The sequence below is a fragment of the Myotis nattereri genome (assembly GCF_964212035.1).
Source record: "Myotis nattereri genome assembly, chromosome: 18".
Lineage (NCBI taxonomy): Eukaryota > Metazoa > Chordata > Mammalia > Chiroptera > Vespertilionidae > Myotis > Myotis nattereri.
This window is the reverse complement of record NC_138093.1, coordinates 3,037,071-3,181,249: the sequence shown is the minus strand read 5'-3', so window position 1 is coordinate 3,181,249 and position 144,179 is coordinate 3,037,071. Positions and strand designations below refer to the sequence as shown.

The following is a 144,179-nucleotide window of genomic DNA, read 5'->3' as shown; positions in this document are numbered from 1 at the left end:
TGCTCAGAATTCCGTTCCGTAAAGGAGTCGTGGAGGTCGTGGCTGAACGAGTGGGATGTGGTGAGTAACAGCTCTGAGGCCTGGCGGGATCTTCCACGTGGACTCCATTATTTTCCTAATGTCCGTGTCCTTCTCATCTAGAAATCAGGGCAGTGTTAACGCTCGGTGACGTCATGCTTCTTCCACCCCGGGGGAGCCCGAGGCCTGTCCGTGCCAGGCGGGAGGGGTGGAAGCAGTGGGCTCTGAGCATCACTGATAGCCTCCCATGGTGTGAAAGGTTAGATTTGAATTGGAGTCAGAAAAGGGACCCTAAGGCACACATCTCTGCAATCCCCGTGTCACTGATCAACGGGGCCCATTTCTAGAAGAAATAAGAAAGTGTAATGTTCAGTCCATGCACAGAAAGCAGCCTGGAAGAATGTATCCCCGTTCTGGCTCGTACCTGGGTAGCTGACTGTCCCTAGAACACGCCTCCCTTTTCAGGAGCAGATGAAAGTCGGGGGCAAGTGGGAGCCCCATCTCTAAGCACAGCGTCTCTCTCTCTGGCGGCCTGAGTGACTACACGCTCAGAAAACACGTTGGAAGCCCAAGAGGGAAACAAGGAAAAGAGCCTATGATTTCATCCTGGGACAAGGGTCATGGACTTGATCAGGATAGAAGATTGTCAAAAAGAAATCTAAGCCTATGGGGCACAGAAGGGAGGCAGGAACCAGAAGACATTCCAGAAGAACCTCCCTGTAGGGCAGCGGTTCTCAACCTTCCTAACGCCGCGACCCTTGAATACAGTTCCTCATATTGTGGTGACCCCCAACCATAAAATTATTTTCGTGGCTACTTCATAACTGTCATGTTGCTACTGTTATGGATCGTCATGTAAATATCTGCTATGCAGGATGTATTTTCATTGTTACACATTGAACATAATTAAAGCATCGTGATTCATCACAAAAACAATATGTAATTATATATGTGTTTTCCGATGGTCTTAGGCGACCCCTGTGAAAGGGTCGTTCGACCCCCAAAGGGGTCGCGACCCACAGGTTGAGAACCGCTGCTGTAGGGTCTTAGGAGAGAGTGAGACCTTGCTTTCCCGGGACTCGTCCATGGAGAGTTCCTGGTGTCTCCCAAATGCAGGTTTAGATCTACTACGTTCTAAGCGGGTCCAGGCACAGCCAGAAAAGAAATGGGCGACTTTACTAGTAGATGTGGCGACTCAGGACAAGAAGTTACCGAACTCCTCTGTTAGCTGGTGATCTCTCCTGCCTTTCCCCTACCCAGAGTTAGCTCTTGAATGTCTGAATCTGTGTGTCTCCCCCAGAGCCCTGTGTTGAAATCTTAATGCCCAATGTGAGGGATAGACAATTGGTGGTGGGGGTGGGGGGGGGAAGTGATCGAGCAAAACAGAAAAAAATAAGAGCACTCACGGACATGGACAACAGTGTGGTTGTGGAGGGGAGGGGCAGAGGTAGAAGAGGGCAGAGAGGGGATAAATGGTGACGGGAAAAAAGATAATGAGTTAAAAAATAAATAAATAAATAAATAAATAAATAAATAAATAAATAAAAGAGCAAAGTATAAAGAAAGAAATAGAATGGGCCTGAGAGAGCTCCTTTTCCTCTCCCGCAGGTGAGACACAGGACATCGGGGACCTGGGAGAGGCCTCGTCTGACCACCAGGCACTCTGCCCGCAGCCTTCGAGCCTGCAGAACTGTAACGATTTCATGAGCCACCCACGCTCTGACACTGTGTCAGGACAGCCTGAAGGGACGAAGATGGCTCCTATGGACAGCAGCTCTGCCGTTAAGCCCAGTCCCCTTGGCAACCCCGCGGATGGCCAGCCAGGCGCTTTCTGATCTCGGGGCGTTCACTCTCGCTCCCTGTACCTCGAGTCCCAGCTGCCCTTGTGATCACTGAAAAGGTCATCTCAAACCCTGAAGCTGTTTTTTACCCGCATCTGACCTGCTGGAGAGGACCATGGTGGTCATTACTAGCCCCTTGCCCAGCGCCAGGTGTCTGTGATCAGCCAACATGCACCTGGACTTGCTCTGCCCGCATGGGTATCTCCCCTGGAAGCCTCTGCCGTCCCTCAGGCACCCGCAGCTACTTAATGATTTACAGCCTCTCCTACCATGGAGGCTGCGCTGTCTTGTCTGGGCTCCCTCCCAGGTAACAGTGGGAGTGTTCTCCTAACACTGAGACGCACATACATGCTTATTTTCATTTAGCAAGTCTTTTACATGTCACGTGCCTGGGATGTTTCCAGGCGCAGAGCAGGGGGGAGGTCCCTCACTCCCTGCAGGTTACCTGGTCAATCTCAGTGCTCGTTGATCTGAGTGGGCATCCGTTTCTTGTCAAACAGAAAATCTCAGGATGGGCAAAAGCTGCTGTCCGAGGGCTCCTAGAACGTATTGGATGCCCTGGGGTCCTCCTCAGAGTGAAAGGACGGGGGACAAATGGGAACCTCACAGGATGCCCAGGACCCCAGGCAGAAACCAGGGAAAGGCGTTTACAATCAGTCTAGCCATGAGGTGCCTGGTACCAGAGCCAGGGATGCATTCTGACACACCTTTAATTCATTGCTGCTTTAAATGACGATAAGACGTGAGGCGACTTGCTAGGCCCTGAGACTACATGGAGATTAAGGAAGACATAATGTTGGCCTTCATGAACCTTGTAATCTAATAGTGAAAACAACTGAATAATTACGAGTATAAGGAGGGCTGCAAAACCAATGGAGAAATCTGACGGGGGCATATAACTACAGACCTCGCCTGGCTTTGGAGATGAGAAAGAGAAACTTGGGAAATGGACACCACAAAGCTGAACCCTGAAAAGTGAGTAGGATGTGGCCAGGGAGCAGGTAGGAAAAATGTAGAGAAAGAGGAGGAAAAAGTGTGGAAAACTACCAAGACGGCCTTAGCATGACCCCGGCTTGCCTAACTCCTGACGGGCTCCTTCCCAAGGCCACGCCCCCATCAAGGGTCCCTGTCACGAAAACCTGTATTAAATAAGCGTGTGTGCCTCTCTCCTGTCAGTGTGTTTGTCCATTTAATGCTCAGGCCCAACCAAAGAGAAAAAAACACATCGGAGAAGGTGAAGTAAAAATTCGCCTCCACTATAAAACGTTCTTCCCCTTTCTGTCCTTGAGTGTCAATGTCATGACACCAATGGTGTGTTGGTCAGAGGCAACATTTACTTTTCCAAATGTTAGACCTTTTGCACTTAAGCAGAATGGCAGAATCTATCAAAAGGAATTAATTTTTCCCCAAGATACTGGCAATTTAATTGTAAGCAGAACCTGAAGATGAAAGGTATGTGAACAACTACCATTTGAAGAAACTAAGGGAAGAATCTGACAATTACTGTTTTATGTTATTAACCTCTTTCTTCCCTGTCTACATTCATTCATGGCACCGACTAGGTGCCGATCATTGTTCTAGGTATCAGGGGAACCAGAGTGAAAGGAAACTCCGGGTGTTATGATACAAAAACCAAGTAAAATACAAATGTCACATAATGCAATACTTGGACTAAGGGAAATGCACAGAAAGGTCGCCGTCCTGACTCTGTGCAAAAGACTATTGGGGAAGTGAGAGAGGGTTTTGCCCGAGAAATCTTCCTAGAGGAGGAATTTTGATAAGATGATTCTGGCAAATTGATTTTGGGTTGATGAATAATATTTCACCGCACTCGAAGGCACATCACTAAGAGGCATGCTGTAAGAGGAGGAGCATATGTGAAAGTTTAAAGGAATCAGCGAAGCAAGAAGTGAACGCAGTTCTTGATGGCTGGACCCAACACTGCAGGAAGGGAGGAAGGTGGAGATGAAGGCAGGGGGAGCCTTGGTCACCTACATGCCACCAGCTTGCCATGCTAGGGTGCCTTAGACCCACTGGACATCCTTAGTCTACTCAGGGGGACCCCAAGGATATTAGGAGAGACAGTGAGATGATCAGGTTTAGATTTTCAGATGCTAGCAGCAATAAAGAGGAACACTTGGAGGGTCACACAGAGTGGACCAGAAGTCAAAGAGGATGGAAGATATATAACAAGAGTCTGCAGCCAGAGGACCAAGGAGGAAGATGAAAGAGATGTTAAGGAAACAGAATCAAAGATCTTAGTGAACAACAGGATGGACCAATGATGGGGGAAGAATGAGTTAGTGATGTTGCCCCTGGTTCTGGTTGGGCAATAGGTGGAATGATATCAACTGGGAGGGGGAATTGTAAAAAAAAAAAAAAAAAAAAAGATCTGTAAAAGTGGTGGGAAAAGTTCAATTTTGAACTGGTTAAAGCTGAGTACAAGATATCTGTTATAATGAACAGGCATTTAATATTTTTATTTAATACTCAAGAGAATGATTTAGGTGAATGTATTTAATATGCATCAACTCACCATCAGTACATCTTATATAGTTAGAATCAAGAAAAATTGTGTTCAGAATAATTTAAAAACTAGGAGGAGGGCTACCTCAGTAGGCTATTGCCACAATGCCGCTGCGCATAAATACTTTAGTGGGACGCAACGATCCGCATTCATTCTGGCTCTTGCATCTATGGGTAAGCTGGGTTTCAGCTGATATAGGCTGTGCCCTGCTGGGATTGGCTCCAACCTGCCCAATGGGTCCGGGTTTGCTAATATAATGTGATAATTAGAATAGGGGAGGTCATCACAAGATGAGTGGCTAACTGAGGCAGGTGTGCCTCCCTGCGAAAGGAACTCAGGGGTAGGACCAAACACGCGAGCACGTTTCAAGCCTGTGCTCTGATCAAATCTCTAAGCATCACGATGGCCACAGCAAGTCCTATGGCCAAGCTGGACATCAGGGACAAGACAAGGAGGCACACTGTGAACTCCGGGTGCTTATAGCGCGGAAGGCCCAGGTGATTCATCGCACGCAATCTCTACATTCTGAGTCACTTCCGGGGGTGTAAGAAGTGAGGTAGTTGAATGGGTTTCAAAAGAGCGGTAAAGCCTGAAGAAGAAAAACATTGTTTTTCAAGAGAAGAGCTTTCAGAAGGATTTCCAGAAAAGTTGGGGGAACAGGAGACAGGTGGGAAAATGAGAATTTATTGTAGCACTGAAGGCAAACATGACATGGATCCTCGAATCCTTCCCTGAACTCAGCAAATATTTATAACTTTAAATTCTTATCATTGCTGGTGTTTCCTTAACTGCTATTCTTCTAGCACTTTGCAGAGACTAATTTGTATTATTTGTGGTTTTATGTCAATATTCTCCCGTTCCAACCATATTATAGGCCTCTTGATAGTTGAGACCGAGTTTTATAGCTGCTTGTAAACCCATCAGTAACTTAAGTCTTTATTCTTAATGATGCTCAGTAGCATGGCATTAAAATATAATGTGATAATGTAAACAAAGTGCTCAGCACAATGCCTGGCCCCAAACAACTGTCCAATCCTTCTTACTTTTACCCCGTAGTGTGCCTATACATATTCATTCAAAGACTAAATGGAGGAGAGCACAGTGCACAATCAAACCGATGCCAATTTGGTTTTCCTATAAATGAAGAGATTTGGTGGCTACGGATGCTATTGCAGCTAGAATCCTTCACTGAACACTAAATCCAGAGCAATCCAGTTACATAAAAAATTGGTCTGATTTTTGTTTCATTCACTCCCGAACTTTTGTCTGGTTGTTGTTATTTAGCAACTGGACTCTCCCACCCTCTCCTGCATCCACTCTGAGGCTCCTCACCAATTGCACCTGCTGGGGCGATCTGCCCAGTGTTTCCCCAGGGTTTCCCTGATGGGGGTTTTCAAATGTGTGACACTTGCTACCGATAAACACCCGTGCGGGTCCAGTACCTGACAGCCCAGCAGCCTTACTACAGACATCGCTAAAGAAATCATGGTGCATCGTCTAGGTGATTTAAGTAAATCTACAACTGCTGCTTCATCATTTACTTCAGTTATTTTTTTTAATATATTTTATTGATTTTCTACAGAGAGGAAGTGAGAGAGACAGAGAGCCAGAAACATCGATGAGAGAGAAACATCAATCAGCCGCCCCCTGCACATCTCCCACTGGAGATGTGCCCGCAACCCAGGTACATGCCCTTGACCGGAACCGAACCCGGGACCCCTCAGTCCGCAGGCCGACGCTCCATCCACTGAGCCAAACCGGCTTCGGCTTACTTCAGTTATTTGAGAGACACTCCACATGCCCAGGTCTAATGTAGACATCCAGTCAATTCCTGTTGGATGGCGCATGGAGAGCTGATTAGTATAACCTGTGTGACTTGAAACAACTAGTTTCTATAGCCCATTTCCTGACATTCTGTGTTTAAAGAATTCTGAGAAAATACTGTCAGGATGAATCAAAGAAACCATTTGGTGATGAAGCCAATTTGGGGTAAAACTGTTCTACATTATCAGTTAGTCGGATTGGTCAGCAATACCAATCAGATCAGCCACAATACTTACCGATGATGAACATCAACCTGAATCTGTGTACTGATGACCTCACACATGTATTCCTGTTAATACTCACACCCCCACGTAGGCATGCACGTATGTGTTCCTGTAAACCTTGAAATATGGAGCAGCAGGACATGGTCTCTGGGTATTGAGTTAATACACTTTCTTTTCGTTACCTTAATGATATTTTTTAACAACCTACTAAGCATTGCTATATTAACTAAAACTGAAACAAAGAAGATACCTACAATTTTTAAACACTAACACGTGATTATTAAAGAAAGATATGGTGCAAACTACTGTACTTATTAAATAAAAAATGTATATACCAACATGTAAGTAATTGATTTGAAACTTTAAGAGAAAAAAAGTATGAGGCTGAAATGAAACACAAAGAACATAATCTTCTATATTCTTTGATCATTTCATTCTTTAGTCATATCTAGAATATTTGCAAGAAAGGAACTAATTTTACCTGATTTAAAAAACCCTGGAGAGGTTCCAAAATGTGTTTGTGTTTTTAGGAAGATGAAGAACAGGCAATGACTAACAATCCCGCGATTTTGCTCATTAGGCATACGTTGCGGGAGCTCCCCAGGGCAGCGGGAAACTGCGGGAAATTCACCGTCCTCCTCCTCCCTGGCCCGAGGCCCTGCAGGGAGTGTGTACAGCCAGGCTCGCAGCAATTAGCAGGAAGATATTTGAAAGGAGGACCAGCCCAGGGCCTATGTTCTAATTTTCTGGGACTTGAAGAGAAGAGGCTACAAGAAAATATATTTGACTTTATAGTTGAGAAGACAGGAACCCAGGAGGGAAAGATGGTGGGTTTTTGTTGTGTTTTTTACTGTAGAAAGAAGAAAACAGGACGTTACATCTCTATGACAAATGAGACTTATGGAGAAAACGTCCTGAGTGGGAGAAACGGACACTTTTTTGGGAAAAGAACAACTGCCCTCCTTATCGTCACTCTACCACCCACGCCAAATGTTCCACCATTGAAATGAGACCTACCGGGCGCTACCAGGCAACTCCCGCCTCCTGTCTCTGTTATCAGAGGCCACCCGGTGGCCTGGCTGGTGGCCTGCCTGGTTTCCTCACACAGTAAAGTCCCTAGTGGCATTGGCCTTAGTAGGGCATTCACTCCTCCATCCCACACCATTAAAGAGGTCAGACACGTGTCATGGATAGGGCTGAATTTGCACTCGCCTCCATCTCCTTTACACACATTTCTCTAAAAGCAGATTCTTGATTTTTTTTTTTAAAAAAAAATTGTCAGATGGCAAATTAAGCAAAGTTGAGAATACTTTTCCTCAGATATTTCTAAAAACAGTGAAAAGTGAAAGCCCACCCCAAAATCCCCTTATTCACCTATCATGTCTTTGATTTGTTTAATCAAATGCAAATATATTTAAAAACTCTCAATATGAGTCATAATTTTTTTTTACCATGACCATAAAAATAACCATAAGATCTCCAGTTAAATAATTCATAAAATTCAAGAGGTATAACTGATGATGTGGTGGGCTCCTCTGGCTCACCTATCAATAGTATTAAATGCAACTAAATGATATTAAAAATTATTCTGTTTGATTGGCATCGTCTTTCTTTGTGAATGTACAGTGACTCCTCACCTACGCTCTTGTTCCCTAGGCGCTGTCACCAGCCTGGATTTTTGTCAAAGGTTCACCGCACACTCTTGGTTTCCAGTTTGTGATTTTGTCGCATCTTCATACGAGGAGAGGCACTGACTCATTTACCGGCATCTCCAGTCTCGCGACAACTGTCTGATTTTTTCTCAGACATGAGCACGGTGGCCCCATAGTGACATGGAAAGCTCCACCCTCGCTGGGGTATGCGATTCATCTGTGTTTGACTATAAACTACTTGTAAATGACTATGCTTCCCCCCACTCTTTATCACTAAATTAAGCATTAATCATCTCTGCTTGAAATGAACCCTTTATTCTGTTGCTTAGGAACAGAAAAAAAAAACTATCTAAAGGACCATCCTAAATTCTCTGAGAGAAAAGTGTGGAGCCTAGAGCCAGAGGTCCGTGCCTCAAATCTTATTTCTGCCACAGTCAGCTGTGTAACCTGGGACCAGTTACCTAGGTGCTCTATGCCTTAGGCCTCTCCTTTATAAAAAGGAGAGTAGTGATATGGCACATCTCCAAGTGTTGAGAGAATATAAGGATGTGATAAAATGCTTCATATACATCATTCTTACCATTTTATATCAACACGAGAGGCCCGGTGCATGAAATTCATGCACTGGGGGTAGGGGGAGTCCCTCAGCCCAGCCTGCACCCTCTCCAATCTGGGCCCCCTCGGGGAATGTCCAACTGCTGGTTTAGGCCTAAACCGGCAATCGAACATCCTTCTCACAATCTGGGACTGCTGGCTCCCAATTGCTCGCATGCCTGCCTGCCTGCCTGCCTGATTGCCCCTAACCGCTTCTGACTACCAGCCTGATCACCCCCTCACCACTCCCCTGCCAGCCTGATTGACGCCTAACTGCTCCCCTGCCAGCCTGATCACCCCCAACTGACCTCCCATGCCAGCATGGTCACCCCCAACTGCCCTCCTTTGCTGGCCCGGTCACCCCTAACTGCCCTCCCCTGCAGGTCCGGTTGCCCACAACTGCTCTACCCTGCCATCTTGTGGCAGCCTGCTTGTGACCGCATGGGGGTGGCCCTCTTGTGTGAGGGCATGATGGTCGATTTGCATATTACCGTTTTATTATATAGGATTATAGACTTTACCCCCAAGCTGTTTTCCTATTTCAATTTTAATCAAGCATAGTTTTAATACCCCTTTTATATATTTAGTATTTACATATAATAAAACTAGTTAGCCTTTGTGTTGTGTATTGACTTACCTCACAAATAGTAGGCATTATTATAAGCTATTTGAAACAATTCTATCAGGGATTGTCTCACACTCCCTGGCGTGTTTTTTGGACATGTGCCTTAACATTGACCTGCTTAGAGAGCTAACCAAAATTTCCCTTTTTAGTCATCATCAATGTTAATTATGGTTTGCATAATCAGAATTGCATCTTATAATATTGCTTCTCAGATTCAGTGCAATAATTCTATGCAGAGCCCACTAACCTCTCAATAACAATCTAAATAAAACCTATGGCTTGGCATGAGTAAGCAGATTTTTTTCAGCGTAAGTGAATTCATCTATTTCCCTTACATTGCTCTTTATTAGGATTAGAGCTTCAGGTATAATCTATTCATCACTTAAACTAATTGCATTGTATATGTTTTTATAAGTCAAGCTGTTACAAATGCAATGCTTAACTACTTTTAAAGAATTTTTGTTTTTTCTCTCCATTAACCAAATTCCTCAAAATATCATAAAATATAAGAAAGTATAATAAATGAAAATAATTTAGTGACATCATAATAGCAAGAAAGGATGGCTTTAGGAAATTGATGGAGGCACAAATTCAGAGAATTCTAGAACTTAAGATACACATAAACAAAATACATATAAAAAATTGCCACAAAGGTAACAGCAGTTTCAGAAATTATTCAGATTCAGGAAGGCTGAGTGCAAGGGGCTCAAGAGGCTGTTAGTATAAGGAGGCCAAGAACTATGAGAATGATGCCAAATGGCTTCCAAGAGGGTCGCCCCCTTGCCTTTCCCCTCCCCATTGCTAACAGCACCGCAAATAATACCTTTTTTAAAGACGGTTTATTATTAATAACTGTAGAGAGAGATAAAGGGACATGGAGAGAGACACTGATGTGAAAGAAAACATCCACTGTCAGCCTCCTGCACGCCCAGGGACAGAGCCTGCAACCCAGGCATGTGCCCTGACCAGGAATTGAACCAGTAACCCTTTAGTGAGCGCATGGGACGCTACCCAACCAACTGAGCCACACCAGCCAGGGCACAAATCATATCTTTAAAGAGTGAAAGACCCGATGGAAATAGCATCTTGGGGGCATGCAAGGGTTGGAGAGGACAGCAGACAAGTTCTCCCGAGAAGCCACAAGACGTCTATAAACGAAACTCACAGGCAACGGGCTGACTTGTTTCCTGTCTGAGGTTCTGAGGGCTGTTTTCCGAGAGGGAGAAACTTGAAGAGTTTTTCCAAAGGCACCCTCTTCTTTCAATCCAGACTGTATCCCTTTCAATGTCACCCATCACCTCTGCATCACCCCATCTGATATTCAATTATTCATCTGCTCAGCCCCATTTGAATAAATTAATCATAATCACTGCCTCCTGCTGGAGACATTCCCTTCACTTGACTTCTGAGGTACTCAGCGTCCCTGCTTTTCTTACCCTATGGTGACCCTTCCTGGAGCCTTTCCCCTTCTCTGACTACTGTCATTTGCTGGGTGAATCAGTCCATCTCCTGACTTTAAATGCCAATAAAATGATAATGACCTCCAGGTCTATGTCCACCTGAGACTCTCACTCTCAATTCCAGACTTGGATACCTCACGTATCCAAGAGCTACACGTGGATGTCTAGTAGGCATCACATTTACGACCCGCAAAGCCAAGATATGAATTGTCCCCCATAAACCTATTCCTACCTGAGTGTGTTTCTAATGTTGGTCAGGAATCCCAACTTCAACACAAACTGCTTCAGCAGAGAACTTGGGATCATACTAGTGGACTCCTCTTCCTCTTTCACACTCCCATCTAACCAACTAGGAAGTCCTGCTCTCTCCATCCAAATGTGATTACCCAAGTATCTCACAATTCCGCTGTCACTATTTCACTAAAGGAGCAGATGCCCATCATTAACAAGTATCGCTAGATATTGAAGAGCAAATAATATTCTGAGACTCAGTGGCCTCATCTGTGAAATGGGAAAGATGAAGGTGGTTGTGATGATTAAATGCGCACCTTGCCTTATTTAACTCACTTTATGGTTTTATAAATCACTCCCATTCATCCTCTGGTCCCAGCATATGAATGTGTAACCACTGAAAGCATTTCATGATGGGGATATCCAGGGCCTATTTCTTTCCTCTGCTCTGGAGGGGAAGAAATCTGAGAAATCTTTAAGAAACATCATTTGATCAGAACTTGGAAGAATACAGAAGCTTTCCCCACAGAAACACTAGAGGAAAAGTAACCAGGCTCCCAAAAGGCATTTTCCTTCACTTGGGGAATTCAACATCCACAGTTTTTGCTCTTGCACAACTAGCTTATCTTTAATCTTTTTGACTGAAAATGTTAATTTAAGGTTATTTTCAAATTTCTGGTTCATTGAAGGTTACAAGGGGTTAGAACAGGGGTGGGCAAACTGTTTGACTCGAGGGCCACAATGGGTTCTTAAACTGGACCGGAGGGCCGGGACAAAAGCATGGATGGAGTGTGTGTGTGAACTAACATAAATTCTAAGTAAACATCATTACATAAAAGGGTACGGTCTTTTTTTTTTTTAGTTTTATTCATTTCAAAGGGGCCGGATCCGGCCCGCGGGCCGTAGTTTGCCCACGGCTGGGCTAGAACAACAATTGCAGGGGCCGTATTTTCTTCCAGACACACCCCTCGGTAAACTTTTTGAAAAAGCCTCGGCCTATTCATGGCTTTGCTTTGTGAAAACTGAGTTTGAACGCAACAGTCAAGCGAGGCTCCGATGATGAGGCTTCTGTCGCTTTCAGTCTGGGCGGAAGCTGTTTCTTATTCTTTGGAAGAATAAAAAAGAATGCTATTTCAAAAATACTTCTGCATGTGGTGTTACTGTAAACATTACTTTCCTTGTGCGTTTTCAGACTGATGTTCTAAAATCATGTTTTCTTTTTTTTCATTATATTTTATTATTGACATGATTACAAATGTCCCTATTCAACACCCCCCTCCTTTGCCCACCTCCACCCAGACCTCACCCCCCCACCCCCCCGCCCCTGCCATCACATTACTATTGTCTGTGTCTATGGGTTATTATGCATAAGTCACAGCTTTTCTACAGTACAAATGTTCCCCCTTAGAATACAGCAGTATTTTAAGCTAAAAAAATTGATAACGTTAGGAATCACAAATCAACCATAATCATTTGTAAACTTATTCATTTTAATGTGTCATGCAATGTATTTTTAAAATTCTTGCTGTGGAATTATTAAGGTACATCACCATCATTCTGCGTACCAAAAAGATAATCTGCCATATATACTGAGATTTAGTTCATGTTCAAATAATTTTAAATACAATGAATTACCTCCGTGAATTGTTTTGGATTCTGTATGCTCTTTTCCTAGAGATGTCCCCTGTTATAAATACATTAATGCTTACCGAATTAATTCTGAGACCATAAACACCCTTTCATGGGAAAAGATTTAAAATATAAAAAACTTGTAGCATTTTAGTTGAAATCTCTTGAATTAAACATTTACTTTTTTTGTTTCAATTTGTTGTTTTTTCTTTCTTTGTCAAGCGAGCCGCATGGCTTTAGTCTTGATTTGGAAGATGGTGCTTCATGAGATTTTAGTGGGCACATCAATATTCTTATTCAGAATATTCCCTACTTGATAACAAAATGCCTTCACTTTTCCATTTTCCTATTAGTCTCTTAGATTTGAAATAATTTGTTAATGAGTGAAGGAAACAAGAAGATATTATGGTTCAAAGGCAGGGTGTTCACGGCCACATGAAAGGGAATTAAGATTGACGAGTTACATATAAAGCTATTTAATGTAGAACAGGCCATAAGCTCCTGGGATGATCTGTAACACTGCACAGACACTATTTGCATCTATACTGGATAAATATCTACACATTAACAAATAACTCCCTGGACCTGGCACTTCTGATTAATAGTAACAAAGGAATTTAGTCCTTTCCCCAACAGTCCTTGTAGTCTGTCCTCTTATGCTATTGAAGGCACGCTGCCCACCTTTTTGTGTCTCATTTTCAAGATGCGGATCATTTTTCTACACTGATAATTCTTTTAGTGCCTAAGACAGTTGCAAAACTTCGAGTTTTGCTGACACATGGAGGGCATTTTCATATTTTTCTTTCCTATACTGTTATTACTCTTTCATTTTCTCAAAGACCAGGGAGTGCTCTGAACAATGAACAAATCCCAACTGCCCTTTTCTTCTTAATTTCAGGACTTATTATTTTCATGTATCTTTTAAAAATTGAATTTTTTGGGGTGACATTAACAAAATCACAAAGGTTACAGGTGGACAATTCTGTAACGTATCATCTCTCTGTTGCACTCAGCGTTCACCACCCCAGGTCACGTCTCCTTCCCTCACCATTTATGCCCCCTCTCCCTCTTCTATCTCACTCTGCTCCCCCTTCCCTCTCGTAGTTTTCTACTTTACGAACCCGAATCCTTTATTGTACTGTCTTACTCTAACATTTTTCTGTGGTAATTTCATTGCAGCAAGAATTGTCTTATTGATCACAAAGGCATCAAGCCAAGAGTTTTGTGTTTGTTTGGCCGGTTTGGGTTAATGTTTTGCCTTTTAACCAGAGAGTATAACATCCCAATTAAAATTAGAGATTGTATCTTATTCCTTCTCTCTGAAGCTGAACTTCTATCAGAATTCTTTAAGACGTTTCTGCTTGGGTTGAACCCAATGGAATCGCATTGGCCGTCATTAGCAGAGAACCCTCATGTGGAACCTTGTTAGAAATGGGAGGTTGTGCTTCTAATGGAAGAGATTAGTCCAGTCTTTCTTCCTACTTCCTTTCAATTGACGAAAGCGGTCTCTGCAATATCTCCTACCTATGTACTTTCTCAGGTCTGCCCATTTAGCAAATATCAGAAACGTTTCTCATTTCATAAAGAAAAAAGAAGAGACTCGTGGTAATATGATGACTTAATTAAAAACAACTGAATGCGCTGGAGTCACGGGGTGTTGAAAGGAGCCTGGAGGAGTTACCTGGCAAGCAATCAAGGTGCTTTGTCTCGGAAGACAATAGTCGCATAAAAATAGCTCATCAATCTGCAAGGCCCACTGCGTTAGCAGCGCTGGGAAAATTTTACAAAAGAAAATTACATGAAGGAGAAAGGGATTTCTAATGCGACTGAAATGCAGCATTCCCGAGCTTTTCCTCCTAGGTATCCCTGTGTGGCTCCCATGAATGTTTGTCGCCGGTGTTTAAAGAGTCAAGAAGAACCCTCCTCGGGGCATCTCCGGAGTATTTTAAAAACTAAAGAACTTCAGTAAAGTGACAAACCATAAATACCCAAATAGCTTTAGGCATTTTTGCAGTGGCATGCCTTTAATACACATAACAGGGTTGTGTGTTAACTCTTATTCACCATGGGGATAGAAATTAATTGAGTCTCGACAGCCATGGCAAATGATGTGGCTTTAGGAGTCCCTGGCAGTCTTCGGAAGCACCAGGAGGACTCACGTAGTAGCCAGATTGATGTTGACTTTCTTCATATAATCAATGAACCAGTTTAACTGAAGAGCATGCATTCAATAAACATCCGAAATGTGACCTATTTTAGTCCGACGGCCTGAGCAGACCACTCTAGGGTATGCTGCACTCCTCTGAAGATGGGGATATACTTTTCCTTTGAACTAAAAATTATAAAACTTCACACAATAAGAAATATGCCAGGTGGACACTTTTGAGGGCCATTAGTGCCCTCAGTCAATGGAACCAGGTCTTTTATGACACTGTGTGGTCCTAAGAAATGATGAGTCGTGTAATGGTGTGCATAAACAAAGATTCCCCCCTCTCCCAAATAGAACTAATGGGCTTGATGCTAGTGGAATCAAAGGAGATTCTTTCCCCAAACTTGTGTCCACATGACCTAAATCTATCAATCTATCTATCATCTATCTATCTATCCATCTACCTATCATCTGTCTATCATCTACTATCTATCTTTCCATCCATCCATCCACCTAACATCTACATATCCATCCAAATAATAAAGCTGAAAATAGTTCCATAATTGTTAACATTTGTCTTGTATCACCTGATTTCAGAACTAATCTATGACATTTTTACAGAAATAATGCAGTAGAATATCATTTGCTATCTTGCCAGAGATAATGATACCTCAGGCACATTAAGTTATATATCAATTTATGACACAGAAATGAAAGGGCAGCATGGACTTGCAAATCAATTCCCAAATTCAGTAACCCAGAAATGTCTCTTAATAATAGTGTGAGAAAGTACGATGTAAGTCCTTTCCGACAATTTTGTGGGAAAACAAGACAAATCCTTGTCATATAATTGCTGGACTATTTTAACGAAGTAACTTCCGAAAATAATGAATAAAAGTAAATACTATTGTCAGGATTTATTGCGTGACAGGAAAGGGGTGGGTGTAGGGCTAGGCCAAGTCATAGGTTGTAGTCCCCGCATTGACCAATGGAGGCTAAAACGTTACAGGGACCCTTTCTAAGGTTGATGCCATGAGGAGGGAAAAATCAATACATATTCCCATGAAGAACATGTTGGATTTACATAATAACCTATTCATGTAAAACAGAATGCTTTTCTGTAGAAAAAAAAATGGCCCTTCAGTGAGGTTGTAGGAAAATATGTCGGTGGAGAAATGCCTTTAAGACCTTGCTCTCTGCACCTACCTCCATGCCGAGCACAGGTGAGGCGTGCGGGAAGGGCACTGGAGAAAGAATGAAGCTTCCGCGGCAAAGGTAAGGCCACTCCCGGTCTAAAGGAAGCACTGGCAATGGCCGGCTCCTGTGGGGCCACCTCTCCAGCCCTTCTGCACGGAGGACGCTGGCCTGAGTGTGTTCCTTCAACCCCTTCAGTCTCCTTCATCTCCTTCTATGTAGGTGACCACGGAAGCTAGTGACTCCCCATCGTGTTGACATGCTCCAAGGGCAAATCACTAGGACAAATACATGTTTACTGATATAGCAAAATGGGTCAAGAGTATTTATCTTTTCGATTGCCCGGTTTGCATTCTGTTGTGTGTCCCCCCCCCTCCCTATATTATCCTGATTTTAATTTTCTTTGCTCTTAATTTATCCCACACAGCTAATCTACTTAATTACAGTTCCGAGAGAGGCTTCCTTTTAATGATTTTTCTTTGTGTATTTCACTTGCTTCAATTACAGTTGCCTAAGGAATTTTACTGGGATAGGAGCGATGATAGCCCTTAGTGGAGACCGTGTTCAATTTCAAGGGTGGCAGAAATGCGCAGAGTTCTCTTCTTGTTTTTAAGCTGATAGTGTTTTGAGAGCAAAAGAAATATTAGTCGAGACAAGCAATAAAAATTTTATATGATTTAAGAGCGCAACGCCTCCTCTACAGAATTACTGTGGTCTGCAGCAAATTCCACATCAACTCTGAAATATAAGAGAGACCTATTACCATGTACCGTTATACTCACATTGCTTCCAAATAGAACAGATATTAATTCAGACACCTGACACAGCTTGACACCAGCACGCCATGACCTCCCTTCTGAGTCCCTTGCTTCTGTTTCTTTTAACCAAAATAGAGACGCGTTTTCTGTACATCCTCAGATGCTGATAACAGCAACCGTGAGAGGCAATTAACCTCTTGGAAAAGAGTCTCTTTATCACACCCGAGAAAGGATAGCGGGCCCAGGTACTGTGTGTAACCCTTTAATCATAATGTTTGAAAGATAAAACGTGGCTTTCTGTGGCCAGTGTGTTGCCATTGTACCTACAGAGTGCCTATTTGTTCAAGGAGAATATTTTTAGATTGTAAGAAATTCAAGGAAATACGCAGTAAGCTTGTGTTTGATACAAAAATAAGGGTCTTTCAACATCATTATTTTATTTGCGTCACCCAGAAATTCTCTCCATGCAGGTTCGATACCTGCCCATGCCTATGGACACTTGAAGCGCTCCATAAAAATTCATTGTTCGAAAATGCCTTCCAACCATTCAAGGCGTTGGAAAAATTGTAGACATATATCTTCCCGCCTGTAGTAAAATGAGCACTTCTAATAAAACTGAGCCTAGAATTTATGTAAGTGTAGAAAAGAGTTAAAAGTCAGTCGTTCACAAACCTTATTTCTTGCCATAATATTCTTAGGTGTAAAGCATGAAGCAAGTGTAAAGGTCTATTCTATTTCCAAGATCAGAGGGCAAATTATATTTTAAAGGAAGGGAACCTTGACAAATAATCCACATTTTTCCCCCCAAATGATAATATGGCAACATTCAACTACATCTGAATAACAAACAGGGTTGCTCTCATTAACATATGCACATGCAAATCACTGTCCTCCCACGGGTCATCTTATGCAATTTTTTTAGAAGGCTCATGTCACTTGGATTTCTAGCAGGAGTGGCAGGTTTGGCTCCAGGCTGGTCACTCATAGTTCAGGGAGAGCAAGGACTCACTAGGATGGGCACTTGCAACCATAATTTATTGAGGTCTGTGTTGATCAGACAGGAGATCTTGAAAAAGGACTGACATTTAATTAGTACACGGTGACAGGACACAGATTGTTTTCTGCGGGATGGGTGTCGCCGTTCGGAATCTGCCAGAGCAGACCTGCGCCCATGGTCCGTGATCATCAGAAAACCTGTCAGCGAGCGAGTTTTGAAAACAGCCATCAGGACACGTTTCTGAAATGCTCCCCTGCAAGGCTGATTTCTGTTCCCAAACCAAGGTTTTATAGATGCCCCCGCCTGGCGTCCCAGCCCCGGCCTTTGTCACTGCTTCCTAATTCCTCAGAAATTGTATGTTAAAATACTGGGTTTCTATTACGTAAATAAAGCACCTGAAGGACAATAAATCAGAGTGCTTTGAAATGATTAAAATACACTCTCTCTGTATCATTGAGTGAATAATTTGCTTAACTTTAGAGGGGAAAAAAAGGGGAAAGTAGCCTTATTAGTCTGGGTGGGAGATGTTAGCATAAAGTATAGGAGTAGAGACAGTCTCCCTAACCATTTCCTCCTCTTGCTCACAGGTAAGATGGGCTCTGAATGTGGATGACAAAGCGATCGCCTGATGGGCCACCACGCCAGTGGTCTTCTTGTCAGTGAGTCAGGTCATCCGAGTGACATGTGGGCAAATCGTAAGTGGCTTCTTTGACCTAATTGACTGTTTTCTCTTTTTTTCAGAATTGATTGGGTTCTATCACTTCAGCCACCCACTGAATGATCTTCCCCGTCTCGCGCTGTCCACTGAGCGGTGTCTACTCGGACCTATGAAGTATTCTTTCCCCTGTGCTGCGGTGACCACCTTAGCTGGCACTTCCCACAGATTTCACACACAATGTAAGAATAGCCCCTGATTGGACCTTCGGATGATCATAAATTGGGCCAAATGTGTGATATGAGAGGAGATCCAGCTTAACAGGGCATAGAAAAATTCCAATGTTCACCTGTGATGAGCTGCATGACAATTTTAATATGTATTGGTGTAAGTCTCATAAACACAAAAAGGTATTCAATCACTGCATGTAGTGAGTGAGGAGGTGACCGTGGGAGTCTTAGGCTGGCCAAAAACTCCAGACAGAACAACTACCAAGCAGAACATAACTATAAAGTCTGAACAAAATATTTATTTAAAAAATCAAAAACCACAATAGCTACCTGAATGCACCAGAGGGTGAGCAGGTATAGGCAGAACTGCAGAGCAGCTGAGACTTGTGAAGAGGACAGAGCTTGGGAATTTCATGTTTTTACCACATTTAGCCAAACGATAGGCCCCCCCCAGTGGGCACCACGTGGGTGGGCTAAGCCTCTGGTGGGAAGTAGAGGTCACCCTGGCTGGCAGAATGAGAGGGCAGTGCTAGGCGCCACAGCCACTAGAGAGGGAAGCTGGGAGTCCTTGAAAAGAAGACACGATGAAAGGGAAGGTCAAATGACGGGGTTGGCCAGAGATCTGACGGACCTTTGAACCACACACGCACAGGGTAGACTCCAAGCAGACCATAGGTCAGAGACTGTACTTCTGTTTATGAAAGTTAAATGCTGCTTTATAAATTATTCTTTGGCAGAACCTAACTTAATTCAAATTTGCTACAATGCAGAATTAATTCACATTGTCCACGATGACTTTTGATATTACATATCATAGGGAGAAACAAGAAAGCATGACCCATTCTTCAGATAAAAAACCCCAATGCATTAGAGACCAACACCAGAGGTAGCCAATAATAAAATGACACAGAAAGAATTTAAGACATAATTATAACTGCTTGAGGAAGACAGAAAATGGCAAGATGGATAGATATACCAAAAACAGATTGTGTTAAAAAATGTTAACTGTAAAATCAAGATTATGTTCAGTTAAAATTTCTTTCAATGTTTATGGATGTTTAAAAGGTTTTCATAATTAAAATATGAAAAATAAATACTTTACAAGAAGGAAAAGTATTAGAACCCTGAAGAGAAATAGTATTTGTCTATGCTACTGAAATAAAATATATTTTACTAAATTAACCATGTGCATATAAACAGCTTTGCTCAATCGTCCTCGTCAATGCTATTTGCTAATGGAGAGAAGGATGTATAACTAAATTCATGTTTATATGCAAACAATTGCCTATTATCAGGATAAAGAAAAGCTATGCATAGAGTGAATGTGTACAAGCTTTGAACGTTAAAAAATAGTTGTCTCTTCCCAACTGACACTGTTAAGGCAATTTTCTCTGAGTGTCCATTTCTTTAATTGATAAATGTAATGGTACACATCCGCTATAATCTTTGTAATAATTATTGCCTCTATTTCCCAACTATCAGAGTCACCCCAGGACACAATGCTTTACTTCCGTTTTCCTTCATCCCAATGCATCATATGGGAGAGCTATGGGGATTGCAAAGCTAGGGTGCATCCCAGGGGTTTTCAACACCCCACTTAACAGTAGCACGTTTCTTACTGTCACATGAACGATTAGTCATCCACCCACAAAATTTTTGCTTCCTGGGCAACACAGGTGCCACTGTCAACCTGAGTTTCCCAACAAAACAAAGCCTAAAATGGAAGTCTGAGTACAAGTAATCCATTGGGGAGTGTAATCCAGGAGGTACAAATGAGGAGGAGGAGGGGGTGGGGGAAGCAAAACAGGTGAGCACATTGGAGATGGCGCACAACAGTGGTTGACGGCAGAAAAGGGTGAACAATAAACAAAACACAATACCCAGTTTGGTAGGTAGACTGTGATAAGTGCTATGGAGCAGAAATGAGACAAGAAAGAGGACAGACATAGGAAAGGGTGAGTGGATTTTACAGAGTATGAACAGGGAGGTAAAACATGACCGGATCAGGGAGGGCTGTGAGAGACATTTAAAGAAATCTGGCTCAAGTGAGACGGGAAGGAAGCTTTGGGGAGATTTTGAGAGATGTGGAATGCCCTGACTTAGGTTTTTTAAAAACAGCTTTGCCTGTCGTTTAATAGACCAGCTATGGGGAGAGAGCAGAAGCAGGGAATACCCTGAGGTCATCCCAGTGAACCTGGGGAGAGAAGGAAAGTCTTGGACCAGATGGCAGTGGTGGCGACAGCCAGAAGCCATCCAATGATGGACAGATGTGAAAGGCAGACCGACATGACTTCCTGACAGGTTTTAGGTGGGGTCTAAGACCATGGACTTGAACAACGCTAAGGATTGAAATGGGAAGGAAAAGATATTGTATGACTAGAGGCCCAGTGCACGAATTTGTGTACGGGTGGGGTCCCTCAGCCTGGCCGGCAATTGGGATCAATCAGGGCCGATTGGGACTGATTGGGATGGCCAACTGGGGAAAGGGACGGCAGGAGGTTGGATGGCCACGGGAGGTTGGCTGTGGGAGTGCACTGACCACCAGGGGGCAGCTCCTGCATTGAGTGTCTGCCCCCTGGTGGTCAGTGCATGTCATAGCTACCAGCTGGTCATCCGGTCGTCTGGTTCTAATAGTCACTTAGGCTTTTAAATATATATATATATATATACATATATATATATATATATATATAATGTTTCACTGACTCCCTGCACCATTGGTATCGCTACCACCATCATGGGGATGATGAAACAGGTTGGAGAGAAGTTGAGGGGAAAGTTCAAGGCACCCGGAAAGAGGTCCACTCGCCTCCAAGGCAATGCCTTTCTCCCTGACATGATACTTCCTTCTCAAAGGTCATTCCTGGGAATGGGACACAGTGGCTGGCTATTTTGGATCTTACAACATTGAATTAGAGACCCTTCTACTCTGCTTGCTTAACCACAGGATTTGGGAAAAGAAGAACTGCTGAGTATGGATGAAGTGACCTCAGTTGTGCTGGGGGTGGAGAAGCCTTACACTTATTTTGACGTTATGAGACATGAAGCCTGAAACTCTCAGAACTGTCAATCAAATCACCATCTTCACACCCCAAATTGTTCAAACCAATGAGTAGCTCTGCAGCTATGGGAGCCTTGGAGAAGCTAGAGAGCTGTCAAGTCCTCATCCCCACCAAGGGAAGAAAAGGACGCCTCTTCCTCCCTGCTTTAAGCGGCAAGTGTATCCTCCAATGGAAGAGGACCCTCCATGCACAACCATCTTGAAGGAAAGGGGACGACCCTGGGAGGGCCAACACTCGACTTCTTGGTTTGGCAGGAGGATAGGAAGGAATCCATCCGTGTCTGAAAAATAGACCTGGGCGGATGCGTCGTCTGCCTTTCCTCAGGAAGTCCGTCTAGCTGCAGCGCCCGCTAACCTCCGGAGGAACCCTCAGCCTTCGCTCGGCACCCCTAGGAATGCAGATCACAGGGAGAGCTGCCTGGCTCCGCCGCACTGAGACCGCCTGGTGATGGGAAATGGGAAATGCCTTGACGTGGGGTTCTTCATTCTCCATCACCATAAGAATGCCACAGCCCGAATGGGTACAAAGAAGGTGAATATGAAAATAAAATAAAGACTGATACCAAATTTGATGAAATAATGCCACTTGACACTGAACTCTGTTAGGTGCCTTTTAAATAGAAAGTTTTTATCTTAGTAATTAGTCACTGATTTGTGGATTGAACTCCACTGAGTCATTAAAACACAACCAAAGGTCTAAAGTCTATTACAATATGTCCTGTGCTGTTAGATATTTGTTAAGGTGAGAACTTAATTCCAACTGCATTAGAAAGTCTCCATCTTTGATTGTATTTTGAGTTTAAATCTACAATATTGTTACTTAGCCTCATCTAGACTTCTGAAGAAGGGAATCACTAATTATATTAAAATAGGGCAAAATACATAGACTGTTGTAACTGGGTAAATTTTTGAAGTTTCCAAATCTGTGAGTTTAATAAACACTTATTACATATGCTGTACATAGACAATTTGTAAGACTCAACACTGAGCTATAAAATAATTTATACAATATAAGAGCTATACAGTAAAAAGTTTTTATTTAGTGTAATGTGCATAATGTAGTAACATAGTACTATGTAAATACACATATAAAAAACAAAAGGATCTTTTCCCTCAGTATCTGATAGTTTAAATGAAGACGGGTACATAAATAATTAAGATTCTAGGATTAAGCTGACATGGGCCATTACAGAGGTGCAGATAAAATGCTAAAGGATTTCAGAGGAAATTCTCCTCCCAGCCATGAGAAGAACAGGCACCAATCTATAGCTAAAGGCCTGGTATCCAGTGACTAGAAGTAAATGAAGTCATTTAGTAACATGTAAAGTAGCATCTTGGCAATGCAAAATCCTTCCTTGATGACTCACTTGAGATGCTGAGGAGAGAACATGGCCAAATCCACTAAACATTTCCTTCCCTTCCTCAGAGGAAGTCCAAATAACTTAGGGCAGCTTTATGCTATGCTTTATAATTCAGTGTCTGCAGTGTAGTTAGCCATCCTTGTATACGCCAACGGGTCATTATGTAATGGCTCAGCTAAAAGTGGTCCTGTCGTGAGGTTAAAAGTAAGGCAACTACACAAAAACTGGAACTTGATTTCTTCAAAAAGATGCCAACCTGTTTTTTTTTTGAACTTCTGTCTTCAAGATGTCAATTGAAGGATGTGTGTAGTTCCTTGCGTTCCTAAGTTGTATAGAATAGTTGTGTGTGTGTGCGTGTGTGTGTGTGTGTGTGTGTGTGTGTATTCTATCAGGTTAAATTCATCAAAGGCCAACGCTGTCTTTCTCCAAATGGCTTTCTCAAATGTTCTTAAACTCTTTAGCACCATTCAAAAGAGCATTAGGCCTGACTGGAATAGCTCAGTGGTTGAGCATTAAACTATGAACCAGGAGGTCACAAGTTCAATTCCCGGTCAGGGCACTTGCTTGGGGTTCTGGGCTTGATCCCCAGTGTGGGGTGTGCAGGAAGCAGCCGTTCCATAATTCTCTCTTATCATTGATGTTCCCATCTCTTTCTCCCTCTCCCTTCTTCTCTGAAATCAATAAATATATGTTTTTTAAAAGAGCATCAGACTTACACACCCCGTGTAAAAAACAAGCTCCTTCGCATGAGCCTGCACCCATCATTCTAGGTCCCTTGAAACACGTCTGACCATCGTTTTGAAGTGGGAGCTCACCTTTTCAAGAATGGGTGCTGCCTTCCGTCTATTGCCCCTGCTGCCTTCCATGTGCCCTCCCGGCTCGAGTGCCCTCTCCGCCCACCGCACCGGACACACCTCCTCCTGCCTGTGCAACCCCGGTTTGTGCTTGAGAACCTGGTCCTTGTCCGACCTTGTCTGAGGCTCCCCTGACCTTAGGAAGAAACTTCTTTTAAATCTGTGACAGGGGCAGCACTCATGGAAATGGAACAGGAAATAAGAGTGTTGGGAAATGTGATTAATGTTCTTGGTTCTACTAATTGTATGAGCTTAAATATACACACTGCCTTGTAGTTAATAATAATTACTCAGTGTAACATCCGGTTCTATTTCGAGCTTCGAAAGAGATACAGGGCTTTGAATTGGTAACATGAAAATAAATATTTGAAAGTTTTCAAGTGTTTTTTTACAAAGGCTCTGTTTCCTAATGACACATTTGCTTAGCGTCACTGTGTTTTGGATGTTATGCTGTCCTCATGGGCTCATCGGGACAAAGGCAGCCCCCACCACTCAGCAAGCCCCAATGCTTGTGTATGTGCCCCCTCTGCACTCCTCTGGGCAACAAGCTGCAGGGATGGGCCTCACAGCTGGTGGGTTTCCCTCCTTCCCTCCCTCCCAGAGCTCGGGCCTGAGCCGCCTGCTGCCCGTATCTGAGAGCTGGGATTACGTCCCATACATTTCGTCTAGATTTCTAGTTGTGTAAGTGGAAGAGTCGAGTCAGTCTTTCAGACCCCATGTGGCCCAACATGGACATGCTTATCACAGTGTTTTACACAAAATAATACCAAGAAGCATTTACGTAAGTAACGGGTGCAGAAACCTGACTCCCTGAATGTCTGAATTATTGATTTGGGGCTGTCTTACCCTCCACGAACCAAAATTCTTTGGCTGAAATTTCCTGTGGGTGAGACAGATGCAAGAACATCCGGAAGGCAATAAAGATATGGAAGCAAAACTAGGGAGACACATATTAGGAAGTGAGTAAAAAATAAATGTTCAGGTGGATATTGAAGTTTACCTAGGAGTCCTCATTCATTCTTACATCAGTGTTTTAGGGGGAAAAAGAAAAAGAAAGGAGCCTGATCTACTGAAGGGAGGAAAGAATCCTCGGGGTGAGTTTCATTTTTCCACGGGCTGTCATAAGAAATTAAACGTGTGGTCATTTGGTTTTTGAGGTTCTGAGGTTTTTAAATCGTTCCGATACCACACTTTGGAGTCCTGCCAAGATGAACAATAAACAAAGCGAATCCAGAGAAGGTGCTGACTGTGCTCTTTCTATTCTAGTTTATAATTCATGAGTATTTTTCTTTCTGGTTTAAATTCTCTCGATTGCAGCTTCATAACCAGTCCAATCCCAACCACAACTCTACTTTTCTCTTTCAAAGCCTCAAACGTCACCATGGAGGGAAAAGACCTGTGCATAAGAACACTTAGGCACAGGAATAGAAGACCACAAACTGCTACACTCGGTAGGCAGAGTGGGATGTGTCAGTGTACGGACATACAGTCCCGTCTCAAAGCAGACCCGAGAGAGGAGAGGTGGCCACATATTCACAGGGGTTAGGAAACCAGCAAACAAAACTTGTTTACAAAGGTTCATAAGATAGAATTAAGGACTTTTTGTACATGGATTTGCTAATATCTGTTTTGGTGTGTAATAGAGGTAAATTGAAAACAGCCTAAATATTCAATAACAAAGTCCCGGTTAGGTGTATACTTACAGTAAGTACTACCTGACACCAAATACATGAAAAATGTTTTTAGTCCTTTCCTTTTCTCCACACACAAGATGTGTTCGCTGAGGTATGCCTGACCTATAGCATGACATTGCTTTCAGGTGTTTTTAAGTAGGAGGTGCTATAATGTCACTTAAACGGCAGCTCCGCACTTCTGCTCTGGGGCAGGATCCTAGTCCCCAAACCACTGGTTGCCTAGATCCGTGGTCGGCGAGCCACATGCGGCTCTTTGGTCCCTTGAGTGTGGCTTTTCCTAAGCCTTAGGAGGACCCTAATTAAGTTAATAACAATGTACCTACCTATATAGTTTAAGTTGAAAAAATTTGGCTCTCAAAAGAAATTTCAATCGTTGCAGTGTTGATATTTGGCTCTGTTGGCTAATGCGTTTGCCGACCACTGGCCTAGGTGATGCTGGGTGGGTGGTACTTAACCTCTCTGTACCTCAGGTTCCTTTCCCGTGAAATGAGGAAAATCATATGATGTATGTCATGGGCTGCTGTGCGCAATGAACGCAGTATCACATAGACAGCGGTCACAGTATGCCTGACACAAAACTCAGTCAATAATCTGAGCTCTTGTTATTATTTGTATAAAATTAGGATCCCCGAATCCATGTGGGATGCGCAAAGTACTTAGGAACAGGACTTCATGAATTGCACTACTATGTTGAAATTAGTCATCTTTGAATGGTAAGGTTGTTGCTATGTTTCTGTTTTGATATGACTTTTGCTACACTGTCTGCATTTTTTATACACTTATGGCTTTTTTATGAAGAAAAAAGTCACCTAATTTTTAATTGTTATTTAAGTTTTAATAAAAAAGAAATATATCTGAAAATTTTTGTAGACCTCTCTCCTTCTAAATCGGCAGCTCTGTGTCACCAGGAAAAATGTCAACTGTGTTTCTCAGTTACACATTGGAACTGTAGGCTATAGCTATCCTAATTTGTTAGAGATGAATATATTTTCAAAGAAATGACTGGGACACAATTTCATATTCTCCTCGCTTCTCAATTATAGCTCAACAGGTATACCTCTTTTCCTCTCTCTGCCTAAAAACGTACACTCTATGGCCAGCCATGTAACATTCTACTTGCCATTTTCCAAAGACTTCATTTCAAAACTAATCAGCACAAATGGAGGAGGAATTCAAATATAAAATGACTTGCTCCATTGAATATGTCTACATTACAATGTGCCCTTTGCTATTCTATTTGTCAACGAATGTCTTCTTTCTTGGTCTTTGTCATTTGATAGTTATTTCTAGGGCCATTTAGAGAGTCTTCACCTTAACTTGTACGGAGGGTTTCCAGCTTAATTGGCCCACAGCGAGGCTGCTCCCTGCAATTACCCCAGCCAGCGTCAATAAGTAATCATTGTCATTTGAGCATCAATGGCGACTTTAATAGGCATGAGCAAAAAGGTTCATAATAGCACTTCATTGCAGAGTGCTGAGTTGTAAAAAAGTGGTTTCACAGAGAGAAAGCAATAGCCTATATTATATGCAGTAGGCTATCTTCCTCTTATTTTAATCCTTGCTTATTTGATGTGGTATTAATAAGGTTCGACTGGTGTAACGATTCAGTTTGTCCCTGAAACACATACACACACACACACACCCCACAACAAAGCATAGTGCTGCTAAGAACTCAAATGAGTGGGAGTGGTAAGATCCCAGAAGTAATACTGATGCTGGGAAAGCTCAATATCATGAGACGTATTCGCTTCCATGGGCCTGCAGTCGCTCAGCTCCCAGTGCACTCCATATCACTCCCCTCACCTGAGAGGACAGCTTTCAAAATCAAGGACTGCCGATTTTGATAAATCAAAAACAAAGTCTACTGTGTCTTGCCCTGCTTCCCCATGTGCACCTGTGTTTAGATAAATGAGGTCAAGTTGATTTTTACCCCTAAGGCTGCTCATTGACCCCTCTCTTGTATGTGACTGCCCCCGCTGCTGAAGTAAATTCTTGGCATTCTCACTTAGAAAGGACACAGACAGAAGCAAACTGTGGGACAAAACCAAGCCAAACGTCCAGGCAAATCTGGGGCCACTGACTGGAATTAGTGGGTGTTTGCTGTCCCCTATTTATCTGCACTGTATTTATTATTGTGCACATATCCAATATGCTATGAAAATAACATCACTTTGAAAAATAAGAAGGAACTAGGAAAGCAGGGTGTTCCGTGTGCAGCAGCCCCCGGAGGGAGAAAGTGGTTGGCTGTGTTCTCGGGTGTGGGGGTGGGGGTGTGAAGGGCTAAATGGAGGAGGCTCCAATTGATCCCCCCACTTCTTAGGAAGAGAACTCACACTGTCTCACCTTTCTCTTGAGATGCTTCTGGGCACTGAAGACAACACTCTGTTGTTTATTGTTTTCCTGTGGGGACCATCGGCTGCTTTGCTCCGGGGGTCAGGGTGTGTGTGAGGAACAGGAAGCAGACCTTCCTCTGCCAAACCTGTACCTGCCCCCCCTGGAGTCACCGTCTGCTACAGCGCCCCTGGGCAGAGCTCCCTCCGTCCACGTGGGAACGGCCCTGGCTCCCTGGCTCGAAGGCTGTGGTCTGCTTTCCTGTTTTCTGTCATTCACACTCTCTCTCCTAACTCTTACCTTGAGCAATTTTACTGAAACCTCATTTCCCTGATATCTCTGCTCCCCTGACTTTATACAGCATCCTTAACAATTCATAGTCTACAGAGTTAAGAGGATCACTAGAGGGAGAAGCAATAAACAGACGCCCAGTCTGCTATCTTGACCGTCTATCATTACTTCCCACTGTCAACATACACATGCAAAAGAAAAAAAAATACCAAATCCAACTACACACGATGGGTTGGAGAATGAGCTGTTAGAGCTACTGTACTTTTCTCTTGACTTGCTAGAGGAGAATGCTTGTGGTTTCTGCTTAGGCCTTTAGAATGCCAGCTCGCGGGCTGTTTGCTCAGAACCTCGCTGCTCTTCTGAAAAAAACATGAGCCACACAGAGAGATGACATGGCGGTCAACCATGTCACCTGAGCAACTAGTGACAGCCAAGAGCAACTGCAGCCACGTGGGTAAGCCACTTGGACATCGAGCCAGGTCTAGGGTGAGATGACTCCAGTCTCCTGCATCAGAAACTGTCAGTGAGAATTATCACAGACCCACGAGAGTTCATGATATATTTTTGTTTTAAACCACCACCCGTTGGAAGGGTTAGTTACACAGCAACTGATAACCTAAACATCTTCAAGAGTTTTACAATCAGGTGAAGAACAAACACACACAGGTAGATGCTAATAATCCAATGTAGTACATATGTAAATGACAAAAGTGTGCACAAGATGTTACGGGGGAAAAACTGAGAAGGGAAACCTTGAGAGCGGGTACTGGGTGCCCAGGAAAGACTTTCTAGATAAGACGGCATTTACAAGGAAACTGAAAGGCAGAATAAATAGTTCAGGCAAAAGAAAAGCAAGTCATGACCAAGGCGAACAGTATTAAGGGAAATATAAGCATTAAAATTTTACTGGGTTCTAATTATTGGGAGACAATGGTCAGAAATGCGATGGAAGATCGAGGCAAAGGGCCAACTCATTCAGGGCCCTGGATAAGCCAGATTGAGGATTCCACACTGGGCCACCTAAAAGACAGGAAGCCACTGAAGGCTTTCAAGCTAAGGATCAACATGAACAAATTAGTCTTTCAATTGAAGGTTGAAAGCAGAAGCAAAACTGGTTGTCCGGCCAGAGGGCGAAAACCACTGTAATAATTCAGATAATGTAAAGGGAGATCTGATCTGGGTCTGCCTGGAGAAGTGGGTGAATTTGGAGATATTATAGAGAAAAAGTCAACAGGACTATTGATAGATTTCAAGCAGGGATGAAGATGGGGGGATCAAGTGTGACTTTCACGCTACTTGCTTTGCAATGGAGACAAAAATTGTGCTACAAACTAATGGGATTGAGGAAAAAAAATATTGATTTGAAATATTGAGTCTGAGGTGCCTGCAAGAAATTGAGTGACATCTAGCAAACCTTGGGCATATAAATATCCTGCAAGAAGGAATTAGGGTTGGAAATTCACTCATTCATGCATTCATTAAATCATTATTGATTAAGTCACTGCCAGGTGCCAGGCACTACTCTGGGTGATTAGATTACAGCAGAACAGCAAATGGACAAAGGGCCTTCCTCCTAGAAATATATTCTACTACAGGAGACAGACAGAAAATAACCAACCTTCTTAAAATAATAAATAGACCGAGGATGATTGGGGGTGTTATTTTAGACGGGGTAGTTCTGAGAGGTAGGGGAGCTCAATGAGCATGGCTTAAAAGCCAGCAAGAGAGAAAAGTCGCCTCCAGTGAAAACTGAAGAAGAACAAATAAAAGAGTGTGTGGCAGGTCAAGGACATGAGAAAATAAATCAAAAACTATCCTCACTTATATAACAAAAGATGAAAATGTATTCAAGGGTTTATATAACCTGCTGGATAATCTTTTTTTTTTTTTTCTAAAATAACTAAGTCCATCAGTGTTAAATGATCGATGGAAATAAAAATAAGCAACAGTATTTTTTTTTTAACAAAACTGAACATCCCTGGGATACTGGTGCAGTACGAAATATGTAAAGAAGAATGCCATACCGTTTTTTATCAAAAGAAGATGAACACACACTCAACACAGTCAGCTAAAACAGAATCCATTATACATTTAAGTACTTACTTTTGTAATACCGGGCATAAATGTTTTAAAAAGTTACACCCTTTGTTGTAGGTGTTTTTGTCTATGTACACCATTTCATATCGGCTTATTTTTCTGCATGCCTCTGTAGATAGCGCTGGCTAAAATTTGTGCAGGACTTCATAAATTTCAAAGCAATTTTGTACCCATTATAGGCCTAGAAGGCTAACTTTAATTAGATACATAAATTTCAAATACTTTCTCACACATGTATTGGAAAACGCAATACAGTAGGTCCGCGGGTTACGTCAGAGATCCGTTCCTACGGCGCGACGTAACACAACTGTCGCCTAAGTCGGAACCCACCTACATAAGCAACTACATCACTCACAGGGAGCACAGACACAGCAGTAATGAAGTGAAACGGTAAAAAAAAACTTAAAAGCAAGATAACGATTCCTGACCTTTACTGGTGGTAAATAAATAAACAAAAAGCACGTATGTACATACGTCGAAATGATGGGACTTTTTTAAAATAAATAAATGGGAGATGGCGACGTAACCACGAAATGACATACGTTGAGTCCAACGTAACCCAAGGACTGCGGTATTTCTAAATCTATGCTATGCATCACTTTTTTTTTTTTTCATTTTGTTCTAAATTGCAATCACCAATCTAAGTTACAGTAGCCTAGCTGAAGTGACTGTGAACACAAAAGCAGGCACACCATTTCCTTTCTGTGATAGAACTCTTTGGAATGGCTAATACAGGCCACAAGTTGCAAAGAGCTTGATGGACTTTCTTCCTGGGGGAAAGGTGTGTAAATGGCGATGTACAGATAAGGTATGCTGTGATCCATAATCTCACCAAGTTGATTGTATGCAAATATAAGACAGCTTTACTGTAAAACAAATGGCTACCTGCACACACTGTCAGAATTATGTTTCAGAAAAACTGCAATCTTATTTTATTTTCTAAGAGCGACAGAGGAAGTATTAGGGTGTTGGTGAATTTGTGCTGTTACACTTTTGTTTTTCAGTGGCCTGTATATATGAGTTTCTTTGGTTTATTACTAAATTTGATTATTCTCTACAAATGACTAAGCTTTTCTTAGGGCAAGTAGGTTCTAAGTATTCGGAGATCATCTGTTTTCATTTGTAGCATAATTACCATACATTGCTTACTTCAGTATTTAAGTATGATCATCCATCACATTTCTCTGGCCAAGTTTCATAGAATTTGTCCGCTTATTAATTCACACATATAATAGCAGGCTAAAATAGATGCAATCTGATGCAAATCCTTGGCAATTGCAACTTTCAGAAGTCTTGAATCCTAATTGAGATTTCTTGCATTAAAACTATGAAGTTTTCAGTGAGAGATGGGTAGAGATTTTATACACAGAATGTGTCTGATACCTCAAGCAATTTATCATCTTTTTAATATGGAAGCAATGTTTATAGCTCCAATTCACACATTTGAATCCTTGGAAAATAACATTTCCAGAAAAATCAACAGAAGACATAACTCAGAAAGTACTAAAGGCCATCACTATATGAGAGGGAGGCCTCAGGTGGCTGCCAACTCCTGCCCACCTTGTCATCGTGCAGAACACTTGCATTTTTCAGCTTCGAAGAAATAAAGTTGCTTGAGAATAGTTAAGTGGTGCAGGGCCTAGGGTTAGCCGTTCACTCTTTCTCTGCTCTTAGGAGGCAGCTATTCTGCCTCCTTTCCTGAACTCTAGAAAACAGAAGCGTTTGGGAGCTTAGGATAATCATTTTTCCCATTCCACTGTCCATCCATCACTGCATTCCCCCTCGGGCGTAAACAGGAGTCAAATTGACAGGGAAATTATATTTCTGGGTATGGCGGTGCAGGAGGGGAGAGATCTCAGCTGTGGGGAGTCGCTAATGCAATATCCCATTTATAAGGAAAAAAGGCAAGCCTCTTCATTTACGTATGCATACCGCATTTTCAGATGCTCCACGCCCTAGGTGGATAAGTGCACATTTATACTAACCGAATAGGTTATTCCAGTGGGCTGTGCATACATGACAGTGCATCTATGCCAACGGAACAGCTCTGGACTGGGTGCCTCGGACAAAAAACACACATGGAGAGTCTGCACTGCAAACTTTGTTGAAAGCGATCAATAGGGTATCAAGTCCTCTGTCAATGACGGCAGAAGGTTCCAGGCGCTGCTGGTTTCATAAGCCTGTGTCCCACTGATGCTTACTTCCCTGCGGCCCCAGGAACCAGCACAGGCTGCACGGGAGCTGAGAGTCTATCCTCCTTTGGTTAACAAACTCCCAGCAAAATATGCCGCCCCCCCCACCCCCCGTCTGCCCCGCCCCGAGCCCCCAGGAGCTGTAGTGATGTCATATCCGTCGTCCAGGTCTCCACACCTCTCTGGGCGCCCACTCCCTTGGTCTCTTTCTTGGGTCCAAACTTTTGAGGTGGACGGGCGAGGAGGGCAGAGGGGCGGCGCGCAGCTGGGAGGCGCTTCAGCACCGCGGTCAGCGCCCGCTGCAGACGCCCCGCCAGGAGCTGCAGGCTGCGCGCCGGGAGCCGGAGCCGGGAGCCGCGTGGACGCCCCGCTCAGAGATGCCTGCGGAATGATCGCCCCCCAGGGCGGCTGCTGGGGCTGCCGCTGCCTCGGTCTCCGCGCGGCTCTGACCCGCGGGCGGGAAGTGCAACTGGAGGGGAAGGTCTGGGTCTCCGCAGTGACACTGGAGCGGCGACAGAAGAGAGAGTGAAGAGGCGGCACCCAACCCAGGGCAGGATGCAGGCGACGGCGCACCTGCTCAATCTGCTGCTGCTGTCGCTGCTGGCTGGATTCGGTCCTTCCCAGGTATGCGCGATATGTTAACTCTTGGCTTGAAATCAAGGTGCAATAGGAAACCAACAGACCAAAAATGCAAATACCTGGCCCCCTTCCCCCCCCCCCCCAAAAAAAAAGGCATGCAAGACGGCTGTCTGGCTACCTTCATGGCTTGGGTGATAGATAACAAGGTGAACTGCCTGCCCAGGAGGAATAGCGCCTCAAGGTAGAGTCCGGGAAGGGGGGAGGGACCAGGCGCGAAGGGAATGAGGCTGGGCAGCGGGCAATGCGGCTCTCGGGAACGGGCTCATTCTGGGTCCGAGCGCTAAGGTGCTGTTGGGGAGTCGCGGGGGTAATGCCGGGGAGTCAGCGGCGGAAACCATGCAATTTGTAAACACGGATGAGGAGCCGGTGAGCGGAGCCGTTTCTTTGTTGAAAGCGGAGGAGGGCTGTGTGTTTTCCCCGGCGGATCCGGGCGAGGAAGGCTCCCCTGGCAGACGCGCTGCGGTTTGTGGCCAAAAACACTGGCGCTGCTGCCTGCAACACGCAGGGCACAGCGGCAGAGCCGGACTCTGGCCCCCGCGGCCGGGCGGGCGGGGAGGCAGGCGTGGGTGCACAGGGCTGGGGTTCCTCTGCTGCTTTCTGTTCATGGAGGGATGAGGGGGCCCAGCAAGTTCTGATCACGGGTGATCAGAGGCAGGCGGGAGAGTCCTGGGAAGGCTGCGGGGTCGCCTGGCTGTCGAACTCTGAAAATCAGCCAGCTCCGGCCACCGGAGTGAACGCTGAGCCCTTGTTATGAAAAGGCAGGAAAATCCGGAGAAATGCTTGCAGCGGCGAATGAGGAAAGTCTTGATGATAAAGTGAGAGAATTTGAGAGCGTCAGCATTGTACGATCATCTTAATTATACTACATAAGAAATAAGGCGTCTGATAAAAAAAAAAAAGAGCAAGAGTTACAATTTTTAAAATGATGTCACTTGTTTAACTGGCCAAGAGCAATCTGACACAACCGGACAGATGATGCCATGTTACGGCCATTTAAAGCTGTATTGGGGGGTATTGGGAAGCTATTTATTTAAAGCTTCCCATCATCTCGGTGGTGGAGAGAGATTAATTTTCTTTTCATAATTGAATAAGAACTAATTAAGGTGTAACCAAGCATGATCTAATACTGTGGCGGACCATATTTCTAGGCCCAATGTAGCGCTTAGTGAAAAGTTAGAGTCACGTCTTATAGACTCATCATTATTTGTGTGCTCTTTTCGTGTTTAGAGAGATCTGATGAGGATCAAATCATTTTATCTTAAAGCTCTGGTTGTGGTCATATTGTCCCTGAAATCTTCAGTATGTGTGGATTCCACCTTAGTGATCTTCATGGACAGCGTTAAGGCATGCTACATCTAACTAAAAACTGTGGGCTTTATTTTTACATTTTCTAAATCTTATTTTTCTTTTTGCCTCTGGACCTACAGTGACACCACTGTGAATATTATGTTGGTTAAAACTTTTAAATGCATTCCATTATGTACCTCACTCGAAATATTCTCAGTAAAATGCTTTTTGAAACTGAACCTAGTCACCGAATTACTGCAGGGAGAGAAAAAAATCACTGGACTTAAAGCGAGTTCTGGCATTCTTTAAAAATGAACTCATGTGAGCTTTCTCTGGCATCTTTCATGCATAAGTATCTCCGCTTCTTTGTCTTCTGTGCTTTCTCACATTAATATATAAACAAAGAAAAGCTTCTGTTAAATATTGAGATGATTCCTCCAAATAAATGATCCACTTTTAGTCAATATGAGCTTTTCTAGTATCAATAAGCTTATTGCTGGGTGTTCGACAATATGAAACTTTTTTAAAAATTTTTTTAATATGAAACTTTTCGTAGATTTAACTGTGGCGGCTTGGTACCAATGAGTGAGACATTCAGGGAGGAAAGGCAGACACGTTAACTTTTCAAACTGTCCTTTTCAGCTTCTAGATACTGCCTCTCAGTGTGCAAAGAGGAGAAGGCGGCCACTTGTTCTATGCCTCCTAGGGCATTAGAGAGAATACCCACATGCCCAGAAACGGTTCTGGACAGGGGGAGAAAACACTGCTTAAAAAGCGGAAAAAAGCTGCTTTTGTATGTTTTATCCAACTATTGGTGATCGCCAAACACTCACCCCATCCCATCTCCCATCACGAATGGCACCATTTAATTCTCAAAGTAATCGTCAATCAGGTTGTAAACCTAGGAATTTTCTCAAATTTTATTGATTATTATACTAACTACTTAAGGATTTACTTAATAAAATTAATATTGATAATGCAAATTATGCTTAGTAAAACTGAAAGTAAAAATCCAATAATACCACTCAAGATCACAGTTTTGGGACAAATAAGTAATAATTATGTGATGACACTTGGATGCACATAATTTTAAACAGCTGGTTTGTTAGTACTAATGTTAGGACTGACATATTTCATAACATTTTAAAATATATTTATTCAAGTAATAAATTTATTCAAGTATGTGATTACCTTTATGTTTACAGTAAGCATATGTATGTTCACACATGGATACACTGACAAACCAGAAGAGCTCTTAAAATGGAGATTTTTTTATGTGTAGCATTATACCACATATGCTAAATTTTGGAAATCTAAATCTTAGAGGGTGCACATTGTATATTAATTTACCCGGAAACAGAAAGGCTTTCTAACAACATTACCAGTTCCATTTCATAAACACTATGTAATATTAATGTTTATCATCATTTTACCTGAGATTGAAACTTATAGATCTTATATGACATCTTATAAAGTGCTTAAGTATCGCCATCTTATGGTAAGGTAAGCCACTTGAAACTCAATTTTATCTTTAAACTGTTAAAAAACAAAATGCCCAAACCTCTAGATTGATAGGATGAACTCACTTTCAGCATGTACTGATTACTCTCATTTAATACATCAGAAAATTGGCAAGATCACTATTCTCTTTCGACAAAGGAAGGCAATTCACCACTAATTATTTGTATTTTTATGCAGACAGACGATCAATTTTCCTCTCAGGAAAATGATGAGAATTATGTTTTCTTAATTAAAATCTTATTAACGAGTTTCCAGTTCCATTTAGAACTCATGGGTCTATCACTTTGCCTATTGAGGAGATATTAATTAATTCCATTTGTGATGGAGAGTCTGAAGTATAGGCTATGTGCCAAACCACCCTGCTCTCGATAAGTTCTTTTAGAAAGTGAAAGCTTGCCGGAATTCAGTTGTTGCTTTTAGAGAGAAAGGACGATTTCTGTGCAGGAAATTGCCGAGGGCAGCTGCTAGATGGCATCTCTGTGCTTTTCAAGGGAAGGAAATGAGGCCAGTAATGACCTTGATAGGAAGAAAGTGAGCCTGGCTCCTTTGTAAGAGTTTTGGCAGAACAGTATTTGAATGTGATGATAAAATAGTAGCTGCCGCTCATCACAGCCACGCGTGTCTCTGCTCTGCAAGGCTCAGCTCAGAAGAAAGGAGGATGCAAACGGGGCCACGCAGGTTTCCAGGAGAAAATTTACACCCGAGGCCGACACGTGAGTACCAGTGGCCACCGTCACACGTGGCAGGGCCTGTGAGCTTTAGGCGGCCAGACTTGTGTGAAAACTGTCTTGCAGAATGCCCCAGCATGCTCAGACCGAGGCGCATTCATTATCTTCTCGCCTGGAAATAGATGGAAGAACTTCCCACCGCGGTCCTCGCTCTCACTACAGACCTGAACCGTGACCATGACTCGGCAATAATCTTCAGGCGCAAACTGCTCTTTCTGAACAAAAGAACCCAGCCACTTAGGGCTCGCCTTACAAGAGACAGTTGCTTTGAAGCCATATAAACATGACAGGAGCTAAGAGCACGGCAGTAATTATACTGCTAAGGGCTTCTTAATGTAATACACTGCGTCTCAGTGCCTTCGTGTTAGAGAATTGGCCAAAGACAATCATCAGACTTACAATGGCTAGAGGTGACTTTGTACACAAACCTGGTTCAAGTTCCTACCATTTTGTAATGAAATTGATAAAAAGCAAGAGCAGCAAGAGCAATGAACCGAGGTGGGTACCAGTCTCCTTTAAAATGTGCCTTCAATGGTCTCTCTTCTCCTGAACCCACTGTGTGCCAGGGAGATCCTCTCTACCGCAGGATCGACTCAAATCGGAACAGCAAGTATGGATGGAGGGCACGGGGTGAGGCCTACAGGGCTCCCCAGCGAACCCCGATGTGGCAGGAAGCGAGAGCTCAGTGCAGTCCACCCATATTTTGAAAGAGCAAATGACTTTTCTACTCCCATTTTCTCCCATCCTCCTGGATCCTATTAAATTTGTACTTTGCAGAAAGTAATTATTCTCCCCCCCCCCTTTCTCTTGGCAACTTGAAAAGGTTAAACTTGTACTGCTTTCCTTTATTGTAAAATTACTATTTCCTGTATTTTGCAACTATTCTCTTTAAAGGAAATGTTATTGGGACCATGTATTGATGCTCCACTGAGAGGGAAAGCAGGGTGCAGTCGGTCCCTCGTGTCTCACCCCTCCTTTGCCGCCAAGACGACCATCCACGAGTGACTCTGGGAAAGGTGTGATCTCAGTGCCCGCGCCTGGAAGACGAGGGGTCTATCTCTTCTTAAAATTTCTTTGTTAAACTTTAGAATGACCGACTCTGCACCTCTCCCTCCCCCACAACTCATACGTCGACCTACTGTCCAAGGTGATGGTATTAAGATATGAGGCCTTTGGGGTGATTAGGTCCTGGGGATGGGTCCCTCATGAATGGAATTAGTGCCCTTAGAGAAGAGGCCTCGGAGGTCTAGTTCACCCCTTCCACCCCAATAAATTCAATACAAAAATAAGATAAAAAACAATAAATTGATTCTTCTCTGAGTTCAACCCATGTAGATAATATGAAGGGTAAAAAATAGATGAGAGCAGCTATATAATGTCTAGAATAGACCTTACTCATGAACAATTAATATTTAAGAAATGTATTATCTCAAAACTACTTGCCATGCTATAGTGAGATTTGCCTTACTTTTCTTTTCTTTTCTTTTATTGCTTAAAGTATTACAAAGGGTATTACATATGTGTCCTTTTTTCCCCCCACCCTTGACAGTCCCCTAGCCTCCCCTATCCCCCAGTGTCTTATGTCCATTGGTTATGCTTATATATTTTTCTTACTCGCTGAAATTTCTTTAAGGGAGGGCTGTCCAAGACACAGGAACAGCTTTAGACCATCTCTAGCGATAATGCCAGTAATTTTGCTAATAAAAGTACTCAAAAGTGTTGAAACTATTAAAAGTAGTTTTCTAGGAACATTTATCTCTTTTTTGCTTTAAAAATAAGGTGTTGTGACGCATCCATCGCAAAGCTGTGCCTTCTGTCATTGTCGGGGCAAGCTTTCGGAAGCATAGATATGAGTTCAGAAGGAGGATCCCAGATGCTGGTGTTCCTGCTCTTGCCTCTCCCTGGAAAGCTCTTTCCGCTTCTCCATATGTCGAAAGTCTACCTACATTTTAAATGCAACGCAAATGTCACTTCCCCCGTCTATCCTTCCCTGACACTCCTCACACTTGAGAGGAGGTGACGCTGATAAACTAAGAACTCCTTCAAGAAAAGAATCGTGCTCTGTTTGTCTTCGCACCTGCAGCCCCTGGCACTGTGTCTGACAGAGCAGGTGTTCAATGAACAGCCTAAAGTGGATTTCCTTTCCCCCCTCCCCAAGATTGCAAAATACTCTATTTCTAGTCACTCTTATCATACGTATCCCTTTCTTATATTTAATCGGATGTTGAATGTATTGTGTCTCCCCGGCTACATTATACTGTAGCTGAAGGCAGGCTCTGGGTCTTGATCATCATCTTATTCTTCCCTGCCTAGCAACTAGCACAGTGTCTATTCAGATCAGATTTCTTTAAAAATATGTTTTTATTGATTTCACAGAGGAAGGGAGAGAGAGATAGAAACATCAATGATGAGAGAGAATCATTGATCGGCTGCCTCCCGAATGCCCCCTGCTGGGGATCGAGCCTGCAACCCAGGCATGTACCCTGAACTGGAATCAAACTATGACCTCCTGGTTCATGGGTTGATGCTCAACCCCTGAGCCACACGGGCCGGGCTCAGGTAAGATTTTTAACAAGCAATGCTGAATGAACAGATGAAGTCAAGGAAGCACTAAAACACTTAAAATTCTGCAATAACTGATGCATGAAAATAATCTCTGGTTTTAGCCCAGGCTCCCTTCATATCAAATAAACAGAGAAGAGAAGAAAGACTGATTTTAAGAATCTTGGTTTCAAGGGCTTACAATGATCCTATCAGGCCATTTGTCTTGAAGAATGCTGCAAGATTATGCCTTTTTACATTTTTTGATTACTTTCCTGTCTTCCTTCACCATCTTTAGTGCTGTTGTTTACATCTGGTAACTCTGGGATGCAGGGACCTTGATCCTCTTGTGAATTACTTGCTGTGTTTCATGGCACTCTGTGGCAAAGTTCATCTTATCCTCGTATTCCTTGCCGTATGGATGTATCCATTTTGTTTGCATCGCTTATAAGTTTGAATATTAATGAGTACTAACTGTTTCACAACCTTTATTGGATGCCATGTCTTGCCTTATTGGCAAAATTAGAATGTTATCTGTATTTATCTCTTTTTTGTAGTGACTGGGCTATTTTGTTAAGGATGTAAAATATCCTGTTGAAATTATTCTCTCAGTAGACATTCTTACACTAGTGCCACAGAAAAAGTAATATCGGTTCTGGATTTGTATGGCATTGCTATATGAGCACACCCCCACCTTACAGAATGACACCCAATGATTAAAAGCAAACACAGGTACAGTGGAGTTACATTTATCTGAATTACAACTTCTAAATATAATCCAAAATTCAGAATTTTAATAATTAACTTTGTAGCTTAAAATGCTCTGACAAGAAATGTCAGCAATAAAATTGTTTCACCATCTCAAGCAAACAGCTACCGAGATAACCCCCAAGTGAGGGCATACTGGGAGTAGACGATTCTTTTTCTTTTTCAAACTACATTGATGGCGATTCAGACGCGTTACCCCATGATGGTTAACTAGCATTCCTGGAGGACACAAGTCCAGATGCCAGGAATGCCTCAAACAGAGGACATTTCACCCAAGTGTCCCTGGTGAAACACTGCCTTACGAGACACCGTCACTTCCGGGAAGGATGGGCGTCAATGGCTGCTCGGGGAATTAGCACCGACGGCGAGTCTTTTTACACCTCCATGTACTTTGTGGCAGGATGACTACATCTTTAGTGCCTATCGCCCCAGTACGGAACAAGCTGAAATACTGTATGGCTCGGGACCCACTAGAGGCTTTTTATTGGCGGTATCATTGATTATTTACATCCCGCTACAGATATATTCTACTCTTGACAACAAGCTGAGTGCTAGACCACGTCAGAGAGTGAGAGGACGGACGGCGGTGTGATTGCCATCTACCTTAGAGCACCCTGGGGATATGCAGGAGGAAGCACACAGAGCATCAGAAGCTCATGCCGAAGAGGTAGTGATTGTCACGTGATGGCTCCAAACTGGGCATGGGATGGACGGAATTTACTCAGTCTCTCTCATAGGCAGCAAAGCACCATGAGTTCCCCCCGCCCCTGCCATCCGTCAAAGCAAGAAAAGATTCCATGTCCAAATATTCATCCTAAATCAAAGTGGAGTAATACTTGAAGAAGTGATGGAGTTATAAACTACACAAGCTTATGATGTGCATCTCAGATGTGAACAAAAGATAGTTAAAAGAAAAAGAAGGGTTGAGGGGAGATAAGTATTTGTTTACATGTAGGGGATGGGTTGAAGCTTTTAGAGATGGGGCATAACATCTGGCAATGTGTATTGAAGCATCGCAAGTGAAGATTATGCTCCCTACCAACACCACACACACACACACACACACACACACACACACACACACACACTGACTGTATTCATTCATATTGAGACCTGGTTACCCTCCTATTACTAACTGTTGTGTTGGCATTCAGTTTTAGAACAAGGCCTCTAATTAGTTCACGAATGTTTAGTGTCTTTTAGTGAGAAGAACTAGAAGGAAGGAAAAGGCATAAATAAAGGCATTAATCAGGTCCTTTTCCTTTCTTTACTTGCATCTCAATTTTGCACATGGAGAGGCAATAGAAACCTGATCGCATTCTGTCCATTTGTATGTAATCATTGCTTCTGGAAAAGCTGCCGCTCAAGGGACTCAACCTAATTAATATTACCTTAACATGCAAAATGAAGATAAAGAGAGAAACCACACCAAATCGGAGTAAATTATAGAACAATGAGGAAACTGGACAGAGTACTAAATTAGGAGGAAAGCAGGGCCTTAGCATCAGATCTTCAGATGTCCAGTTCTGTGGCTTTGGGCAACTCACTAAGTTGTTCTACAGAATCAGACGTAGAGAAACACCTAAAAGATGGAGGGAGGGGCCTAAAGCCAAGGGATGTAGGCTGCCTCCAGACATTGGAAAGCCAAGTAAACGGGTTCTCTAAAGCCTTCAGGAAGAGATACAGCCTCGCTGACACTGATTTTAACTTCACAAGACTTAGTTCAGATTTCTGCCCTCCAGACTGTAAGATACCAAACCTGTGTTGCTTTAAACCACTAAGTTTATGGCCACTTGTCACTAATTACTAAAATTCTGCAGCACAACAACAAAAAATTTCTTTCTTTCTTTCTTTTTTGGTGATTTGATGAAAAAACTGGTATAATTGTGATTCAGTCACACCAACATTGATGTGTTGGCGGTTGACATTTTTTTATCTGACAATCTAAGAGAAAAGAGGTCAGTGCCTATGATTAGTCAGGTATTGCATGTTTTAAAAATTCTCATGGCACACTGGTTGAAAATCGCTGATCTAGATGATAGTAATTAATGTGTAAATAAGCACAGAATGTAAGTTAGCCAAATAACAGTACTGTCCCTGCTTGTCGATATTAAGATTTAAGAGACCATACCTGGAAATTACAGTGCGGTCTAAAAATTATAAAGTAAGATAGGCTAAATAGAAATAAAATTTGCTTATTAAAGACTAATTAAATTCCACATAACTCTAATCGATTTACCTGACAGGGTACAGTGTTCCCTAGTGACATCTGTAAGATGCAGTGAGTCTTTTGTTGTTTTGGTTAGGTAAGGTCTGCCTAGAGAACCTCACCATCCATCTAAATGGTTGTCATTTCACTGACTTGCCAGCATGGGACTTCTGAAAGCATTGCATGTCAAATGTTTATACTGGATTTGTAATCGACAGTGAAAATACAAATAAATTGGCTGCTCTGATTCAGTAAAATGACGATGACGGCTCCTTCTTTTTCATCAGTCAAATCTGATCCGCCGAAGGCATTGGCATGTCTTCAGATGAAAGCAATTTCGTTGAGAGAACCAAGGCATGATGCACAATAAAGGTGCCGTCAAACACGATGAGGGATCGGCGACATTCCATAAAAGACGAGCCAGAGTCACCCCGTTTTGTGTGCAGTAGAGGGGGAAATGTTGGGTTGTTGTGTTTACTTATTTAATTTAAAATAACAGAAATTTGTTCTTAGCTTTACAACAATTTGCAATATAAAGAAAATAATTAGTCCAAAAAATGAATGATTCTCAATGATCGTAATTATCACCTGTGATAGAGTAGTCTGTTGACAGTCATACTGTAATAGTTTTTTCAACAAATGCTCATGCCTGGCACTGTGGTTGGAGTTGGAGATAAGAGAATTTTTAAGGAGTCACAGTTATTACTCTCCAAAGCCCTTAGCACTTTCTACTAGAGGACTCATCCAGGTATACTTACTATCGTAATGCTGTATGCTGCTCTACAACAGAGACTTGTCTACGAGACAAGCAGGGGAGAGGCAATGGACATCTACGGGGGCATAAAAGAACATTTCCTGGGTCAGGTGATGCTTAAAGGAAGATCAGTTTGACAGTGAAGAGAAGAAGGAGTAGCCCATTAAAAGGCAAGAAGTCTCAAAGGAGAACCTATGTAATACTTTCAACAATACAGATTTAAATGTATACATACATATACATGTACATATATATAGCTATATATCTAAGTATCACTGTATTTTATTGTATCTCTGTATTTTATCTACCTATTCTCATCTCTATCTACCTAGGTAGCTTTGTAACCACTACCTATTTTAATAATCAGAACATAAATTACTGAGAAGAATCCCAATATGTATCTTAACACAAGATCCCTGTGATATCACTGTGATTATGTGTCCCTGCCTCATCCACATCATGCTCATTGGGCTCCCATGAAAGTCATGACTGAAGATGTTTTACATTGTGGATTGTATCACCACCATCATATATGAAAAGTTTTACTCAATTACTAAAATTATTGTTATCCTTTGATAGCATATTTGTGGTTGGAATGGTTTCGCCCAAATAAAAGGACCTTCTACTATATCTTCATCAAGTTATAAGATAATCCTGGCTTGGTTAAGTTGGCCTAGAATTTGGCATCACCTCAAACTGTTACTCAGATTGCATACTGATTTCAAATTTTACTGACAAGTGGGCTTTTTAATTATGTAAATTTATTCATTTTGGATTAAGAGAAATTTCATTTTTTTGCCTTTCTTAATTTTTCTCTGCCTTCCTTCTTTTTTTCCTTCCTTTTTCATGTTTTCTTTCTTCTCTTCATTCAAAAATGCAATAAAATCCTATCAGAATGTTAAAATTGGAGCCCCGAAGTTCAAACTGCATGAAATGGATAGCCACGTTACAACAACGATCACAGAATGATTACTGTAAGCCTGTTATGAAGTCTGGGTCAATCACCAACTACAAGACACCCGCATCACTTGGGGAGGATGGTGAAAGATCTTCCCTGTGTCTTTCGAATTTCTCCAGATTAGAATAGACAGTGGAAAGGTGTATCACTCCCCACCCCACCCCACCCCCAGCCTGGGCTTCATTTACCTAAGAAGTCACATCCTACTCGAGGAAGGACTCATCAAGTCTTGGAAATCGATCTATAATAATAAAATTGTAATATGCTAATTAGACCAGATGTCCTTCGGGACTAAGCCAGGGCTGCAGCTGCTGTGGCTGTGAGGGAGGGATCCAGGCAGCTGCCATGGCTGTGAAGGCCTACTCTTGCATGAATTTTGTGCATCGGGCCTCTAGTGTCATGTAACAAGGAAAGAAAGGTGGGCTGACAGCCAGTGGGATTGTATATTTTAACCATATTAAGCAAAACTCTACTCTGAAAATTTTTAAAGCAACATAAGAACGTTGTACACTGACTGACATGGGGGTATCAGTGCCAAACAGCAACTTCCCATGTCCAAGAGAATATATCATTTCAGCCCCACCAAAGCCGCACAGGAAAAACTGGGTTCCTGTTTGTTTTTGCAATTAATCCTGAGATCAAAAGAAAATCTCACTTCAATGTGCTGTATTAATGAAAAGAAAGCTGTAGTTTGTTATACTTAGCAATTTATTTGGGTCCAGAATATGCCTAAGGAGATATGGCTCACACGTACAGCTCTCAATCTGTTATATGAGGTCTTTCTAATCATCCAACAGACGTAAAAGAAGAAAAATGTTAAGTTTAGTTTTATGAGACAAAAGCAAGAAGAAAAAAAGATTTATGTGACTCACATTCTTCTCATTTCCCTTGCTATGGGATGACATTATAAGAGAGTAAAAGGAATTGTGAGCTACTATCACACTGGCGTTGAACTAAGAGTCTGGAAATAGAAAAATCAAAGCGTGTGCCTGTGTGTGTGTGTGCGCATGTGAAGGAGGGAAAGTTTCATCTGAAAACTACTAGAGTAAATCTCAACCATCCAAACTAATTATGTTAATTATAGAAGTGAACAGCATGAGCTACAAAATATTTTTAAATGCCTCTTATTTCCAAATCACATAATAAGCTAAGTTTGTCCTACAAATGTATTTGAAAAGCGAAGCCTAATAGAGGTTGTTAGAGTTCATTGTAAAAACAGATGAGATGACTTTCAAATTATCTTGTCCATTAAATGAACATGGATGATTTAAATTTCCCATGAAAATTCAGTTTACACTAAGAAAGCTCATTTCCTTCTTCACTTGCTTCTTTTCTTCCTTTTTGGCTTTTATGCAAAAAAACCCACAAACCCCATCGTATTTGACCTCTGTCACAATTAGTATATGGTACAAATGACAAAAAAATGCAATAAATAACATTTCTTGATTGAAATTATAATAAATCACTTGTCTTGTTTGAAGCATGTTACTTCTATGTGAAATCATGTGGTTCTCAGTAATAAAACAGGGAACATAAGACCTCCCTTCTGGGTCTATGTGAAGTTTAAATAAAGTGACATTTTGAACCATCAAGTACAGTGCCTGGCATTTAGATAAATGGCAGCTTATTTTTCAGTAAATTAGTGTTCAAAATATATTGCGTGTGCCGTACATCCTAGTTCTTACCTAATGTGCTATTTGTATAACCTGACATCACTCATTTGGCTCATCTTTTCCAACTTCCCATCATTCCAGAATGCCCTCTCTATATATAAAAGGCTAATATGCAAAGTGTCCCCTTGGGAGTTCGACCAGGAGACCGCAAGTTCGATAACTCGCTATGATGTATGTTGACCACCAGCGGGTGGCGTGGAATGAAGGAAGGCCCTAGCCCAGCTGTGGGCAAACTACGGCCCGCGGGCCGGATCCGGCCCATTTGAAATGAATAAAACTAAAAAAAAAAAAAAAAAAAGACCGTACCCTTTTATGTAATGATGTTTACTTTGAATTGATATTAGTTCACACAAACCCTCCATCCATGCTTTTGTTCTGGCCCTCCGGTCCAGTTTAAGAACCCATTGTGGCCCTCGAGTCAAAAAGTTTGCCCACCCCTGCCCTAGCCAGCAGCCGGAAGGCCCCAACTCGTGCACTGGGCCTCTAGTCTACCTATATATAAAATCCTAAGCAACTGTCCTACCATTTGACCATTTGTCTGGTAGCTATGATGTGCAATGACCACCAGGGGGCAGATGCTCCGGCCAGTAGAGGAAGGAGCCTGATTCTTCACAGAATTGACCATTATTAGGTTGCTGCTGGGGCACCATCAGCTCCGAATCTGCTTCACCAACATCCCAGACCCCAGAGATCAGTTTTGGCTTGATCCCCGCAGGCCAGGCTGAGGGACCCCACTGGTGCACGAATCCATTCACTGGGCCTCTAGTATGAAAATTAAAAAATATATATTCCTTTCAGAACTCTCTACCTGCTCCTGACCCCTTCCTTTCAAAGTTTTTAATTATCTCTGAAACACTGATGTGAAAGTATTTATATTTAAGGAACTATAAGAACATGAAAGCAACACTGACCCTCCAAGACAGAAAAGGCTACATCTGTGGGAATAAATCGACAGCACAACTATGTTTTAAAGAAGAAAACCAGTGATTTACCACGAGGGTTAACAAATGGGGGGGGAAGGAAGCATTTTTCTATGTTCTGTCTTTACTCCCTGAAAGATCTTCTCTCATCTCTTGAACGTGATGGGTTGGTGTTGAAAATTCTTTCCCACCAAGTAAAATAGAATTGGATGAACAAATGGCCCCCTAAAGCCCCTTCCAATTAAGAGATGCTTTTCAGTTCAACAAATCTTTTGCTAAGAATTGTGTTCCAATTTGCTATGCTTTTTGTAATCATGCCCCATTTGGTATTTATCCAGAATCCTAGTAAATGCTCAAGGGAAAGAGAAATATGAACAGATGTAAACTTCAGTTGACTTGTGGTCCAGCTCTTTAGCAACATAAAGTATCTCCAAGAACTAAGTCATTCAAAATGCCAGAAGAGAATAAAATCAGTCCATGGATCATCTGAGAACTTTCCACTGTTACAGGAAAAATACTGAGGATGAGGGAGCCCCCTTGATTGAAGCTCCCACATGAATGTTACTTAATTTCAAATCCTTTGGACTCTTCCATTCTGGTAAAAGATGTTAATTCTAGTCCTAGCACAATTGTTAATACACATAGTTTGTATAACCACCACTGAGTTTTCCAGAAAGTGAAATTGCTAGTTTATTGTTACCCAGTTTTTACTGAAAACATTTTTGAGAGCAAATAATTCAGGGGAGGTTGTTTAAATACAGGGTGTCCCCCAAAATGGATACACACTTTAACAGCTGAGAGCTCAATTTTGAAACTGAAATGTATTTTAATAAACACTGCCTTTATAATTATTCAAAGTGTGTGTATACATTTTGGAGGGACACCCTACATACCAATGTCAAATCAGACTGTCCAGGGCTAGGGATGTACACTGCTATAGGTGACCTCTACAAGCCTCTGTTTACTTATATATAAACAAGAGGCCCGGTGCATGAAATTTATGCGCGGGTATGGTCCCTAGTCCTGGCCTGCAATCAGGGCCATCTTCCCCAGCTGCTGGCAGCCGGCCCCGCCCCCTGCTGCCACCCGCCCCCCGTTCCTGATTCGATGTCGGGTGATGGGAGTCTGACGGCTGGGGGAAGGGACTGAGAGGTGGTCAGTGTGCCTCATAGTGACTGGTTGAGCGGTTGTTCTGGTCGTTCTGCCATCAGGGTCAATTTGCACATTACCCTTTTATTGTATAGGATAACTTCAGGAAAAAGCGAAACATAAGACTGTTTGGGGAAGCATAGAATAGGATATTTCCTGGCAGTATCTCGAACACAGTAAGACAGGGACAATCAATACAGACTCTAACACCAATTACAGCCCGATAGCTAATCTATTGCTGGTATTAGTACCTTTGACTGTGTGTGACTGTCTCTTTTTAGGCTACCGATTACGTAAGCCCTCTCCATCTGTGCTTTTTACAAGAGGGAAAAGGCGTGGGTGCAGCTCACAACCAGTGCGTCCGCCCAGTGCTGGGCAGCCCTCCAGTGAGCAGATGGCCCTGTGGTGCACCTGGGTGCCTGGGACTTGCCTGCAAGTACCCCTGGGTCAGAGTCCCTTACTGGGACTTAACCAGGAAACGGAGCCACGTGCAACTACCCCAGGACATAGTGGGTACGTTTATTTTAAAAGCTGAATGAGAAGGATAAACACAAGTCACTCATTGCAAACTGACTCTATCATGTCCTCATGTTCAGGGGACTTCTACCTCCATCTTGGTTCTGTCCTCTCCTTATTAATTTTTTAAAGAGCTTAAAATGCCCCACTGGAATCTAAAGATGTCCATTAAACTCCGACAATGCTTTTGTGAACACGTAGCAAATCCTTAAAGCTTGCCTCTCATTCCTCCAGGACTTCCCTTCCTCCGCTGATTTTCTCAATGCTCTTTCCGTCGTTTTTACACGTTGTGGCCCCTCCTTTCCCAGCTCTCCGCATTTGTGTGTTGTGCTGCCTCTTGTGCTCTACATGTTTTCACTGGAGACCGTGCCCGCTATGCGATGAGATGTGTTCGGCTGTCTTCCTCGTGCTTTTGCTAACCTCCATCTCTATGGAATAGCAATCTCTTATCTCAAATACTGGTGTTCCTTGTGGTTTTTGCAAACAGTAATAATAAGTGGTTTACATTTTCTGTGTGGTCACAAATGACAAAAAAGGACTCATTTTTATCCTCAAGATACCGTGATATTATTTTTTTGTGTGTGTGTGGGGAGGGGGGAAGGATCTCAAGTCAGAAAGCCACCAGGGAAAGCAAATTATTTCAGAAACATTGTGAACTCCTCCATCTACAGCAAAAATGACGTATTTCAAAAACCTAAAGGCTTTAAACATGCTTTTACTATTGATTCTTTAATATCCAAAGAATAATGCTTGTGGTCCCATAGTCGAAAGCATCGGTACATAGATAATAAGCTCAAATTCATGTTAAAGATGAAAACCATGTGTGTGGGCAGTCCTTTCTGGCCATGGGACTGGGGAGGTGTGCTGTGTCACTTTACATATTCATCTGAATGTCATCTGACAACATCCACACCACTGTCCCAAACAGCAACTGTTCGCCTGGGAGAAACCAGGAGATGGTACATTGCCCTGTCACCGAAGCAAGCAGCTACCACTCCCAGCCTAGCGGTTACCTGAACGGAGACACACACCTCCGGGACAGTTTCACCCCAAATAAACTGAGACTTGGGGTAAAGGCAGAGAGTTAGAGGGACAAATATATCGACTTTGCTTTCCTCAGCTCGTGACATCCTGCCAGTACCTTCCATCGCCCAGATAAGGCCCCTCCCCCAAACATACTGCAGGAGGAGGGAGTGGAGCATGGACCTGGAGTGCACGTTAAGAACAGGGGCCTCCCTGGTCGGGCAGCTCTGCTGGTTGGAGCGTTGTCCCATATACCAAAGCGTTGCAGGTTCGATTCCTGGTCAGGGCACATACCTAGGTTGCAGTTCGATCCCGGTTGAGGTGTGTACAGGAAGCAACCGATCGAAGTTTCTCTCTCACATCAATGTTTCTGTCTCTCCCTCTCTCTTTCTCTCTTCCACTCTCTTTAAAATTCAATAAAACATATCTTGGGGTGGGAATTAAAAACAAAAGAAAACAAAAATGCAGGTGCTGCTATAGTATATGAGGATTTGCGTTATAGTGGAGCGAGGGAGTACTCTAAATACATATGTTGTGTTATCTGCACTAATAAGAAAGCACATTGAAACTATCAACACTACCTGAGCTCTTCCCCAGAATGAGAAATTTATGGGTTTGGGTGTGATACCCAGTGACTCTCAGCTCTGCGGCATAGACACGGGACATCTGGGCTGGTGCGCGTCTGCCAGATGGCGCGGATGCTCAGAGTTCTGAGTGGCTAATTTTATACAATAACTGCTTCTAATAGGAGTTTTACACTGAAACCTCTGACACGCTTTTACCAGGAGTTGTACTGCCAACTCGGGCTGTAATAAATGTGCCCGATTTAATAGCTAATTCTCCAGAAATATCACCTTTCTTTTTTTGCTTCCCTTCAAAATCTTTGCCCTGTGCAGCACCTCCCATTTTAATCCTACAACCTTCATCCTTCTTGACCATTTTCCTGCCCCAAGTGGTAGTTCCTGTCACCCTGGGCATATATATACCACTGCGCCTCATCTGCGTGGCCCAGGCCATCAGTCAGCAGGTACGCTCTGCTGCTTTTGGTGTTTATGGTCATTCATGGTGCAAATTCCAGCTACTGTGAGCTGCCTCCCCAACTAAGCACTCTGGGTACCAATTTTTGTTAGTGCTTTGGATACACAATTATGTAGGTTTGGGGGTCATCCCAACCCCATTGTCCCCATAAGCACTGTTATTTTTAACTAGAGGCCTGCTGCACGTATTCGTCCAGGGCATGTCCAGCCCATCTCGCCCAGTCTCGATCTGCCTGACCCGGGCAGCAAGCTAACCTACCGGTGGTTACGTCTGCCCCCTGGTGGTCAGTGCACATCATAGCAACTGGTCAAATGGTCTAAGGAACAGCTGAACGCTTAGCATATTAGGCTTTGATTATATAAGGATACACAGTTTTGCAGAACACAGGGTTCTTCAAGAATCCAGGTATCATGTTACAATACTTTTAGTAACCTCTGTAGAGACTTACCGGTACATACACTGGTGTCACTTGAATTATTGACTAAGCCTTTCTTGCTTTGATTTCCTTTGCTTGAAGCAACTTTTGATAATTATTGGATGCAAACATCCAATCCACTTGTCATAGTTCTCATGGGAAATTGTGAATTTTCATTTTTTGTTACATATGTTAGTCTCTTGTGAATTTGGTTAACTCTTATCAGCAAACAATAGTTCAATCCATTCTAAGTACTAATAAGACTGGGTTTCTAAGCTTAAAAAAACTGATGACCAGATTCTGAACTCCAAGAAACTAACAGAGATTAAGACCATCCTAGAATGTCGTGACTCAGCAGCCATCTAGCCTTGTCTGAGACTGGCCTGCCTTTCTATCTTGCGAGGCAACCTTTGTAAATGTCTAATTTCTGAATTGCGACACAATGGAGACTGATCTTGATTCAAACTCCCAACTCTGGACGAATCAGCTAATCTCTCTAAGTCTAATTTTCTACATGAAGAAATGACGATATTTAGGTACCATTGACAGGGTTGCTGTGAATGTTTCATAAGGCCAGCACAGTGCTGGGAGTGCCCAAGTGCTTGGTAAAGTACACCCATTAGTCTAATTCTTGATGGCAGTGCATCCCATTTGTGCAGTCTCTTCCCACCAAAATGCCTCCCAAGTCAACGGAGCTTTAAAAAGAAAAAGAGGGGAGGGATGGGGGAAAGGAAGGAAGGAAGGATGCATTGGGAATTTAGAAGGGTGTGGTTTTGAAGTCTAAGACCTATCTAGTTCAGCTTTATATTTCTAACTCCTAGCATAATGGACAGTAAATGAAATTTATTTTTGCAGTATTGCTGGGGGGAAAAAGCAGTATCAACAATATGTCTGTATACATTATAGCCTCAGGTAGTTCCTAGGGGTCCAGAGCACCTCCTGGGGAGGAAACTTCATAACTACCTTATCCAAATTTTCATTCTCAGTTAATTAAAAGATGATGCATGCTCTATTCAAGATTTTTAAAAATCACTTTTCTCCAACAATCTACTCTCTTGCCCATAGATTTTAGCCAGGAATCTTCCTATGTCTTCTCCCAATCCAACCTTCAGTGCCTGCCCAGAGAGCGCAAATGGGGCCATGTTCTGAACTTGGGATGAGAAAGAGCTTACATCCTGACGAAAACCTGAGATGCATGTCATCTTTATGCTCTGCTGACCCCAAAATCTATAATGCAGTATTCCAAAAGGACTCTAGATTGGTAGGATCATCTTGATATTAACACTGATAAGTTGTCTGAGTTGGGAAAACCATCAGGCCTGTCTGAGCCCATTTTCTCTGAGTAAAATGGGACCAGTAACATCAGGCATGCCACTACTTAACAGCCTGGTGAAGGTCCACTGTGAAAAATGCAATCCATTACGACGGGCTACATAAACGGAAGAGTGTATCCGCGTACTAAAACTGTAACGATTTTTTAATAAGAAATTCAATAAAAAAAATTCCAAGCTAATAAAAGCAGTACATAAAATTAACATGTAGTTCAAATTGTCAGTATTAAATAGAGTATAAAATCTGTTTTTCCCATCAAACTTTTAAAAGTGTCCATGTTTCAGGGAAATCGGGTTGGCTACTGCAGGCTCAAAAAACCAAGGCACAACAGGTCATCTAAACCCTTCGGCCACCAATGCCACCTTCTGAATGGAACAATCTAAACCATTGGCCACCAATGCCGTCATCTAAACGTGACAACAATCTGAAGGCCATTCATTCAGCCCCATCAATCACCGCCTAATTCCATAGTCACTGTCTCCCTTCCTGCTGGTGCTCACATTTGATCTGGCTGTCGGTTAAATGCAAGCATTGTGTTACCATCTTTCCTCTCCCCTGGGACATTTCCCGCATTAAACACAGTTAAGAAGAAAGTGTTGTCTAAAGTTTCTCCAATTTCCATTCTCACTTCCTTACCATTTCTTGATATATGACGCTTGGAACTGGTGGTTTGTCCATGTTAATAGTCTCTACCCTTTTAAGAAGCCACAATGTGATCCTTTCTCTTCCTAATTACTCAGCTTCTTCCCAGAGAGACCTCATTTATGAAACATCAAGCCTTTATGATTTTCTTAAATTTCAAAGGGAAAAGAGAGCGAGTCCATGAAACTTAAGTATTAACTACTCTTTCATTTCTGTAGACATTTTTTGGTGCCATAGCAAGTCATATGTATTATCTCAGCCATACTTCGCAATAAAATTAGGGACGATTCGATTTTTAAGTTATGCTCTAACAGACAATCGGGTTGGATTTTTACATTTTATAAAATATAGTTTTACTGATTTCAGAAAGGAAGGGAGAAGGAGAGAGAGAGAGAAACATCAATGATGAGAATCATTGATTAGCTGCCCCCTCACTCTCTCTACTGGGGATCAAGTCCGAAATCCGGGCATATACCCTGACAAGGAATCGAACTGTGACATCCTGGTTCATAGGTCAATGCTCATCCACTGAGCCACACTAGCTGGGCGGATTTTTACATTTGTGACCTATGAGTTCCCCTGTAAGGTTTCCTGCGAAGGTGGTGATTTTCATTTACATTCAGTTGATTGGGTAGCTTTCATACTGCCCTTCGCTGTTTCTTAATCTACTTGCCTCTGGTCGGCACTGTCTCTGGCGCCCGTGTGAAGAGCATTAGTTGGGTATTCCAGTCTAAGTGCTCTCCAAACATCCTCCACAATATACCAACACCAAAACACCAAGTAAACGGCTTTACTTCCTGCACTTGGAGTAGAAACTCCGAGTCTGAAACAACAGTTGGATGCAGCTGCCTCAGGTCTGGAACAGCTGGATTGAGCTGTGTCAGGTTTGAAACAACAGCTGGATCGAGCTGCCTCAGGTCTGGAACAACAGCTTCTCAAGAGGGTGATTAGCGCTGGAGCTGCCCTGCGGGTGCACACCTCCATGTCTTACCTGACCAGGAGGGCATGGATTGCCTGCTGAAACCAGGTGCTCTGAGGGCACGCCTCCCAGAGCACTACATGGGCCTTTTGTATTGGACACAATGAGACTGTCTAAAACCACAAGATACTTACGAAGACATTAAGTGCAGACAATGAAAGGAAACAATTGAGTCTAGAAGCTTATCAACCTAATTTCATGATGATGAGAGAACTGGTTGAACTGCAAAGTAGGAAGATGGTCGGAAAGAGAAAAGCCCACGGGTAGTGCTCTGAAAGGTTCCTCCTCCCAGCAACCAGAGAAGCAGGAGAAACATCACCCACCTGCCCATATTCCCCCAAAAGGTGTGCCATGAGCGAGTGCCTCTGCGAAGGCACTCCCTTTGCTCGCTCAGTTGAGAATGACATTGCTCGCTGCTCTACCAAGACCCAGCTACAGTTTCAGAACTTCTGTTTCACCTCCTAACCCTTATGTTGCAGAGTCATCTACCCAACAGAATTATTCGCTTCCTTTCCTGTGGTCTTCTGGCGTTTGGTTTAAACCTCCAGCCTGACACTTATGACATGGCTAAGTAACTACCTATGTGTTTTGCATATGTGCAAATGCCTCTCTGAGTAGATTATGGGCTCTTAAAAAGATGGAATTAGTTTAGCCGTCTTTTACCCCTGACACAGATAAGGTCTCATAAATTTTCAATATCAATCATTTCTCAGTAAATCAATTCAAACACCGGGATGCTATTTTTAATTAGCCAGCTAGCTAATTAATGTGTCATATTTCCTGACTCTGCTCTGAGCTCTAAGCCATCATTTACAACAGCTACTTGACAGCTCCCTGTAGACGTGTCTAAAGTACCTAAGATTTAATAATGTCCGAAAATTCATCCAGGGACTTCTAGTCCCCAACATGGACTTGGCCTAATAGTTTCTGCGCCTGTGACTGTCACTATCCATCCAATTGAACAAGCCAGAAGCCTAGAAGTCAGTCTCAACACCCTCCTTTACCATCTCTACTTCCCTTCCATCTCCACTTCCCTTCCCTCTCCACTTCTCTCCAGTCTTTGTAGGGTTTTTACTGATGAAAGAAAACATTTTTTAAAAAGGACAGGATATGAGGTGGGGCAAACATAGGTATACAGTTGTTCATATGGAAAATAATACAATAATTAATTAATAAGACAAGAATAAACTCTGTTTCACGTACTCACAACTGTAAACCTATATGTGCCCCACCAGGGAGAAAGTTAAAAACAAAACAAAACAGATAACTATGAACCAGCTAAACATTGGGTATTTAAAATCTTAGACCACTTGAATATATTTAAATATCTACATATTTTAGTTTTATTTCAAAGAAACAGTCTCAATGGAGACCTCTCAATTTGCAATTTGCCTTGTCTTAAGAAATAGAAAAATGGAAAATAATTGTCCCCATAAAATGTAGGTATCTGCTTCAGCAAAGATAATCCTTTTGCTGTTTGGGACAAAGAAGGTTGAGTTTGAATGGTTTTGGTGACGTGAAAGAGTGGAAGAGCTTGTAATGTACAATCTGACTGAACACTTCAGAGATGCAGAGTATTTCAAACTCTGTCAAGAACAGAGCATGTTTGCTGAAGAAATGGCACCTTTACAGCCTCAAACCTGGATGGCTTTTCCTTTTGGACAAGATAAACGGCTGCAGAGGATGACTAAGTGTCAGGTGGGGGAGGAAGAAGCCAAGACCCTCCAGAACTCTGAGGCCGTGGTGAGGAGCGAGTCACCTCCTCCTGGTGCAGGAACCCCTGCCAACGTCTGATCATCCCAATGACCAGCTCAAATCAATCGTGAAAGATTCATTAAGGCAGGGCCCAGTTTGTTATGAGGCCTGTGTACTCCTGGAATGTTGAGATAGGAAAGAAACCATTGTGGCTCATTTACAATCACACATTGCCAGAAATGTAGATTAATACCTCCATTTCCCTATGTCTCTATCCCACTGCATGGATAGACAAACTTCGGTGAAAATAAGTTGTAAATCCTCACAGAGAATTCACAATTATGAATTAAAAGTCACTCACTGGTCTCACTTGGTCTTCCAAAATATATGTGTGTGGTGGTCATTATTTTTATCATTTTAAGCAACTTAGAATGGGAAAAAAGTAGGTGCTATGAAGCTATGCTAATTCAAATATTTCCTGACCCCACTGTCATAGCAATAGAACCCGTTTATCAAGACTTACTGTATGCTTAACTATTCCCATGTCATAGACAGTCATTGGCCCTAAAATAGAGCCTGCAAGTTAGATTTCCTCTCCCCTCGTTTGGCAACGAAAGAAACTGGAACACAGAGCTTTCATGTAATTTGACCAAGTTGCCTAAGTGGCAGATCTGGAACTCATTTACTTGTTCAGTCAATAAATATCCACTGGGTTCCTGTTCTGAGCTTGACCTTGTTGTAAGGGGCAGAGCAATGAACAGCCCAGACCAAGCCCTTGTTCTTACAGAGGACACTCCGGCCGACAGAGGTGGTCAATTAGAAAGAAACACAACTAAATAGTATCAGTAGCAATAGAGGGTGGTAACGTGAGAAATCCACTTGGGTCAAGATCAAGGGTGAAGGGGTGTCAGCTGGTCTGGGTTTCACACACTGAGGTCATGGTGCATCTTTCTGCTAAAATGACATCTGAGCAGAAATACAAAGGACATGAGAAGAGTGCTCATCCCAGGACAGAGAAGGATACAGGGGTCTGGTGCCGAGTCCTGCTGGTGTGTCAGGAACGCCGAAAAGCCCAGCACGCTTGGGGGAGAGCAGAGAGTGATCAGAGATAAGAGCAGGCAGGTCAGCGGGACCAGATCCCAAAGGGTCTTAAACACAGTAAGCAGAATGCGGACTCAATTCTCAGCAAAATCACAGCCATCGGAGGCTTTTAACACAGGAGTGAATTCATCCAAACATTTCCTCTAACGGGTTTCTCCTTCTACTTTGCAGAGAACAGAATCTGAAGGGGGCGTAGGGGTCAAGAGATAGAAATGCGTGTTAATACAGATTTGTCCAGAGGAATGGCAGGCAAAGTGTGCGGAAGGTCCTGATTTTTAAAAGGTTTTGAAGGTAGAGCCAAGATTACAACGAAGAATATAGAATTAATTGAGTAAAGGATTGGCATTTATGATCGCTGTAACGCTGCCTTTCAACGTAGAGCTACTTTAAAAATAGAGGTGGGATGACTCAGGTAATTCCAGAAGGAAATTTTATTATTTACTTCCTTTCTTGACTGTGTAGTTAAAGGTGTGGTACCAAATGAAGTCCCAGCATTACTGACTTGCTTGACGCCTTTGCAAACTGCTTCTGCTATGGAAGTTATGTCCCGTTGCCTCTGGCATTTTCAGAAACATGGACAGCTCCCTTCCATTCACTCTTTCACCCAATTCCCTCTCTGTCACATGCATGTATCTGAAGAAGGAATCACATCCTCTCTTAGTCTCCTCCTCCTCCTCCTCCTCTTTCTTCTATTTCTTTGGAAGACAGCTGGATGCTCAAAATAACCATACAAATGGGCTGACCGTATACATCAGAAAACAAAAGCCTCAGTACTTAAGAACAACGAAAATGGATGTTGGATGGCCTAAGTTCCATTCCCAGTAAAATGTTTATCTCGGTCAGACGCTTAAGGTAGTGACATGATGCAAATGAATTTAGTTTGATATACTGTTATCAAATCTACCAACATACACTAGCAATTATTCTCCCGGGACATTCTGAGGCAAACACATGGTGAGGAGTGTTGGATATAGATATAGATATAGATGTATATATAGATATAGATATAGATATAGATATAGATGTGGATCTATAATAGATGTTCTATAGACTTATAGATTTAGATACATATACCTATATATTTTATACTTAATAGTATAACTAAGCTGATATTAATCTATTTGCAAGTTAAGTGAGAATAATAGAAAACGGGATATCTACAATCCAGACCCATTCAATATTTTGAAAACCACAAGGGAATTACGTTCCCCTCTAACGTGGGGTCACCCCTTATGTGGAGTTTGGGTATTTCTTGAGGACTAAGGCATTACCTGAAGCCATTGCTCTACGTCAGTTGACATATGTATGGAGGGTCCAGGGGCGGTCAATATTGGAGGTATGCAAGAGATTTATCGCGCATAATGATCTTACACAGTCACGGAGCAGGTCCCCAATCTGTAGGACACGCCCAGCCGGCAGGTGGAAGTTCTCCCGCAGGTAGGCCTCAGCTCTGTGTTTGAGGAAGGCCTTCCCTGCTGACCGATTCGGACCCACCCAGATTATCTGGAATAACCTCCCTACTTAGGTCAGTGATGACGAACTCTGAGCACATCTACAAGATATCTTTGCAGCCACACCTAGTCCCTGTCTGACTGAAACACGAGGAGGGACCGCAGCCTCCTGAGCTGACACATCGATAGACCATCCAAGGACCCAGGGTCCTGCTCGGGGACACGGGCCAGAAAGCGGAGGGGCTGCTGGTCCCTGCGTGTCGGAGCTCAGACATCCACAGGCCGTGCCGGCCGAAGGTGCTGTGTAGGAATCAGAGCTGTAAAGAGCTGCTTGCAGCAGCCGCGGCTCCGAACTGAAGAGAAAACCCAGATCTAATGGCCAGGAGACAAGAGGTCACTCTTGGTTTTCCTCTCCCTGTTTTCCTAAGAACAAAGCCGGATGGAGCGGCGGCTCCTGACGCGGCGCTGTTAGTCAAAGAGCACTCGCCCGTAATTCACTCACCCACTGCGGGAGGAAAATCATTCCAGGCCTCATATTCTGCCGCACTCATCAAAGCACAGTCCACCCTATGGCTACCAATGATGGTGGGCAATTGTCTAGTCGTGATTGGAAAAAATCACAGCAGGTCCACAAAGTAACAGAACTGCGAAGGGCGGTGCCCTGTAGTGAGCGCGGATGACTGCCACAGAACAGAGGGGAGAGGGCAGCTGCAGGGGGAGGGCGTCTACGCGCACAAGAGACACAGAACGACAGGGGAAACCCCTGGCCCCAGTGTGAGCGCAGAAATCACTTAGCAATGGCTCCCTGGAACTCGACATCCCAGACTTGAACTGCAAAGTCGCACGTTTCCATTTCAATCCAGGTGTGTGAGAGCACACAGGTGGGGAGGGGTTAGAGCTTTTCTGTTGTTTTGTTCTGCTTTTCCACATAAACTCCCCACTTCCGGAAGCTAACGGTTACAGCGCCTCGGCACCTCACTAACCTTAGTCTGCGTTGTTCTCCTGGAGTTTTTAGGTATGTGAGGTCCCCTGAAAGCGCTTCAGAGAGAATATTCCACGGCTGCATATGTGGCTGCCTGTGTGGCTTCCTGGGAGAGGGTTTCCTGTTTCCTCTAGCTTCCTGAATATTCTATTGCCCTGAAATGATCCAGATGCCTGTGGGCATAAGCCTCTACTCAGAGCTAAGCTGTGATTGGAAACCAAATGCTTTTGTGATCTAGGGTGTGATCTGATCCCTCTCTTTTTTAAATTTGTTACTATGTTTTGTATTGATTTTTAGACAGAGAGGAAAGGAGAGATATAGAGAGACAGAAACATTGATGGGAGAGAAACATCAATTGGCTGCCTCCTGCATGCCCCGTATTAGGGATTGAGCCTGAAACCCGGGCATGTGCCCTGGCCAGGAGTTGAACTGGTGACCTCCTGGTTCATAGGTTGATGCTCAACCACTGAGCCCTGCCAGCCGGGCTGGGTTTTTTGTTAGTTTGTTTGTTAGTTAGCATTGCAGCAATTTTACAAAACAAGGTGTACGTTGGCATTATAATTCAAAAGAAACAGTAAAATTGGGACTACAGACCAAAATAAGGACAGAAAGAACCCCCTCGCCCCAGCCTTCCTCTCCCACAAGGACTCCAGGTGGGTGGGAAGTTTACCCAGATAGAGGACAAGGCAGCTGGGGTTTCTCCTTGCCGATGTGCCGATTCTCAGCATGGAGGGTGCATAGGGGAGCACTTGAGAGAGGCGCTCCAATTCTCTGCAGCCTCGGGGGGACCTGTAACTCAACTGAGAGTGTGGGCCTCATCAACGTGTCCCCTAATATATGCCGGGGGGGGGGACATAAGAACCGGTGAGCGGGAACACCCAGCAGGGGCCCCCATAAGTGGCCCAGGCCTCTCTCGGTTCCAGCAGAAGCAGCGGGTGCTGGGATGCGCACAGCGATGGCTCTAATGGGACCAGCAACACTAGGCCGGCACTCAGCCGCCAGGGGAAGGCTGAGCCGACAAGCAGGCCAGCGGGGAGCAGAGCAGGTAACAGCAGTGAGGGAGGCGTGTGGCGGTGAGCACATGAAGTTATAAAGGGAGTCCATGACCTCATTTACCAAGTTCAAACCATCTACTCCCTCCTGACTGGGTAACACTGGGTAAGAGCTTGACCTCTGCTCTTCATGTTCCTATGAGTAAAGGCGGGGGGGGGGGGGGGGGGAGTGAGAGCCGAGTGTCATAATGACACACATCAGTTTAAAGTACCTGCATACAGTGGGCACTCAATAAACATTACCTGTTGTTATTATTATTAATATTATTATTATAATGTAAAAGCAACCCAAACCTTCCATTACAGGGACGAAGGTGAGCAAAGCGGGTAAAGCAATGCACTGTAATAATAAACATCTGCTAAGATGATACATGCAATAGAAAGTGGGCACATGCCCACCCACTGATCCACCAACTTTTTACATTTAAGTAACTGCTACATGTCAAATACCATTTAAAATTCTCTATCATAGCTTTCCTTAAATAAAACAACCTGGATTCGTTTCTTCTTCAACCCCCCTGCCCCCACCACCACCACCACCTTCCGAGACTAGGGCGTGATTTGGAATGAAAGGAGAACCAAGAGGAAGAAGTATCTTTATAGAGAATGGTGACGACATGCATTTGGGAGTTGAAGTAGCACGAGAGAGAGGGTGGAGAGACGAGGGATGTGAGATGTGCGGCTCCAGAGGGGGCGGTCCCAGATGTCCGTAAGCTGAAGCTAAAGGAGATCATGAAACACAAGAGATCCCCCCGGGAGCGTAGATAGGCTGTGGGAGTTGAGAGAGAGGAGCTAAGTGTCTAGTGCTCAGCGTACTGCTCGTTTTGTGTATCGAGGGGTGTGAACTCCACAACCCTCACCCCAGTCTCCCATCAGCACAGCTGTGTTCGTGCTGCTTTGAGCGGCTGAAGCGGGTAGGAGTCTGTTCCACGTTAGGATCGAAGGCGCCGAGAGGAAAATGCAGTCCTGGAGACAGGCTGTGAGGAGCCTCAGATCCAAGCACAGAGGAAGGCTGGAGGGAGCACACCCCAGGCTACACAACGGGCAGGACCCGGGGAGCTGCTGGAGTTGCAGCCCTCTGAGTCATGGGCATTTTGTTGTTGATGAACAGAGAGGACCTTCCCCTCCAGCCGGAGGACTAGGGGACATTGGGGAGCGCCCAGGGCACGTTTCGCTAAGTCCTCTGTGGAGATGAGCTCACAGAGAGATGCTCTTACTTGGGAGGTGAAGTGGGAGTCTCCGGGAATGTGTCCTAAGACACAATGACGTTGGAAATATTTGGGGACATAGGAATTATTCTAACAACAACAACAACAAAAAGCAGTGTGTTTAGACTGTAAATAACATAAACAAAGATCCAGAAACCTGAGCGAGCATAAAGGATTTTTGTAGGCTATGCTTTCCATACACAGCTTATAACACGTGACTGTTTTATGGGAAATTCTAGAATGTAAGTCTACTATTATTACAGCTTTGTAAATAGAGGTTACATGGAGGAAAATGTGCAGAAAATGACGTGCCTGGGAGTAATGGGTTATGTTCTGGCAAGTTATTCTCAGGCCACATTAAAAGGCAGTTTCTCTTGGACTATGCCACGTGAGGGAAAATGCCCTCGGCTAACCCCATAGCCCAGTCTTGGAGCCGAGATCCAGAAATTGTGGGATTCCAATGGAACCTGGAACCTGTCTCTAGGCCTGACCCATAGCAACATGGGAGATAACACATGATGTGATTGGTTTAAGCCACTAAGTTCTAGGGTAACTTGTCTAAATATTTACAAGGAGGACTAACCAAGAAATCCAGGTGCAATATGGTCACCATATTTGCAAACTATACAGCTATAATAATAAAAGTATAATATGCTAATTAGACCAGACAGTTGAACGAAGTTCCGGACGACCATCCAGACGAAGCCACGGCTGCGAGGGCCGAGCCCCTTGCATGAATTTCATGCACTGGGCCTCTAGTTTATTATATTTGTGCCAAAACATACAATAGTCACATGTATTTTCTCACTTAAAGGAATATAATATAGTAAACATAAGCTCCTAATCTGGAATCTAACTGCTTTGGCTTGGAATCTAGCTGGCCACTCATGAGTTGTAAGACTGTAGAAGAATTAATTAACCTCTGTGAGTTTGTTGCTTCATCTGTGTAATGGGTACATTCCCAGTGCCCACCTCGGAGGGTTGTGAGGAAGATAAGGGACATGCAACATGTCCTCACAACCTGACCCAAGTAGTGTAGGCCCCGACTACCTCACCGAGTGCCACCAGGATTAGGGTAGAATTCTTTGATTTGCTCCACAATAGTGTGGGATTAAGGATACACATCATTCCAACTTTACAGGTAAGAAACCGGAGCTCGGAAATGCAATGTTTGCCCCGGGACACGCAGCCAAGAGGCAGCAACGCTCCAGGTCGAATCTGAGCCATGTGACCCAGGATCGCATTTTAAAATGAGACCCGGACCCTCAGAACAGCCCGCTAGCCGGAGCGGAGGGTGGGCCGCCAGTCTAACGTCCAGGAAGCCGGCAGGTTCGCACCCACAGCAGCTAGTCAGTAAGGGGGATGCGGGATTCCCACAAAGGCACAATTAAGAGTCCATTTTTCTTTCTGAAAGCTTTAGAGCAGGAGAAAAGACCCCTCTCCGCCTTGCCCACGTGCAAAGCAATCCACGCAGCACAAGCTGTCCCGTGGGGAGCGTGCGGCCCCACACACTCCGTCCACCGTGCCCTGTGGAAGCGGCCGCCCCACTACCGCAGGCTGCCCTCGGCTGACCACGTGAGAACAAGGGGGTGAGCAGGTCCCCAGGTGACAGGCGGCCCTGCTGCTTCCTGGCAAAGATCAGTTGCCCGAAGTGCTTGGAACCTGTTTACCTGGCTGCCCTGGCTGCCCACGGAGCCACAAGTTTCCTGCACCTGCTCTCCCCCACCCCCCTGAACATGCTGCCCTAGGGTAACCCAGGTGGATTGCTAGTCATCACTAGGAGGCACCATTAATGACCTCCCCACCACCACCACCACCAGCTATCCCAGGGGCACAGGGCCAAAGCCCCTGCAGGTTCTTGGATCGCTCGCTCCCCACGTCTCCCTGAGAACCGGGAACCTGCCCCCTGTGGCTAAGTTCTCTGTGTCACCTTTGCCTGGTTCTCTGTGAGCTCTGACTCTAGGTTTATTGCTCATTCTGTCTGTGAAGGCCGGTGGCTGACACAGGAGACTTCTGAGCTGACAGTGGAAGCAGGAGAAGGCAGCTGAGGGGGGAGGCAGCTGAGGGGGGAGGCAGCTGAGGGAGAAGGGAGCTGAAGGGGGAGGGAGCCGAGGTGGGTGCATGCTTTGCCCGTGGCCATGATTCCATTCCTCCCGGCCCTGTGTGGTGCCGGAGCTTGCCTTGTCCGTGAATGCAATTCAAGTTCCCTCGAGGACAAGGCCTCGCACTGCCAATCCCTGTATTTGTGGGACTGAGAAACAGCTTTCTGCAGAGACTCCAGCGAGCCCTGTGGCTGGGTTTCCCTGTGGCTGGGTCTCCCTGTGGCTGGGTTTCCCTGGGGCTGGGTCTCCCTGTGGCTGGGTCTCCCTGGGGCTGGGTTTCCCTGGGGCTGGGTTTCCCTGGGGCTGGGTCTCCCTGGGGCTGGGTTTCCCTGGGGCTGGGTTTCCCTGGGGCTGGGTTTCCCTGCGGCTGGGTCTCCCTGGGGCTGGGTTTCCCTGTGGCTGGGTTTCCCTGGGGCTGGGTCTCCCTGGGGCTGGGTTTCCCTGCAGCTGGGTTTCCCTGGGGCTGGGTCTCCCTGGGGCTGGGTCTCCCTGTGGCTGGGTTTCCCTGCGGCTGGGTCTCCCTGCGGCTGGGTTTCCCTATGGCTGGGTTTCCCTGCTTGGCTGGGTTCCCCTGCGGCTCTATCTGTGACGTGGGGAGGGGTGACGGAGGTTCGGCAGTGGGGTGATTATGCCTCTTTTACAGCAAAGTGAAGGGCTCCCCCATTCTCTTCCATCCGCCATAAAATTTTATGTTATTTCAGCACAAATGCCACCTATTTCCCTCTATAATTTGTACATTCCATTTTGTCTCTTACTATTGAAGAATTATTGCCAACTAAGAAATAATTTCTCATAAGCGCGTCCTCTGCCGAAGGCTCTTGGCCACACGTACCTCATAAAGTGTCAGCGCTCGGCCCGCGATCTCAGGGCATTTAGAGCAAACCAAGCGAGAAAGGGTTGCTGGGGTTTCTTATTTTCAACCACCTCTGACTTCCTGATAATCGGGGGGTATTCCAGACGGATGTCCAACAGACTTGGTTTCTTTTGTGTGGGAGGAAGTTTGAACTGCGCTGTCACAGCCCGTGGTGGGTGGACTGTGATTTCCCAGAGGCCTCGGTGGTTTCCTAAGTTATTTGTAATTCCTTGGATCAGCCTGCCCCTGGCGCTGACTGCTGCAAAAGGCCAAACTCCAGGGGGAGTATGTTGCGGGGGGACACAGGGAGGGACCACCCGCCCCAGTGCATGCAGCGGCCAGAGCCCGGCCGCCCGCCACGAGCCTGCCCGCCTCCCCTTCTGCGTCCATCTGAGCAAGACCAGCGCTTTCGGCATCAAACCACTGGGTCAAGGGAAACTCGGTGCAACGCAAGGCCTCCCTCTCCCCAGATGCCTCTGGGCTGGGCCTCCGGTTCGCGGGGCTGGGCGTGACTCCAGTGCGTCCTGGTTTCGCTCACCCAGATGCAGCGAAGGAACGGAAAGGTGGTGACACCGGAGCGCGGGTGCCAGGATGAGGGAGGGAGTGCTCGGCGAGAGTTGCACCAGCGCTGCTGCTGCTGCTCCTCCGAGTCCCGCACTAATGAGCTCAGGCCCGCCTCCCAGGAGGAGCAGGCACCCAGGCCCCACTGCGCCCTCCCGGGCTCTCCCGGGGTGCACGGGGGAGGGGCAGCTGGCGAGCGGGGACATAGGGCCCTAGAGGATAATTAAAATATAAAACAAGCCCTAGCTGGCGTGGCTCAGTGGCTAGAGCGTCAGTCTGGGGATGGGAGGGTCCCAGGTTCGATTCCAGGCAAGGACACTTACCTTGGTTGCGGGCTCCTCCCTGGCCTGGGCCCTGGTAGGGGCGAGTGCAGGAGGCAACCAGTCGATGTGTTTCTCCCTGTCTTTCTCTCTCTAAAAATCAATGGGAAAATCTCCTCGGGTGAGGATTAAAAAAATAATAACAATAAGAAAACAAAACAACAAAAGCAGTCTGTTCGGCTCTGGACCTGCCAGAATCGGACCCTCAGCTCAGGCACCTCCATGGGGGCCTCGTGGGTCCATTTAGTGTTGTTGAGCCTCAGCCTCACTGTCTAAAACGGGGTGCCCACGTGCGGGGGCTTTTAGAGGAACTAAACCAGAACACGGACCCAGGGACAAGCATGGGCCAGGCTCGGGCGCACGGCGCTGGCTGCAGCCTCTCCGGCTGTGGATTCTAAACCATCACCCGGGCGCATCCCTGTGCCGGGAGCACACACCAGGGAGGACTGCGGAATCCTCAACCCCGTGGGTTCTCGCCAGGGCTCACTGTCGGACAGGACGGGGGAAGGCGCTTAGGAGTTTCAGTCCCAGGAGACGGGGCAATGACGATGGCACTGGGCAGCCCGGAGTGAGACAGTCCCTGGGAAAGGGAGAGCGGGAGGCGAGGCGGAGGCAGGCCTGGGCCTCCCGTTCAGTTCTGCAGGTCCCGCCAAGCTCACTGTGTGCTGGGTCGTGCGCCCTAAGCCCCCCTAATCCTGCAGAGAGAGCCGTTCCAGCAAATGCCATGGACACGCTTTCCGCTTGTTTCTTCCCCGCCGCCTGGCTGCCTTCCCGAAGGCTCGCACCTGCAGGCGTTTGAACATGTTTACTGCCCAGGGCCATGGCCACAGATGCGGGATTCTGGTCTCACAGTGCCCCTGCGAGCCAAGGTTTTCTGTGGTCTCTAAGGCAGCCTTGAAATTATGGCGGCGGCTTCCTTTAATGTTTTTATTTATTCATTCCAGAAAAAGTTACTAAGTGCCTTCTGCGAGGCAGGTGCAATCACGAACAGGAGAGAGACAGACCTGCCTCTTGAGGGGCTGATACCTTCTCCATCTCTCACTCTCTACTTAGGTTGGCCTACGGTTTTTTAATGGCATCTTTTTCTAACTACGGAAGACAATTATATTCTGGTACAAAATTCAAAAGATAGCCCTGGCCAGTTTGGCTCAGTGAATAGAGCATCGGCCTGTGGACTACAGGGTCCCAGGTTTGATTCTAAAGGGCACATGCCCAGGTTGCAGGCTCCATCCCCAGTGGGGTGGGGGGGTGCAGGAGAGAGCCAATCAATGATATTCTCTCATCATTGATCTTTCTCTCTCTTTCTCTTTGAAATCAATACAAATATATTTTTTTAAAATTCAAAAGATATAGAATAGAATGACAATGTCATCATCCTATTCTACACAAAATTGCCACCATCCATAGCTGGTATGTGTGTGTTTTTTTTCTCTACTTTTTCTAATTTCACTCTCTCTATATATTCATATATCACTACGATTTTCAAAAGTAGTATATTATACAATCTTTAATGTTTAGCATAATGACTGAATCACAGTAGTTATTCAATATATTTCCTTGTAATAAAGTTTGCAAGCCCTGAATTAACTTTAACTTGGAAAAGGGGGGGGCGGGGGGATGGGTGGGAACAAGACTTCAGGTTTTAAAAAAGTCGAACTGTCTTTGTGGAATCATAAAAGGAAATTTTATGTGGAGCTGCCAGTTCCGACCTGATTACTCCCCAAATCTTGAAAGATGGGCTGACTTGATCAGACGGGTTTTAGGAAGATTCCCAGCGAAGTGATGAAGCTTCCTCCATCTCGCCAAGAATGTCTGAATGCATGATTTTTCAAAGGACTTAAAAAAACCAAAAACCACAACCCACTCTAGATTAGCTCCTTTCTGTCTCATTCAAAGGAAATGGAAAGACAAGTCAAAATCATTTTAGAAGAAAAGTGCCGTTTTATGTCAAGCCACTGCAGGCGGTTTTTACTCCTCCTCTCACAATTCCTCTCCAGACGTTTACAGCGTTGGGTTAGCGAGGCCTGTCATTTTCGGTCCTTCTAGCTCTTAGTATAAAAATTGAAGTGGTTATATGTAAAACATGAAAGCCATTTTTCCGTGGAAATGAGGCTGCATAATTTTTTAAAGATTTCAGGCTAAGCGTGCCTCTCACATGCTTTTCAATCCGAAGGCACGTGGTGGCTTTCACTTGTCAATGGACAAACGCGCTTCCAGCCGGTTTGCAAGTCCCCGGTTCTTGCCCTTGTCATCCTGCAGAAGGCGATGAGGGAACTGAAGGACTTCCTTTTAAAAATGCAATAAAATGGGTGAACTTCCTTTGGATCTAAAGTTGGAAGACTGTGCTCAGCTTTTATTTTTTAGATTCTACCATACTTGAGTTAAATGTCTATTGTGTATAAAATGTCAACAGCTAGTTTTAAAACCCATCTTTTTAAAACATATTTTTTTATTGATTCCAGAGAGGAAGGAAGAGGGAGGGAGAGAGAGAAACATCAATGATGAGAGAGAAGCATTGATTGGCTGCCTCCTGAATGTCCCACACTGAGAATGAGCCTGCAACCCGGGCCTGTGCCCTGACCAGGAATCGAACCGTCACCTCCTGGTTCATAGGTTGACGCTCAACCACTGAGCCAGGCCAGACAGACTCAAAACCCATCTTTATAGACTTAGAGACTCATAAAGACTCCAAAATGGTCACAACTAACCCTCGTATTTGCGTAAGTGAAGGAACTTGGGGAGGTGCCGGGGGAGCGGGTGCCCCTAGTCTGGCAGTTGCTCTCAGGGGCTTTCCCTGTTTCAGCCCATTTAATCCGCCAACCAGCTTGAAATCGGAGGCTTCAGGCCCAGTGGATGATGCCCTGTCCGAGGTCACCAGGTGACTTAATTGCGAAACAGACCTTTTCTGGAGACGTCTGTCCTTTTTGTTGCTATTCATCCTCACCCGAGGACATTGTCCCACTGTCTTTTAGAGAGAGTGGAAAGGAGATGGAGAGAGAGAGAGATGAGAGAGAGAGAGAGAGAGAGAGAGAGAGAGAGAGAGAGAGAGAGAGAGAGAGAAACACTGATATGAAAGAGGCACGTCAATTGGTTGCAGGGGATAGCCTGCAATGGAGGCGTGTGTCCTTGAGCGGAATTGAACGCAGGGCTCTTTTTTAAATTATGTATGAAAATGTGGAGAGAGAAAATATTTTAGTGTGTAACAGCCGGATAGCACAGTCCCAGCCTCACCTGGACGGGAAAGCAGCATAGCTAGCGCCTCTTGTGCTGTGCATAGGTACAGAAACGGAATTAGAAAATCAAGGGGCTGTCTAGGAACTGCAGGTGGAGAAGACCGAGAGAATTATGTGAAGAACTTTGGTAGTCTTAGATCTTTTTGATAATTGACTCAATTTCTCTTTTTCTTATTTCTGAATGCCTCAAAAATATACGCATTTCATTTGTTAGATTGGCATGGGACTTCCCCCACCAAATGCTGCTAATTGCACAAACTTCAAACAGATTTTCGCCCTGCTTTAATTACCCCGCTCATAAAATGAGGCCGAGAATATATTTCAGACACCCTATTGCCAGGGTGTCAGCATTCAGAAACGCTGAAGTTCCCCTGCAGTGTAGTGCAAGAATAAAGTTAGAAGTCAGTCCTTAGACTGAGATTACAAATGCACAGATTTAAAAGGACATGGCCACAGGAGAATCCTGACGGATTTATAAATTCCACCAAGTCTCTTGCTATGATATTCAGGAGCAAATATTCAAACATAAAGGAACAGTCGCATAGGAAGGAGTGGATCCTTGTGTAAATTTTAAAATTAGCATTCGTGGGGGGCAATGAGCAATACGCCAAAGAACTAAAGGGCACTGGCTGCTACATAAGGCGGCTTGGCACCCAGAAGGTGCTGGGCAGAACCCTCAGGGTTCATGGTTAAGCCTCAGGGACCAGTCGTCAGACGGCCAGGGTCATAGTCAGGTTTTATAACTTTGCTTGTTTGGGCCACTTACTTTCAGAACCGCAGGTTTCTCACCTGTAAGTACACACTCGGTAGGTAGGTATACTCAGTACACACTCGGTTGACAGAGATGCTCAGGACATCCTCGATAGGTAGGTATGCTCAGTATCTGTCTTAATATCTGGCTCATGGTAGGTGCCCAACAATATGCCAATTACCCATATCTCTCAACAAGTTTTCAACATTAAGGATTTATTTTTAAAAACAAAATTCAATCATATATGACAGTCAGTATAGGTTCAAGCCAATTTGCTCCCTTTGATCGCTTTACCAAAATAATGCAAGATATGAATAAAAGTAACAGTCCTTAGGAATGGAAAGGTAACCATCGTCAACAAAAACTCCAGTTGCTCTCAAGATATGTGTAGTAAAGCAGGATATTGAACTATGTATTTCTAAAGTACTGTTGACAATCACAAAAACTACAAGTTCAGCCAGCCAGAATGCCAATTCCCCAACCAGTCTCTCTCTGAGATATTAGCGCCCTGAGATCACCTCCAGGTTTATAAGAAGCGGTGCACTACACCCACCGCAGAGAGACGGAGAGGGGAGTAAATGGGACACTCTCTCAGAGGGAAGCGCTTGAACTTGAGGTCAGACACAGCCCTCAATTTAGAAGCCATGGTGGCACCTCGCTGGGCCTCCGCATCTTGACTTGGAAGAGGACAGCAATAGCTACCTTTGAAACGTGCTTGAACTTTTGAAGACAAAGGATGCCAAAGTGTCTGAGACAAAGTAAACACACAGTACTCAGCTATTACTATCGGGAGGGGACAGTCACTGCCCAGAACAAATATTTGATAAATACTTCCATCGCTTTTTAAATTAGAAAGAGTCTGGGCCTACGGACCCGTCTCCAGTGGTGAACCTGCCTAAGACCATTCAGTCCTTACAACTCAGGTCCCCGCACCTACAAAGCGGAGGGTAATAACCAGCCCTCTGTGCCTCTCGGAGTTGCTGAGGGAGTCAAATGAGGCAACGCAGATGAAAGCCCTTAGAACACTACAGGGGGGTGTTACTCACGGCTCTGCTAATACCCATAACAATTTTAATAGCACAGATAAATCTGGCATTAACTCACCACAACGGGTTGTTCTACTGAGGGTGTTACAATGATCTATTTTCAGGATAGAAAATTCCTAATGAGTTGGCAAGTGTGTAGACCCAGACTTCGCCAAGGCAGCCCAAGCTGGCATAGCCTCGTCTCCTGGCAGTCTCCAGCCACAGGAAGTGAAATCATTCTACCTGGCAAAGACGATCATTATTTTAACATCCATCAATCTCTTCCTGTTCTCAGTATTTGCCAACTTATTTTCTTGGAGGGCCTTTGAGCTATTTCTAAGAGAAGAGGGTTATTGTATTGTTAGTTCTATCATATGATTATGATCATTATTCGTTAAGTTCTTCAAGAATAGAGAGTCAAGCTTTAAAGAATAAGCATAGATTTTAAGATAAAGGGCTTCGTTGTTTCTACAACATACCTTATCATCTACGTTAAGATAACAACCCTTTTTGCCAGTATCTCTTTTAAAAATGCTTTCTTTCGGGAAGTTCAAATCCTAAGAGAATTACAGTGTAAAAGTTATTCAAAGGAAATTTTGAAAAGCTAAACTAGACCTCATTTTAAAAAAAAATAATGATTTCAAGTGTTTAAATGAAGGACACCAAAAAATATAACTATTTTTCTGCATTCTGATAATATATTGGCCTAACTGTATGCAAAATATTGACATTCACTTATATTTCTTCCCACTTAAAAATCAAAATTAGCCCTGGCCGGGTAGCTCAGCTGGTTAGAGCATCAGCCCAATACACTCAAAATCAAAATTAACTTTCTTTTAAGCAACTTTGTTCTTTGTATTCTGACAATTCCATACCTTCAAGAACACGTGCTGTGCACATAGACTGCACTCAGCACACCACGCACTGTGGCCCTAGTTTACGTAGTGTTGGTATGTGTGTTTGTGTTGGCACTTCAGTGATTTTGCTTCAGATCCTTTGAAAATCCTGTTACTACAGTAAATTAAAGGTTGGAAGGCGCCCCGTGCAGGCGTCACGCTTTGGCTACCTACACATTTATTAAAACCCTGCCCCTTGATCCTGCCTCAGTATATTCTCACCCCGAGCAGTTCCTGGCACCCTGGCATTATTTGAAGTGATACCTGTGGTGGCACAGGTCCCCGGACTATCACTCCAAAGCAATGAGCCAACCCAATTCTATTAAAATTGTATTCTCCAAACTGGGTAGCCAGGAATGGGGAACTGGGTGCGTTAGACCCGAGTGTGTGACTCGGCCCAATTTCAGGATGACTGTGGGATGTCAAACACTGCTACCCAACAAGCAAAATGGACACAGCACACAGAACACGGTCATTACCCTCAATTATGTGCCCCGTGTGCTGGGGAGACGGACACTAAAGAGATAAGTTCGAAAACAAGGTGGTAGGTGCTAAGACACCGGGCACGGCAGCAGGCCCTGGGAGACAGGACGGAGAACCCAACCTGAACGAGGCATCGAAAACAGCATCGGGACGCTGCCTGGGCGGGCAGACTTGCAGAGTGACTTAGAGCTGGTAGATGTTCCTGCACCACCATCGGTAACAAGCAATTTATTTCATTATGTATGTAGATCCCATGTTTTTTGTAAATGACCTTAATATACAGCTTACATGGGAAATATTGACAAAAATTCATTGGACATCTTTGTGAGGGCAAATATTTCATTTTATAAGTTTGCTTTTCAGTTTTGTGCCTCAAGTATAATAGCATTAATTAACCCAAAAATACAAGGAATAAATATATCTAGAGTTCCACAATGAGTCCTGTGAGCAATGTTTAGACTTAGTCATCTTTTGACCTTTCCTAGCCCCTTTCATTTTACATTATTTACCCAATTCATTTTTTTTTCTTCTCATGAAGCATGGAGATCATTTTATTCTGGTGATAAATTTTCAGTGGGTCTCCAGTTCCAATGATTATGGAAATTACTGTTTCTACTGCTGCTTCATGGTCTAGGGTATCAGTATTTTTGACAGTTGGCTAGTGGGTATTGGTATTTTTTCTGCAGAATTTTTAGGATTGACCTTTGTTAACCCCTGGATGCCAACAGCTCCTCCGTGATTGTCCTGCCATCATATTCTCCACCTGAGAACCCCAAATGCCATTGGCTGCGTAGTGGCGGCAGGTAGGGTCTTTGGTGGTCTACATCCCAAACAATCAGCAACAGCAATGAAGTTATACAAAGTTCATGTCTTCTGTTTCGACCAGGCTGTAAATATGGTCTTCTTTTTGTAAATATATCTTTATTGATTTCAGAGAGGAAGGGAGAGGGGGAGAGAGAGAAACATCAATGATGAGAGAGGATCATTGATTGGTGCCTCCTGCACAGATTAAGCACACAAGCCGGGCATGTGTCCTGACCAGGAATCAAACCATGACCCCCTGGTTCATAGGTCGACGCTCAACCACTGAGCCACACTGATGGGGCATATAAGCACCTTTTGTCGATTTGTAACAGTGATATGCCATTTCCAAGAAGTGAAATTATTCTTATAAAATTCTTGGCCTCTTGTCCGTGGAGGGGCGTTGAAGTCCCAAATTATTGAATGCAGAATTAGTAACCTCCAACTTTGCTGATCCAGCTTCCTCTTAACCTTTCAATTAAAGTGCCTGATGTAGAAAATCAATCGCTGCAGTTATATAATCTGTAGCCTTTCATGGCAGGGAGGATGGTGCAATTATGAGGACGCCAGACATGTAATTATTTCTTTATATTCTAACTAAAGTTAGAGAGCTAAACTCAGAGCACTGATTTAGAAATCGCTTCGCTCAAATACTTCCAAGACTGTTCAAATGAGAAGGCCTTCCTACTAATTAATCTTCAGATTGGCATTACAGCGTGGGAGGAGGGTGGCGGGTGGAGGGAGCGCTTTCAGTGGAATCTTTGCTTTGAATTTTCTCTCCCCTATAGTCACTGTTTGGACAAGCCTTAAAGAAGATGAAGGAAAAGGAAATTTGATTTGTAGCTTCCTACTTCCTTTTAGTTTCAGCTCCTTCCTTATGTCCTGGCGTCCTGGCCACGCTCTTAGGGATTCCACAGTCTTGCCCTGACCGGTTTGGCTAGGTGGATAGAGCGTCGGCCTGAGGACTCAAGGGTCCCAGGTTCGATTCCAGTCAAGGGCATGTATCTTGGTTGCAGGCACATACCCAGTGGGGAGTGTGCAGGAGGCAGCTGATCGATCTTTCTCTCTCATCGATGTTTCTAGCTCTCTATCCCTCTCCCTTCCTCTCTGTAAAAAAATCAATAAAAAATATATATATTTTTTTAAAAAGGATTCCACAGTCTCAGAGCTACTGCTCTCAGAGAGCTGACAACTAGCTCCTTGCAGAGATTCATTTGCGATGACTTTCCAAAAGGTACTTGCACTTTAACTCATCTTGACGATCGCATAAATATTTAATGGAGGGAGTATGTATTATCATGGGAGGAGGCAGATGAGAGATTGCAGGTAGAAGGTAGCACCTGGATCTTCTTCAAATTATACCAACTTGGAAGATACAAGATTTGACCTACCTAAGCGCAGTTCTCTCTCTCACTGTAGGCGTCCCCAAGGCTTTCTTGACCTCTGCCCTAAGTCCCTTCCGCCAACAGATTCAGCCCTCCTGCACTGCTTCAGGGGATGACTGTTCACTGTGAAATCAGATGGTCATGGGTTCAAATCCCAGGTACTTCACTAGGAAACTATGACTTTGGGCGTGTTGCTCTGCATCTCTCAACTCCGGTCCCCTCATCTCTAAAGTAGGGGTAATAGTACAACTTCCTCCATAGGGCTGTTGTCAAGATTAAATCGATGGCAACTGGGACTTCACCTTGCTGGAGCCCCTGGGAAGCCATGCTCAATGCACCTCAGAAGCTTACACCAGGGATGGAGCGAGGAGGACCCATCCCATGGCTCGGGTCCCCCATTGGTTTGGAGTTGCACATATGTGAGTGCAGATGTATGGGTGGGTACCCATAGGCGATCCAAACTCAAGGAGCAGAGAAGCCGCAAAGCACAGAAACCACAGAAGTCACGTGGTAAAGGTGCTGTTGGGTTGTACCCGTACAGCTCACTGCCGGAGGAATAATTAGAATAAACCTGTGGGCCAAGAGAACGCCAGGCAGAGCAAGGAGGTGTGTGATAATCCCTCTCCCCCTCCTGTCAGGCCGCATTGCCAAAGCTTCTCTACTGGTGATATTGTTTAATACTAATAACTTCTGTATTCAATATGAAATAACAGGACACTTCGAACTTTTCAATAACATATCCTCTGAAATTACCTACTTAAGCAAGAGCAGAAAGTCAAAATGTGGGAGAGAGCTCAAGGAAGTAACCTGAAATATTAGTGTGAGGACTCAAAACTCGAGACTCGAATGCAATCCTCCCTCGGCAGGTCACAGATGGGTGTCCTGTGCCGGCTCCTTAATCTGACATAGACTGGGTTGCCTCCTCTGTGAATTGGGCAATGACACTGCTTTATTAGCGCTTCAAAATAGTAACCGTCTCTGCATAGCTCACCACTATCTCTTTACAGTAAATGCCCAATTAGTATTTGGTTGCTCCTTTGACAGCCTTGGAGGGCTGATGCGAGTTTAAATCGATTAACAGGTAAGTAAGAGTAAAATCCCAGAGCACACTCCTTTCACTTCCTTTCCTCCCACCGTGTCACCGTAAGTGAGCAGTCAGTCATCAGAGCCTGAGAGGAAGTCCCAGCTGTCCTTCCCAAGGCAAGCAGAGCGTCCACACAAGTCCAGTCCCTCCTCTGAACTTGCCAGGAGGCTTCAACTCACAGTGCCCAGTTTCAGCTTTCGTCTTCTGGTATTGACCATGCCGGTTTCTAAAAGTAATTCTTTGTTTATATTAAAAATCCCATTGGAATACCCTGCCACCCACCAAATATAAGCTTATTTATTTCACGTGGCAGGAGATTATGCCCTTGCCAGGGCAGAGATCCGATTCCACTGTGTTAAAGGAGACCACCCCCGACCCCCAAATTCCTTAGTAAATCATTGACTGGATTTATAATGCCTCTAATCACGGGGCAGCTACACATGAAATAATAATGAGATTCATAAAATATTACCCATAGGAGTTGCTATGCTATTGCACTGTTTTCCTTTCAAATATTTTAACAACACAATGCCAACAATTCTGTAGATGGAACATCCTTTCTGGGTGGTGACTGAGGGAAAAAAAAAAATCACTCCCTGGAATTCTGAGTTCCCCAAAGACGTCCCTGAATCTTAGTTTTTACTAATTGCTCCATTTCAGAAGCTTTAAATACCGCAGTTATGTAATTTGGAAATAGCGGTGATTTCTATCCGGGACTTAGGCATAATTGCACTCCCTCATCAAAAAGAATTGTAAAGTGCTAATTCTGCACTGTGCTATTTCAGGGTTTGTACAAAGAGAATTATTTAAACACGGTCCCAAGCCCTCAGGAGGCCACAGTCTAAGAAACACTGGCAAGAAAAATCATAGAAAGACATGTGAAATATTAACCAGAGGAGAAAGCCCGGAAAGCAATACAAATGGCCATGACGTTAGGGTCTGTGTATGTTTTACAGTTCATGTTGTCAATAAGTTTTCGAGGGCAGAAGGCTGAACTTCTACTATAGTCCAGCGATTGTCAACAGGTGTGCCACGGTACACCAGTGCGCCACAAGAATGTTTAAAACATGAGCTACTTGACTCTTTAGTCAGGGGCACTGACCTCTTTTCCCTTAGATTGTCAAATAAAAAATAGACAACAGCCAACACAACTATAGCCATCTGGTGTGAATGACCGGTCTTGAACCTTAAATATATAGGTCATGTAATAGAGTTGAATCTTATTGGTCATGTCACATATTGAGTTTATGTCTGATTGGTTAATTCTTGGTACCAGAAATCCTTATATACAAGTATAGGCATCTGATTTTTTTTTAAAGTCACTTTGGAGCAAGAAATGTAGGTAATTACTATTATTATTTCTTTTGTAAAGCAATCAAAATTATACCAATTTTTTCAGATTGGCAAATATATATATATATTGGTGTGCCACAGAATTTTGGAAATTAGTTTATGTGTGCCATGAGATGAAAAAGGTAGAAAATCACTGCTATGATCTGTTCAGGATGTATTTTTACATGATAGGTACTCCATAGACACCTAGTGCTGATCAAGAGGATTATTTCATTGTAGAGTTGAAGCTTCTTTGGGACATAGGATAAAAGAAAAAAGTCTTAATGATGTGCATGGAGATCAGACTTGATCTAGTCTTCCCCTGGATGTGCTATATTTCTATGGTACAAAAAATCTTACTGGATAATTCTATATTGTACCCCGACACCAACTCTGCCTTAAAAAACATCCATCTAGCTCAGGATCTTAACATTTTCCAAACCAACATGTACCCTTCTCATTAGAAATATTTTTAATGCCCCCAAAGCAATGCTTTGAAAAATCCAAAGAATTTAAAAACTCAATATAATGAGCTGTCTGTATTATAGATGAGATATATGGCAAGTGGTAATGGAATAATGGGCCTTTCAATATTAAAAGACATAATTAGGTAATCAAGTGCTTGCTCCTATGGGTATAATATTGCTAAGTATGGACATTACAATGAAGAGCCACCAAATGTGTGGTATGAACAACTCACATATTGTTGCCAACACAACACATTGGATGAGTTAGTGGACAATTTAAAAAGTGGTGAAATGATCTTGGTAAAGTTCCAAACCAACTAAAATTCATTCTTTCTTCAATTACATGGTGAATATATTCCTGGAAAACTTGGTTTATATTAAAAACATTTTCCATTTATACCAAAAAAGATTGTGCTTTCTTGGGTCAACTAATCACAAACAGGAGTTCTTGCCTATGTTAAAGTCTTTTTGAAGGTGTAAATGATTTGAGGGATCCAGGAAATTATTTTTAACTAGAGGCCCTCGGCCTGGCCTGAGCCCTCTCACAATCTGAGACCCCCAAGGGGATGTCACATAGCCGGTTTCGGCCTGATCCCTGCAGGCCTGATCCAGACAGGGGGGAGCCCAATCCTGTACATCGAGCGTCTGTCCTCTAGTGGTCAGTGCACGTCATAGCGACCAGTCAACCGGTCGTTCAGTCATTCAGTCGCTTAAGCATATATATATATTCTGGACTGCCTTCGATCTGCAAGACCCGTGGCCCAGCTGCCAGACAGCCACCTGAGGCATCAGCATGAGGAGTGGGACCACCAGCAGCAGCAGGGAAACCCCAGGGCAACAGGAAATGGATTGTGCAGCTGAATGGAGGCAGCACATCTAGCCGACAGCTGAAGAAAGAGGTAGGCAAAGTAGAAACGGGACCCAAAGACTGTCTGCTACCCTCCTACACTGGCTTGCAGTGGCCGCCATCACAAATGACCACAAACCTGGCAGCTGCAAATAGAAAGGCATTTCCTCCCATGTCCATGTATAACAAGGGCACTGAAACACATGACCGCTCACATGATCTCCGTGGTAACAGAAAGCACGTGAGAGAAACTCTGAGGACATTAAACCAGGGATGCACAATTGGACATATCAAAACCCACCATGTATATTCAAATACTTAAATGTTCTCACTGTAGCTAGGTTCTGAATTAAACTTGCCCATGTCCCTCATAAATGTACATTCGTTTCAACCAACAGTTTAGCAATGATGTAAGAAAGCAGACGTATTTTTGTAAGTGTGTTGGACACCAAAGTGTTAGGAGAAACTGTGGCTCTAGGTCATTTCTCCCAGGCGCCTCCGCCCGGTTTCTGTGGGAGGATGTGCCAATCAGGAAAACACCTCCCATTTAGAGGAGAAGGGAGGGCCCTTCCTCCCCCGGCTGCTCAGGGAGAAGGGAGAAGGCGGCTGGCTCAGCCACCCCCACTCTGCTGACCGAGGGAGGCACTGAGGTCGGGCTTCCCTCCTCCTCACCGGCCACTCTTGGTTTAACTGGGCACAAAGGCACAGGCAGCCCATGCGAAGCCGCTGTGCTGGGAATAGATCGCCTCCTGGTTGCTCTGCCGGGACACGGAGTCCTCCCCTCCAGCCAGAGTCCGAGGATTGCCGGTGCTGAATTAGTCATTAACCCTAAAGGGGACCTCAGCCAGCTGTTGAGTGTCCTCGTGGATCCTGGCAGCTGCCTGGGACTCAGCCTGAAGACGCTGACTGCAGCGCCGACCGCAGGCATTCATGGCCCAGCTGGGTCTCAGTCCTGAACGCCGGTGATCACAGCGCTGATTCCGTCGCCTCCTTCTGGCCCTCAGAGCCAGTTCAGAGGCCGAGTTCCTCCAGGGAAATGGGCTGCTGGATCCCTGATCACTCCCCACTGAGAAACTAACTTACAGCTTCCTTCAATCCTTGCAGGGGAACCGGTAGGCTCCCTCATCCTCCCCCCGCCCCCCCTCCAGTCAACAGATCCAGAGTAAAATAACTCTGGGCAACATAACACCAGGGGAGTTAAGGGCTTCCCATACCCAGTCGGGATGAAATTACACTTGGCCGCAGGCCAATGTTGAGTGTATCTTAAGTGATATTCTCCTTCAGGGGCTGCTGCTAATGAGATTTTGATGTTCCAGGAAGTTTAGCTGCAGTCAGCTGCAACCAGTGACTGCCGGGTGGTCTTCAGGTTCCTCCCAGTTTATAAACTGGGGGAGGTGTTTCCCTCCAGGGTTGCACTCGAGTGTTGCAATTAGGAGACGTAGCTGGGTCCAACAGAGAAGAATGTACATGGCTGAAGGCTGACAGGTGGAAAACAAACCCCCCAAATATGCCAAGTATTCCTGACACATGCGCACCATCAAATCCCTTGGTGCCATAGCCTCACAACCAAAACCGTCTTTAGGAACCTTGGGAAAGGTCCTTTGCATCCTCCTGTGGCGCGAGAATGTTTCACAGACACTTCCTCCTGCTTTACATTCCCACGGCCACAGACGACGCGTTTGTGCGTGACCACACGCTGCCAGTGAGCTACGTGAGACGTGGCGGGGGCTGGTGGTGGTCGGGACCTTGTGGGGAGCAGAGGGAGGCAGGTCCGAGGAAAACTGATGTCAGCAGTTTCATGTTTTCTGGATGGCTGGTCTCCAAAATTGTAAGTTATTTTCAGTCACAGGGAGAAGTCACTTGCCTTGATTTGTCGGCCATCCATTTTCCCCTTCCAAGAAGAGAATCTCCGGGGAGAGTCATTTGTCATCACTGAACTGTGCTGCTGGCCCCCGGCTTTGGGCGATTGCCTTGTGTGATGCTGTTGGCATGCATCAGCCGTGTGCTCGGGGATGAGCACGGGCTCATCTTACCCCCACACATTAAAAGATAAACAATATGTCCCAAGTTGCATAAAAGTTAGAAATTGGTAAAGTCACTCTTGCCCACTCTTTCCGTGGAACTGAGGCCCAGGTTTCAGTCCAGCACGAGCGGCCAGCAGCTGCACCCTCGGAAATGAGGAGTAGAAGGCCATCTCCTCTCCTGCTCAGGGTCACAGATAACTCCCGACTGGTTCTGAACATCAAGTCAAGATTTTCTCTCTCCTTCCTAACATTAGTTCTGAAGCTCTGTTGCAATTTGCCCCAACCACATCCCCTCCTGTCTTGTCACTCAACACTATTTCTTTTCTAAATTCTCCCATTGATTTTTTGATGATCCTAATGGTTAATTCAAGCAGGTGTGTACGGTAGATTATCCTATCTAATAAAAGGGAATTATGCAAATTAACTGTCACTCCATCACAAAGATGGCAGCGCCCAGAGCCACAAGATGGCAGTGCTCAGTCCCCTAAGCCCTGCTGGAGTCCCCCAGTCCTGGGGGGGTCGGCCACTGAGAGCAGGCAGCTTGAGCGGCCTGGCGGAATGTTTGCTTTGTCGCCATGATGATGAGGCAAGCGTCCCGCCCCAGCTGTGGAGGGCCTCTGGACAGTGGAGAGCCTCTGAACTGCAGAGAGCCTCTGGGCAGCGGGCGTGGAGCAACCAGGCCCCGCAGAGAGCAGAGAACCACGGGGAGTGGGCCTAAGCCATCAGGGCTCCCAGATTGGAGAGGGGTCCCTGAGGGCTCCCAGATTGGAGAGGGTGCAGGTGGGGCTGAGGAACCCACCCCCTGTGCACAGATTTTGTGCACCGGGACTCTAGTATAACATAAAGAATGAAAACTTGGCAAACTATACCGATGCCTGAGTCAACCGTAAAAATACTTCACAATTACCCCTACTCTCTAGCAGGTAACAGTCGTTATACAAAGGGGAAGGCTCAAGGAGACATCTTGTTCTTGTTACAGAGCCTTCTGAATAACAAAGGAATTTCAATCCAAAGATGTGGCTTAAAAAGTAGATCTGTCCAGCAGCATGCTAATACATAAAGCAAACATATTTCTTTATTGTAACCAGAGAGTCATTTCAAAATAATAACTAGAAATAGTTTATTAGGACACACACAAATTATGATTCTAATGATAAAAATTATTGTGAAAAGACTTTTTCTTCATAATATTTTGTTTCAAAGAGTTCTTCGGATATCAAATCCCCTTAAGAAGGGCACGTATCAAAATATATCCAACAGTTAAGTTCAAAATTGTTTCCAGAGCTGTTTTGCTTTGATAGGACAGGAGCGCATGCAGAGATTTTAACAGGAGTTGTAGGCATCACTAATCATCAAGTATATCCTGTCCGACTGTTCCAGCCACGGCCCCTGCCCATCCCTGGTCTCCTGTCCTCAGCTCCAACGCCGCGGGGACCCCATCTCTGCTCCATCTCTAAGCCCCGCCTCCCAGGGGGCCTTTGGATGCCCAGGGCTCAACACAGGGCCGCCTGTTCGGCACGTAGATGTTTCAGAAGGAATGAAACTCCTCTTTGAACCCAGTTTTTCCTCCCCTCATCCCTATCAACCCTGTCCCTGTCTTTGGGAAGTTCAAGTCTGTGGTGATGCCCTGAGCTTCCAATGAGCGACCCTCATGGGCTTCTCTTCTTTCTCTCCCAAGAAGGGAATTCAGTGTTAGCTGCTTGGAAATAGCTCAGCTCACATGGCAATTTCTGCCTCCTGTGTCTGTGTGCAATGTCTGCCCTGCAAGGAATGCCTCAGATTCTCTGCTGCCTTCCCATCCTGAGGTGCCAGATCCTGCTGGGCAATGTCGCAAAACCAGACTAAATGCAGTGCAGAGCCAGGCTGTCTGCGTGAATCACCAGGGCTGCGCTGAAACCCCTCTGATCCTCCCATTCCCCATCCACCCATCTGGCCTGCAGGTCAAGGTCACGGGCTTTGGAGCCAGAGAGTCTTAGGTTGGACTCACAGACCTACTTCCCTCCAACAAGCTCTGTTCCTTAAAGATTCCGTTCCCTACATTGAAAATGAGAGTGTTTGCAGCCCAGGCTGCGCTGAGCTCTTGGGAAGAAGAGATGAGCTCACGTGAACCATTAGGCGCAGTTCTGGGCAAACAGCAGCCCCTAAGCAAACAGTAGACGTTCCTTTTCATGGGTCACTGCCATCAGGACCAAAGGACGGGAGGGTTCCTTAGCACCTCGGTTCTCTCTGGCATCCCCACTTCTCTCTTTGCAACGCTCTCCTTGAATCTGTTCTCTGACCTCTGTCTATGCTAAGCTTTCCAGTTCCTCTCAGCTCCATTTCCACCTGCACTCCTTCCCTCTGTCCTACAGGGTCCCTTCCTCTTTGGGTAACAAGCAGGCTCCATTTCCTCACTTCCTCTCTGTGATGCCTCTATTTCAAGTTTCCGCACCATCTGCCCCCCTACTTTGCTGCCAAAATTATGGAAATGGAGCATATCTTTCTCAGAATTCATTCACTCCTCAAATGTATCCCTGTAATCGGGACAGAACCAAGATGGGAATAAAGTTTAACAAATAAAATACAAACATATTAAATGTTAAGTAACATACAGGGTGGGCAAGGTAGGTTGACAGTTGTGTGTACGTGAAACACAGAGTTTATTCTTGAGTTATTTATTATTTTCCATACAAATAACTGTAAACCTACTTTTGCCCCACCTTGTACATAAAAATAAATTCCCAAGTTTAAATTATGTATGACACATTGAACATATGTGAATATAATTATTCAATCCATTTTTATTGAAAATTAAATTGTTTTTATTTTTGCAATTAAAAAATATTCTTGGATAGAATTATTTACTTTGGGGAGATTCAAATACATTAAACTCGTAAGATAAAAGGTATGCTAATTTGTAAGACTCTTAATTCCTTACGGTAAGGACGTAATTGAAGAGAAACTTGATTTTTGCCTCTTACAAAGTCACGCTACTGCTGACTCCGTGAATACTTCAGAAATTCAGAAAATGCATGTACCAAGGGGTCTTTGTATCATTCTTCTTCCATAAATTAAAATTTTTTGAATATGAAATAGAAGATAACTGGCTATTTTCTATTCAGAATTGCATTTATTAAAAGAGCATTCAGTCAGCCCATAGATAAATCTAGGCTTCCATATAAACCCAAGTTCACTGTGTGAATTAGTAATACTCCCGCCATGATAAAAGATAGAAGAAAAGAATTTTAGAACCAGATGCAGTGTATTGCATCAAAAAGCAAAACAGCTCATTAAAGCCAAGAAAGACATAAAATACCTAACAAATATCAAACAATCTTTTACAAAGAGAAGATGAAATAATAAAGAACACAGCATTAAATAATTAAGACACAGCAAGACAGCTAACATTGAATTCGGTGATTATTTTAAGGACTAGTTTTCCATTTATGTAAGACAGAGCTATCATCAAGAATAGGAAGAAATAAGAATAAACTTGGAAGGTCACCACTCAAACTATGTAGTATAGTCAGCAGCACACAAGTAAAACCAGGAAACTAAACTCTGAAAGGAAAACACAGTGGTTAATAGATAAATCTTTTTAAAAAATATATTTTTATTGATTTCAGAGAGGGAGAGAGAGATAGAAACATCAAGGATGAGAAAGAATCATCAATCAGCCGCCTCCTGCACGCCCCCTACTAGAGATCAAACCCGTAACCTGGGCATGTGCCCTGGAATCCAACCATGACCTCCTGGTTCATAGGTTGACGCCCAACCACTGAGCCACACCAGTCGGGCTAAGAGCTAAATCTTGAGACATACATTCTGTGCTTCAGCCCTTGACAAAAGGAAGGGTCCATGGTCTACCAGGACCCCGCATACCTCCAAGGAACTTTCATGGCTCCCCTTGAACTGTTAGAATCTCAAGGCTGAGGGGTGAGTTCAGCTCATTCCAGATCATTCCTCCACGTTTCCCTCCCTCAGGGCCTTCCTCAGCACTTGCACAGTCATTGCTGGGGAATGCGTCAGCAAATACCATCAAACCAGAGCCAGAGCCCCAGTGCCCAGGCTGCATCCCGAGTCCTCGTTCTGGTTGGGGCAGGACACAGTGGCAGCCAGCTTCCCTCCGTGTGGCAGCTCAGGGAACTGACCAACATACACAGATGCGTGTGGGCTCGTGGGCTCTCGGTACTAACTGCCCACTGCTTCCTCCTGCCCGAGGAGACTCTCAGCAGCACAGTCTCAGGGCTGCTTAGATTTCCTCAGAGTGTGCTGGACACGTTTCTCTTTGACAAACGGGTTTTCAAGATGTGATAAAAGCGTCAATAAACTGAACAAATTTAACAGGAACTAAATACGTGCTCTGTACTTCGACCTGCTGATCGCCAGCTTATAAAACTCGGGTCCAGGCACCGTAACCATGTCAGGAAGCCTAACAGGACTGAGGAGAGAAGTGGATGAAAAGAGAGGGACCTAGCATTTCCCTAAAGAGCTCTGATGGCCCTGGCCGGTGTGGCTCAGTGGATAGAGTATCAGCCTGCGGACTGTAGGGTCCCAAGTTCGATTCTGGTCAGGGCACATGCCTGCGCTGCAGGCTCGATCCCCAGTGGGGGATGTGCAGGAGGCAGCCAATCAATGATTCTCTCTCATCACTGATGTTTGTATCTCTCTCTCCCCCTCTCTGAAGTCAATAAAAATATACATCTTTTAAAAAGAGCTCTAACAATGTGTCCGGCCCACCCTGAAACCCTTAGACAGCCCGCCCACACTATTCTCTCAACAATGCTGACATCCAGCGCTAAGGTAGGGCGGTTATGAAAAAACATGGGAAGCCAAACTACAAAACACTAGAATAAACTACACCGATGACAATATTCCGTTTGGAATTTTAACGCTAAAATCATTTCTTCCTTTGGCCAGGCTTACACTTGTCTTCATTCTTAAACAAATACAAACGAAACAACAGAGCTAGAGTTATTTCATGGCCTGCCCTAAATTCCGGAAGCTAGCGTTTATGTGTCAGCCACTCTTCGTCCCAGAGGACACAGAACTGCTTCAGCCAATGCATGTTTGGAAAAGCATTTCGGAGGGTGTGACGTTTGCCAGTGGCCCGGCCGCCATGGTTCCCTCCGTGTTCACTGCCCAGGCGCCTGGGGCGCTGATGGACGAGGGGCGGGGCCTGAGGACCCACCCCACACCGGGCACCAGGCCTGCTGGCCTCCCCAGGCCCCTCTGATCCACTCTGCACCCTGAGGCTGCTCAGAGCAGGTGGCTCCCGTTGCCAGCAGAGAGTTGTGGGAAGATCCTCATGAAATGAATATTTATGAGCAACCCCAATCCTCATTTTAAGTATAAGGGGAAAGTACATTTTAAACACCGGGAGAACCGTAGGAAGTGCACCATCCTTAAGTACTTACAACCTCCTTGTGTTCCTTCTGAAACCCTTTCGTCTGAAGTACAGTAAATACATTAGGAGAAAAACACTGAATTTGCCGGCGAAGTCTGCTAAATGCTCTTCAGCACGGGAAACCAGTCACTTATGTAAATGGTTTCCTCGTTTTTGCGCAAATTGCTTTGCAAGCTCAGTTAAATCGCTTTGCCGTCCAACTCAAACCCGCTTTGTGACACTCACTTAAATGATGGGGGTCAAGTTCCCCCTTGTAGTTCTGCATAAGTTGGCAAGACTATTTTCATCGATTATGGGAAGTTAGGCATAAGAATGGAGGACGCTTTCTAAATCCCTCCCAGGCAAACAATTTTTGGGGGGTGTCTTGTTATAGCTTCAAAATGGGGGCAAATGGTCTAATGACAAAAAAAACCCAATATTTGAGATAGTCCTGCTTCATAAATTTCGGTAGAGAGAGTATAAGTGGGTTTTACTGCTACACTGCTATGTGACAGTGTTTTGACCTTCTCTCAGCCTCCAATGGTTCATTGTGAATGGAGGTTTAACAATACGAACCACCCAGCAGTGCACAGGCTAGCGGGGCCTATAAGTACTGCTGTCCCCATGGCTGCAGGAGGGACAGACAGACCACCGTCCCCACGGACCTAGTCAGCGAAGAGCCGAGTGCTCGAATTTTAAGGAATGGTATTCCTCTTCCAACATCATCAAAATGTAATTTCTAGCTTGTTTTCTCTAAGGCACAACACACAGTAAAGCCAAATAAATATTTTATATCACACACACACACACACACACACACACACAGAAGTTAAAATTAGTGGAGCTATATTCCATTACTGAGCTATGTTTATTGTTTATTTAAAAACCTACAAATATTTGGATAAATGATAAGTGATCATTACATATTGCATTTCAATGATTAGCTAACTTGCAAAAATGTTTTATGCAGAACGCATATCCAAAAACATTAATATGAATAGATGAATGTTTATTTGCATAAGCTAACTTAGTTCACATTAAGTACTGTTAAATGTTCTTTAATTCACCACATTCTTTTATGGCTGTTTAAAAAATTACCATTCAGCAGATCTCAAAATGCAGATTGCGTTCCTAATATGCTGGGACATTTAACAAACTACTTACGATTTTATGAAGCCAAGCCTTCATATTTAGGTGCTAATCACTATAAGCTAAAGAGATGTGGGAGCATGTACTTTAAATTTTTATTATTTATTGATTCAATGTGCAAATTACAGTATGTGAACAATGATACTGAAAGTATTTAATTTTGGTAAAATAGAACTAGAATAAATAAAATGTATTCAATTTAATACCAACACAAAAATACAATTTAATCCAAATCAATGGTTCTACTGAGTAGAACAGAGAAGTACTGAGCTTCTACTTCCGAAAGAGCAATTACATTTTTAAAGTAGAAATAACTTTTATCATATTCACTTATATTTACCAAGCCGCTTAATCGTGTTTCCTTAAATGCATTTGGCCGATGAAGCAATTTCCTGAGAACTAGGGACATTCTGTTTCATCTGGCTATATTTTAAATAAGCAAATTAGCGCTCTACATATGGATAGATTTCTTCGGCCAATGAAATATGATTGTGTTTCTTCTTCTGTGTGCATCTGGAGATGCAAATGGCTTTGTTACATATAATGACAAATCACTGCACTAACTTTCTCTTTGAGAACAATTCTGACCGAATAAACACTGGGCTGACTAGAAATGGCATGTGAATTCTTCAAGACTCGACTGCAAGCTCTTCATTTTCTTTCTAAAAGCACATCTGCTAGAGCTGAATGTTTCCAAGTTCGCTAATATGACCTGCTTGTCCTTGAACTGCCCACCCTGAGTCCACATGCCATTCTCAGCCCTGGACCTATGGCACCGCACCCAGAGGCTCCGGGGCTGCCTGGCCGTGACTCTGTGGGGCTTGTTGGATCCACTGGACAAATACTAAGGATTTTAAATACCACAGACAGGGTTCTATGGTGCAGGGACCCCAGCCCCTCCCGTGACCCGCCCTGAGCTGGAGGAATCATGTGCCTGCCCTTCCATACTGAAACCCTCCCCGTCGGAGCAGAAGATCGCATCCTTGGAGAAGCCACCAGGACATAAACACACACATTCTAATGGGAGACCCGCAGGCCAGGGGTCCACAGCGGGGACCGAAGTCCCCATGCGCGTACCGAGCGGACAAGGCAGAGCCCTGCTGAAAGCGACTGTGACTGTGAGAGGCTCCCGGGTTCGCAACGTGCCCCGCGGCAGAGACTTTCCAATTCAACTTCTGCAGGTCTGACCCCGGCTCCCGCCAGGGACAGGGCCGGCAGAGCAGCCTGGCCGGGAGGGCGCCATGGCGCCGGGCCTGGGCAGGGAAGACAGAATCCACAAGGAACCAGAAAGTGAGGCCAGGATGCAAACTCATGAGCGAGAACAACAGGAACCTCGCCAAGCCCACGGCGAGAGAAGGCTCACGTACCTGAACCGAGACAACTGTCATGAACCCTATGAAGGTAAATGGACCATTTCCATGAGCCTTTTCCTTCCTCCTGAGCTAGAACGACCGGCCCGCCGGGAGCGCATCAGAGAACCCCGCTCTGCTTGGGGCAGCACTGACCAACGACAGTGTGTCCAGAGGAGAGTGGCCTGGTGGCCCTGGACACCCGCTGAGAGGGGAACTGCCCCCGGGGCTGGGCATATGCTTCTTGGATAAACACGGGTTCAGGGAGCCTGTCATTGGAAAGGCCATCAGGTAACAGCAGCGCAGCTCCCAGTGGTGCGTCGGAGGCAGGACAAGGACAGCAGATGGAACCCGAGTGACCACAGACTCACTCGTGATGGGAAATGCCCGATATCGGAGCATCTAGTTGCACAGGGTTGATTGACCTTAGCAACGTGGGGGTAGGTGTCCAAGCTGCAAGATGGATGCCTCGGGGCTGCGGCTGAGCTCGCGTCACCACTGCCGGCTGGACCGGAGGCCCCGAGCCCGGCTCTCTGAGGCCCTACCCCGTCCTCCTCGCCCCTGAACCACATGCAGCGCGGGAGGCCTCCGCACACGCCTCTGGCTGCCCACGCGCGTCTGGAATGTGGTTGCCCGTCGCAATCGGGGGCTTTTGACACGTGAAAACGCACGTTCCCCCCCAAGTCCCTGGGGCAGCATTTCTGGCCACGTGGGGCCGGAGAGCTCTGTTCTCAGAGGCAATAGGTGACCCTGTGGCGTCCAGACCACGGTGAAGGGGACGGAGCCCGAGTCAGGACCGGGGACTCCGTCCCTCTAGTGGCTGGTGAGGTCTTCAGAATCATCCTGTTCAGCGAGTGAAGGCGGGGCCCTTACCCCAGCAGCCAGGTAGGTTGTGGGAGGTCTCCTGGTGAGAGGACAGCTGAGCAATATCGCTGCCATGAGCACCAGCCACAGCCCTGACTGCTGAGTGGGCAGCCCCGTGCTCCCACCACACGGCCCCGGCTCATGTCATCAGGACAAGGCCGTGGGGCAGCCCCTGGTGCTGCTTTGGGAACTGGACGTGCAGGATGGAGAGAGGTGTTGCCCTCTGCCATCAGCAGTGATCAGAACGTCGCCATGGGAAGCAGACCCGTAAGAATGGACCAGCCCGCTCCTGCCTGGAGGACCGGAGTCACTTTGACGCGGAGGCGCGGACTCCATGTTCAGCCGGGTGCCAGCATTCGGAGGAGGGCTTTTCGGCATCATGTTCCGCGTCTCTCTTCCCTTTGCAGTTGCCAAGGAAACAGAATCCGGCCTCTACACCACTCGGGCCTGACGCTAGTGAACTCCCTTACCTCACAGCCTTGCTCTTCTCGGCACCCTCAGCATCCTGCTCTACATGAATGCTAAGCGCCACGCCGCCCCCGGCCTGCCTTTAACCCCGTTTCCTCCTTTACTCGCTGAGAAGCTCCGTGGGGCCTCTGGTGTGCGGTTTTCCTGCTGCCACAGGCTCGTCAGGTGGCCCTTGCTGGACCCCAGGGACGTCCCCGGGCTCTTCACCAGATGGGCTCTCTGGGGAGGGAGCATATTCCTTCCTCGAAACATCAGTAACACAAGGCGGGCCAAGAGCCCACCCAGGGCCACAGGGTTCCGACAGAATGAGCCTCCGACCCGGGTCGAGATGACCTCTCAACGCTGAGCACCGAGTCGGGAATGTGGGAGCCGAAGGGCAACAAAGGTGTGAAGAAGTAGGACGGCATCCAGGTCTCCTGACCTGCCAACCCCATCACAGGGGGCGTTTTGTTCTTATTCAACTGCCAAAAGGGCAACGTTCCCTGCTTCCCTGTCGCTCACGCCCTCTATGGCCCCACCCAACACTGCTGTCCCCCCGAGCCCCGCCTGCCCCCCCACACACAGAATGAGCTGTCACCTGTTCATGTCCCGCTGCATCTGTACACACTGCATGGCTCCTTCTATTGGAATTACGTTCAGCGACACACTTCTCCCTTGTTCCTGTCAGAGCCGCCAGAATGCGAGATGTTGCGTGAGAGTGAATGCTACTCAGCGGCGATGGCCGGCATTTAGCGCCAGCACAGAGAGCATGACCCATAAATCCTCTGGATGCGTAAGTGACCCCCATGAAACAAAACCTGCTCCTCAAATAGGTCTAAATCTCATTTTTGTGGGGAACTACTGACTAACATATTACTGAAAGGCAAACATATATGAGAGGGAGCTGATTTTCTCTCACTGACGTATTTACAAATCTGTTTTGGAAGAAAAGCTCTTTGGAGGTCCGCACGAGCGGGGAGCCAGCATTATCGAGCAGCAGGTCTGAGCAGCCCCAGCGCTAAATCCAGTAACTGCCGAAAACCCCCTGGACGGGAGGCTGGGCCAATCCCAGTCTGAGCATGCCTGCCGGATGCTGGGGAAGGGCCTTCGTTTTGCTTTGTATTCGGTAGCACTGGGTGAGTGGAGAGGGAAAACACAGAATGGGAGAGCGCCCTGTGAGGATGCTCCACGCTCGACCTGCAGTCGCGCTACTCGGGCAACACGACAAAGCCCCTGGGAGCCCTGCCACCCCTCTCAGCTCCTAGGAGGGCTCAGCCAGGTTTGCTGAAAGTGAAAGAGATGAGGGGGAGAGAAAAGGAGGGAGGGAGGGAGGACGAGAGGGAGGAAGGAGGGAGGGAGGGAGGACGAGAGGGAGGAAGGAGGGAGGGAAGGAGGGAGGATGGAGGAAAGGATGGAAGAAAAGAAAGGAAGGAAGGAGAAGAGAGAGAATGAAAAGGGGAGGGAGGGGGAGAGGAGGAGAGAGACAGGAAAGAACGATGGAAGAAAAGAAGGAAGGGAGAGAGAGAGAATGCATTGCAAAGACAGCCTGCCTTCAATACGGCACTACCGCAGCCTCCTGCGTTAGACTGTGCCCGCACACCTTTTTGCAGAAGCCTGACAAGAAGCGTCTCGGCTGAAATTAGTCTTGGCCACATGTCTCCCGACTCAGATGACGGCTAAATGTTCACCTTCCCGCTACTCCCTGCTGCCGTGGGCGAGTGCTTGTTGAATATGGTTAACTTGGTAAACGCGGGCCCTTCGGGAGCCCCGGTTCTCCTCTCGGCTCCCTTCCTTCCTGAGAAAAGGCTGTTTTCACAGCAACATTCACTTCCTCTCCACAGTCTCCTTACACTTAGCAGTCCGCTATGATCGATCTTATTTATTAATAGAAAGAGAGGTCAACATGGGAAACACAGGGACAGGAGATGCACATGGACCCAGAAAGGGCATGGTCCAAACCCCTCACAACCTACACTGTGTCTCATTTAGGACCCGTAGTCCCCTCCACTGCGCACTGCCCTGAGCGAGTTCAAGATGAAGAGAGTTTAGAGCTGAGCTTTCACAACCAACTCCGGCACCTTTCCCAATGAAGTCCTTCCCCATCACTTCGCCAATGGCCCCAGCCCCGCCTTCTCTCGCCCTCCACTGCGCACCCTGTGAGGCTGGGACTGTGCGGCTCAAATGCCCACAGTTGTTTCTGTTCTGCTCCGTTCCCAGACTGACAAACTCCTCAAAAGATGAAGCCGTACCACATGAGCCCTGTAGTTTTCAGTATACCACAGCTTCTGGCCCAGCGAACGAGCTTCATAAATGTCTCATAGATCAGTGCCTTTATAGGCCAATGGGAGGGTAATGACATGCTTCTGCTTATGTTTTTCTAACAGCAAAACACAACACACACCGGAGCTGAAAAATGTGGGGAGAACAAAAGATAGTCAACAGGACAGAAATCATCAGTAATGCTAGTCAGCCTTTGTCCAAACGTTTTCCTTTCCTTATCCACTGTCAAGTTCATAATTCTGTATGTCACTGGGCCTCTTACAGGTACTGCTACTTACGTTGTGACTAAAACCATCTTTATAAGGTTAATAGTCCTTAATTGCATGGAAACAAAAAGACAAGGGAATGAGGTGATAAGGTTGCACAGCTTCGTCTACGTGGTGGTTCTTTCCTGACCCGGCCGTGACTGTTGCTCTGACTCCCTTTTACGAAACTGTATCCTTCTCACGACCCTTCCAAGGACACGGGTTGCCTGGTCACAAAACCACCCTGACCACCCGTGCCGGCGAGGGGCCGAGCAGACAAATAACACAGCTCAGGCTGCTACATGGAACTAACCCCGCAGAGCTAGGCTGTTTCTGTAGATTTGTTCAAAAGCGGGCTACGAACGTCCTCTTCTTCTGTCCTTTGATGTTTGGGGTTATTTACTACCACCAGGTCTTTGGTTCCTGCTAGACGTAATTTCAGATTTCACGAGGGAGATCAGCTCTAGCAAACGACTTGTCAGAAAAGTGCGCGTGTGAAGCGAGTGTGTCCTTGCGCGCCGCCAGGGAGACGGCTTGCTTCCCCATCACCAGGCAATTTCCCCAGCGCTTTGAGGTGCCTCGTCCTGAGCAATGTTTTTCAGAAAAGCTTTCGGCAATAATTTAACTCCGAGGGCCGCCCTGGCGAGGTGGGTGAGGTCGGAAAATCCAAGAACAGATGCCACTGGTAACTGAAAACACCTCCCTTCTGGTTTCTGTGCTCAGCTTTAAGCAGCCGAGGGCATGCCCAGGGCTAAGTCATAACGCTTCCCCCAAACAACTCTGATTATTTTAAAAAGACAGCCTTTGGCATTAATATTTGCCATGGTCACGTTGTTCTTCTCTGGGTGCATGTTGTGTGCACATGGGCACGTGAATAAGGAGATTCTGAGAAGGTGACTATTGGGGTTCAGATACTGGCCTTGCCATTGATTACCTATGTGACCTCAACTAGCCCATTGGACCTCTCAGTGCCTCGTGTATAAATTGGCTGTACCAACAATACCGACTCCTAGGGTTTGCGTGAGAGTGAATGAGTTCCTACAAGTGAAGTCCTTAGAACATGCTGGGAAGACAGGCTGCAATAGGCCGCTCCCCCAGGCTGGCCTGTGGGAGGGGCATGGCTTAGACCCGCCCTAGGATGCCCTGAGCAGCCAATCCCTATGAACCAACCACATTAGAATCGAGAATATGCTGCACTTGTAAAACTCTTCAAGGTAAGCCTTTATATTCGTAATCCACCCGAAGCTCGATGGCTTCTTCCTCATCACTCGCCATGTCTCCCTCTCCCCTCTCCACCGCGGTGATGAGAGAAGACCCAGACTGCTCCGTGGGGCTGGCCTCATGCCCAACAGTGAGGGCCAGACGGCTCCTTACCTGCCGGGGCCTGTGACAAGCGCTTTATAGGTGGACCTGTACTCCACCCTGACACATGCCTAAGGAATTGGGTTCTCTTGCTAAGCCCAATAATTTCCACACAGGACCCCGAGGCTCGGGGCGGCTGCATGGCCAGCAGCGTGCCAGGGCAGAGCGGGAGGTGTCTGTGGGTCTGCAGGGACACAGGTGGGCTCCTCCGTGCGACCCCATGGCAGGGAAAGGGCTACGTAGGAGACTCACTCAGTTTAACAGCTTCCTTTCCCCGCTGAAGAACCAGGAGTAAGGCAGGGGCTAAACTGATATCAAGTCTACATCCTCCGCCTTGTGGTCTGAGGGTCTCTCTGTGTCACCACCATCCCCCCTCCCCCCTGCCCGTACCCGCTCCTTCCCTCTGGCTTAATCCTGAATGTACGTGCTCAACTTGGAGAAGAACTCAGGGGAAAGGAAGAAGCTGTTTGCCCTGAATACATTCCTCCCACACACCCGTTTTTCCGCCTTTGAAGCAGCAGCCGCTGCCAACGCAGGATCCCCCCGGGCCTCGCAGACGACGGTGGAGATGAGAAGACAGAAATCCTTCCTGCAAACGACGCGGCGCATGTTTTTCACTCTAAACTCATTCCTTCATTAGTGAACGCTTTTCAGACATCCCTGAAACCTCAAGGCAAGAACCGCAAAGCACCGCATTCTAGGAGCTGTCCGTGGTCCCTGATGAGCTGCCCGGCGCCAAACCAGGGGGAGTCTGGTGATCGGACGCACAGCCAGCCGCCTTCTTCTAACTCCTTTTATTTGAACTCATCCTTCCCATCGCCTGCTGCCTTCCCTTCTGCCTTCCCTCCGTTCTTAGAGACAAACTTCAGTAGCCAAAGGCAAGAGGAAGAGCAGGTTGCTTCCACGTTTATTTGAGGTTTTGATGACCCGAGACTTACCAAGAAAACAGAACAAGAGCTGGAGACAGTACTTCTAGCCTTAGAGCCCATCTGCTTGCATTCTAACTCTGGCACCTGCAAGGAAAAGCATCTTAGCCATAAGCAGAATGTGTCCATATGTTGCACAGACATATACATCCACCAGGCACACACAAAAACACACATGCAAAGCGCACTGTATTACACTGGCCCGTTCTGCAAAACATAGGGCTACAGTGTAGTTTTGCGCTGAGAACAGTCTCCTTTTTAAACTGAGGTCAGGTCATGAGCAAAACAGTAACATGTTGATTTAGCCATTAAGTCAATACATGTTTATCGAGAACCTACTCCTAGTATGTGCCAGGCACTCTCCTAGGTACTGAGGACGCCCCAGGGAACCGGCCAGGTGCTATGCCTAGAGGAGGAGGCGACAAAGGGTGAACAAGATGAGGAGATGGCCGATACAGATTGCTAACCTGTCATAGGTGCCGGGGAGGGAAAAGGCAAGGCAGCCAGGCGCAGTGTGAAGCAGCCAGATGAAAGGAGGAGAGACTGGGCAATGGTGTGGTCAGCAAAGACCTTCTGAGAAGGGGATCTTGGAATTCAAACAGATCGGATGTGAGAAGACATTGGGGAAACTGGAATACCCCTCCCCCCCCCCCCCCAGAGAGGAGCAAACCCAAAGACCCTGAGCTGGGAAATTATCTTGCATCGGTGAGAAGCCACAGTGGCTCCAGAAAAGAGTAGTAAGAAGTGAGGTCAGAGAAATACGAGGAGGCCAGGCTACGTAGAACCTTCCAGTTCATGCTAAATAGTTATACTCTTACCAAGAGTGAGATGGGATTTGTTGAAGAGTTTTAAGCAGAGAAATGACATGATCTGACTTACACTGTAACAGAACCACTCGGATGGGGGGTAAGGGGGGGGAGGGTAAAAACAGACTGAAGTGATACAAGGTCAGTAACCGGCGGCTTCTGCAATAAGCCCGGTGAGAGAGGACGGTAACTTGGAGTAGCATGGTGGCAGTGGAGGCGGGAGGAAGTGGTGAAAAGCAGGGACTAGAAGACCTGCTGATGGAATAAGTAAGAGATATACAATTTTGTTTTATTTTCATTTTTATTGAATTGATTGGGGTGACACTGGTTAACAATATTACATAGGTTCCAGGCACACAATTCTACAGCACATCATCTGTGCACTGTGCGGTGTGTTCACCACCCCTTCCATCACCATTATCCCCTCTATACCCTCCTGAACTACCTCCCTCCTCCTTGGCAATCAGCACTCAGGAGTTTTTTCTTTTTCTTTTCTGTTTTGCCCAACCCCTCCACCAAGATGTAATTTTTTTAAAGGAAAAGTTAAGGTTGAAATTTAACCTTTTGGCCTGAGCAACTAAACCTTGGTGTTAAAATAGGGAAGATTACATAGGAATGACTGTATGTATATGGTTTTGGTTTTTGTTTATTTCCTTGGGGGTTTGTTTTGTTTGTTGGAGGTGGGGAAGGCATCCTAGGAGGTCAGGTTTTTGTTTTGTTTTTTAACGTGTTCAATTTAAGATGTCTATTAAACATCCAAGCTGGGATGTCAAGTCGATAATTGGATGTACAGGTCTGGATTGATAGAACAGGTCTGAGAGGAAGAAATGAATTTAAAAGTCATTAGCATATAGATGAGGAAAAATCAACAAAAGAGTTTGAGAAAGATGGGTCAGAAAGTCGGGGGAAGGGGGGTGAGAACTAAGTGAATGTGGTGTCCTCGAAGCCAAGTGAAGGAATTATTCTGAGGAGGAGAAATAAAAGTCTGATGAATACTGCCCATAGGTCAAGAACGTTGAAGACTGAGAACTGACTGCTAAAGTCAGTCATGTGGGTTGCTGGCAGCCTTGACAAAAGTAGTATCGATTGGTGGAGTAGAGAAGTGTTGACAAAAACCTTGAGTAGGAGGAGAAAAACCGAAGATGGTGAGCACAGACAACTCTTTCCAGAAGGTCTGCTCTAAAGAGACAATAGAGGAAGAGGTGTCCCTGACGTCACTTTGGTTCAACTGTTCTTTGAGCCCAACCACAATTCATGTCATTATTCTGCCCAATTATTCTCCTCCTCCTCCTCGAATAATTTCTTCAGTTGGTCTCCACAACTACATCTAATATGCCATTTTCCTCTCTTCCTCAAACCAACCACAAAGTGTAAATGTTTTAAACTACAATAAAGTACAGGTAGATTGTTCCTTCTTTAATATTCTATTGTTTAACAAGTAATCACACTCTCTTTTTCTTGTCTTGCTTAAAGTCAAACTTTGGGATTTTCTACCATATTTTTATGTGGGCATAGGGTCTTTCCATGTATTTGATGTTTTAATATCTGCCTTAGCTGAGTTTTTCCAGAAACCCACAATCACGTACCAACAATAGCCCCCAAACTACAAAGTGCATTGAGCATTAGAACAACGTTAAACTTCTGTGCTCCAAATCAAGGGAAAAGTGACAGAACATGTCACTATCACATAGGATCACCTATACGTCTTTTTTGGCCATTATTTATTTGCTTACTAATTATTTATTAGATAGGTTTGTCATTAAATACTCTCTGGATAATAGGAAGATAGATTACCATAAGAAAACTAATAAATAAAGGCATTAGTCAATATCTTGCAGCATTCCATTAGCAATAATGCATTTTGTAGGTTTTATAGTTATTGAACAAAGAATAATCACCATCCTATTTGCAAACTAGAACTCAACTTCCAAAATGGAAATTAGAATGATGATCACTTCACTGGAGCCTGGGAACACCAGACACTATTTAGGTTTTCACAAATGGTAGTTACGTTTATTCCCCACAACTAATACTCATTAGAATGAAAGCTTTTCTATTTCAACATGTGCCATTTAAACCTGCTTCTAAAAACAACACATTATCGCTTTTATGTTGTTCATCAACATCAGCGAATCACAAGCCTTCCCTGTTGTTTTCTCTCCGTCTTTAGTGCGGCTATTTGCATCTCTGATCTCTGGGAAATTGCAAGAAGCATTCCCTTTATGTCGGATTTTTATTTCTTCCTTTCTTTTGGATTTGCAATTAAGAGTCTGGTTTCTCCTGACATTAAAGCCTATATTCTTCTAAAGAGACTATTATTTTGTCAACTGACAGTTTCATTAATAAGTAGAATTACCATCTGCCATGTTGCATCTTAAATTATCCAGTAATTGCATGTATATTAGTTTTCAATTTGGGGAATTAATCTCTTGAAAAGATACTCCCCTCCTCTATTAGAGTCAGATAGAGTTACAGGTGTATTTCGACAGAATTAGATTTGTAAGTCCACGTTGCTGTCTTGTTCCTGCCACACTGTAATCCTAAGGTAAAATTTCACAGTCCTTTCTAGGAATACTCTGTTCTTTAATGCCGAGTTCAGTATATAAACGATTGTGCTTTTATCCTGATTGCTTTCTCATATAGGATATGATTTTTGAAAGACAAAAAGAAGTAACATTTTTGTTTTCTAGACACTTGGTTAAAAAATAAGAGTCAGCTGAAAGCCTTTGTATGTATTTTAAAGGGAAAAGCATAGCCTGGTTCTTATGTATGAACTAGCAAGGAGGATTTGGAGGTACCTCCGCAATCACCCCACTTTAAAGCTGTTGTTAAGAATAAAAGGCACACACCTCCATAAATATTAAAGCCACTGTCTTTATTCCACCTGCCAAAACTGTTTAAGAAAAATATATATCTTTGGCTGAAAATTCCAATTACAAACAAGTTCAGAATTCTCTTAAGGAAAACAGTATTTTTTTCTTTCTTTCTATAACAGATTCCTTTTCATGTAATTTTCATTCAGCCACATTTTCCTATGTCTTATCTCTATTTTTATTTTAAACCATATATTATGCAGACAATGGCCTCTTCTTCCATTTGGGATCTCAGATTCGGATGTGGGCAATCTGGGGTATTTGTAAAGAACAGAATGAAGTTACCCAGGGGCTCTAATCAAGCTACACATTTGCTGACAAAACCCTACTGAACGGATCTGAAGGGAGCCTTGGAGAGCAGGGAGACATCGTAGAAAAATAAAAACCTGAAGCCAAGGAAATGCAAGTCACTGGCCAGTCACGCAACGAACTGCAAGTAAATAAAGATTAGGCCGCAAACTCCCTGGTTCTGGTTCTGGGCAGTTTCACTAAGTCCCGAATTCTCTGGGGAGGCAGACTTCTGGCACCCGTGGCCATGCCCCCGATGGAGAACGTAGAGTTAGTGAGCTTGCCTGGTGCCTGAGCATCTCCTGGAAACACACATGAACCTCCCATAGCAGAAGCTCCCGCTAAGGCTGCCTGTCCCCCACAGGCAATAGCTATTCCTCTTTGAGTATTTTTTCTTTCTTTCTTTTTTTTTTTAGAGGCAACAAAGCTCACTGTAGGTGACTGTTTAAGAAAAACCTCTCAGATCTTGGAACTCCTTTGCAGACTGGCTTCCCTGCCCTGGCTGTGCCCGGAGCAATCGGCAGGTCCCGGTGTGTGTCTGCAATGGCCCGCTGGCAGCCCTCCCTGTGCAGGTGCATTTTTTATGAAGGATAAAGAGCAGCCCATTACACTCCCGGAGACCCTGGAGGAAACGGACTCCGTGGATGCTCACTGCCTGGTGGAGGGCAGGACGAGCTCCATTTCCCCTCCCTGCAACCTCTGCTCTGATAAATACCAGCCCAGCCCTCCCCAGAATCCTCCTGGATGCGAGAGCCCAGTGTCTGGGGAGCAAGGAAAAGGCAGGGCCGGGCACTTCCCGGGCGGGAGGGGAGAGGGCAGCCCATCCCGCATCAGAGCCTGAGTGGATCTCTTTTCCTGCGGAGATGTGGCTGCTGTGGGCACGCCTCCCCGCTGCCAGCTGGGCACCAGCCTCACCGCCAGTCCCTGGGAAAACCCGTTAGCTGCACAGCCATGCGCCCGCCCCTGCTGCAGCTGGGCGCACTGCTCAGCTCCATGGCTATGATCTCAAACTGGATGTCCCAGATGCTCCCCGCCCTGGTGGGGCGCAATACCAGCAGGCTGTGGCCACCAGATGCCTCAGTAAGTCAGGCCTCGGGGGTGGGCTGAGCGTCTCGGGGAGTGAGTGCACTAACCAGTGGGCTGGCTTCTGCCGCTTGCGATGCCTGAGGTTTCTGCTTCTCTGGGTGGTGGTAACTTCAGTATTTTTTTAAATGAGCACTTAAAAATTACATGGCATAGATTTCCCCAGAAATTACCTGCGAAGGGAAAAACTAGACTCCTTGAATGCTTCAGCATAAAGAGTTTTCACTTAACGATATTAACCCGAGGTGGGGAAGGCTATTTAATTTGTTTCTTGTTGTTTTAAATCTTCGTTTAATGTCTGTAAAACCCCGTTCATTGTTCCTACAGAGTCTAGCCTTTCTAACCTAGCTGTGCTATAGCAGGTTCTGCCTTGAACTTGAATTCCTGTGACTTCGCAATGCGTTCAGCCAGAGAAACCAACCTCTTTTAAACATAAATGAATAATAATAAAAAAAACACCTCAGCAATTTAAAGCCTGCCAAGAAGACCTTAAGAAGCTAAGAAACGCCAAGAACAGATAACTTGCCTGATAAAAAGCCTCTCTCTGACCTGTTTAATTTTTCATAAAGACTTTTCCCATTACAAGTGTAACTCCCATAGCCTTCCTTCACTGAAATGAATGGCTTCTTAACCCTCCCCAGATTATAAGCAAGTCTCTTCTGATAGCCTGAAGCCCAGTTTAGTTAGCAATACTCTAAAACCTCCCAAACAAAACCAAAAACAATCAGCTTTTCAAACAGAAGTGCGTAAATCCATTAGAGGGGGTGTTCCAGAAAGACAGCTTCCCTGCTGCCCTGGGAGGTCTTTAGTTTTTATCTGATCTGTTTTTACCACTGGACTCCCGCAGTATAATAAATGGCCAGTAAAAAAGGCAAGTAACCCTCTATTTTCAAGACTGTTTGCAGCTACTACTAATAATTAATCTATCCATCAATGCGCAATTAACTGAGTAGAGCCAGGGGGTCAAATTAATTACTTAATTAGCCCGATCCGCCAGGTGGTAGGGCACCAGCAGAGCACGCTGGAGGTGCTCTCTCACCTGCACTTAAGGTTCCCTCCGCCCTCAGTGCCTTAAGAAACCTCAGTGCCTCGGGCATTGAGATTCCCCTCCTTGCTTGCATGGTGTGTGTGTGGCTGGAGGGATGTAAAGAAGATTGCAGTTAGAAAGAAAGCATACTAGCCCAGCCAGCGTAGCTCAATGGTTGAGCATCATCCCATGAACCAGGGAGGTCACGGTTTGATTCCCAGTTGGGGCACAGACCCAGGTTGCGGGCCTAACCCCAGTAAGGGGCATTGCAGGAGGCAGCTGATCCATGTTTCTCTCTCATCATTGATGTTTCTCTCTCCCTCAACCTTCCTCTCTGAAATCAATAAAAATATTTTTTTAAAAAAGAAAGCATACGCTGTCACCAACAAACAATTACAAAACAAGGAAACTCACACCACTTCATTATCCCTGAGCCAAACGCTCTCACTGTGCACGTGACTACCGGGGGGTGTTCACCAGCTTAGCTGTGTAACAAACTCTGTCTGGGAAAGAAACTGAACTGAGAAATTCAGCACCGAGCTCTTCAAACTCCGCACCTTGCCTCTCAGGTGGACATCTTGTGTGTAGATAAGACATTGGTTTGGTTATTTCCAATGTTGATGGCGAAGAATTGAATTTCCAAAATAAGGCATGATTCTCTTAGGATCTCTATTTTGTAATTTTAAAGTAAGTTTATGTTCTTTACTTTCTGGTTGGTAATCTGTGGGTGGAAAAGTGTAAAGCATCGCTATGGTTTATGGATGTGTTGACACAACCAAATATTCCTTTGGATGAAAAAAAAAAAATCTCAGAAAGTTCTGGAAAGTTTCTGCTATGGTATTTATTAGAATGGATGGAGAGACCAGCTTGCAAAGGTTCTTTTTTCCTTCGGGTAATGTGGCATACCTTACCCAAGAGCAATGTCAAAGATGGCCTTTCCCCACCTTAATTATTCAAGATAATTGCTCATACTTTAGAGTTCCCGTGGTGAAAAAGAATGAATCTGTATTTCCTAGATTAAGATCATCAAATGTTAATGCTGGAAAGGCTCTTAGGAACCATCCAAGCCAGGAATTTCACACTATTTTTAGCAGCAATGCCTGGCTATATGGCTATTTTATTCACATCCTACATAAGCATACTGAATAAATATAGGGTGTCCCAAAAGATGTATATACACTGTGAATGAGTATAAAGGCAGTGCTTATTAAAACACATTTCATTTTCAAAACTGAGCTTATTCAGCTGTTAACGTGTGTATACATCTTTAGGGGGGAGTGCCCTGTATTTGTCGCAGGAAACTTGGAGTGGAAATCCAGTATGTAAAACAGGTCATTAGTCACACAAATAATTCATGATGGGAGGAGACATTTCCTGGGCCCGCACCCTTTGCCCCCTTCCCCCACAATCAACCCCGTGGCCCAGTCAAGATGGGGCCTCGGTCTGCACTTTGAAAAATGCCCAGGCCCAGCCAGAGTGGTGGCTCCGTGGCTTAAGCATCATCCTGTGCCCCAAAGGGTTGCAGCCAGTTTGATTCCCCATCAGGGCACATGCTTAGGTTGCGGGTTTGATTCCTGCCTGGGGCACGTGTGGAGGGTGGTGTCTCTCGCTCTCTCTTTTTCTCTTTTTTCTTTCTTTCTCTCTCCCTCTCTCTCTCCCTCCCTCCCCCTCCCTCTCCCCCTCTTTCTTTAAGCACATCCTCAGGTGAAGATTGGGAGGGGAAAATGCCCAGAAACTCAAGCATAAAACATAAGACCTAGCAATGGTCCACCCACTGATTTTGTTCCCTTCAAAGGATCGGAATCCTGGCCCTTGCCTGGCCCTCCACCCGAGCCCCGATTAATGACTGCCATGCCTTCCACAGAAAAACCCACTCGTGTCCCCGGACATCACCCGCCAGCTTCTCTCTGGGTTGCCAAGGGCCATGTGCTTCCCTGCTGCTTGGAAAACGCCCTCCACCCACCTGGGGGCACCTCCCCTAGAGCACAGCCCTGTCTGGTTACTGACAGATGGGCTCAGACCGCCCACCAGCATCTACCTGCAGAGAACGGCTGTGATGAGCTCTGGGCTTAAAGCTGGAGAAACCTGACATTTACTAAATGGGTGACTTGTGGGGGGGCGGGGGTGGGTGGGGGGTGGGGTCGGATTGCTTACATTTTTTGAGTTTGTTTCCTGATGAGTAAAATAAGATACTGTCTATTTCTAGTCTATTTCTAAAGGAAGTTGATTCAAAAGAAATGAAGCTAATACAAGGTAAGAAGTTTTCTAAACAGAAAAACCTCCTGTCATGCAAGGCATTGTATTAATTTCTACGTTCGGCCTGGTCTCCAGGACCCTTCTTTCCTGGTACAGAGCCCTGAAGTTTGGAGGTAACTCCCGTATAGTAGCTTTATATTTACAAAGGCAGTTAAATTATAAGCAAAGAATGCAGACTCGACACCCGATTGTTGAAATTATCATTTCATTCTCCTATGTAGAGCACTCTTAAATAGTTTATGACTTTTGTAATATTAAGAGCTGCTAAATAGTTCATTTAGTTCTAATTAACAGAAGGTTCAAAGGGACTGCATCAGCCATCACTGTGATGAGCAGTGTTTTGGAAGGTAACAAACTACACACACCCTCCGGGTTTAAGTGCAAGGTTTCACAATGGTTAGCAAGGCTACGTTCATGGCGCAGGGAAGTTCAGGTCACCGGTGGTTCCCTGTTAAACTTCCAGGCTCTGCCTCAGACCGTGCAAGCACCAATCCCAGCTCTGCTGATCACCCCCCTTGGAGCAGCTTCCCTCCTGTCTCCAGGCCAGTTTCCTCACCTACAAAATGGGCAGAAGAACATCCCCTGGTCTAGGAGGTCCCTGCCACACGCAGGCAACAGCACCAGTGCGCTGCCACGCAATGGCTAGAGCTCCGGGAGAGTCTGCTATCACCTTACACGCATGTGACCGCCACCTGAAGACTTGCTCTTACAAGTTCAGACGGAAGCAATCTTTTCGCAGAACCACCTAGTCACTTCCTTACACGGGAGGTTTTCGTTGTTTTATTTGGATCCTCATTTTAACGCAAATGTGGTGCCCTAGAGGAGAACACGGGAGCCATCCATGAAACCTCCTAGAGTCATCACTATTCCTGGAACGGGGATCTCCGTCAGACCCCGCAGAGCTGTGGGGACCCCCTCTCTTACTAGCCTTCCTCCCTCCCGAGTCACCTTTTCATGGCCCCGGAGGGAACGTGCTGCATTTGGGATCATTTAGACCAGCGGTTCTCAACCTGCGGGTCGCGACCCCTTTGGCGGCAGAACGACCCTTTCACATGGGTCGCCTATGACCACCCTGCGTATCAGATATTTACATTACGATTCATCACAGTAGCAACATTACAGTTATGAAGTAGCAACGAAAATAATTTTATGGTTGGGTCACAACATGAGGACCTGTATTTAAAGGGCCAGAAGGTTGAGAACCACTGGTTTAGACGAACTCTGCAGTAGAGAGCTCGGGCTCTTTACAATGATTCCTACAGGGCGACGCCTGCAAGTACAGGCGAGGCTGGCGTCTGTGCTTTGATGAAGCGGATGCTCCGGGGAAATGCGAAATGAACATCAAACCTATTCACCTCCCCGTGCTCCTCATTCCAGGCAGCACCTGACCCCTGACCCCTGCCCGGCCGTGATCAGCACTTGACCCCTGACCCCTGCCTGGCTGTGATCAGCGCCTCACTAGTTAGCCCAACACTTGGCAGGCGGACATCAATATTAATGCTGCCAGGTTTCATCATCGCTGTTTGCACTTCTGTTAAAGGTGTTTTAATATTATAATTGGGTTGGCCCTTGCTCCTTCATCCAAAAGCTAAATTTATTCGAGTGACGAGCCTTAATTTCTTGACATTTTTTGAGATTTGTGTCCCATGCTAGAAGCCTAGCTGCACTGACAAAACCTAGGTCTGGATATATTAATCCCATCCTGCTCCTAAGCTTAAACCTTTAATCATATCATTGAAACCACTGCTAAGCTGTTTCCATCTCCGGTCCATCGGTAATCTCTTTGCATTGTTTTCTCCTTTAATACAAAAGGAATATTCTTTGAAAACCTCTCTGACTCTAATAATATGTAATTCTGAACACATCTTTCTATCCTAACTGGATATTCAGGTATAAATCCTAGGAGGAAGGGGTGAGGGAGGATGAAAAAGATAGAAATAATCATAAATCCAACGCCCCAGAAATAGGTGAGGCCATAGGAGACTTCTATGAACTACCCAAAAAAGGCGTTTGTGAAAGGAGCCCAAAAAGATGGATTTGTTGCTAAATCCCTTGAAAAGAGAAAGACCTGTGTGCTGGCTGATGGTACGTGCGGAGCTGGGGCCCAGGACAGAAGAAACAGGAGATGACAGCTGAGAATCCCAGAGACGGAGCTGCCGGACCACGGCGGATCTGTGGGGAGAGGATCTGCCTGGTGTGTCCTTTTAAGAACTGACTTCCAACGTCTAGATCAGGGGTCCTCAAACTTTTTAAACAGGAGGCCAGTTCACTGGCCCTCAGACCGTTGGAGGGCCGGACTATAGTTTTAAAAAAATCTATGAACAAATCCCTATGCACACTGCACATATCTTATTTTGAAGTAAAAAGACAAAACGGGAACAAATACAATATTTGTATTTGCATGTGGCCCGCGGGCCGTAGTTTGAGGACCCCTGGTCTAGAGGCAAACAGAGCAGCCCAGTAACTCTGGGCATTTTGCAAGACAGTGCTCTGCTGGCCTCCAGGCACATCCTGTTCCAAGCCCCATCTCAGCGACCCACCCCAGCCCCTCTCCCAGCCTTCCTGGGCCTCACCCCTCCAGATTCATGTAGACGCCTTCCTTTCTAGACAGCATCCGTCTTCCTCTTCCCTGGCCATAAAAGAAACGCCTCCCTGCCTGCTGAGTCCCGGAACCAGAGAGGGGTGCTGGGGATATCAGGTCCTGGGTGTGGACGTGAGCCAGTGCAAACTAAGGCGGCCCAGGGATCTGTGTCCACAGGAAAAACACAGTCAGTGCAACTTGGGTGGCCGGTCGCTTTTCTACATTCGTGTGACTGACCTTCAAAAACAGCTGCCTGGCCCAGCCAGTGTGGCTCAGCAGTTGAGCATCGACCTCTGAACCAGGAGGTCACGGTTTGATTCCTGGTCAGGGCACAGGCCCGGGTTGTGGGCTCGATTCCCAGCGGGGGGCATGCAGGGAGTAGCTGATGGATGTTGTTTCTCTCTCATTGATGTTTCTATTTTTCTCTCCTTTGCCCTTCCTCTTTCTCTAAAAACCAATAAAAACCTATTTTAAAAAATAATAATGGGCCCTTAATACACGGGCAACTCCTTGGGATAAAGCTTAGCTTCAGAATATCACACATGAGTAACAATCAGAAAAGAACCTACTGCTAATTGCCACTGTGGTTGAGAAAGACAAGCTGTGGGAGCTACGGAGAAAGACTGGTCATGTGTGTAAGTGGTTACCGGATGCTCCTAAGGCAGCATTCGTCTGTCCACAGAGCACTGGGGAGGGGGCAGGCGGTGAGTATCAGTCACACGGAGCCTAGAGGAAGAGAACGGCTAAGGAAGGTGTAACAGCATGAGGCTGTGCCGCCCATGCAGCCCGTCTCCTCGCTTTCCTATTAACTGTAAAAATACAACCAGACTTTGTCCGAAGGATGCTTTGCCGGCCCTCTCCCTGCTCTAACGGGTCTGTGTGTGCTCCGTTTCCCCAGACGCAGGTCAGCCCCAAGGAGGGGTGGCAGGTGTACAGCTCCGCGCAGGACCCCGACGGGCGATGCATCTGCACGGTGGTGGCTCCGGAGCAGAACCTGTGCTCCCGGGATGCCAAGAGCAGGCAGCTGCGCCAGCTGCTGGAAAAGGTAGGGTGCCGGTCGAGGGCATGTGTGCACAGAAATCCCCCTTCCTTGCAAAGGAAGTGGGGGGAGGCGGGCGTGGGGGTCAGGGTCCTCCCAGTGTTTGCTCCCGGAAGGAGTCCCTCGCGCTTCCTGCTCGGCTCTGCTGATGTGACTTTTCACTGCTCCCAACCCCGTCTTCTAAAGATCGGCTCTCTGTCATCTGTCTTAATGTCCAGTGTGTCTCCTTAAAGGGAAAAAAAGGTAGGAAGTCTTATTCTGCTGCCAGAAATGGAGCCTCAACTCTCAGAATCACACCAGGCTCCTTGAGCTCCTACTTTGGGATTCCATTATTAAGCCTGCAAGGAAGCTAAGCTAACGGCTCGCACTGTGCAAGCTCTCAGGACGGATAACGAACAAGTCCGAGTATTTTTCAGCGTCTCTAAGGCAGTGGTTTTCAACCTTGGCTGCACATTAGAATCACCTGGGAATCTTTTTAAAATCCTGATTTCTGGGCCTCATCCTCTGGAAATTCTGTTTCTTTGTTATGGGGCGGGGCCACAACATTAGTAACAAAGAAACAGAATTTCCGGAGGATGAGGTCCAGAAATCAGGATTTTAAAAAGATTCCCAGGTGCTTCTAATGCGCAGCCAAGGTGGAGAACCACTGCTCTAAGGCATGCCTTTGAGCATCACGCGCTTCAGTTTCACTCACTAGCCTTCGCTCCATATCGCTACTGAAGCCGGCCCCTAACAATCAGCTGCTGAACGGCGTTCATTTCCTCTTTCACAGACACCAGTCGGCTCATGAAAGGTTACTGATGTGTGGTGTGGGGAGAACAAAACAAAACAGAACAACCATGGATGGTTTTTTCCATTCTTCTCATTCAGACTTTGCCTGAGCTGGGCCCTTCGTACAGCAGCACAGCTGGGGTGGCCAGGCTGGTGGGGGTTGGGGGGGGCGCGGTGGCAGCAGCTACAAGTTTAAATGCCATTGGGGGCGATACGATACATCAGGTGGACATCACTCTCAACAACTCATGTGGTGCCATATCCATCCACGCAACTGAACATCCAATAGGAACTTTACAGAAAGTTCAGAGAAGCTAGAACAATGAAAGCGCTGAATCTCTGAGTAGAGACATCCCAGCTTATGCCACTCCCAGGTGCCCGGTGGCACACAGGACCTGACCTTCACATTCCCCACTGACCAAGCATGTCACGTGGTAGGAGAATGCTGTTCCTACCAGCGATGTTCATAACAACTCCTGTCTGTTCTGTGTCCACCCCCTTCCGACCCTCAGAGCAGACATGGTTGCCTCTCTCAGTTCCCTAAGAGGAAGCTGGTGCTTGTTGAGGTGAAACCACCTTGCAACGTCACTCACTGGCAGGCGGTGTGGCGACCCCACTCCAGTTCTGCATTTCCTCAATGCCCCGCGAGTGCCCCGAGAATGCCCCCGGTGGCCCACATGCCTAATTCATTGCCGCCCTGCCCAGCAAGCTGAGCAGAGTTTGTACTAGTGAATGCTAGGACTGCCAGCGGTTCCACATGCCCCGGGTGTTAGATGCCCAATCTAAAGTTGTCCCCTTAGCAAAGCTTGCCAGCCGTGCAGTCTCCCTGCACAGGTAAACGCGCCTGCGCTGCCCAGCTCACTCAGTCCCCAAGCATGGCTTTTGGAACAGGCTGCCAGCGACGGACTCACCGACGAAATGATTGAGAGACACTGCACAGGATTCCTCGCTCTGAAGATTTCCACCACGCCGTTCACGCAGAGGCCCTGTGAAGCCCCACAGTAAAGAAAGCTATTTGTCTGTGTTAACCCAGGGCCATCTAAACATGTGAAACTGCTGGACTTTCTTCCCCGAGGAGCCGCCGCACTGGTGATGGAGGAGAGTGAAATCTAAGTCAATTTGCAGTGACGTTTCAAAGCCCTCAGACATTTGATTCACACAAAGAACCAGGAGAGGGAGTTCCAACAAATTATCAACGAAGGGGGACCCCGAGCTTGCCACACCCTGCGGAGAGGCTGTGGGCACGGGGACACGTGTGGGGAGATGGACAGCAGGGCGGCAGGGCTGTGGGCACCGGGAGATGGCTGTGTGGGGAGATGGACAGCAGGGCCGCAGGGCTGTGGGCACCGGGAGATGGTTGTGTGGGGAGATGGATAGCAGGGTAGCAGGGCTGTGGGCACCGGGAGATAGCTGTGTGGGGAGATGGACAGCAGGGCGGCAGGGCTGTGGGCACCGGGAGATGGCTGTGTGGGGAGATGGACAGCAGGGCCGCAGGGCTGTGGGCACCGGGAGATGGCTGTGTGGGGAGATGGACAGCAGGGCAGCAGATGGCTCTTCTCCCGCTGTGTGGAATCCCGGTGACCCAGCCTCCGGTGTCCCTGGGAAACTGACCCTCCGTGGGTCCCCAAAACCAGTGGGAAACTAACCAGTCCCGGAACAGCCAGCGAGAAAGGCCGAAGGCAGCCGAGCAGGTCCTGTCCCAGTGGACAGCTCTGTCTCTAGCCACGACCCGCGGCGGCTCCTGAGATCGTACACGATTCTGCCGAGCAGAGGCCAGACCAGGACTCAGCACACGTTCTCTCCGGGCATTTTCCCACCACACAGTCAAGCTGCACCGGAGCTCGAGGGGGCGGGTCAGCGGCAAAGGAGCAGGGAGGCTGTGTCCGTCCATCCAGACCCCTCACCTGCCCTCGCTTCCTCCCTGGGCACGGCCTTCCCGGAGAGGCTCGCCGCGCAACGACGGTGGGCTCATACACATGCCGTGTTCACGCGTGCACTGTCCTTAACATAAACGGCGTTTCTTCATTCGTGCTGAGCCGCAGTGAAGCTCAGGAGTGGTTGAGAGTCTCACATTTATCCACGATGCTCCCGATGTCGCCTCTGTACGTCCGTGCTGCACTGAGGACGGGGTGTAAGTGAGGCTTTGACTGCAGGAGCGACTGTCCGTTAATAAACACTCGTACTTGGAGTCCTGGGGTCGCTCCTTCTCGTGTGAAAGGGAATCACACACTTACCTCCCTGGAAGCCTGAGATGACCCCCCGACATGAACTGGGCTTTTCCGACTTGTTTTTCTCCTGGAAATTCCTCCATGTTAAGCGTCGCTTCTCAAAATCTCACAAAGGGATCACTTGGGGATCCTGATGAAATGCAGATTCTGATTTTCGGACAAGATTTGGGGTCCTGGACAAGCTCCCAGGAGGATGTGGCGGGAGATGCTGCCCGGTAGACAATACCCTGGGCACCAAGGACACGGCCCGCCCTGTCCTCTAACCTCGCGCGTCCTCCTCCTCTCCCCGAGCCCGGCCACAGCTCCCCTTCCCTGGCCTTCGTTCTGGTTCCAGAATGTCGCTGCCACAACTGTGAGCACAGTCCTTCCCCGTTTCTACACGCTTCCTGGGTCACCTGTGCCCCGCTTCTCAACAGCCTGGGGCTCAGGGAACCTGGGGAGGTGCCATCCACCTAGCACGTGCTGCGTGCCCACCTGCCCAACACCTGCTACCGCTGCCTTCTCCCCGGTCTGCGAGAGCAGGCTCCGCAGTGAGGGGGGTCCAGCAGGGTCTGGGCGCTGCCACCACGCACCTGGGTCCATCCCCCTCCCCCCTGTGTCTGTTCCCCTCACCTGTGGGTCCGTCCCCCTCCCCCCTGTGTCTGTTCCCCTCACCTGTGGGTCCGTCCCCCTCCCCTCTGTGTCTGTTCCCCTCACCTGTGGGTCCGTCCCCCTCCCCCCTGTGTCTGTTCCCCTCACCTGTGGGTCCGTCCCCCTCCCCCCTGTGTCTGTTCCCCTCACCTGTGGGTCCGTCCCCCTCCCCCCTGTGTCTGTTCCCCTCACCTGTGGGTCCGTCCCCCTCCCCCCTGTGTCTGTTCCCCTCACCTGTGGGTCCGTCCCCCTCCCCCCTGTGTCTGTTCCCCTCACCTGTGGGTCCGTCCCCCTCCCTCTGTGTCTGTTGCCCTCACCTGTGGGTCCGTCCCCCTCCCCCCTGTGTCTGTTCCCCTCACCTGTGGGTCCGTCCCCCTCCCTCTGTGTCTGTTCCCCTCACCTGTGGGTCCGTCCCCCTCCCTCTGTGTCTGTTCCCCTCACCTGTGGGTCCGTCCCCCTCCCTCTGTGTCTGTTCCCCTCACCTGTGGGTCCGTCCCCCTCCCTCTGTGTCTGTTCCCCTCACCTGTGGGTCCGTCCCCCTCCCTCTGTGTCTGTTCCCCTCACCTGTGGGTCCGTCCCCCTCCCCCCTGTGTCTGTTCCCCTCACCTGTGGGTCCGTCCCCCTCCCCCCTGTGTCTGTTCCCCTCACCTGTGGGTCCGTCCCCCTCCCCCCTGTGTCTGTTCCCCTCACCTGTGGGTCCGTCCCCCTCCCCTCTGTGTCTGTTCCCCTCACCTGTGGGTCCGTCCCCCTCCCCCCTGTGTCTGTTCCCCTCACCTGTGGGTCCGTCCCCCTCCCCCCTGTGTCTGTTCCCCTCACCTGTGGGTCCGTCCCCCTCCCTCTGTGTCTGTTCCCCTCACCTGTGGGTCCGTCCCCCTCCCCCCTGTGTCTGTTCCCCTCACCTGTGGGTCCATCCCCCTCCCTCTGTGTCTGTTCCCCTCACCTGTGGGTCCGTCCCCCTCCCCCCTGTGTCTGTTCCCCTCACCTGTGGGTCCGTCCCCCTCCCCCCTGTGTCTGTTCCCCTCACCTGTGGGTCCGTCCCCCTCCCTCTGTGTCTGTTCCCCTCACCTGTGGGTCCGTCCCCCTCCCCCCTGTGTCTGTTCCCCTCACCTGTGGGTCCGTCCCCCTCCCTCTGTGTCTGTTCCCCTCACCTGTGGGTCCGTCCCCCTCCCTCTGTGTCTGTTCCCCTCACCTGTGGGTCCGTCCCCCTCCCCCCTGTGTCTGTTCCCCTCACCTGTGGGTCCGTCCCCCTCCCCCCTGTGTCTGTTCCCCTCACCTGTGGGTCCGTCCCCCTCCCCTCTGTGTCTGTTCCCCTCACCTGTGGGTCCGTCCCCCTCCCCCCTGTGTCTGTTCCCCTCACCTGTGGGTCCGTCCCCCTCCCCCCTGTGTCTGTTCCCCTCACCTGTGGGTCCGTCCCCCTCCCCTCTGTGTCTGTTCCCCTCACCTGCGGGTCCGTCCCCCTCCCCCCTGTGTCTGTTCCCCTCACCTGTGGGTCCGTCCCCCTCCCTCTGTGTCTGTTCCCCTCACCTGTGGGTCCGTCCCCCTACCTCTGTGTCTGTTCCCCTCACCTGTGGGTCCGTCCCCCTCCCCCCTGTGTCTGTTCCCCTCACCTGTGGGTCCGTCCCCCTCCCCCCTGTGTCTGTTCCCCTCACCTGTGGGTCCGTCCCCCTCCCTCTGTGTCTGTTCCCCTCACCTGTGGGTCCGTCCCCCTCCCTCTGTGTCTGTTCCCCTCACCTGTGGGTCCGTCCCCCTCCCTCTGTGTCTGTTCCCCTCACCTGTGGGTCCGTCCCCCTCCCTCTGTGTCTGTTCCCCTCACCTGTGGGTCCGTCCCCCTCCCCCCTGTGTCTGTTCCCCTCACCTGTGGGTCCGTCCCCCTCCCCCCTGTGTCTGTTCCCCTCACCTGTGGGTCCGTCCCCCTCCCCCCTGTGTCTGTTCCCCTCACCTGTGGGTCCGTCCCCCTCCCCCCTGTGTCTGTTCCCCTCACCTGTGGGTCCGTCCCCCTCCCCTCTGTGTCTGTTCCCCTCACCTGTGGGTCCGTCCCCCTCCCCTCTGTGTCTGTTCCCCTCACCTGTGGGTCCGTCCCCCTCCCCCCTGTGTCTGTTCCCCTCACCTGTGGGTCCATCCCCCTCCCCTCTGTGTCTGTTCCCCTCACCTGTGGGTCCGTCCCCCTCCCCCCTGTGTCTGTTCCCCTCACCTGTGGGTCCATCCCCCTCCCCCCTGTGTCTGTTCCCCTCACCTGTGGGTCCATCCCCCTCCCCCCTGTGTCTGTTCCCCTCACCTGTGGGTCCGTCCCTCTCCCCCTCTGTGTCTGTTCCCCTCACCTGTGGGTCCGTCCCCCTCCCCTCTGCAGGTGTGTCCAGTGCCTCGAGGTGACTGCACCGCCGTGAATGCACTGAATGTCTGTTGGGCACTCCTGACACCCACAATGGCTAAGCACCCCAGATCTTGAGGTCAGAGGTCAGCATCAGTACTTACAGAAACAAAACTCATTTTAACCTTCAACAAAATAGGGCACTGATACACTTACGAAGCCTGGAATAAAAAATCTATTTCACCTAAGTGCCCATCAGCAGATGAATGGATTAGAAAACTGTGGTACATCTACACAATGAAATACTACGCTGCTATAAAAAAGAAGGAAATCTTACCATTTGCAACAGCATGGATGGAACTGGAGAGCATTGTGCTAAGTGAAATAAGCCAGGAAGTGAAAGAAAAATACCACATGATCTCACTCATTTATGGATAATAAAGACCATTATAAACTGATGAATAAAAATAGATACAGAGGCAGAGCAGCATTGAACAGACTGTCAAACTACAGCGGGAAGGCGGGGAAGGGTTCCAGGCGGCGGGGGACTGGGGGTAAGAGATCAACCGAAGGACTTATATGCATGCATATAAGCATAACCAATGGACACAAGACACTGGGGGGTAAGGAAGGCCAGAGGATTGTCAAGAGGGGGGAAAAGGGAGACATATTGTAATACTCTTTGTAATACTTTAAGCAATAAAACAAAATTTAAAAAAAATAAAAAAATTAAAATTAAAAAAATCTATTTCATAAAATGTCTTTTTCTGACACGTTAATTCCTCGCTTATATCCAGTCATTTCTACTGTTCGGATGCCCGTTGCATTACTTCCTGCCTCAGTCTAACTGTCTCTTACTGAATTCTCTGACTGTTTATCACGGAGAATTGTCCTTCTAGAAATGTGTCCTGTGGGATTAAGGACCTGGGACTTTAGCTCTCCATGTTGACGCCCTTCTTGCTGTTCCAGTGGTGACTGCACAGACCTGTGAACAGACGCTGATTGACGGCCAATGTTCTCGTTGAACAGGTTCAGAACATGTCCCAGTCCATCGAAGTCTTAAACCTGAGGACTCAGAGAGATTTCCAGTATGTTCTAAAAATGGAAACCCAGATGAAGGGGCTGAAGGCCAAGTTCCGGCAGATTGAAGACGACCGGAAGACGCTCATGACCAAGCACTTCCAGGTGGGTCCACGCCCGCGAGCTGGTCCAGCCGCGTGCGACGCCGAGCGGGCCGGGCAGCCAGCGTGGCTTGGCTGGAAGTCACTGAGCGGCCCCTCTGGGCAAGGTTCAGGGCTCGCTGGGGACGCCCGGCAGCTCCCCACCGGCCCTGGCCATCAGCTGTGGGTGCACAGGAGACTGGCTATCACAAAGCGAGCCCTGCGAGAGCTCAGGGAGTGTCTGCATAGACTTACAGGCACTCCAATGTCGATGACAAGGGGGAAGCTGAAGGAAAAGTAATAATTCAACGTAGCAAAATTTTTTTCCCCTGGTGAAGTTTTTATGCCCTCATATGAGAAATATCAGGAATATAAACTATTAAATGAGGCAGTACTACCATTATTAACAGCCATAGAAAGAGGGTTGCTTTATGATTTCACCCCAAAACCAGTCTTTAGACCAGGGGTGGGCAAACTTTTGGGCTCGAGGGCCACAATGGGTTCTTAAACTGGACCGGAGGGCCGGAACAAAAGCATGGATGGAGTGTTTGTGTGAACTAATATAAATTCAAAGTAAACATCATTCCGTAAAAGGGTACGGTCTTTTTTTTTTAGTTTTATTCATTTCAAGCGGGCCGGATCCGGCCTGCGGGCCGTAGTTTGCCCACGGCGGCTCTAGACGTTCAGTTGTTTATGGGCAATTATTTAGAAACACTGGGAACGGAGAAGACGTGCATGTGGACTTTCATTAACTATGAATGACAGGGTAAGCGATGAAAATAAACTGACTGGGATGATGCCGTCTGCACCTCTATTGAAAAGGAACAGCCCGCGTTGCAAAGACACGGCACGTCGTTTCGGAAACACGCTGTGGTTTTGTAAAGGTCACAGCCCCGTTTCCCGGCGGCCTGTCAGGAAGCGGGAGTTGTGCTGGTGGTGAGGGGGCAGGTCTGAGCGCAAGCTCTGGCCGAGCCTCAGAAGCGCTCTCCACGCGTCAGGGTGAGGGCCGGATGCGGCCCAGGGACGCGCAGCGGGCCCTCCGCTTCGCATGGGTTACCAGGAGCCCGGGCAGAGGGCAGAGGAAACAGAATTGCACTGAACCACATTCAAAATTCCACCTAAAAGAACAGGAGGGCAAGAAGGCTGAGGGCGTTGGCCGGAGAGCAGGCTAAAGCGATGAAGCGTGAGGTTTCAGTTGAAGAAAGATGCAAGCAAGGCCTGGGGGGTTAAGGAATTAGAACAAATGAGAGCAAAGCCTAGAAGATACCAGGAATTGAAAGATTGTTGGGAATAAGAGGAGTGAACTGGGAGAATAGAGAAGGGGTGGGAGGATGGCAAACAGAGACAGATCCAGGCTGGAGAGCAAATGAATTCATTTTAACCAACATTTATTGAGCAGGTCCTGTGAGCAAGACAGGGCTGGCCCTCTGGGGGTGGGGGTGCAGTACGCAATCTCTGTTCTGTGAAAGACAGCTGACCAACAGGCAGGTGAGATGGACAGCAATTAGAGGCATAAACATTGCTCGGGTGCACAGAGAGAAGAACTTTGCTTAATTTTGTTTAGAGAAGAGTTAGAGGAAATATTCGAGAACGCCATTCTGGACTAGTGGCTCCCAATGTCACCCCAATAAATTCAATTAAAAAGGAAAATAAAATAAAAGTTTAAACCACTAAGTAGGTTTTCTCCTCCTGGCCCTGGAAGGTGGCAGTTGTTCTGGGTATCACACTTGAGACTGTCAGTGTCCCGTGAGGAGCTCAGGGTGGGGCGAGAGGCAAGCACAGCTCTGCCGTCCGCGCAACACAGTGGGAAGCGCAACTCTAGGCGGAAGCAGTGAGCACAGATCTGCACTCTTCTGCTCCAACCTTTCAAACCTCTGACGGGCATACTGGCTGCTCCCTGACAAATGCAGGGAGTTTCCAAATTGACTGCCAGTAATCACATTACGAATGTTTTTGAAAAGATCCAGAAATAGAACACTTACTATTATTACTATTATTATTTTAGTTCGGGGGGAAAAACCTGCCACCAAACTTGGGACACTGCACTGTTCGCTTTTCAGTGTTCCCACCGTGGAACGGAAAACCCTTCATTGCACTAGTTGCTGCATATAATCGGCAGCAAGTGGTACCGACAGAGCCAACTCTTCGCGTTAAGGTCCTCCTGGGGCAGCGGTGCTCCCCCTGAGGCCGCAAGATGTGCGGCCCAATGCGCCTCTTCCCAATGAGCCTTGGAAAGGAGCGCGCTCTGCGGCTCCGCCTTTTGGCTGTAATGTGCGTGCATCTTTCTCATCAGGACGGCTCTGTCCTCCCCACTCCGCAGGGACACAGGCCAATTCGAAGAATCCCGAGCTGGCAGGGCAGGTAGAAGTTGTCCCCCAAGGACCGTAAGCCCATAAAGCAGGGCAGCAACGGGAGCACCTGCTATTTGAACGCGTTTATGCTAATGGCATCGCCTCCCAGTCATTTTAAGATGCGAATTTTGAATCCGTTGTCATAACCGCCCCTGAGGGTCCGGGGACAGAGCGCGGCGCTGGTGGGTGGGAGCCTGGGGCGCCAGGCGCTCAGGGCCCGCGCTGTCCCCGCAGGAGCTGAAGGAGAAGATGGACGAGCTCCTGCCGCTGATCCCCGTGCTGGAGCAGTACAAGACGGACGCGCGGCTCATCACCCAGTTCAAGGAGGAGATCCGGAACCTGTCGGCCGTGCTCACTGGGATCCAGGAGGAGCTGGGCGCCTACGACTATGAGGAGCTGCACCTCAGGGTGCTCAGCCTGGAGACCCGGCTCCGCGACTGCATGAAGAAGCTCAGTGAGTAGAGCCCGGGCCGTCCGCGCGGTGTGTCTCAGTCGGTTCCGTGGAAACCGCGTTCCTACGTTGTGGGGGTGGTCAGACGTGCCTCGTGTCGGGGAAACCAGGGCTGGCCTTCCAAGTGCAAGGTAAGTGTTCCTCAACGGCTCACGCGCCCCTGGGAACGGAGTGGCCTGGGACTAACAGTTGCCTAATTCTCCGATCGCCTGTAACATTTGAAATAAACAGCCTGGCAATAGAGCCGATTCCACTGGCTAATGGAAATGTGTTTTAGTCCAGGCAGATGGTGCGCGATGAGTGATCACTGCTGGGCCAGGGCGCAGGGGAGGCACTTCAGGGAGCCGAGAAAGTCAGAGACTGCAGGAGAGGGAGTGGCCCTGGGCCAAAATGTGAAGCCGCAGTCCTTAAAGCAAACCCAACAGCTGCCCTTCCTGCAGAGCTGCCCACGGCTGCTCTGACCCGCTGAAGGAATCAAAGGAGGCACCTTCCCAAATCGGCAGCTACACACCATGAGTGAGGGCCACGCAAGCGCGCGGGGCCTGGACTGCAGTCCCTGACTCAGCCCGGACCGAGGGTGCAAGCCCTCCCGCTGCACCCAGGAGCTAGTGACCCAGCCGGAGCCTCCGGGGACTAGAGTAACCTAATGCAGCATGAGCACATGGTAGGGAACTGACCGAAGAGGCTGCAGCCCCTTTAGGAACAGCTTGTTAGTAGTTGACATGATGGGGCAAGGCGGGGTGGCAGGGGGCGGGGGGTAGAGGGAGGCAGCTCAACCACAGAAAAGTGCTCTCTCAAGGTCAAGAACACTTTCTGGAGGAGGAAATACGCTGGGAAGAGGAGTAAAGAAGTTGAGAAAAATAATTTCTGGCCAAGAAAATCTCAAAGGATACATGTAACACTTGATTGGTAGCGTTCAAGTGTTTTAAAATAAAATCTGAATGAGTGACAAGAACATGTTACCAGGGGTGGGCAAACTTTTTGACTCAAGGGCCACAATGGGTTCTTAAACTGGACCGGAGGGCTGGAACAAAAGCACGGATGGAGTGTTTGTGTGAACTAATATAAATTCAAAGTAAACATCTTATCTAATAAAAAGGGAATATGCTAATTGACCCTCACACTGTTGCAAAGATGGTGGTGCCCACAGCCAATAAGGAGGGAATATGCTAATTGACTGCCATGCCCTCAAAGATGGTGGCACCCACAGCCACAAGATGGCTGGCAGGGAAGGGCAGTTGGGGGTGACTGGGCCAGCAGGGGAGGGCAGTTGGGGGCGACCGGTCTGGCAGGGGAGCAGTTAGGCATCGATCAGGCTGGCAAGGGAGTGGTTAGGGGGTGATCAGGCTGGCAGGCAGAAGCGGTTAGGGGCAATCAAGCAGGCAGGCAGGCAGGCAGAAGCGGTTAGGGGCAATCAAGCAGGTAGCAGTCCTCGTATTGTGAGAGGGATGTCCAACTGCTGGTTTAGGCCCCATAGGGATTGGGCCTAAACCGGCAGTCAAACATCCCCTGAAGGGTCCCAGATTGGAGAGGGTGCAGGCTGGGCTGAGGGGGCCCCCCCACCCCCAGTGCATGAATTTTGTGCACTGGGCCTCTAGTCATTACATAAAAGGGTACGGTCTTTTTTTTTTTTAGTTTTATTCATTTCAAACTAGCCGGATCCAGCCCGTGGGCCGTAGTTTGCCCATGGCTGTGTTAGACTCATCAGTTCACTCTGCCACTCGTGCATCTCGCCATCCACCCGAGCCTGGGCTGTGTGTGCTGAGCCAGGCGTGTGCTGAGCCCAGGCGTGTACTGGCCTCCTTGCTCTTCTCTCCCGGACTGTTCACTACACACCGACTCAACCAAAGCAAGGTCAGGCCCCAGGAGGTCGTACCTGGTGAATACCGTAAGCCCTCCCTGAAGTGGGCCTGTGGAATTCTTGTGGGAATAAATGGGAAAACTCCTGGGATTGGCTTCATTTTAGAAATGAACTTCACCTCTAACATATGCAGGCTGGGCAAAAGTAGGTGGACAGTGGTGAGTATGCAAATTTTAAGATAATTAAAAAACAAATGAGCCTCCTCACCTGCAGGGTCTCAGAGACTCTACTAGAGAATTAAAGTTTGGGCAAAAAATAGAAATTAAAAAAAATGCTTCCACAGCAATGCACCCTTGTGGCCTGAATGGGGGCCAGACGTGCCCTCCGGAACGCTTGATTTGCTACTCCGAGAGCCGAATAGAGCAGTCCCCTGTGCTTAATTACATAGGACCGTATTCCCAGACATGCAAACTGTAATTATATGCCTGTGAGGATTTAACTGAAAAAGCACAGTGAAAGCCTTAGCCACCCCCTGAGATCACCAACAGACATTTAATGTCGCTGATAACCAGGCTTCCAGCCCTCTCCCCGCCTGCAGTCACTTCTCCCTCAGGGCAATGGTTCGGTGCCATCTAGTGAAGTTCAAGGCGCATCCTTCCCTTAACACAGCCTGTGGAGTATCGGCAGCGTTCAAAACTCGAGATCCCAATAACGGCACTTGGCTTGTTGTCTCTGCCATGTTTGTGCCAAATTCCTTTCAAAGGGGAAAACAAAATGTCTAGGTGGTAATAGTCAAGTTTGCACATTCAACCAATACTGAATGAGCCCCGGTGTGTGCGGGCACTCGGCCAGGTATTGGGGAGACGAGGCTGAGCGGCAGACAGCCCCCCAGCCCCCGTCAGGGAGCTGCCATTCTGTGGGGACACAAGCACATAGCAGAGAAGTGCAGCCATGTTGACAGCCTGCTGCGCGACGGGCACCATGCCAGCCTCTTCCATGTGGTCGTTCCAATCACCGCGAGAACTCTGGGTGAGGCCTTATTATGCAATTGATTGCAAACAGATTGTTCAGCTTAAAGTCATTTGCAATTTATTGGAAAACAGACGGGTTTGGACACATGTTATTCTTGGTCCTGCTTGCCACACACACACTGCAAACTCATTCTCGTGCCCGTTCCATTATGGCAACCATTATGATCACCCTTATCACCACCTTCCCCCGGCGCTACAGTTGGTGAGTTAGACATGAAAATAAAAGGTTAAATAATAGAAACAGATTTTACCATCAAATGGATGGTAGAGGTAAACTCATTACAAACAAGTAGCTTCAAAGGATGCACGTTAAAGATCAAATCATATCTCCTCGCCACACGTTCTCCAATGGCCATAAGTAAAAAGAAATGAGATTCTGGAGAAATACTAACTATTCCATGTAATTTACTCATATGGACATGGCCTTGGGATTCCAAGTCAGAAGCCATTAGTCCGGGCCATCGCAAGGTACAATGATATACTAAAGAAAGACACAAGAGAGAAGACAGAAGTCTCCATGCTTTGTTGATCCAAACAACTGCTCTTGCTGCTGAATCCCAAATGACACCTTGTCCTGAGCTGCCGTTGGATCAGCATGGGCTGTAGCTGATATCACAAAGTCCAATGTCTAGAAAGCATCAGAGAAAGACAATGGCGACGATCTTCAACTACCTACTCAGTATATTTTCTGAATAGATAAAACCATACACACACAATATATTGTAAAATGCTAATATTTTCACATGTCTCACTGCCAGTGAGAGCAGAGCGGGAGAGAAATCAATGAAGCAGAACCCTTCACTTCACTCTTTGCCATCCATTTCTGCCCAACATTTGTCTTCCCGGCGCTTGGGAAAATCACCCTTTCCGTCTGGCTCCCTTCGTCCATGTGGAGAGTGAGAGTGAAGTGAGAAAGATAATTATGTCTTGGAACAAGAGCCAGTGAGGGGGAGCCAAGACACAGAAATGACTTCTGTTTATTTTACTTCATGTTTACAATCTCTACATTTCATCAGCAGCTGACAAGACTAGTGTTTACTTCACACAGAGACCCACAAAATTATAACTACAAAAACAGCCAGTTTTTATAAATTCCTGAAACTTGAATTTCATTTGACGAGATGAATTTTACCTTAGGAGTCCAGTAACTATTTGTAAGGAGGAACTTCTCTCAACAACAATGAGAGACTATTCTGTTTTTTTGCTTCCTGAGAATAAGAGATGATGGTGATGACCATGATCTTATCCTGATGGTGTGTGTGTGTGTGTTTTACTACCACCACAAATGCCACCTTCTCCCCATCAGCATATTAAAAGTTTGTTGATCCCCCATCCAGTCAACGTTTTCTCGGTGAGATTAACAAAATGTCAAACTCTAGGCTGCCCATCTTACAGATGAGGAAACCATCCCAGAGAAGAATGGCACAATCCAATATTATCGGATGATTGACTGTGGTGCCTTAGATTAGAAACCACCCCTCCTAACACCCACGTGAGCATTCTAACCTGGATGGAGGTACTACACACAGAATATTTCCAGGGAAACTGTGGAAGAATAGAGACAAAAAAAGACCATATAAAAGGACAGAGGCGTGGTTACTCATGGCTACTAAAATAGATTAAATTACCATCTACTCGTGAGTTCATTTATTTAATTATTCTCTCTTTTACATCATCAGTTTCTCCCTATTAGATTATTCCTAAAGGCAAACAGTATTTTCTTAAACAATGAGATCAGAACAATGGTTAAATTTTTGCAAAATTGTAATGATTTCCTAGATTATAGAGAGCTAGCTTATAGAGATTATAGAAAACTAAACGTGGAACATGGAAGATTAGTTGAACGTGCTTGGTTCTTTCTAGGTTTGACAATTGATGGGTATGTCTGTAGATGAGTAGGATAAACGTGGCTTAAAATACAATAAACCTCAAGTGACCTAAGGATTCAGGCTTGGTCTGAAATAACTTCTTCACTTAACATTCTGTGCCAGTTGAGTCAAAATGGAAAAGAGCCGAAACCGGTTTGGCTCAGTGGATAGAGCGTCGGCCTGCGGACTGAAGGGTCCCAGGTTCGATTCCGGTCAAGGGCATGTACCTGGGTTGCAGGCACATCCCCAGTGGGAGATGTGCAGGAGGCAGCTGATCAATGTTTCTCTCTCATCGATGTTTCTAAGTCTCTATCTCTCTCCCTTCCTCGCTGTAAAAAAATCAATAAAATATATTTTTTTTTAAAAAAAAAAAAAAGGAAAAGAAAGGAAGGAATGGAAAGGATGGGCATAAGCAGTAGTGGTTTAAGAAGTTACACCATAAGGACATACAGAAGGCCGAGAGACATATGAAAACATGCTCAAAGTCACTAATCATCCGAGAGATGCAAATCAAAACAACAATGAGATACTATCTCACACCTGTCAGAATGGCTATCATCAACAAATCAACAAACGACAAGTGCTGGCGAGGATGCGGAGAAAGAGGAACACTCGTGCACTGCTGGTGGGAATGCAGACTGGTGCAGCCACTGTGGAAGACAGTATGGAGTTTCCTCAAAAAGTTAAAAATGGAACTCCCATTTGACCCTGTGATCCCACTTCTAGGACTATATCCCAAGAAACCAGAAACACCAATCAGAAAGGATATATGCACCCATATGTTCATAGCAGCACAATTCACCATAGCTAAGATCTGGAAACAGACTAAGTGCCCATCAGCAGATGAGTGGATTATAAAACAGTGGTACATCTACACAATGGAATACTATGCTGCTGTAAAAAAGAAGGAACTCTTACCATTTACAACAGCATGGATGGAACTGGAGAGCATTATGCTAAGCAAAATAAGCCAGTCAGAGAAAGATAAATATCACATGATCTCATTCATATGTGGGATATAATGATCAACATAAACTGATGAACAAAAATAGATCCAGAGACAAAGGGCAGGGGAGCGGGGGGAGGGGTTAGAGATCAATCAAAGGACTTATATGTATGCATATTAGTATAACCAATGGACACAGACACTGGGGCGGTGGGGGCCTGCCCTCAGGGGTGGGAGTGGCTGGAGGGGGGGTCAATTTGGGAAAAGGGAGACATATGTAATACTTTAAACAATAAAAAAAAAGTTACACTATATAAACCTATTTTTATATAAACCATAAATGAACCCACAAGGAGATGGTAATTTAATCTATTTAGTAACCATGCCTCTATCTGTATAAACTTATTTTGTCAATCTCAACACTTAGCATAGTCCTGATACAGCAGAGCCTCTCAGCAAATGATGGTTCAGTGAATACATGGTTTTATTTAAATAGTAACTACTGGTTTCACTGCTGACCTATTTCAGAGGAAAGGCCCATCGCTACTAGAAGGAAGCAGAGCCATTCTCAGTTTAGGCAGCAGAAGGGCGACTCCACTGGTATAATTCCTGCCTCCATTCCTGGCCTGAACAGCCGGAGGCTCGGCAGCACCCCTCTGCCATATGGTCACCCGCTGGATTCTACCCAAATACCACAGAAGCTGAGGCACCCACGCCACCCACGTGCTGCCGCTTTTTGGAATTGTTGATTACGTGAGATTCGTGGCACAGATAACTGCCCAGGAGAATTCTGAGGCAGATTTTTAACTAACCCGTCCAACTCAACTGCTGTGGATGTTACGTCTACATAAGCGGGATCCAGAAGATCCTTTAAACCCAGAAAACGAAGCAACACCTGAAATATGCACACGTTGAAGGGAAAATGAGCTTTATGTCTTCTTGCTAGTTTTTCATTTGATCATTTTGAATGGCCCGAGACTGATGTTATAAATATCCAAACAGCCCGTGGCAGGAAAAAGGTTCCCCACCCCTGATTTAGAGTACAGAGAAAGCAACTCTTCACTGTTCAAACCTCACTGTACAACACCCGACATGAGTGATCATTCATTCAGAATGTGTGCTACCAACCCCATGATTCAGTGGCCCTTGCTTTGCTCTTGTGAGTATGTGTGTGGGAATCACTGCCCGTGGCCACCTAACGTGTTTATGTTTCTCTAATTTCAGCGTGTGGCAAGTTGATGAAAATCACAGGCCCAATTACAGTCAAGACGTCTGGAACCCGATTCGGTGCCTGGATGACTGACCCTCTAGCATCCGAGAAAAACAACAGAGTATGTGTCCTCCACAATGGCTTTTGCTTAGAATTATGTTTTATTTATACCTTTTTTGTCTACTGGGCTGTTCATTTTCTTTAGGGATAGAGTTTCACCTTGAAAACGGTTACATCGCTGCAAATATTGTCAATTTGATCATATTAACACAGCTACAGAGATATATGGCAAATTTATTTTAGTAAAATGTTCTATCCTATCATTCTCCAATAGAGTGAATCTAGTTTTTGTTTCAGTCTTGTTTTGCACTTCACAGGGCAAAAATCACAAGAGTACAAAATTCTCTTTATATTTCTACTAAAACTTGCTCCATAATATGAACACACACACACACACACACACACACACACACACAGAGTAAGGGAAATACTTGAACTTACCAATTCACAAAACAAACTGAAATATTCCTGGAGTCTAGAGTTAACTTTAAGGGAAATAGCACTGAAACTTTGGGGGTGGGGAGGTATTTTCATAAATCAGCAACACATATATTATGTAAGTCAATATACCGCCAACTTACCATCGCTCTGGGCATGTGCTATTGCAAAACTTACTATACATTAAGATTCACAGGGTCACATCCAAATGAGATTTGTAGCTAGATTAGTGACATGGTTGTGTTAAGAGGTAGGTGTACCTAGAAGCAGGTTCAATGAACAAGGGTTAGTTAACTAGAAGGTTCCGTGGCATCCATAAAGGAGAAATATGTTCAATGGTGTAAAGTTAGACCACACATTTTTTCAGAGCGAGTTGCAGAATAAATAAAGTTGCTGAAGGCGGTATTTTTGCCGTTATTGATCGCATGGATCGATCAGGTGACTAAACAAAGTGATGTGATTTGTACTGACACATGTCTGGCTCACTCCATCATGGGCACTGAATGGTCTAAACAAGAAAGGACAAGAAGCAAATCAACTTCAAGGCAGCAAATTTAGCTGTTTCCTTTCTGCATAGTCCATGCCACTTTCTTTGCAAACGCCCGCCGTACCATCGGCCCTAAGATAAGGTGGTCTCTGGCGCCTGGGCATCCTGAGACGGATGTGTGCTCTCATTGCCTTTATTTTGGAATTCTCAGGGAAGTCCAGAATTTAAGTGCTCCATTTATTTATTCTTTCCCCCATCTTCCCAGGTCTGGTACATGGACAGTTACACTAACAACAAAATAGTCCGGGAGTACAAATCCATGGCCGACTTTGTCAGCGGGGCTGAATCAAGGACCTACAACCTCCCTTTCAAGTGGGCGGGCACCAACCATGTGGTCTACAACGGCTCGCTCTACTTCAACAAGTACCAGAGCAACATCGTCATCAAGTACAGCTTCGACCTGGGCAGGGTGCTGGCCCAGCGCAGCCTGGAGTACGCCGGCTTCCAGAACGTCTACCCCTACACCTGGGGCGGCTTCTCCGACATCGACCTGATGGCCGACGAAATCGGGCTGTGGGCCGTGTACGCCACCAACCAGAACGCGGGCAACATTGTCATCAGCCAGCTGAACCCCGACACCCTGGAGGTGGCCAAGAGCTGGAACACGGGCTACCCCAAGCGGAGCGCCGGGGAGTCCTTCATGATCTGCGGGACCCTGTATGTCACCAACTCCCACCTGACCGGGGCCAAGGTGTACTATTCCTACTCCACCAAGACCTCCAGCTACGAGTACACGGACATCCCCTTCCACAACCAGTACTTCCACATCTCCATGCTGGACTACAACGCCAGGGACCGGGCGCTCTATGCCTGGAACAACGGCCACCAGGTCCTGTTCAATGTCACCCTCTTCCACATCATCAAGACCGAGGACGACACATAAGCGAGTGTAACCTGTTTCCACCGAGCTACACCGTGTCATTTGTGATCCATTCCCTAGGACTCCTTTGGTGTTGCTTTTCTTCCTTAGAGCGTCCACACCCTTTCCCCAAAGCATTTCTACCATCACGTGGGTGTTCCGGAAAATTCAGCGGGGCCCGCCTCAGTGAACCCATTGGACACACATCGGAACTCCTGCATTCACAAGGCCTATCATGTCCTTGTCATGAGAAGCACTACAGAGAGCTTACGTGGCTAAAGTCATACTTTTGCAAAAGATTAATGGTCTGCCTTATACTAGTGTCAGAGACTAATGGTAGCTTCAATGCATGAATCTCTCTCTCTCTCTCTCTCTCTCTCTCTCTCTCTCTCTCTCTCTCTCTCTCTCTTTCTCAACTCTGCCACTTCTTACTATATGTCTCCAGCTCCACATCAGAAAACATTCTGGTAGGAATCAGAAGAAAAAAGGAAGAAAAAGGAAAAAAAGCACTTTTCCCTCATTCATTTCTAAAACAGACGTCAGGATTTCATTTACACGGGGACGAACACGCCGTCTCGCTGTTCCCCGGTCCTCTGGCGCGGTGCTGTACAGCCATTTTTAAATCTCTTGCTAACATTTGATTGGCAACCTGTATTTCTACCATTGTGACCACCATTGTGCAATTGTATCTCTTCACTTCTGTGACAGTAAGTGATGTTTTTTTTATAAATGACACTGAAGTTCAATCTCAGTGATCCTCCTGGGTCCATGTCCAAGTGTGGTCCCAAGGAAGTATCTTCCCGGCTTCCCCTCCCCATGGTAGTGTAAGCTAAACAGGAAAGCAGACCAGGCCCCTTCCATCCAGTCTTTATTTGACCCCTGACACACAATGGACCACGGACGCGCAAGGCCACACAGACTAGGCACGGGCGAGGCAGTCCGCTCACCCTGCTGAACACAACCCTTAGTCACACAAATTAAACTCGAGTTGACTATATTCCTTCATGATACGACCAAACAAATTTTGTTCTTCGTAATGAAATAGCTCAGTGTTTTAACTTATATTTCACACACAACTTGCAATAACGTAATTCCTTGTGCCAGCACTAGAAAAGCACATGAAGCACATATAAAAAGTCATTAAAAGATTTCTGTAATATCATCTAGATTCCCATGATAAACTCGGGAGCGGTTATGGGCAAGATGTGTGCCAAAGAGAATGATGGGAAGACTTGGGAGTTGTCTGTGCCATTTAAATGTGCAAACGACCAATCTGGAAGGCAACCCCTGGCCACCCAGATTCTTTGTGTGCAGAAACAATGCAACCAAAAAAGACAGCTTTCATCAGATTTGGTGTCACTAACTCCCAAAACATAGTCTCAATATATATATCGAACACATCGTTGAGTTTTGATGGACTTTCCATATCTCAAAAATCCTTACCTGACGCCATTTTACAGAAACTAGTATGTGTTGGTTTTAAAATTTAAAAAGTGTAGAGTATAGTAAATAAGATGTAACTTACATGGTTGTAAATGCTTAGTTTTGCACATACATCCTACTGTAACTTCCTTCGTAAAGTAAGGATATAACCTTTCAGACGAAGCATTGTGTAAAGAAATGCTAGTGCTTAAGAAATTCATTTCCATTGTCACAGGTAAACCATCACCCTCAAATAGCTCACTGTCAGACACGCAGGATAAAATAACCCAATCTTGAAAGTGTCCAAGTTTAGCGAAGCTTTCTCTCTCCCTCCCTCCCTCTCTTCCTCCTCCTCTCTTTCCCTCCTTTCCTCCCTCCCTCTGTCTGCCTGCCTCCTGTGGTCCTTTGGTGATATTGTCCTTCTCTTTGAAAACATTTATCTAATTTCTCCTCTGCTTTTGGGTGTTAGAAAGTTTAGGGGAATCTGCTTGTTGTCGTACACTCGCTACAAAAATAATCAGCCAATACTTTGAATATCAAGAGTTTGTCTGAAAAAAAAAAGAAAATCAACTGCGGAGATGAATGAACTTTGAAGCTGAGGGCCTTTACTGAACAGCCGGGTTGTCATTACTTGTGTTTGTTTTTAAAGAGATGGATATGGCGTCACGTACATGCCCACCTGGACTGCGCAGCCTTTTGGGAGACACGCAGCTTGTGAAGCCCTTCGCCTGCCGCGTGCAGCCCAGCCACCTTCTCCCACCCCCGTGCACGCACTGCCCGGGGACGCGCAGGCGCCAGGACTGCGCTGGGACCGGGAACGTGAGCGTGAAAATGGATCTGCATTAAACACTCACAGTTCAGAAGCATTTTTCTTCATAAGTTATCAGTTTTGTGCCTGAAATAAATAAGAACTTACTCTCATCACTGTTTTATTTTTAAATCTCAAATAAAATAAATTTTATGAGGGAAATGATGAGCATTTATAAATTGCTCACATAAACCAATCAGTAAAAAAAGTCTTTTTTTTCCCCATCGCCATTTATCCCTTCTCTGCCCTCTTCCACCCACTCCCCTTCCCACCCTGCAATCACCACACCATTGTTCATGTCCATGAGTTCTCTCTCTCATTTTTGCTTAGTTCCTCCACCATCACCTCAACCCAGCCCCCACCAAGCTGTCTGCCTGCGCTCTCTGAGTGACTGTCCTCAGATATCCTGGCACAGGGTCCGACACGGAATCATCCCACAGCAAAGGCCAATAACCAAAGAAGCGTCAGAGTGAGTCGTAGAGTAACCACCTTCCCTGTCTAAACACACTACACATTTTGTTCCACTCTGAGGTCATGAGAAATTAACTTTCCCAGTGTATTTTATTGGGAATAGATGTCCATCAGCTCCTATGGCAGTGATGGTGAACCTTTTGAGCTCGGCGTGTCAGCATTTTGAAAAACCCTAACTTAACTCTGGGGCCGTGTCACATATAGAAATTTTTTGATCTTTGCAACCATAGTAAAACAAAGACTTATATTTTTGATATTATTTTATATATTTAAATGCCATTTAACAAAGAAAAATCAACCAAAAAAATGAGTTCGCGTGTCACCTCTGACACGCGTGTCATAGGTTCGCCATCACTGTCCTAAAGTAAGACTAACACATGGACCAGGACTGCCAAGCAGATAAAAACGAACTTCCTTTGCTCTCTTGGATCAGCTGTTCCCTCAGTGATGCAGTCAACTTCATTCCAGAACAAAGTAGCTGAAAGGGGCTACCGTCCTTATTTGCATTATTTCTCTCCGTGACACCATTTTTTAAAGAAAAAAAATCTACATTTTTGCCCACCCAACTCTTGGGTCCTTATTTTGCCTTCTTACCCCTGTAAGTAAAGACTGCGTGTAGCTATGGACTCTGGTAGATCACACTGGGTTCCATCCAAGGGGCCTCTCACCTGTCATCCCCCTCCCTGGTCCTGGGCTTGCAAGGGGTGAGCCCATAAGCAATGTGATGCTCGTCAATCTTTTTTCCTGAGAAAATGCTTCTTGTCACGCCTTCTAACTAACACCAGTGAGGACCCTGGCAACTCTTCCGCAAGGCAGTGCATTGTTTCTAAAATTAGGCTTAATTACCCGTCTTCGAGCACATTTCTCGGTTTCTGTAGATGAGAGTGTTAGCTGGATGGGTAGTTACCCAACGGTTCCCTCTAGAGCTGGAGGTCATTCTAGGGACCCCTCAGAGTCGCCAGAGGGACAGAGGAACTTAACAGAGGTGGGGCAAGGGCGTCCAACTGTCCCTCACCACCTCCCACAAGAGCAACCTCACTTCTGTCTACTTTCTAGAATGTTTCTCTTACATGCTTTCATTGTCAGAAAGCATTTCTGTCGTTTCAAGTATAAAAACTACTCATGTAGGTGGTCCCCAGGGTCTGGCTCTAACTTCTCCGAACCTGTGATTCTGAAAGTCAATAAAGGATGTGCGTGCATGGGGGCTCAGATGCTTGCATCACTCCGAATGAAGGAGAAGACACCACAGGGGAAGGAGAGAGGAAAATCAGCTACTAATTGGCTTGAGCTAAGACGAACAGTTCATATCGTTCTATCACTCGACTGAACCCTGCTCCCTCACTAGGGATATTCTGCTCGCAGAACTCAGATCAAAATCCATGGTTTCTTCCTCCTCACACTCCTCTGGCAGGAGCTAACTAATGATGCTAAAACCCCCTCCAATGAACCCCACATTTGGACCAGCGTTTCACTGCATCAGCTCCCACTGAGTGCTACTCTGGGGGAACCACACAATTTCTAGTGGTTCTGAGAAACAGCGGGAACTAACGAATCCCCAAAGGAAAGTGGAGTATGTATCATAGTACAAACAGGCCTGCACTACGCTGAAATTCCTCCTCATGCATGCCGTAACCTCCCCAGGGCTTTCTCCAGGCTGATTTCAAAGCATCTTTTGTCCCCAGAAAACCTAGCATTTCAGTTCCATCTAAACAAGGGAGGCCAATTCAGATCAGCATGTGGCATGATGGGAGGAAAGAAAGCAGGCGATGCGAGAAGGTGAGGTAAAGCTTTCAGTCAGAAGGCCGGGAGCTCAGGGTGCACAGAGGTTCATCCTGAGCTGGGACAACCCGTTCCTTCATTGGACAAATATTTGCAGTGTGACTAGGGAACGCCAGGCGGGCCTGTGAAATCCACCAGGCTGGCTGCTGTGGACAGAAAGTAACTCCGGCCACTCGGGGGCTGCTGGGAATCCTGAGTCCGCAGCACTCCACAAGCTGTGCTGGGCGTTTGGTAAGAGCGGGGAGCAGGCACTGACCCCTCCTTAAACACTTCTTGATGGGACTCGGCTGCAAGAGTCAATGTCATGCCCTTGAACCTGCTTACTCATGCCCAACAGCAAGTAAGCTCCATCCCCAGGGACCACGCTGCCTTTCTCATGTGTGTGTCGGCGCTGCCTGCATGAGTGCCTGCCTGACATAGAGCAGCTTCCCCATAAATACTAGTAACTGCTGAACAAACGAACCAACGAACGAATGAAGCAACCAATTGTTAGAAACTCAGCCATGACCTCAGTCAGAACTCCCGAGTGAATAGCTCAGCCTCTGATGTTACTTAGTCGTTCATTTCCTCATTGGCTTTTAAAGTGCTTTAGCTATTTTTGCATTTGTATTCATAATAGGACTAAGTGGTTGTTTGTTTAAACACAGTGATTAATTTAAGAGAAACTTCAAGACTTAAGTCTGTAATAACACAAGCTAAAAACTTGTGATTTTTTTTACCCGTCGAGAGGTAACCGTTGAAGCGTGCTTATTCTAAGACTTCCTATAACTACTCTTACTACTGCTAATCATAACAGCCATGTAGACTAGCAGCAGGAGGGAAGATGAATTAATATGTCTCTTTGCCCTTCTGTGCTCAGCTTTCCTTTTACGAAGATAACAGACACGTATTTGGGGGATCTGGGTAAAATTGGTCTTCCTTTAAGCACATCTGTGGAGCCATCACCCATGATGAAGTACTGAGAGAGAATCTGCTTTCTAATAGCAACTGAAATATCTTCATTACTTTCTTTCCTTGTCAGAGCTTCACTGCTCACGTTTTAGTGGAGGCTGTTTAGCCCTTCTGTTCTCCTCGCTCCCAGGCAACTGGAAATTCCCCGTTTTTCCCTGAGAGGGACAGAGAGTCACAGCATCGAGCTAGCATTTCCCTAAAGGCCAGCACCATCTGCTGCCTCCTAAGTGACCTGCCATCGGAGGCTGCTCGGAACACCCCACTTCAGCGGGAAAAGGGGGGGACTGCGAGGGCGATACCACGGTTAAGGGGGCAGAACACCTCTGAGTGGAGAAGGTACCAGCTCGCAGGGCTCTGTGTGACATCATCATCGATTCTCATTCAATCTCGTGTCCTGGGTCCTGTGCCCGTGTCCCCATTGCGTGTGAGTTTTGTCCTGGACCTCCTCTCCCGTGACCTCATCCTGAGCAACCTGCTCACGTGGTCATATGGTGTGTGCACGCGAAATGCTTCTCCAGTGGAAACTTTCCCTCTTCAGGGAGTTCGTATCCTCCTGATTACACAGCACTGCTTTCCCCAACCGCCCCTTCCCCCCCTCACCCCCCGCCCCCAGAAAAGCAAAAAGTAATCAATCCTCCAGAAGAGAAGCATGAGAACTGAATCAACCCTACAGATGAGGCTACGGAGACACCACATTTCTGAATCAGATTCCATTGCTTATCTCCAGGTATTAGAATTTTCACATATTGAATGATTCCTGAAATAATTAAAATTTTGCCACAGATCAGATTTCTCTTGTTGCTAAATAACGCATTAGACTATAAGCCAATTTATTATAAAGAGGTTTGGCCGACTGTCCCAGGTATCGCATGCCACCAGGAAGGCAATTAGTCAATTTTCCAATTAAAATAAATGTGTTTCAGTCATCACATTGCACACAGGAGAAGGAAAAATGACTTCAATCGGTGCACTTTGCATTTCTACAGTAACTTCCATCTAAGAAGCTCAAAGCACTAATTTAATTAAACTCCCTCAAAGTAGGTGTGATTATATCCTTTTGACAAAGGCCGAAATGGAGTCACAGAAAGATTAACTCACTTGCCTGGGTGACACAGTGAGCGGGAGGAGGGGGTCAGAATAAATCTGAGACCTCGGGCAGACGGCTCCCCAAAGCCCGGATCAATGATCTCCCGCTATCTGTGCTTTTTCCCAAGTCTCATCATCTCAACTCCTGCCTGGAGCTGGGCCACTCACGCCTTGATTCCTTCACAAGTTGGGGAGAAGTGAGGCACAGATGATTCAAAAATGCTTCTGATGCTTATTCTTGTAGCCTAACTTATGGATGGCGCTCATTTGGAGCAAATTCTGGTGGTGTTTTTTTCCGCTTGCCAACAAATTCTCTCTCTCTCCCCCCGCCCCCTCACACACACACACACACACACACATACACATATAATTAGGTGGCCTAATCCCAGAAAGCAAGCCTGTTTGCTTTTAATTAAGGAATGAATTGTGCATCAAAGTTTCATGAGAAATTTTGCAGAATCTTCATCTAATCTTTCCTTAATGAAATGAATCTGATGGCTGCTCTGTTTGCATTAGCCACAGCACAAGCCGCCCATGGTTTAAGAAGTGTATTGAGCAAACAAAGTTAAAAAGACCCCAGGAAGTAGTCATTATCCAGGGGATAAATATTTAGACATTCTCAAGGGCGAAAAGTCCTTCGTCATATTAAGTTACTACACAGAATCTGCCCATCTTTGTCAAAGGTAGTTTTTTACCACTGCTTTCTAACCTTTCAACCAAGGGGCCTATAAGCCCTTTCAAAAAATAACATCTTCAGAAAAATCTATTTGGAGAAAAGTAACTTCCAGTCTTATCTAGGCACCTCATGTATAGGTGCTGAGACCAATAAGGTCCAACAGGTAAACTCAAAATACGCTATTTCTCACTGGTAAGGAATGTGCTGGTCAGCTCCAGCTGCCATAATAGAATACCAAGGCGTAGGTGAGTTAAAGAACAGGAGTTTCTTTTCTCTAATTCTGGAGACGAGAAGTCCAAGACCGAGGTGCCCGCAGGGTTGGTTGCTGGTGAGGCCTCGCTCCGGGGCTTGCAGATGGCCGCCTTCTTGCTGTTTTCCTGCGGCCTTTTCTCTGTGCACACACAGGAAAAGAGAGCAATCGCTTCCTCTTTATGAGATTAGTGCCCAACCTCATGCCCTCGTTTAACTGCAAAGACTCAAAAAGTCCCCTTAGAGGATTAGAGGTTCGGGCTTCAACCCACAAATTGTGTGTGTGGGGGGGGGGGGGGGCGGGGGGGGGCACAAAATTCAGTCCACAACAAGCAATTTCCATCTTAGTCAATGAAACAGAGGAAAAGACCCATTGCTATGTCCAGGACCCCCCCGCGCCTCTCCCCCTCCCCCTCCACACAGACACAGGAATAACCCTAAGACAGGAAGAACATAATTTAAATATATATATACATACATACGTATATATACACACACACACACACACACACATAATATAATATATATATATAGTATCCCCCCAAAAAATGTATACACACTTCACAGCTGATAGCTCAATCGACGTTTCTTCCTTTTCATCTTTCCATTTGAATTCATAATTATTCAAAGTGTGCATACATTTTGGGGACACCCTGTATATATGTGTGTACGTGTGTACATTTTTCCCCAAAAAAAATGTCTTTACTTCCTTACAAGGAAGCTAACTCCATGGATTACTGCTAAACTTTAATTTACGTCCACTTTTCACAACATGTACCCCCCCACCCAGACCCACTGAGCAATACAACCCCCACCCAGGGCTCAGAGACCCCCTCTGCAGCCTCGGCCTCCGAGCAGGTCCAAAGCTCAGCTCCATGTCAACTTCCCGACGGAAACAATACACACAGCAGACTTCTGCTCGTGCTATAAATCACGTGACCTGACGTTTAGTCCTCGCTCTGACATTCAAAGACACAGTAATCTCAAGAACTGCTGGAGGGGAGAGAGGTTAATGTTTCAATTTTTAATATTAAGCCCAGATTCAGAAACACCTATGATGAAAGGTTCCGAGCACTTCAGCATATGTATTTAAGGGATAGTGGTAAATTGTAATGACGAGTTATGGTTGGCATCAGGATAGATCTTTCACTCGTCAGCAAAAATGATCATTATTTCAAATATGCGAGCCATTCTGGAATCAGTTAGCAGGATGGGAGGATAGATGAGCCGACGTGGGAATGAGGATCAGCCTCCTGGTTCAGGCCTGAGTGATGTGCAAAACACAAGGGTCCCTCGGGAATGCCGGTGGCTGCCTTTTTCTGCTGCTGAGCCCCGACCCAAGGTTAAGGGCCTTGATGGATTTGAATAGCCTACAAAGTTTGGGAAGCGTATTTGGTAATTAATAAGCTGAGTCCTTCTAGAAGCAGCTGAAGCCCTGTCACCCGGCATAGCCACAGCTACGGAAGACATTCGGCTCAAGTTAAGAAAACGTTTCCATGAATAGCGCCCGGTCTGGGAAAGGCACTGACCTATCTGGGCCAAGTCATAACACCCACCGACACTGCAGCCCTTCCAGAAACCGGCTCCCTCTCCCGAAACCCAGGTCCCCGGTGCTGATCAATCTGTTTAAAGGGCCAAGTAGGTGACCTTGTTGTTGCCAAAACCCACACTCACTGCAGGTGGCATTTTAGGAGCTTTCTGGAGAAATTGCTGCTGTCACTTTGCTCCTATAAATTGTACCAAATGGCCCATTACCCCTGGTCCCTGCGACAGGAAACTTCAAAGGCGAAGGAGAAACACTTGCCTGACCGGCAAGCTGCCAAGGAGCAGGTAGTGACAGGGAGAGGCAGGCAGGACTGGGGGGGCGGAGGGGCTCCCCGCTTCCGGAGGAGTCTGAGCCATTGCTTGCCCTGCCTCCCTGTTCTTCCCCTTTCTCCTGCCACGTGGGACAGGATGGGATGCGAGCCCTTCATCGTGAGGCAGGTTCCCTGTCACAGACACACGCTGGCACCTCTACCCTGTGGTCCCAAGTTCACAGAAACCCAGTCTCCTGCCCAGAGCTTTGATGATAAAACCAAAGAGCAAAGTGTCCTGGTTAAAAAAACAGACAAAACCAGCCCTGAGCTGGGTCCCACGTCTCGCCTGCTAAAATAATCGGCAGTTGATTGTTTGATTCTGGTTATAAAACTCATTTAAAAACCAGTCTGTGTTTTGTTTTCGTTTTGTTTTTAAAGAACATCTGCTGAGAGTGCAGAAAAGAACTTGATTTATTCACGCACCCAAACCCCACGATGACAGTGTTTACGCCACGGCTCGCTGGCCAAGCCTTCGAGACCCAGCCAGGAACAACAAGAGAGAGCGTTCCACACATCCCATAATTAGCCCATAAGCAGATGTTCGTCCCTCACACAGTGTGAGCGAGCGTTCTTGGGGAAAACAATCACTTTATTGGATGCGAACGCACACAACGGCTGTGCATTTTATAACATCGACATAAAACCGCGCCCAATGTGTTAGTGGAACATCGGAACATCTACTGTGGTGATGGGTACAAATGTTTTCATCCGGAACGATTCTGCAAGAATGCAGACACACTGCTCCGTGCGTCCAAGTCGCTGATGTTGAAGTAAGACGGCTCAAGTCCTAATCACGGGCAGGAAATAGATGTGCATTATGACGGCCTGAACCTGTGCACAGAGTCTATGCACTGGCAGATGGGGGAGGCTGTGCAGGAGTTTGTTCCAGTTAAAAACCGAGGGGGCCCATCCAGCGTGGCTCAGTGGCTGAGCATCGACCTATGAACCAGGCGGTCAGGGTTCGATTCCCAGTCAGGGCACACGCCCGGGTTGTGGGCTCGATCCCCAGTGTGGGGCGTGCAGAAGGCAGCTGATCCATGATTCGCTCTCATCACTGATGTTTCTCTCTCTCTCTCCCTCTCCCTTCCTCACTGAAATCTATAAAAACATCTTTTTTTTTTTTTAAATCGAGGGGCCACAGACAATTTCAGTGACTCCCTGATCATCTGCAGACCTTACTCATTAAAGCAAAATGCAAATCTTTGTCTCCTGGGTGTCAGCTCTGTTACTCTCCTTCTGGGCCAGCCCTTGCTCGGTGCCCTGAGATGAGGCTTTTCTGCCGGCTAAGAAAAGAGAACGTTACCCGCAATAACTTTATAAAAGTAAATTGTTTCTATTTTAAAGGACTGCCTTTTCTTTGTCCTGTCTTTTTGTAAAAAGGTTCTTTTTGAAAATTAAATGCTGATAAAAATGGCAGCTCTTAGTATTTCTAAATGGCCTTTCTTGGTACACCGGCTAAACCCCCTCTGTGCACAGGTCTAAGCCTGACTCAGACCTTAAGGGAATTTATTGGCTCATGGGATTGAAAAAGAAATTCCATGGTCCGAGAGTCAGATGTGGCTGAATCCAGGATTCAACTCATGCTTTCAAGCCTTGGTCTTGCTCCACCTCTTGGCCCTGCTTTATATTTTAAAGGCTTCCTTCTCCAATTTCACGACGGTTTCCAGATTCAAGTTTACATCATCCTTACTGCTAATTCTACCAGTGGGAAGGAAATGTTTCTCTTTCTACTAGCTCTAGAAAAGTCTTCCTGCGTGTGGTTCAGTCACATGACTAACCCTGAGCCAATCATCGTAGCCAGAGGATACAATGGTCTAATTGTCCATCCATAATCCCAGGGTAGAGTCAGACCCTCATGAACAAAACAAAGTCATCATGAGGAAGAGGTGACCTCCCCCTCAGAAAGTCAGGGTGCTGGTCACACAGAGAAAGTCGATCATTTTGAGTTAAGCAAAAACATCAGCTCCCCACCAGTCTGGCCGTTCATGCCTCGACAATGCTCTATCAGGTCCCCAACTCTTTAAAGAGGGTGAGAACACCCTCACATCCCCCAAGCTGGAAACTGCTGCATGTATGTCCTATAATGAATACTCTTTCATCATGCCTCCGAAGTAGTCACACAGGAGTCTGTGGGATTCCAAGCAGCAAATGGTGTGCTATGGCCTGCTTTTTAGTCAGTTACCTAGACAGCTCCAAATCCAACTTCTCGTCACTAATACCAAGCACATCTCAAAATTCTGAAGTACAAAGGCAACCGAGCTATTAAAAGCATTGTTGTCTGTGAGCTAAATTTTAATTGACTCAGATCAAAACTGAGAGAATAGAGGACAGAGAAATATTCAGCCATCAGGCTACCTGGCTCCAAAATCAGACTGCACGTGAGCTGAGCAAAGATGTTGCAGGTAGAGACCTGGCATTGTGTGAAACCGGCATGCCCTCTGGGTTTGGTGTGTAAGGTGTTAGACTTCGGATGCTCTTTAAGAATGGAGTCAGAGCCCTGGCCGGTGTGGCTGCAGTTGGTTGGGTGTCACTCAATGCACCAAAAGGTTGTGGCTAGATTCCCAGTCAGGGCACATGCCCAGGGGCATGCAGGAGGCAGCCCATGGCTGTTCCACTCTAGCAGTGATATTTCTCGCTTTCCTCTTTCTCTAAAAAATAAAAAATCAATTAAAATATTTTAATAAAAGAATGAAGGACATCCCTTTATTAAAAATTACATTTGTAACAAAATTGGTGCAAAGAATTTATGGATAGTAACCCTTGAAGAAGGAGCCGGAACGGAGCTTCAGAATAAGCCCCGCCCCCTGTGTCTTCTGCAGCCCACTTCAGCCTCCTGTATGTCCCCCAAGATCGCTGGCTTTGCATCATCAACCGAAATTCCAAAATGATTTAAAAGGTCCAGCGGGCTTCATATCCTTAAAAATACGCTCCATCTGATGAGCATAGTGTCTTCACGATATAAAAACAGCACATTTTCAAAGCGCCAATGTTTCATGTAGAAACACTGACGTGAACAGAGCCTACTGACCCTCCCCCAGATGCCACAGGAAGTGGTGCACACGCTGCAAGTCTGGACACGCCCCCGCCCCACGCTGCTGCGGGCGCCTTCCATGCAGCGCGCACTCGTTTCCTCTGTGACCGAGGGGCGTGTGTCTTCTGTAATGTCCCATCTATTGAACACGCTCGCTTGAAGATCTTTCTGGACAAACCAAAGGGTCTTCGTTCTCCTTGACCCTTTTCAATGCCCGATTTTTAAAAATATTTTTTTTCTCATTTTCGTTTATGCAAAGACTCAGTCCCAGTTTCCATCTGCATTTAAAATAACTTCTCCTTATGCGCTTCCCCCTTTTCTCCAAATGTGGATAAGCTAATAAGAGCTCATATTTTTCTGACATGTATTCTTTTATTTAATAGTACCTTGGAGAGCATTCAAGTAATAAGTGGAATCTAAGATTTAAATGAGAGGATCAAAATGTGTAATACCTATCGCTGCTCTGATTAACTGGTTAACCACCTGAGAGTACAATAAGGCTTATCAACCCCATTCCTTCCAGTTGTGCTTCTGGGTCTAGAAATCGTGAAGAGCTACCTCCCCAGCTAGCCAGTAAGCAGCTTCAAACTAAAAAGCTGCCCCTGTTTTTTGTATTCACAGCAGCTAAGCAGTGTCTGGCCCCGAGGAGATAATAAAAAGCTTTATAAAAATAGCAAGTAGTCCAAATGTCTAGGGCATATGGTATATGGAGGAGAAAAATAAAAGTACTAAGAATGTATGTGAGGGAATATTGAGCTACATGCTCAGAATTGTAGATTTATTCTGTATATAAGGGAGAGTTTTGAGGGTGCTTATACAGAATGAAATGTGGACACCTGTTCCATGAACCTTTGGACAGGGCAAAGCAATCTTTGGACTGGACCAAACTGATACTGTTGTAATTAGCTAGTTATTAATAACAGGAAAGAGCAGAGGGGGAGGCCAGCCATTATAGGCATGTCATTGGGGCAGCTTCACCAGGAAGCTGCAATTCTGCACTCCCCAGGGAACCACCGGCCTATCCCCGGTAAAACATTGGGGGAAGGAATCCAACAAAAGGAAGAAAGACGCATGCCCAGTAAACCTGAGGACTAGGGAACGTACTTGCCTGTCAATCAAACCTGGGACAGAGATGGTTGGCTAGCCTGGGAGTGGTCACTGCAAGTGCACGAAAATTCCCTTAAACACAGGAGTGCTCTCTCTGGTTGCTCCCCACTCTTGTGCTCAACTCTTAGCTTGTGGGGCTCCTTTGCTCCTGTTCCTACTCCCTTGTGTTCACCCCTATGGCCCACCAGCCATGGAGAGCGCCGGAGTAACTCAGCTCCTTAGCACCAACAGAAATTTCTTTCTTCTATGCATGTAAACATTCCCTTCCTTTTCTCACAAACACCCTTGCCCTCGCCTTGTAATTGGGGCACCCTTGGGTATCTGCCCAGATCTGTGCTTCCACAATTGTAATTCTTTTTAGTCCCAAATAAAAGCTTACTGCCTCTCATCTCGCCTTTTTCTTTTTGGGTTTAACAACAATGCAAATTATTTAATACGTTGTGAAGCACTTAGAACGGGATCTGTCACATCCTAATTCCTCTGCAATCGTTAGTTATCATCATATTCAACCTCTTTATCAGAGCCATGTGTATTGTTCCTTTCATAAGAATTTCTCCTTCATGTTGCCCTGATTTATGTTCATATTCAAATGACCAAAACATGGAGTTTGCCTTTAGTATTTTCAAGACATTTTCTTTGCAAAATCAGATTGCAAGGAAATTGCTCCTGCTTTTTAGTCTCCTGCTCTACAATAAGTCTATTTCCAAAGTCGACCCCCTGCTTTCATCCCCAGAACTCATTCTGAGTGAAAAAGTCGCTTAGCTCCTATCTATCGCCAGACCTGAAACATTTCGGCTTGAAAGGGCTCCGGCACCTGCCTCCACACCAGGTACCACAGGCCGGAGTGAGCGTGGGGGTTGCACGCGGGGAGGAAGGGATGAGCCTGAGCATGTCTGCCGTGTGATCTTTGCAGAAATGAAGAGCGGATCACAGAGGAGACCCGGCTCAGGGAATGGGATAAGCGAGCAGGCAGCTCTATGCAGGCCACAAACTATTAATCAGGCTTTGGAACCATTTTCTTCTCGTTTGTATGCTTTGGGGATAGCTTCCTTAGCAGCAGCTAAATGGGGTTCCCTGAGGCCTGCCAAATATCCCATTTAAATTAGCATATATTTGCATATGTTGACATACAGGAAAATGCAGTCAGACTCCCAAAAGGTGTCCTTTCACTCTCAGGTAGGTTGTTGCTTTTTCGTGTGGCTGGCTGGGCGACCAGGCATGAGTGATGCAGGGACTGTGACCTGCTTTTTGTGACTGAGGGCGTATCCGCGCTGCCCTAGGCAATGCATTCCTCCTTTGCGGGCTTTAGTTTTCTCATTTACAAATGAATCAGGCAAAGCGATTAGCCAAAGAACATATATGCAATAACCCAGAGACAGGATAACAGTGTGGTGATGGCAAGAGGGAGGGGGCCGGGGGCTGGGTGGAGGTGGAAAAAAGGGGGGAGATGGGAACATCTATAATGGTGTCAACAATAAAAATAATGTTAAAAAATGAATGGGGGAATGTCAGAAAACGTCTAAAATTCCTTCCGTTTCTAAAATTCCGATCTCTATTAATCACGTCTTTCTAGTAGCAGGCTGTTGGTCTAAGTTAAAAATTGGCGAATTATAGCCTAGAGGCCAAAGCTCCCACCACCTCTTTTTGTCAACAACGGTTTGTAAATAACGTTAGTCGCACCCATTGTTTCTGTCTGGTCTCTGGCTTGACCCTGGACGTTGTGTCTCCTCTGAGATCACCGAGTAGAAAATGGAAGCAGCTATTCCGGTTTTTTTCCTGCATCTTTACAATGGGGCGTCGCTGAACACGGGAAATGTGTCTGGCTCTTCACAAACTAGCCCGCGCTCTACGTGAGCCTCAGCGCGCCTCCAGTGGCCAAGCCCTCCTGCTTCCCGTTGCCCTGCGGAAGTCGTTCCTTCTTGTTTTCCCTTTAATCCCCATGCTCCGTGTTCACCAAGCAACAACCCTGTTCTCTGTCATCCATTAAAATGTATTGCCAAGTTTGCCAAACAGCCTTGAACTGAGTGTCCGTCTGGAGCCACACAAACCTGGATGGGATCCCCAGCATTGTGACTTTGGGGAGGTGATCCAACCTCGCCCAGTGGCAAAGTTAAGAACTAGTACTTGCTACTTCATAGGGCTGCTTGGGAATTCGATCGGCTACATGCATATCCCTGGTCCACAGCACATCCCTACCAACAGCATTAGTCAACTTGCTTTCCACAGCAGAGTCACGAGATGCTCTTCCTCCCAAAAGTGGGTTCCCCAAACTGTAGCGTCCTACCAACCGTTCACACCTGTGAGTTCAGGCGCTTGTATTTCTCAAGTGCTTAGCTGGAACCTGTCAATCAAATTCTACTTTGGTGGAAATGTGTTCCTATCGGGTAAAGTGTGCAAGACTCCGTGTGTCCCTTTCCTACAGTGGAGGTGAGACTCATCCTCAGAGACGCTGTACAGCAGGTGCCACTGGTGAGACCCACAGATTTATAATGTTGTGTGGCCGCAGTCCATGGAGCTGGGATCTCTTCATCATTCCTGACAATGACCTAAGTAGTGGTTAATTATTTTCTACTTTCCCAAATACATCAAGCGTAAGTCCACAGAATACATTAACCACAGTCAATGAGCAGAGAGGAAGGAAACACCTCGAAGCCTCACACTGAGACAAGAAGGCAAGTCCGACAATATGCATTTAATCATGTGTGGTATTTTAAAGGTCAGCATTACAGTTCAATTCGCCATTTTATTTATTAGATGCATTTTTCCTAAGAGAATTATTCATCTCAGCTTTTAAAACATGTTCAAGTCCCCATAAATATATCTTTTGGAAGGAATTCCCCTCCCACCTCTTGGTCTGACTTCAGGCCCCTTTAATGAAATTGCCGTTCGATACCATTACATTCTGTTTTCTCCCAATCATCTCTAACTCTCTACACAGACATTTAGGACACACAGCATCTTTGCATACACAGGTAGGTAAGGCCAGAGGGCTTGTATTTAAGTAATACAAGGTAAGTAACCCATGCCCTTTGGTTTATTCTGCTCCAAAAATAAAAACAATTTGCTGACTCTCAAAACGTTAGACCGAAATGAGTCTAAGGTGATATTGAAGACCTTATTCTAAAATGTCTCTTTCTATAGAAAATAACTTTAACACTGTATAGGCATATGAGACTGAGTGTACTACGATAATATCCTGTAACTGAAACAGAAGAACATGTGGAAAATGAGGACTATATGAGAAACACCTTGAGATGAAGAACAGACTGACAGTTGCCAAAGGGAAAGGGGATGGGAGGAGGGATCTGGATGCAAAAGGTGAAAGGATTAAGAAGTACAACTTGGTAGTGACAGAACAGTCATGCAGATACAAATGACAGGGTAGGGAATATGGCCAATAACAATGTCACGACTATATGTGGGGCCAGGTGGGCACTGGAAGTACTGGGGAGCCACTCTACAAAGCACATGACTGTCTGGCCACTATGCTGTACATACGAGGCTGAGAGAGGATAATACTGAACATAAGTTGTGATTGAAAAAAAAGAAAGAAAGAAACATCTTTAAAAATACTGGAACAGTAAGATTTAAGGAAGGAAGTCAACCAATAGAAAGTGGAGATGGGATAGGATGGGATGGGCGGTAGCATTTGTCATCATTGTCACGTTACATATGTAAACAAGCAAACACAAGCAGCACAGGGCTTCAAGTCAGAAACCTGTTGCTCTCAAATTGCATGAAAGAACTCAAGATCTAAAATCACTTATGTATTTACAGAACATCCAGAAAAATTCGAAACTAATGCCAAAGTAATAAATTATTCCTACTAGTCAATGGTGTCCTGCCGTACATAAATGCTAAAACAACAGAAGGTGTTCATTTTCATAGCAAGAGAAGCTGGTTGTCCTTCAGAGTCTATTATATGAGGAACCACTGGTCTCTCTGAGGCTGCTCTGTGTCCTTAGAGGGCTCCGCAGCCTCAGGACAGCCTGAAGCGTCCAAGACCATGTCTGCACTTGTACCTGGAGTTACGTTCAAGGAGAAGATTTCTATGGACTCAACACTGATAGGCTCTCCTGTGAAGAATCATGGGAACCTGCGAATTGTATCACAAGCGACTGACATTAAACTCTTGCTTCTACTTTTTTAATGAAATGACATTTAGTTTTAAGTTTAAATCCTGTGTCAATAAGAGAAAACGAATGTGTTTGAAATGCAGCGTGGCTGGACAAATGCTCTCTTGATGATCCCAATGGACTATGGGAGAGAAGGACCTTGTGAGCATGAGTCGGGAAGGTTTGTGTACTAACCATCCAGGCACAGGATACCCATGGAATCTGAGAAAAGATGGCGGCATTTAAAGACTGAGATAATCTATCAAACCCCTGAAAATATTTTACCTTGTAGATGATCAAGACAGATGAACCCAATAATTCAGACCTGTTGTTAAAACTGTCCGTTTCCACGCACGTCCCTTGGAACTGTCATTTCCCCTACAGTCTTTTTGGAACCAACTTGTGGTTTAAACCAACTAGGTCTGAGTCACCGGTTTCATCGGCCCAGTTATCAAAGTGGTGGGCAGCGATTTTCCTTGGCAAAGTGGAAGGATCAGCAGCTGAGAGAATGGGTGGTAATGAAACCAAACTTCCTGTCTAATGACACCGTTCAGATCTCATTAGGAGACAGAGGGACAGCTCTGTGGAGAAGGCGCTACCAAGGAGATGAAAGGCTCGACCCTCATCAGAGGCTCCTCCGCCAAGCCCATGTCCGCTCTACTCCAAACAGACACCTTGCCAGGGGGCAGGGCGGAAATAAATGAGGCAGGAAACGGACTAATGAATCATCAGCTGCTACTAGATGCGGGCCCTTCCTCCGAGCAGCATTAAGCCTGGCATTCACATTTCCATTGTGGGCGCCGCACTTTAAATCGTGTTCTCGTTATTTATTAACAGTCCTCACCTCTCCTCCTGGCCACCAACCGGCTGGGACCGCCCGGAGAGCCTGGCTTTATTTAACTACTCTCTGTGTCACCTCCGGAAGTGCCGGCATTCATGAAAAGTTAATGGAAGGAATGACTGGATGAATAATTGAAACAAGCTAACACCTAAAAAGGGCAATGGAGAGAAAAAAAATCACAGAAGAAGTAGGATAGACGAGCAGGGTTAAGTAGGTGCACGATTAGAGAGCCACCTCCGAATTATGTCCCTGGCAGAGAGGTCCTTGGAGATGGATGGTCTGTGAGCCAAGCAGTCTCAGCCTGGCTGCCACCTGGTGGCCCGAGGGAGTAAGGAGCTTCTGCATTGACCTTGGTCATATAGTAAAGCCCTGAAAACTGGACCCCACACGGCCTCGGCTTGGACACCTGGGAAGGTTAGCCCCTCCCTTCAGGGCTGCTGGAGGCGCGCCCATTCCCTGCACAGTTCTGGCTGCAATGCTTCTCTTACAAGAGACACTGGAGAGCATGAGCCGCAGCCACACCCCCGTGGGAGAGTCAAAGAAGAGTGTAGGCCTGCGCCCGTGAAGGAGCCACAGCCACACCTCCACGGAACCGGCAGGAGAGCAGAGCTGGGTGAGACTAGGGAAAGCAGGTCACACACAGACACAAAGCCGAGGTCAAGGCTGTGGAACTTGATTCAAAGAACAATTGGAATCCACCAACTGTTTTAAGCAAGTGCAGCATTTCCATCGAGGTAATAGAAATGAATTAAATGGGGTAAGAAGGAGACTCAAGGGGACCAGTTCAGAGACATTCGCTCTGCTACAGGCCAAGTACCATCCTGGCGTGGACATCCCTAGAAGGGAGAGGAGAACACAGAAGACAGAAAGAAAGGTACAAGGTGGAAGAGCAGGACATGATGACAGAACGAGGACAGGAAGTAGGGATAAGGAGGAAAAGGTTAGAGAACAACTCCAATGGCTTGGGCTTCCGTGAGGGAGGTAACTGACCGCACAGACAGAAAGGCCTCAGTGCTGGGAGGTGGCGTTTAGAGGAAACAGCATCCCTTCCAGGTCCCTTCTACCAGCACACGCCTCCTCTCCTCGGCTGGTAGACACTACGTGCTGTGCTTAGGTAACAGGAATGGGTTTTGTTTTGTTTCTGAATATGCTCACAGTACTCGTGTGCTGGTCACGTTAGAATAACGCTGGGAAAAGCGACCAACTCACTGACCAGCAAGAACTTACTCTTGCATTTTGGAGCTTTTACTGTTCTTTCCAATGACCATTTTAAAAACCAGAGTGAAATGAGTGTGGGTGCTACAACTTGGCAAGAGTATACAGTGACCTTATCATTTAGTCTCTGTCATCTCAGCTTCCTTCCCTGAGAGGGGATGGTCATGGCCATTCCTACTGCCTAAATCTCTGATTAGAATTGTATGATGTCACCCACATGGATTCTAGCACATTGTAAACAGTCAACCAATCAACCAGTCCTCTGGCAATGCCAGTATTGGTAGGTATTGATAAGAACATTTTCATCAAATAAATCCAGATATATATTTTTACACTAAGGTATTTCTTCTGTCTTGAAGAAGACAGAACACAGTTTGCCTGGTCACAATATTTTGTTACACTTTCACTGCAACTTACGTGTTTCAAAGTACCTTCGTGTGCATTGGTTCGCTTGAGCGTCACCATGTCTGTGCGAGACCATCAAGGCAGATACATCATCCACGTCTGTGAGTGAAACTGAGCCGCAAAAGCAAGTCTGGCAGAGCCTGTAGCTGGCGCACAGAGCGGCGGAGCCGTCCCAGGTCTGCGGATCCTCTGACCTGCGGCGAAATAGCATCCCACCCCGAGTCCGCGAAGGGAGACGGCTGCCTGCCTGGTGTGAGGGGAGATCATTCTCTCTACAGAGATTCCTTCCGAGGCCTCGTCCTCCTCTTGGTTTACTGCTGCACAGGCCTTCGCA

General features: G+C 46.1%; 1 protein-coding gene across 2 annotated transcripts; it reads left to right on the top strand.

The window, feature by feature from the left end:
* Positions 1 to 30,931: 30,931 nt before the first annotated feature.
* OLFM3 (olfactomedin 3) lies at positions 30,932 to 126,263 on the top strand (the record flags this gene model as incomplete). 2 transcript variants are annotated; one of them, XM_081113166.1, is made up of 6 exons in its annotated part: positions 30,932 to 33,113; positions 105,034 to 105,180; positions 112,141 to 112,296; positions 114,857 to 115,076; positions 121,944 to 122,050; positions 123,180 to 126,259. In XM_081113166.1, the coding sequence occupies 6 exons, from the start codon at positions 33,045 to 33,047 to the stop codon at positions 123,855 to 123,857; spliced, it is 1,377 nt and encodes a 458-aa protein (XP_080969292.1). In that variant the 3' UTR covers positions 123,858 to 126,259. The 2 variants fall into 2 exon arrangements, with proteins under 2 accessions (XP_080969292.1, XP_080969293.1); XM_081113167.1 differs by lacking the exon at positions 30,932 to 33,113 and adding an exon at positions 98,140 to 98,268 and having other exon boundaries at positions 123,180 to 126,263.
* Positions 126,264 to 144,179: the final 17,916 nt, after the last annotated feature.